Here is a 121,176-nt window from a genome sequence, read left to right as displayed (position 1 = left end):
TCCTACAGAGAATTTACTTGAGCAAAAAGTTCTAGTATACATTGACTAAAATTGCACTTATGAAAGTCTCAGTGTCCTGCATGTTTCTAACCCAGTGGTCGCTTTTCTGTCCTCATCTTACTAAACCTTCACTAGCCTTCAATAGTTGTCTACTTCCTTGTTTTTGCACTATTTGTTCCACTTCTATGAAACCACACTCCTGGTTTTCCTTATATCTTTCTGACTGCTTCTGTATTTGCCCATTCCTCCTTTTCTGCTTGACCTTAGTTTGGGCTGTACTTTCTAGCTCTGCTCTCTCCAAAGGAAAAAAAATCCATATGGCAATCAGTATTTTCTACTATCTTTCAAATCTCTATATCCAGCTTGCCTCCCTGAGCACCAGAGTTCAGTGGCATAGTTGAGTGTTCTACCTTAACCTCTAGTAAGCATCTCAGACTTATCTATCTAAAACAAATCTTAAGTTTTCAACGAAACCTGTTTCCCCCTCAACTCATTACCCATTCTAGTAACTGGCGGTACCTAACACTCATTTGTTCAAACTAAAAGAAGTCCTCAAGTCCTTTCTCTCATCCCCATTTCTCGTCTATGTGCACGTCCTGTGGGCTCTTCTGCATCCGTACCTTGCCTCATTTCCATTGTGGCCACCGTAGGCCAGGCAATCTTTCTCTCTCACTTGCTCTGTTGCAGTGCCTTCATAACTGCTCCCTCTTGCTCCTAGTCCTCCACCCTGCCCTCCTCCCATCCATCCTCTGCACAGGAGGAAAGCTCATTGCTTAGGACTTGAAGAGGCCAGATGACTGCCTTGTCTAATCTGTAGTGGCTTCCCACTATACCAGATTTTTACTGTGATCTGACTCCTGCCTTCTGTGACCGTCTCATTTTTCCCTTGCTTGCACTGCTCTAGCCACAGTGGCTTCATTTCTCTCTCAAGGTCTTTTCACTTGGCTTGCTATTTCTGCTACTTGATCTACTCTTACCTAACTATTTACATGCCTAACCCTTTTTGTGATTCAGGTCTCAAGTCCTTCTGTATCCCTTCTCATCACTTATTATTTTGCCTTATTTTATTTATAGTTCTTATCACTATCTGAAATTATCTTGTATATTTTTCATCTTCCCCAATACTACCTTTGCCTACAAAGGTGGCTGGTATGTTAAGTGCTCTATATTTGTTGAAACAGATTCTTAAGTTAGCACCAAATCTTATCAGACCAGGAAGATAGTTTCCAGTTATCTCCTAGGCAGCCGACCATCCTCTCCACTGAAGAGTCAGGCAGGGCAGAAACCTACTCAAAGCCCTTGTCTCTCCGGTGAACCCCTGTACAGCCTCAGCTGACTTGAGGTCCCATTACCAAGGAGTCCAGCTTGTATGATACAGTCCCCTCATCTCCATCCACTCTGCTTCCCATTCCATTCTTTCTGTGGAACCTCCTCTCTATGTCCTAATGTCTAGTAGGTCATGGCAGCCTAAATTCCCACCTAACTTTTATAATTTACCTTATGAGTCATTACTTCTCAGTTTCAGTTCATCCAGAGGTTTCTTCCAAGAAACCAGGATTGAGTGTGGTCAGTCAATTCTCTTGAGAATTTTTCCTGTCAGTAAATAAAATTCAACACGTTCTTTTTTTTTTTTCTGGTGAGGAAGATTAGCCCTGAGCTAACATCCATTGCCAGTCCTCTCTGCTGAGGAAGATTGGCCCTGGGCTAATATTCATGCCCATCTTCCTCTACTTTATGTGGGATGCCACCACAGCATGGCTTGACAAGTGGCGTGTTGGTGCGCGCCCAGGATCTGAACCTGTGAACCCCAGGCTGCTGAAGCGGAGCACGCGCACTTAACCGATATGCTACCAGGCTGGCCCCACGTTCTTTTTAATGGCTACAAAATAGTATAGTAAAGATGTACCATAATTTATAATAATTTACAGATTACAATTTTAGTAGTTCAATGGAATTATTAATTTAGCAGCCTTTTCTTCTTTGAGACTAAGGTGGGGGGAAAATCAACATAATTTTTCCAGAAGGCAGCAAAAACAAAATGGGGAATTAAAAATGCAGATGAGGGGGAAATATTTCTTTAGTAGGTACCTTATGTTTCACACCTGTAGGGTTAATGTTTTGAAACAAGTGATTCCTATTGAGTTACCATATAAGTTACGGTACATGTTGGTCTCTTACACTAGGAGGATTCCTGAGGAGAAAAAAATTACTGGAGCAAGAACTTTCTCAGGAGGCTTAGCTTTCCTTTGCTTATCTATAAGAATGCACAGTTGCCAGTGTGACAGTGTCACTTAGACCAGTGTAACTTTAAAATCAATAGAGTTGCTGAAACTCTATTGAGAAACAAATGAGGCATCTAACAAATTTACCTGTGGAAACAAGGCCAAAGTGTGCATCTAAATGATAGCTAATGAACAGTAATAATACTTTATAGGTTGAATTAATTAATGAGAGAATGGAACTTGGTCAAGTGGAAAATAACTGATTTTAGTTTAAGGATGCGTATGGAAACAGTATTGTTAAGTGACTTATGTTAGATTTTCTGCTCGGTTTTTAAATATTGTACCTTTTTAATATTTCCAATAACTCAGTGAGGTAGGTAATATCCCCATTTTATATATGGTAAACCTGATTTCAGAGAGGTTAAATGTCTTGCCTAATGAATTTGATTTCAAAGACAGTAGGAACAGTTTAAGTGTGTGATCTGTAGGGTTATAGTGCCTGGGTTTTAAACCATCCTCTAACACAGTCTAATCTCTCTGAGCCTAGTTTCTTTATCTGTAAAGGGAGATGATAGATCTTACACAGATATTTTTGGGGAAATATCGAACATAAATTTTTTTGAAATATCAAATAATTGATGTAAAGAGCTTAACTCATAGGAAACACTTAATATTAGCTAGTATTGTGTATTTATTCTTACAGTGATTGCCTAACTTCGGGATTTCGTGGGCGAATAGATTAAAGAAAATAAAGGAGGGGGGGCAAGATCGAATGGTCTGCTTCTAATCTTGCCAAGTGAGGCTGTTAAAAAAAATTATCTACCACCACAATGTTCATAAAAGAAAGAACATTTTTAAATCCAAATTGGTAGTGAATGACCTAGTCTCAGAATGAAACACTGTTCTTTCAATTGAATAAATTTAGCTTCATAAAGACTCAATATAATTCTTATTTTTCTTATTTCACCATGAAGTAGGAATTAGATATTCTATGTCTCCTTCGAGTTCTGAAATATTTTGATTCTAATATTCATACTCTGCTCTAGTCCTCCCTGCTTCCACACTTTCCCCCATCTGACTTAGAAATACTGGTTGATAGTCCATGGTGTAAGTGGATATTTGCCCAAGGAACTTGTGAATGACTGCTCTTAGAAATCATAGGATTAGAGACTACAGTCGAATGAAATTGGACCGGATAAAACAATGGGCACTATAAGAAGATAGCACAGACAGTAATGTACAATCATTCAGCTGACAAATATTCACAGCCGACTGTGTGCCAAGTACTCTACTAGACCCTAGGCATATGATGAACCAAATACAAATGGTCCATGCCTTTTGGAACTTAACAATTGGATTGCTACTGTCTCCCAGGGCAGGGAGGTTCATGAAGCTTCAAGATAAATATGACATATTCCTAGAGCTTTAAATTCAATTGACAGAAGCATTGAGGGGTGGGAAGACTAGTAATTTATTTGGCAATTTATATTTAAAAATGTATCCATAAAAAAGAATGGCATGAAAAATTTGCATCGATTAAAAAAATACAATACTTTTGTATAAAGACAGTTTTACTCTTGTAAGACTCCGTGTAGGCTATAGCTCCAGATCAGCAAGCATATATTCTCTGCCCTTAGGTTGATAATTCTTTACATTTAGCTTGCATAAACATCATTTGAGGAAACTTGTTAAAAATACAGATTCTAGGATCCTAGAGATTCTGATTCAGAAGGGCTGTGGTGAACCTAGAATCTGCTTTAGAAGAAAGCTCTTGGGAGATTCCAGTGTAGTAGTAGTGGTCTATAGATCTTTCTTCGAGAGGCCTTGCCTTAGGGATACTTCAGAAATTTCAGAAGGCAATAAATTTAAAAGAGACCTTCACAAAGTGAAACTTGGCAACTTTTTTCCATTAAAGAAACTCGTTTTTTGCACTCTAGCCTCACTATGTCTCTGAATGCTGCCAATTTAACATACTTTCAAACTGTAGAAATTAATTCCAGATTAGTACTGTGAAACAGGTCAGTTTTAGAAAAAGTCCTTGAGAAATTCTTGTCAGATATATTGCTAAAATGTCTACTGTAGAAGCCCGCCCTGATTCTGGTTTTTTAGCTAAGTCAGGATCTCATAGCTTTTTTTTTTTTTTTAATAAATTTACACTATACATGAATGTATAAGGCATGGCATGGAATCTTGCTTAGAGTTGTATCTGCCCCTAAAAATAGAATTCCATTTATTGTCTTTGTACCTTTTAGGCATGTCAGTGCTCTCCAGCTGAAGACCACCAGGAACACACCTGTAGTTGGATAAATTTGGTTTTATTGACTTGTTACAACAAGGGAAAATGCTCAGCATGGAAAACTGAGGTGTCTCAGTAAGAGGGTGTTAGAAATGACATAGAATCTGGGCTTGTGGTCAGTGATTTGGGGAAGATTCAAGGAGGCCGGCCATTGCTCTGGATGGATGCTGGCAGGACGTGGTGATAATTCTATGACAGGGCATCTCAATTCTTATCTAAAAGAAGAATGGAGTGAGGTTAAAACTGATGGGTAAAGAAGTGAAGTCACTTATATGTTAACTTATATTAACTCCTATATTATATTACAGTGGGCTGTTTGGTCATTTTTTTTGGTTTGGAACAGTGTTCATGTTTCTTCTGTGTTCAGACATGGTTACCTGTGGTCTTGCTTTTGTTAATTCATCAGGGGCACAATGACCTTGGCTGATACTGGTGTTCTGTGAAATTATTTATGTTTTACTAGGGCACATGACAGCTCAGCTGTGATTGCCAGGTCAGCTCCAGGCTTTCAGGGCTTGCTTTTCTCTTTTTCAGCGTTAAAATAAAAATAAAGGCAAAAGGCTATTCTACAGTCGGCTCTCACCCACGAATCGGGTTCCACACCCATGGATTCAACCAACCGCTGATCGAAAGGCCTAGATGCTTGCATCTGTACAGAGCATGTACAGACTTTTTTCTTGTCATTATTCCCTAAACACTACAGTATAACTATTTACATAGCATTTACGTTGTATTGTGTATTATAAGCAACCTAGAGATGATTTAAAGTATATGGGAGGATGTGGGTAGGTTATATGTAAATACCACGCCATTTTATAGAATGAGGGACTTGAACATCCACAGATTTGGGTGGTGGTGGGGATGGTCCTGGAACCAATCCCCTTGGAGATACCGAGGGACGACTGTATATGTATGAATAGGATCTAGATACATCCAAAATATTCAGCGATAGCTATGTGTTGACAAGGCTAAGAGGCGGCTCAGTGTAGAGGAATGAGACTAGGATTACTTTTCCGATGTAGCCCCATAATTGCTGTGAACCTGACCGTAACAGCTTCCATTTGTTGAGCACCTCCTGTGTGCCAGGACGTGTCCTAGGTGCCTTACACCCATACAACTTTGTGAGGCAAATATATTTTGATCATCCCCATTTTATAGCTAAGTAGACAATAAATAACATTCCTAGAACCACCTAGTTATTAAGTGGAATTGCTGGTAGATTAATTCTAACCCATTGGGAGCCTACTCCGTTGCCACTATACCAGGATTCCTCTCTGCACTTTTGCATCTGCAGGTATAGCAATGGAGATGTAAGGTATACCTGGTGGGACTGTTCTGAGACTCAAATGCTATCCTACCTCTGAATGCACTTAGCCCAGTAACTGGCTCATGGTAGAGTGTAACTGGAGTTTCCTTTTTTCAGCAGAGTGGAGAGGTCTCATTGTGGGTACAGATGAGTTGACTAGTAGCCTACGTTGAGTGACTCCAGACGATTTTAACCTCCTGGTCACAGAAAAGTCAGGCTGAAAAAAACCTTAGTATCACAGAATCCGAGTTTTAGAGCTCCAAGATATTGTGAAAGCCATTTCTTACGGATGAGGAAAACAAAGCTTAGAAGGGCAATTGCGCCCAGTGTCACAGTGAATTACTGTCACAGCTGGCCTAAGAAGCCAGGTCTTCTCTCTCCTAGGCCCCTTCGTTTCTCAGGCGCCGGAGGTGCTTCTCGTCATGAAGTCCAGATTAGAAGTCACAGCGCGCCCTGGGGCCCTTGCTGCTCGCTGGCCACCTTTACAAGGCTGAGAGATCGCTGCTGCCATTTCGGGGGTGGGGCTGCAGAGCTCTGCACCCTGACAGTAACCGAGAGGGACCCCTCCCCTTTGGTGACGCAATCTTACATGTGAAAGTTTCTACAAGTTTCTATTCAGTTCAGTGGGCAACTCTAGGATTCTAAGCCGGGTGTGGCAGCGAGCGCTCGAGTTCCGCCCCTCGCGGAGAGGACCGGGGAGCGGGGCGGCAGGCTGTCCTCGCCCAGCCGCGCGCCTGGGTCCCCGCCGCGCGGCCCGGGTCGGCGGCTCCGCCCCCAGAGGGCCCGGGGCGGGGCGCGCGGGGAGGAGGAAGGGCCGCGCGAAGGGGAGCCTGCCGCTGCTGCAGCCGCGCGCCATGTCGGCGCGCAACCGGGGCACCGAGCTCGGTAAGGGCCCGCGGGCCGCCCCTCCCCGCCCCATCACCGCCCCCGCCCCGGCCGGGTGGCCCCATGGCGCTCGCCGGGGGGAAGCGTGGCGCCGGCGCCGCAGCCGCCCTAAGCGGAGACCGAACCGGGAGCCGAGACTCCTGGGCACGTGACTCCGCCGGCCTTGGCACCCACGCCTTATTGTTGTGAGCCGGGGGAGTAGGAAGCGATTCGGCTTCCATCTGCCGATGCACTGATTCTCACCTTCTAGCTCCCTGCTTGCAGAGAACCAAAAAGACTCCAAACAGACAAAACCAGATAAAAACCTTCCTTACCCACTCTTAATAGAATCCCTGTGCGATTTAATGCTGGATTTCTACAGATAATTTTAACGGAGGTGTATCCCAAAAGTGCTGGTGGAAAAGTTGTCAGGTCTCCGTACTATATAAATTATTGTAAATTGTGTATGATTTTATGGGTTAATAAATAATAGTAGTATATAGAGTTCTATTTTGGGGTCTGATTTTGAGAGTATTAGCTATAAATTATACCTAACACATATACTTTTTTTTTCTTTAAACGTGATTGTTCTAATGAAACATTCTAGACTTCAAGAGGTGTTCCAGAACTTTTGCTGAATGGTAAGAGAGTGTCATTACAAAAACAGTAGATTTCCTCACCAGGTTGCCCTCTTTTAGTCCCTGCCCTTGAGTAGGTTATGTTTTTAAACTCTAGTTGTTTCTGGAATATGACAATAAAGGACTGTTCCCTAGATTGGAGATCCTGAAAGATGGTGGATAGGGAATAGGGATGGAGTGGGGTCTTTCTTACTCACCTTGTTATCTCCAGGGATGTGGCACTGTGACTTTGTACACATTATTTTCCCCAAACTTTGTTTACTCTTGTTTCAGAAATACAATTAAACCATTTTTGCTTTCTTAATTTGTAAAAAAGGATCACTTCCATTCATTTGTTGAAAAGTAATAGTATAGACGAAAAACAATTGCTATATAGAATAATACTAAATGTGATTTTTATGCAGCTATTTAAATGATTGTAGTTTTGTTTTATTCTCTTTGTTTAGATAAAATCAGATATATTTCAAGGGCGTTTTTCCTTAACTTGTATTAATCAATCCAGACAGATTTAGCCTAAAATGCTAAAATAAGTTATTTGAATTATTTATGTCTTAGGAAAAAAAATCATTCAGCATCAATTTATGCAGTGGAGTAATTGATGACTTTTATAGCATTTTCTAATTGAAAGTCTTTTTTAAATAAACACTGTAACTTCTTTTTTAAAGAAATTAACGTTCCGTTTTTTATTACAGAAGGAATTCATGTTTATTGTAAAATTTTTAGAAAATACAATCATCACAAAAAAGACTATAAAATTATTACTAATCCAATCACTGTTAATTATATTTTAGTTTATATACTTCTAGTTGGTAGATTTTTTTTTTTTGTAATAAATAGGTTCATTTGAGACTGAACCTGACCCTCTGTATAAAACCCTTCAAGGAAAACATTCTTTTATCATGGCATTTGGACATGTGAAAGAAAGAACAAACCTTCTAACTTTAATGTTAATTTTTATGTCAGTGTTTAGTGATCAGTACTATCTGCCTAAATTTTCTATTTAAGATGTTCATTTCCGATTTTATCCCACTCAAAGCTAAAAACCTCTTTTTCTTTGGGTAGTGTTTGCCCTAAGGGGATAGGTGGCAGCTGTGTCTTCAAAGAGAGGAAGCTTGACAGGTTTGGAGTCAGAGGGAAAAAACCCTAAATCTGGCCCTTCTGTTGAATAGACGGTGGCTCTGGGCAAGCTACTTGATTTCTTTGAACTAAGTAGTTGGTTCTCAAAGTGTGGTCCGAGGACCCGCAGTAGTAACGTTATCTGCTCATTTGAAATGCAGATTATCAGACCCCATTGAGATCTTAATGAATTAGAAGCCCCAAGTGTGGAGCCCAGCATTCTGAATTTTAACAAGTCCCCTGGGTGGTTCTGAAGCACACCCAAGTTTGAGAACCAGTGGCCTAATGATCTCTATGGAGCTATGGAGCATTTCTGGCCCTATGCATTCTGTTAAAATAGACCAGTGTTGTTCTCTCTATTCTCCTAGACGCCTCTTAACTTTTGCCTAAGATGTAGGTGCAGCCTGGGCAGTGATCTTTCTTTTCTCCACTAAGTATCTCAGGCACCTAGAATAGAGTCTGACACACAGACAGCCCTCGAACATGTCTGTTGAATGAAGGAGTGAATTTAGACCTACACCTTGCTTGGGGGAACTGGGACATCCGCCTGGGCCCCTGTGTGGACAGATGCTCTGAAGCACTGCACCTTCTTCCTCTTTTCTGAATATCATTAAAATTTGATTTCAGTACTTCTCTCTTTAGGGATATCTCAAGAGGCTTATGAAGGATGTTGACAGTATAGCTTCCTTTCAAATGTGATTTTCTTTGGAGGCATTTGAAAAACAAGGGTGTTGTATTCAGTAACTTCTAAGGATCTCCTTGCTCTTTATCTCTCTGTATATCTGTGAGCTTTTGTGTACAAAAAGGAAAATTGCAAAGATATCTGAAAAACAACAGAAAATAAGTAATTGAAAACTGATTTTCTGATTTTTAATTGGGAAAGGATGGGGACACTTCTTTAGGTTTCCTGCATTCCGTTAACAAGAGATTATTTTAAGCATATATCCACAATCAGAATCATCAGGGACCATAATTACTGAGGAGTGTAAAGACTGTTTTGCTCTGTAGGGGCACTTTCTGTGATCCAAGTCAGAACAAACAGAAAGGGCAGCTTATTTGTTTAAAAGGTGGATAAAGGAGATCACCTTTGGCTAGTTGCCAAACCAAGAAACATGATGGGATTTTGCATTTTACGAAGCACATTTATTCATTCAACAACTAGTTATTGAGGGCCAATATTATACTGGGTAGTATTACCCTGGGCTTTGGGATACAAGATGGACAAGGAGAGTCCCTGCTTTCGCAGAGCTAGGTCGTTCAGGAGCTGGGCATCACGCCAAAGCTACAATTAAAATAATTGCAAATGTGATATGTAGTTATTTTCCATCTATTTTTGTCTAGTTAAGAAATTAAATGTACCTAAACTGAGCCTTAAGAGCATCATGATAACAGAGTGTTTTGGCCCTCTTGCGTTATAACCTTTATTTTCCCTTTAAGAACTTAGATAAGAATCAGGGATGTAGGGAGCTCATTTCTGCTATTCCTAAGGCCTAACTTTGGTATAGAACGCTTCTGATTTTGATGATGGTGATTTTCCACTGCAAAGTTATCAGTTTTTTCTTTTGTTAATTTTTAAGTTTCTGAAATGCAATCTTAAGTCTTAAAGTTAGGCAAAGCACAGGATGCTGGCACAATAATTCTTTATGTAACACCTGCTATGTGCCAGACGCTGCCTAGATGCTGAGTATGATGATAATGATTAACATGGAGCTCTGGCGATGTGCCAGGCACTATGCTAAATGCCTTTTTTATCATCTCATTTAGTCTTCATAACAGCCTTGTGAAGAAGATGATGTTATGATCCCCCTTTTACAGATGAGTGAACGGAGGTATGGAGAGTTTTAAGTAACTTGGCAAAAGCCAGTCAGGCAGAGCTAAAGTGGCAGAGCCAGAATTTAAACCTAGGTGGTTTGGTGCTAACGCTGCGTGCTTCACCGAGACACTGTGTCTGTTGGTGCTAACTGGGGACTGTTATGCAAGGAAAGGTAAACGGAAAGCTGGTGAATAATTTTGATGTGACTCTTAGGTTCCATTTGCCTCTGTCCATATGAAAGGTTTTTGTTTTATTACCATAACCACATTTAACCATTGCAATTTCAGAGAAGATGCAGTTTATCCTGAGGGAGAATGGAAATATCCAAACTTTGGCGGATTATGAGAGTAGGTTTAGATGTCACTGAAGAAGAAATTTTCTGGGATGGCGTGTTAAAACCAACCTTTCTCTGGGAATTCTTCATGTGGATGTGTTGATGTGCCTCAGAGCATCATGGGCTGGGGACGTGGGAGTGATCTCCAACTGATCAAAGTAAAGGGTTTTTTTGGTCTTTTTTTCTTTTTCTTGTCTTTTTGTGTTTTAGTAAAATCCCAGCCCTTATACTCCAGTCTTTGGGCTTACTTTGGCTTCCTGGGTTTAAAAATCAATCCTGTCTCTTGGTGTGACATTAAGAAAAAGAAAGAAAGAGAAGAAATACTGAAAATTTTTGTTATTTTTGTTTTGTTGATTTGAGATGACTTTTCTGTCTTTTTTTGTTTTTGTTCTTTGTCTTTTTTTTGTTTTTTGATTTCTAAATCTGGGTCTTCTGTAGTTTCCTGAGAACTGGAATGTCTTTGGTTTGTAAACAAGGCAAACAGTTTAAGGAGTCTATAGATTTTACGTGGGAAATGACCTAAATCACCTTTCAAGAAACTCTATTGTTATTTATTTGTTTTAGTGAGACAGAAAAGCATTAACATTTGTTTTTGGGTTACAAAAGTCAATCCTTGCTTAAAAACAAAACAAAACATAAGGTAGCATATTCTTTACCAGGTGGCATGTGAAAATTTGACTGTCAGATTAGGTAAGAATAGAATTTAAAAATTTTTAGATTTCTGTGGAGAATTTCCCAAGTGGAGTTAACTTGAGATTTTATTTTGACTGAAAAATTGATTTGTGCAATATTTTTAGTGTGGATTTTGTATCTGAATCCAATGTTTTTTTCTCAATGCTTAACATATGCATATTTCTTTAGGTTTAGTAGAGTACTTTTACAAACTTTATCTCCCTTAATTCTCCTAGTAACTCTTTGTGGTAGGTATTATTCTCATTTCATAGGTGAGAAAACCAAGGCTCTGAGAGCATAAGAACTTGTTTAATGTCTCAGAGTCGGTAAGATTCAAATCCAGATGAAAGTAATTATTTTTATGTAATTATGATATTGGTAATGATGAATTTATCCTCCCATTGAGTATTGATCATAAACCAGAATAACAAAAATTTTTTGTGCTATACTTTTTTTTTTTAAACTTGAAAACAATCTCAAACTCTTAGGGAAGTTGTAAGTGCAGTAGAAAGAACTTTTTCCTCTGAACCATTTGAGGAAAATGGTTGACTGACATGATGTGTCACCACCCCTGGATACTTGAGTATTTCCTACATGTAAGGACATTTTCCTCAACAGCTGTAAAAACTGCGGCCATCAAGATGAGCACATTAACATTGATACATTATATTACCATCCAGTCCAGGAACTTCATTCACGTCTAGCCAGTTGTCCAAATAATGTCCTTTATTTCAAAAAGATGCAATTCAGAATCACATGCTGCCTTTATTTGTCAGGTCTCTTTAGGCTTCTTCAGTCTGGAATAATTGCCCAATCTTTCATTGACTTGCAAGATCTTCACATTTTTGCAGCATACAGGCCAGTTATTTTGTAGAATGTTCCTTGGTTTCCGTTTGGAGTGTTTTTTCGTTGTTAGGTTTAGGTTATGCATCTTCGGCTGGAATATCACAGAAGTGATGCTATGTTCTTCTCATTGCATCCTCTTAGGTAGCACATGATTTTGATTTGTCTCGTTATTGACGATGTTCATTTTGATCACTTGGTTAACCTGGTGTCTGCCAGGCTTCCCCACTGTAAAGTTACTTTTTAACCTTTGTAATTAATGTGTATTTTGTGGGGTGGTACTTTGAAACTATTTAAGTATCCTGTTCCTCTGCAAACTTCCAATTTATTTATGTTTGTTTATATTAGTATGTATTTGAGGTTTCCTATTTTTCCCAATGGGTATAATTGTTATTATTACTTAATTTTCACATTGTTTCAGATTTTGCTAATGGGGGCCCCTTAAGCCTGACTTCTCTCTTTTTGACTTTATTTTTTAGTACATGCGTATTTTCTGGCTTAAGGTATTCCAGGCTTATTTTATACTTTCCCTGCCCCAGTCCTGGAGTCAGGTATTTCTCCAAGGGGTGTTTCTTTTAGTAAATAGTGGTATTTAGAAGCCAAGCTCATGGTGACTGGAGTGTCAATGTTCCCAAGCCCCTCACTTAACAGAGTTGGAGAATGTTTGTACCACACACACACACACAGACTTACTTTTGTATTTATCTGTCATCCATCTACATCTCTCTGTATAGTGAAAACAACGAGTTCACACTGATACCTCCAGTTCCAGTCCAATGCTACAGGATTTATTCCACTTTTTTCCCTTTCCATATTTGAAACACTCCACTTGCTGGGCTATCCATACCCCACTCCCAGTAGACATTCTTCTCGACTTTCTCAGGCTCTGACACCCTAAGCTGGGTGCCTTCCTCATCCTGCTTGGGCTCCAACTCCCTGCATCAGGCTGCTGCCCACATTGATACCCCCAAGAGATCTGTGGCACTCTGCGCCAGGCTGCCCCTCCGTGTAGATAGCCTCCTTACCTTGCTTGTCTTGACTCCCCGTGTCTGGCTGCCCCTTCGTGCAGACACCCTCTGTGTTGTCATTGGACCCTGGGCTACCCCTGTGCGTGAGAGCCCCCCTCATTTGTTTGGGCTCCCATACCTCACTCTGGGCCATACTGGCTCCCCATCCTGACCTGTCTCAAATGTCTACCTTGCTCAACCCCCCTTGTCTCCCCATTTAAGATAATTGTTCAGCAAGGGAAGGGGAAGGGGAGGAGGAGCAGAATAAATTTTTTAAATTTATTTTTATATATTATAAATTTATACCAAAAAAAAATATATTTTTAAACAAACTGATGTGGCATGCCCGCTGTTCCTGGCACTTGTTACTTGTTGCTTGTGGTGGTGGCTGGAATACCAGATGAGCATAGCCTGGTCTCTGCTCTCCTGGAGCTCACAGTGAACTAAGGGAGATAGTCATGTAAGTCATTACAATAACATAAAAGTGACGACAGAGGAGTGATCAGATTGGAGAGAGACAGAAGATTTCACAGACAGTCCAGGGGAGGTTTTTCGGGAAAGGATGTTTTTGACAGGGAGTAGTTTCTGCAAAGGACCTGAGCAAAACCAGCATGGCTTATTTCATTAACTGTAGGAACCCAGTTTTCAGATTGGTAGTGTAATCTTCTCATTCTACTATAATGGCTAAGAGTAATATTTTAGTGAAGAAAAATCCTTCATATTCTATGTATGAAATACACACACAGAGTCAATATAATGATTACATACATTTTTGGATTTTAAATTGAGCATCCTTTTGTGAACGCTAACTTTGATTTTACCGTAGAAGGCTTTTACCATTTGCTTAGAAGCATGAGTGATGAGGCTTTTATTATTCTGATACTGTTTGGATAAATAGAAAAAAACTGTAAAGTAATAATTTGGGTTTGTTGTCTAATTAAATAATTAAAAGTCCTCCATGGTGCCTGCTAAGTTAAAAAAAAAAAATATTTTTAAGCATCTAAGCCCTGTGGATTTTAATTGTTAGGAAGGAAGACGGACTTCAAGTGCTCATTTAAAATGGGATGCGTCTGCCAGGAAAGAAAGACTAGTAAATGAGACAGCAGATAGAGCCCTTGAGGATGCGATTTAAACATGTCACTAGAAATTGTTTAAGTGGAGAGCTCTGGCCCTTTTAAAACACTGCCTGTCACTTGAGGATTGGGTCACCTTGAAACGTGTTCATCTTTGAGTTAAAGGCATAAAAAGGCACTTTGAAATTTTTCAGTTAACTTTGGTGTGTGTTGTGTGTGTGTCTCCAGATGTACCCCTCCTAGCCTGCCTCAGTCGCAACAGTCAGTTCCCTGGAAACCAAAGTGGTTGCAAGAGAAGGATAAACGTTTCATCTCAGCTCCGGCAAACTCGACAGATTTTTTAAATGTTGAGACACTCCAGCTGCAACTTCTGACTCTCTTTGTATAGTTGGGCCTTCCTCCCCTAAAGCAATGTCTGAGATGAGAGTAGCCTCTGGTAATTACTTCCTAAAACGGTGCCACTTAACTGGTGCCTTCGTTCTTGTGGAATGTGGTTGATGATGTCAAGATTGCGGTCTTTAATGTCTGGTAAAAATATCCATATTAACTGTTCTTATAATCCAGATTCAGATAAGATTTTCAACTGAACACCTAGTGGACACACTCCTGCCCCCACACCACAAAGTGAGGGTGTGTGTGTGTGATTTCATTCAAGTGTCTAACATTTGACATTGAGCTAGATATCTGGCATACTTAAGGTATAGAGATTTCGTATCTCCGATGTAGAGATGCTTGAATAAATATTACTTATGGATATTTCAAACAGTGTTTTCTAGGAAAATGATAGTGTCCACATTTATAAAGCTACCTTTTTTTTTTCAACCTGTCACAATTTCATAGCAGGAAGGCATCTTAGCCATCAGTCCAACACCCTTCTGTAGGGACGAGTAAACAGAGACCTAGGGAAGTTAAACCTTGGTCACATGGCTGGTTAGAGGCAGTACTGGAAGTGAAACCCAGGCTCTCTCTATGCTGATTTATTCCAACATTGCATTACCTCCCTTGCCATTAATTAGCTTTCTAGAAGCTGGGCTGTGGCCCTGAATCAGAATCACCTGAGCTATTTGTTAAAAATGCAGATTCCTGAGCCCAACAATAGCTTTAACCAGCCATATTAGGGGAGGAGCCCAGGAATCTGCATTTTCACAAGCTCACCAGATGGTTCTTGTGAACACTGCAGGTTCAGAACCCTGCAGGAAGCTGTAGAGGGACCCAGATTCATTAGAGGTTCAGAGAATCTTTGATTACTATATATTATTTTTAGACAAATCTCTCTGTCACTTTTACCTTTATATTATTATCTTTATATATCATATCTTTTATATTTGGTTAGCAAAGTTTCTATAAGCAAATTTGGGGAGAAGTTAGATTTATTTTCTGGTTGAGATAAGTGAAGAAATGTGTTAAAAATGTGTGTGAAGACATTGGAAAAATCAGGAGGGTAAGACAGTTGAGTAGATGCATATATCTGAAAAGTGCATTGTATCTGAAAAGGAGCATATTTTATTCAAATAATGCCAATGGAAAAATATACTCAAACAGTGCTCTTAATGATGATTTTGGAAATTGACGTGGTGTATCTTCTCCATGGTCCCAGAGATTGCTGGGCACAGACCCTAAAGATCTCCCATTACCTGAAGATATGAGATTGTCTACCAGAAAGAGTAATCTTGTGAATTCTCTGGTGGAAAAAAGAACATATTCATGTTTCCTTGGAGATTATTATTATTATTATTTTTTTAAATTTTTATTTATTTATTTTTTCCCCCAAAGCCCCAGCAGATAGTTGTATGTCATATTCGCACATTCTTCTAGTTGCTGTATGTGGGACGCGGCCTCAGCATGGCCAGAGAAGCGGTGCGTTGGTGCGCGCCCGGGATCCGAACCCGGGCCGCCAGCAGCGGCGCACGAGCACTTAACTGCTAAGCCACAGGGCCGGCCTTCCTTGGAGATCATTAATTAAGTTTGTATTGTGGACTCAGGGAGAAAGGTAGGTTGTGACAGTCTGGAGAAGTAGCTCAAACTCTGTATATGTTTGTGCTTTTCAGGGAAATTATTTTTTTCCTTCAGTATGAAGGGTGAAACTTAAATGCTTCTGATAATTTTCCAAAGTAGACGCAAGAAACATATTTTAGTCTTCTGTCTTTATAAGCAGAATTTATTTTCCTTTTTTTCAAATTTTGATTCTTCAGGAGGCAATCGTTATAATCTCAAACTCTTCTATTCAACACGTATATGTAGAGTACCTACTGTGTGCTCAGTACCATCCGTGTCTTTGTGAAAGAGACAAGAGCAATAGAAGTTGGGAGGGCCTGCCCCTGAGAAACTTCCCTTCATCAAACTTGAAAACATCACTGGGAAAGCACAATGCTTTACTCTTGTCAAGGAAAGCAAACTTTGCTCATCATTAGGATATGCAGTTGCCCTGTTTCAAGTGATGAGCCAGTCAACATTGTATTTATTATTAACTGTTCGGTAGTCATTTAAAAATACTGTGGGAAATCTCTTGAGCTAGGCAAAGATCAAATATGGGTGTTTATCAGTGAAAACACCTCCATGGATCTGGCTCTAGGAAGAAAAATGTCACAATTTCAGTCTGCAGATGAATACTCTGGTTGAAGTTTTACACTAGTAATTACATAAAACAGAGAAGCTATGGGACATAGTGATTAGCATGGAGAGTCCAGACAGTAGGTATTGGAGCTAATAATACTGAAGGTGTCTCACAGAAAAGCAGAGTTCTCTCTACATCCTAAAGAAAGGTAAATGTTTTCGTGCTTGACGATAGTACTTTTATAGGTCAAACTGAAATTAGGTGTCCTACAGAGTGCATGGCAGGGAATTTGTTCTTGGCCCTGTATGCTTCGCTGAATGCATTGTGGTTTATCTGGAAAAGATAGAGGATTGGGACCCAGGCATTTTGGTCCTAGTTCTGATAGCATCTGGCCATGTGACTTTGAGTAGGGGACTTCAGTGCACTGGCTTGTACTTTCCAAATCTGTGTAACAGACACATGACAATGTAGCTTCATCTATTGTAATGAATGTACCCCCCTGATGGGGGGATGTTGATAATGGGGGAGGCTATGCGTGTGAGGCAGCAGGGTTTATATGGGAAATCTCTGTACCTTCCTCTCAATTTTTCTGTGAACCTAAAACTTCTCTAAAAAATGAAGTCTGTTAAAAAAACAAAACAAAAAACAGACACGTGATCTCTGAGAATCCTTCTAGGTCTGAACTTCTTTGAATCTTCTGGTCATTACTTACAATTACCATTCTGTGGAATTGTAGGTCTGTGATGTTTCTTGTGCTTGGGATTCATACCTTCTCCTTCCTTCTCTGGCCATCACAGTCCTCTGGCTTTCAAGGCTGTACGTTCCAGTGATCAGTCTACATTTCTCCCCTTTCTGAGATGATTGAACACATTATTATATATTTTCTTTCTCTCTCAATGTTTTATGAATGTACATCTTGACTTCATAAATCTTTATGTAAGCAGAGCCTTTTATTTTGTATTCATTCTTCTATATGGCAGAGTATTGATTATAATCTTACTGTTTCTTCCGTAAAAAAATATCTTATGGATTCACCTCTTCCTCTTTTCTTCTGTACCCACACTTGCCTCATTCTGTCACACACCTAAATCATGACAGTGTCCTTGTATGTAGCTGATTTCTTTACCTCTGACCTTTCTCATCTGCGCTAGGAAAATCCATATTTGTTAAACTTTCTTTTATTGTTGTTTGTTCAAATAGAAGAAATTATATTTATCTTCTCAGATTTGCTATTTTGATTATTTGGTTTCTTTTTTTTTTTTTTTTTATAATTTTATTTATTTATTTATTTTTCCCCCAAAGCCCCAGTAGATAGCTGTATGTCATAGCTGCACATCCTTCTAGTTGCTGTATGTGGGACATGGCCTCAGCATGGCCGGAGAAGTGGTGCGTTGGTGCGTGCCTGGGATCCGAACCCGGGCCGCCAGCAGCAGAGCGTGCGCACTTAACCGCTAAGCCACGGGGCCCGCCCTGATTATTTGGTTTCTTTAGGATCTACTTCTGTTTTATGAAAAGCTATCATCTTACTTAATCAAATTAATGTAATAGCTGTCTTTAGTAGGAAGGAATAATTGAGTTAGTGGGGGCAGTCAAATAGTGCTGTCAGGAAGTGATGAATGGATTTAGCCAGTTGGAATTCTTACAAGACTGGAAATAGAAATGTCTGTTAAATTCTGTTAAAATTGTATGTCAAATAATTGAATTAAATAAATATGTTTTTCACTCTAAAGATTGTATATACAGCATTCTAGAAACAACTTGGGTTTGGAATCATTGAGACCTGTTTGAATCTTAACCCTGACATGTGCTGAATGACCTTGAACAAGTAATTTAATCTCTGAGCTTCAGTTTCCTCATCTGTAAAATGGATCTAATGCCTATGTGGCAGACTTAGTGTGACTATTCAATGAGAAATATAGTTAAATCACCCTTAACTTGATGAGTGACCAATGGTAGCCTTTATTCCAGTAATCTTTCTGAAATACAGCTTTCGTTGTTCCACCTCCTCTGGGAAGGCTCACTTTGTCTCCTCTGCTGGACTGTTCACCACTCATCTCCTGAGGTCCTTTGCCTTCTCTTATGGGACTTACTGATTCCTGTCTTCTGTTTGTCTGCTGTTGTGATGTTTTATTAATAAGCTGCTTGAGGGTAGGATCTGTGTTTGTTAGGTCTCTGTATCCCTCTTATCACTTAAAACAGTACTTTTCACAACATATGTGATTGTTTTTATTGGTGTTTGTTAAATGATTGAATAAAGAAGCATTACTGCCTTTTCCAGGAACTTAGAATGGCTTTTTACTGCCTGGTGTGCCAAGCCCAGACATTTGGTTCTCCCTTTCTTTGAGGATCCTGAGTCATTTGGCTCACTGCTGTAACCCCCTACCTGGCCCCCCACCACCCTTGGAGGTCAAGCTTTAATCCCTCCACTTTCACGAAACCTTCTCTTATTCCTCTTGTTTAGTAGATGTCTTTTAACACTTAATTATTTTGAATTTTTTCCTGTGCAAGTTTTCCTCTCATCATTTTGATTATATGTTCCTTAACACCAAGGGCACTAACTACTTCATGAGAGGCATACCTGTCTGTGAACTTTGGAGAATGAATCGATGTGGAGGTTTTACTCTTTTAAGTATGAAAAAGTATGTTTAAAACTTATGCCATTTGGGATGAAATTTTCCTAAAATTAAATGTTTAAAAAATGTTTTTGCCTAATTATAAAGCTAATACATAGTCATCATGGAAATTTTAAAGAGTTCATAAATATAGAGGAGGAAATTAAAATTGCCCAGTCTTATCCCATGGAGAAGTAGAACTCTGAAGGTTTAGTTCCTGCCTGAGGTCGAGTCACTGGGTAGAATTTAATTGTTTTTGGTGACGTGGAGGATCAGTGTTACAAGCATGTAACTCCCTGTAAGTACTCGGTAAATGTTAACTTTTAGTAAAAGGTATAAATGGACTCCTGAGGCTTTTAGAGCCACTTTCCTCTAATCAAGTGGTGGGCTGCTCTGCTTTTCTGGGTCACTGAGTGCGTTTTTGATACATTTTTTGATTCCCCTTCTGTGGCCAGGATTCACTCTGCTGCTATAGAGATCCCCACCTTCTGCTGTGCTGTTTTGAATACGCACAAGGCTAGAAACGAGAGAATCAAGGTTACTAGAATTGTGAGTAAACTAAGAGCAAGAGGGTTCTGAGTGGATGTCCTAGCAGCCTCCCGCAGTTGGGGCTCTGCAAGAGAGTTCAGCCATAATGCCCTAAACATCCATTATATATAATGAATCAGTTTCTCTCTGAGGCATCTTGAAGGGTACTAGTTCTCTGTTGGGAGGAATGAGAAGATAGTCTTCAAATCATTTTTTTGTTCTCTGCTTCAGGTGAGGAACCCTGGTTGAGAAAGGCTGCTAGGGCTCATGTGATGAGCCAGGTGCATCAACGCATCTATGATGCTGGGAAATCTCTATTCACAGATCAAAGCCCCTTTTCCTGTCTTATTGTTTGATTCTTGGCAATATGCCAGAAAGGTAAAGTTGATGCCTCCTTGATTTTTTTTTAAAACAATGGTTAACTGTTATCTCATGGCACCAGTTTTATATTGGGCTCCTCGAGGGTTATTAATAAATATGTATTGTCAGGCCAATTGATTCTTTTTAACCTTTGAATTACGAAGGTTTTCAAACACTCCCAAAAGTGGAGAAATTTGTGTAATGAACTCATATACCTGGCTGCCAGGTTCAACAGTCATCAAGTTTGTCACTTGCTTTGCTAGACCCCTTTGTGTTGTAATCTTTAAAGTAAATCCAAAATGTATCGTGCCATTTTGTCCCTTCTACTTTGATATATTTCTCTACAAAAGCATTATACTGTTACAAAACTATTTGAACATTACCATGCTAACAAAATTAAAATTGATTTACTTAAAACATTTTTAAGGGAGATGCTCTTGCCTTCATGAAGATGGTAATATGAATATTATTTAAAAATATTTATTGAGTACTTACAGTATACAAGGTGTTGTGCTAAGTATGTGCATTAGCCTGTTCTTTAATCCTCCCAGCAATCTTATGTAGTCAATACTGTTTTTATCCTGATTTTATAAATGAGGAGGCTGAATTTTGAGAGGTGAGGCATCTTGCCCATGGTCGTACAGCTAGTGAAAGAGTGGTGAGTTGGGACTCAGCCCTGGTCTCTGACTTGAGAGACTGTTCTGAGCCTGAAAACCACACTGCCTCTTTACATACTTATATTTTTTATTATTCATATAACCTCACATTCCATATATGACCAACTGCCAACTACCTGTCTTAATTGGAAACCCAAAATGAAGGTAGATAGGAAATCTGTAGATAATCTCCAAGTGTTATTTGTATTAATAGTTTTTAAATTTCTTGTTCATTATCCTTCTTATAGGGATTTTAAAACAAAAATTATTACTTTAAAATTAAACTCTATGGGGGCCAGCCTGGTGGCATAGTGGTTAAATTTCGGTGCACTCTGCTTTGGCAGCCTGGGTTCGTGGGTTCGGATTCTGGGCCTGGACCTACACCAATCATCAGCCATGCTGTGGCAGCAACCCACATACAAAACAGAGGAAGACAGGCCACAGATGTTAGCTTAGGGCAAATCTTCTCAACAACAACAAAAAAAATTAAACTCTATATATTTGCATTTTGGATCGTATGGTATACGTGCCATGGGCAAGCAATGAGAACAGGAAAAGGCCAGGGGCCTAGATCACCCTGTTTGGATCATTAACCCTTGAGTAACTGACAGTCAGCTGAGTCAGGGATACTTCTAATGAGACAGGGCAATTTTGCCTGTGGGTGTACCAGCCTCTTGCTGCACACTTTCCCCATCCTTTGAGGGTGGCTTTCCCCTTGTTTAAATGCTGTTTGGGAGAAGAACAGAAAATTCACTTCCCACTAACACATGAGAGATTGATGGTGTAAAGAGCTACTTTTTCCTGGGAATGGTAACTTTCATAAGTACCAAGGAATGACACACTGTGCAATATGAAATATTTAACCATAGGGAATAGTGGGTGGTGGGGAGCCTTCTTGCTATTTCTGAAATCTTGCCATTCTGACTTCTGTCCACTCTGTGTTTTATATAGTTGACCTTAAATAAGTCTCTCAGCCTTCTAGAGCAGTAGCTGTCAAATCCTACCTTGTGGACAGGAGTTGCCTTCTCTGTGAAAATTGGACAAGTCCGAGCTCCTTTAGAGAGCTGCGTCAGTCATGTGACTTCCACAACTGCTTCAGATTCCCCTGGCTCCACGGAGCCGGCTGCGGGGAGCCTGTGTTTCTGTGGTGCACCACAAGGGGGAATGCTTCCAGAAGAAGGTGGCCGCAGAGGCGTCATTGTAGAGCTAACTCAGAGGAACTTCAGAGTTGGCACATCTAATGACTTCTTTTTAGAAGGACGAGTGGTGGTGCTTTTAAGTTTTTGATGACTTGTCACAGAGCATCTGAAAGCACGGGGAAAACCAGCCACCTTGTCAAAAGCTCCACAAAAGACCTTCTTCCTGGTGAGAAATTGCAGAAGGAGATCAGGTGAGGTGCTGTGGGAAGCGGTGTTTTGAATCAGCACCCAGCAGGTGGTGATTTCCACTCTAATTCAGTCTTGAACAGATATTCCCAGACAGTGTTGGCAGTCATTGTGCTCCATAATGTAGTGGCGGTTTGTTTGTTTGTTTGTTTGTTTTGGGAGCCAATATCAACTCAAACCCTGTCTGCTTACAGTTGGGGTATTTTAGCACGTGTTGGATGCCTGCTGTTTAAGGGGTACACCTACATTCTAGGCTCCTTCTGCGTCTGTTGAAATATATCTTTAAACACAGATGAAGGCATCACTGGAGAACTGGAGACTGTGGTAAGTAGGGATCCGGAAAGCATTTGCTATTTTCTGCAAATCAAAGGGTCGTGAGAAGGTGACACGAGGCATGCATAATACATAAAGTAGCTGCACAATAAATCTTTCTTTCTTTTTTTATTTTTCTTTCAAAACCTAGTTCACTTTGGTTTCAAAGGATGATCTCCTGTCCCAGTTTGAGAATTTGGTTATGTAGTTCTAGATTACCTAGACTAAAATTTGCTGTAAATAAATATGTGTGTTGAGTGTTGAGATGGTTACCCATTTAATTAAATAAAGCTTTTTTGAAAGGAAATTGAACTTTGAAGTCAGACTGCCTGGGATTCAAATCTTGATTCTTCTACCTGTGATTTTTGAATTTTCACACCTAGAAAATGTAGTGAACAAAAGCTTCACCACAGAGTAACTGTGAGGAGTAAATGAGATATTACATGTAGAGCAACTGACATGGTGCCTGGAATATAGTGAGCGGCAGTGGGAGTTAGTTACCCTTCCCTTTACACAAGATATAATAGGACTGTTGGAAAGTTCTGACCTTAAAGCTAAAGAATAACTGATTGTGAACAAGAGTATTTGCTGACTGGACTATAACACGAGGCTGTGAGGGAGAAGGTCAAAGGGTCTAGGGCAGTTGGAGCCCCAGTGTATGCTGGGATGTAATGGGAGTTGAAACTAGACATGTACTCAATACCTTTACAGTGATTTGCTGTCCTTCATATGGAAATAGGATAAAAGGTAGTTATCACTGGAGTATTTTTTTCTAGATGTAAATTTATGCATCCCAAGTTCATTTTCTAATTTTTTTTTTTGTGATCAGCATCTATGAAAATTGATCATTACCCAGACTATAGAGTAAGTGCTCATTTGATAAATCTAAGTGCCACCCTCTGACTATTTTAGGTGAAAAATCAGAGGTAAGTGCTCATACACTATTACTTGAGAATAGCAATAATTTGTAAAAGTAGACATTGGTTTTAATATTCGAATATATAAATTTTAATAGCAAAATTGTGGTGATTCTCAGTAGGTCCTTTAAAAAATATTTGCCTAAAAGATTAAAGTATCAGGAATAATATGAACTCACAAACTTCAGGAAATAAGTTGTTAACACAATACCCTTCATAAAGTATGTCATTCATAATTTACTATATCTTACTTTAAAGGTAAAATGTATAAGTAAATGTTCCTGGGAGAGGTCATATATTACCTTAAATTCGTGAGTAAAGTACAAATGACCGATAATAGATTTTTCCTGAAATGAGATTTAAGTGGGATGGTGTGTGGTGGGAGCAGAAGGACATTGACCATGGTAGTGGGGGAATAGGTTTCAGGAAAAATAAGTACAGATTTTATATAACCTTTAAGTTATATAACATATTTGTTAACATATTTGTTCTTTTTTCCTGGAACTTAACATACTTACTTAAATTTAAATGAAATAGTTTTTATTATGATTTTTAGTTTGTTCTATTCTGTGGCACTTAAATTACGTGTCTGATATTGTGACAGGATTAATTGTGTGCGGGTCTGTTGTAGCGTGTAAGTATCCTTGCAGACTCTAACTGGTGTGACTAGCACAACATCCACCACAGGCAGCAGCTTTATGAATAATATTTTCTATTGACTTATAGTGTGAATTCAATAAATAATAGGGCACTTTGGGACATTTTTAAATTGTGATTTAGGAAATTCCATCATCAGGTCTCTCATCGAGAGGGAAGAGTTAAATAGGTTTCCTCTGAAGCTCTCAGCTCCTAGAATAATTGATCAAATCTTCTCAAAGGACTGAGAGTTGGATCTTTACCCAACAGGGGGCCAAAGTTTTCCAGCTTCTTGATGAGTTTCTCTAAGGTCTAATGATTCTTTCTAAACACTAGGCACATTTAGGGGCTTGGAGAAACTCTCATCAGAACTTTTCCCAGAGTACATTAAATGAAAGGCTAGGTATTTGGAAATCCAAATGTGGTTTAGTAAGTCTTATGGGGTATCTTGATGAGAGTGTAATAGTAATAAAACCTTGATTTTACTTGGTGATGAAATGTCTTGTGATATGGGACATTTTGTCTATTAGCAAATTTATTTGAGATGTTAATTTGAAAAGCATGAAACAGAACTAATTTTTAGATGACAGTTTTTGAAGCGTATTGTCAGTTTAAGGATTAGTCCGTAATATTGGTATGTAAGAGTGTGTGTGTGTGTGTGTGAGTGTGTGTTTTCCAGATCTGACAAGTATATATGAACCCATGTAGATCCGTTACTTGTTTTGCCTGGCACGGTAACAGGCAGAGAGGGTGACTGAAGAACCAATACTTGATTTAGGCTGATAGAATGAGTCCATTTCATAAAGGGAAAGGACAGGCCAGGTAGAGTGTAAAAGAAACTGTAAAGGACTTTTCGTTGTCTTCCCTCTGAGATATTTTCTCCTATCCTTACAAAGCAAAGCGTCTGGGATACAGTGAGATTTCAGTCGTAGTGTAAGTCCATGTGTTAAGTCCAGAATGTGAGTCCTGCTGGTCTGTGAGAAAGGAGAAGCTGCGTCTTATACGAATATAATGTCAAACTTTCTAATGACGCTTCTGAAGTGGAAGGAAGTGAAATAGCAGGATGGAACTTAGAGAAATTTTGGGAGATAATCAGGGACCCTTAGTGTTGGGTGCATGCCTGGCAGCAAATCTCTTTGGAGAATTGTTAGAGCGATAAAGTAGTTCACAAATATCAAGAAGTTTATGAACGCTGCAGTGAAGTTGGTGCTTTAGTTTCAATCCTAGGTTCAAACTCTGACTCCTAACTGAGCTTTTGGTCAGCTGATCTTTTGAGAAGATCCTTTTGAGAAAACAAAGAAATGTAAATAGTACCCTCTGTCGCCTTCTATTGTACAGCATAAGGCCTGCCGGTATTCATCCTGATTAATTATAAAATGTTCTCTCCTCTCCTAAAATGTGATTGTAATTTTTATTGACAATATGTGTATATATATATCCTTTAAAAAGACGTGTCTACAAGAGTGAATACAGCAAACTGCTGTCCCACTCTGCTCCATCCACCATTCCCACTCCCCAGAGGCAGCCTTTTCTTCTTGTAGTTACCTCTGTATTTCAAAATAACATGCTTTCAGAATTATACTGTTATGCTTAATTTTTCAGTTTTAAATTTTATTCCTTGACTTTCTGCTACGGAAGATAAAGATTTATCTCTCTCACACTCTCTCCCTCCTTCCTCTCATACATCTCCCCTTCCGTCTTCTCATAATAGTAATGTAATTTTAGTTAGGTAAACTTTCAATGTTTTTATTATTATGACTCTGTAAATATTAATTTATAAGCCATAGGGTATACATTGATTACATTTTATTTTTGTGTAAATTTTTATTTTCTCTGGAATTGTCTCATTTACTTAGTTTTCTCTGTAGTTCTTTCTAATTCAACCCTACGGTAACTGTCAGAGATGAAACTGTTCTTTTGGTACATTCAAACAGATCGTGTAATTTATTAGTTTTATATTTTTCTTGGAGACATCACCACTAGGGTCCTCAATTCTCCTGTTCTAATCCAGCTTCTCTCTAGGCCTGCTGCCCCTCTGGTATCCTGGGCTCTCCCTTCACTGTTATCTAAGGGTTTCTTTTCACACTTCTGTTTTGGATCCCTTGTTTCCTGGATTGCATGTCTTCCTCTTTCATGGTTTTCTTCTTCATTTTAGTGGAGCACAACCATCGTGACTTCCTGAAAATAAAGGCTTCGAATGTCAAAAAATGCTTTTATTCTTTAGTCATATTGAATTGATAGTTTGGCTGAGTGTAGAATCCTGTATTTGAAATTCTGTTTCCTCAGGAATTTGAAGACGTTCTTTCACCGTAGTCTAGCTTCTATCTACTGTCCCTTTTGACAAATTGATGCTCTTCTTATTTCTGTTTTGCAATGTGATGTTTATTTTTCTTTCTGGAAGCTTGAAAATTTTGTAACCGAGCAAGGGCTTGCTGCCCAAATTGCATGGAAGCCAATAATATGGCACCAACTTTTGAGAAAAGAAAAGCTTTATTGCAAGGTCTACTGGCAAGGAGACAGGAGGCAAGGCTCTCAAATCTGTCTCTCCGATCAATCCAGGGTTCAGGGTGAAATTTAAGGAGATAGGGGCAGAGCTGATTGGCTAGTTTTGAATCTGTCCATATATGGTAATCAAGCTGCTGGAAGCTGGATTTTCGTTACTGAAGGACTTTTCGCTTCGCAAAGGGCTCCAGTGGTAACATTTCTGAAGAAATGAAGATTCTTGGTTCCAGGGTCATCCTGGGGCTATGGGTTCCCGCCTGGCACATGAGCAGTGCTGTCTCTGTTATTGAGCAAGATTTGATTGATCAACAACCTGTTTTGGGGAAGCAAAACTAGTTTAAGCTGGCCAGTGTTTTATGTGCTGTTTCAGTTTTCTCATTGTCTTCAGAGTTCTGAAATTCCATAGTGATGTGCTTTAGTGTGAGGCCTCTTTTTCAATTGCCCCATCCACTTGATGTGGATGTAGTACAGGGTGTGGAGGTTTATAAATTGATGGGCTCTTTCAATTTATAAACCATACACTCCTTTAGTTCTGGGAAATTTTTTTGAATTGTTTCTCTGATTAATTTCTTCCCTTTCATTTTCTTAACTTTCTACTTCTAGAATTCCTATTCCTTAGATGTTGGACTTTCTAGACTGATCCTCTAATTTTATCTTTTTCCCTCCTGTTTTCTATCTCATTTTTTCTTGGGAGGATGGGGAAGTAGAGAGATTTCCTCAGCTTTATCTTTCAAGTCTTCTACTGGACTTTTCATTTCTGCTGTCACATTTTTAATTCCTAAGAGCTCCTTAGTTTTCTGAGTGTTTCTTTTTCCTAATAGCTTTCTCCTCTTGTTTTATGAATGAAGACGTTATTTATAATTATTCTCAAGTTTTCTTCTGCTTCCTACAGTGTTTTGTTTCCTCTAAGTGCCCTCCACTCCCTCTTCTCCAGTCTCCTCCAGTTGTTTTTACTCTGCATCTTTTATGTTAGAAGCTTTCCTCATGTATCAGGTAATCCTTTGTTGTCCATTCATATTTAAGAATGAAGCATTTCTATGGTATAGAATTTAGCCTTTCCCAAAGAGAGGTCTGGCTTTTGCCCTTGGCTCCTGGGAGGTAATCTCTAAGCCCTTGGAATGTCCTGCCTGGTAAGAGTGTCTTTGTTTACCTGGGATCTTAGGGCCACACCAGATAGTCTCACAATGTGGTTCCTGGTGAATGCTTTGGGTCATGTAGTACCAGCTGGAAGTCTGGAGGGGCTGGAGACTGAGGTCAGCCATCTGGGGGTTAACCATGTCTTTGTGACCAAGCCCCACTAAAAACTCTGGACATCAAGACTTGGTGAGCTTCCTTGGTTGGCAGTACTCTGTGCATATTATCACACACTGATACTAGGAGTAGTTAGTGGTATCCATTGCTCCACTGAGAGAGGACAGCTGGAAGCTCTGTGTTTGGGCTTCTCCTGAACTCTGCCTCGTATGTCTCCTCCCTTGGCTGATTTTAATCTGTATCCTTTTGCTGTGATAAACCATAACTGTGAGTAAAACAGCTCTAGCTTTCAGTGAGTTTTGGAAGTCCTGGTAAATTAGTCCTAGAAACTGAGGGTGGTTTTGGGGACACCCCCCTAAACTTGTACTTGGTGTCAGAAGTGAGGGTTGTCTTGTGGACTTCCTCCAAACTCTGTAGCAGTAAAAAGCTCATTAGAAGCTTTCTGGGCATGGATAGAACTTATCAACCATAGGATGATCTTGCTGGGCCATTTCATTGAGAGTCTCCCAGTTGTTCAGTATCTGTGGGCCTTTTTGCTTGGCCTGGTTGGAAGAATCCTGCAGTCTTTTGCCTGGGGGAACGTAAACCTGACTGCTAGTGTTCTCAGGGTAGAGTAGGGGAAGGAAGCTGGTCGGAGCACTGAATATCAACTTTCACTTATTCCTTCTGTTTTCTCCATGATAATCTTGACAGCAGAAGTAGTACAGGGTGTGGAGGGAGCACATTAGTAGGGGCACCTACTGTATATGGGGCATCAGGGAAAGTTTCATGGAGAAGGTTTAAACTGATACCTGAAGGAAGAGAGGGAGCTAGCCAGGTGAGAATGGAGGGAATAGTATTCTGGGCTGGGGCTTATCCATTTATTCGAGTAGATTTGTCAGTATTACTTGGGGAAGTGGAGCGAGGAAGGTGTCAGTTTGTTATAGTGGTCCATATGATCAGAAAAATAGCACCAGGGTATAATACCAAAGGCAATTTGTAGATTGAAGGGAATACCTCTGTCTGTGTTTAATTATATTAACTAATACCATGTCTTTTTCAGATATGTAAATAAAGTCAGTGAGGTTCTAAAAGAAATTTTTGCTTGAATCAGGATTTAAACGTAATCATGTTGAGTATGAGAAGTTTGACTTTATCAAGAGTTTAATGTTTACATTAGTCATAAATTTTCTTAATTTGTCTTAAGTTCTTTGTTGACTTTGCCTTCCAGCTTGTCTATTGAGGGGTTTTTTGTAAGGCTAATCTGACCAATGAGAGTAGCTTTAAGTGCATAGATACTGAAATTTAGATTAGCTGTTGCTTATACCTGAGGATTTAGATGGCAAACTAAGAGTTTGGAGAATTTTGGGATTTGCCTTCTAGAACACTAGGGAAGATTATAATTGCACTTCCCAGGTTTAACACTCTCAATGTCTCCCGTTTGTCTGATGAATTAGATTTAATAGTCTCAATTTACCAATCTTCTTTCATTCCCAGTCTGTCTTTCAGGCTTTGTTTCTGTTTCTCTCTGATAAGTACTTGATTCTTCAGAAAAAAAAAAACAAACAACCTTGATTCTCCCTGAACTAAATTTGAGTCCTTCCACCTCAGGATCTTGCTTAGAATGCTGCTCTTTGCTTTCTCAGCCGCCCCTACCCCAGTCTCTTCCTCTTCTTCACGGCTGGTGGGGTAACTCTACCAACATGGCGTTTTTTTTTTTCACTTCCCCTTCCAGGCAGACTCTCTTTCTCTTAAATTTCTATAGCATTGTGCACCTCTTTTACTGTGTTCTCTCATTAAAAAGGCAGAAAAAAGAAAAAGAAAAGGCAGAATAAGGCATAAGGGTCCTTATTTCTACTCTTATTTTCACATCTCTTGGTTGCAAGTTATCTAACTTATTTTGGCACCTAGTGCTATAGGACTTATTAAATTTATTTCTAGCTGACTTGAATTCAGATTCCTGGTTATATTTTTCCCCTGTGGTCTTTTTTCTTTAAGTTCTCTCAGCCCACCTTAGAGAATGCATATAAATAAATGATCTAAGTTATCCTTGTTCTGAATATCCCTTCAGAATACCCCCATTTTATTTACATCTCCATTTGACATTATAGTTTGCGATCAAAGGCAAAAGAGCCTACCCATTCGGCCCTAATTTTTTCCCTGTTTACATTTTTCTTTTAACTATCTTAAACTTTTATTTTTTCCTCCCAGATTTTCAAAGAAGTAAATGTTCATTGTACAAAATTGGCAGAAACTTGGCTGTAGTTTTTCCCTCTTTCCATTCTGTTATATACCAACTGATCAAATAAATTAATGGTGGTCCTCCAGTATTTCAAGTCTGAAGTCTTCTGTCTAACTTTCAGGATTCTCTGTGACCTGATACCACCTTACCTATGCAACCATATGTTTACTTCCAAACACAACTTTTTGCCATTGTTATTGTTCTGGGAATATGCCATAACCATTCCCAAATTGGTCTTCTTTCATATTATACCCAATATTTGAAATATCTTCTCTCTCTTTGACTTGTTAATTTTTACTAGTTTATTAAGGCAAGTAGGCTTGTTGAAACCTACTCTGGCCAACCTAGTCTTCTCATAGTGACCAAATTGGAGCTAGAACACAATCTCCTGCCTCGTTCTGTGCTGTCACGCCCTCTGTTTAGTACCACTGCTCAGATCGATTGAATGATGACTGTCATACCTAGTTGGCTGGTTCTGTGCTTCTTGTCAGTGATGGCTTTCTAACCCTGTGATGAAGTTAATCAGAGACGACCTACATCGTAAAACCAGCTGTATTGTGATAAAACATTGTAAGACAGCTAACAAGTGCCTGGCACAGAGTCAGTGCTCCACTGTTTGTGGAGACAAACACTTGTCCATGGTTTTCTAACTCCAAATCCAGTGATGATCCGTATCACAGAACCAGAGCCTGGAATTCCTTTTTTCCAGGTGAGTGCTACATACCCAGAGCTGGTGCCCCACGTGCTCCTGTGAATCTCCATCCTTGGCAGTCCAGTACCAGGCTGAGTAGATGGCCTATGGGTTTGAGTATGTTGCCACTGTGCTGTTAAAATTTTACAGTAAACTCACTCGGAACTATAGTAAATTAAAAACGAAATGGGTGGGAAACTATGGGATATTTTAACTGCCCCTTTCTTTGACTTCTTGATGGAAACCAAGAGAACATTTCTCAGACAGCTTTGGTATGTGGATTGCTGAGGAAAACTCTGTAGTCCCAACCTGGCAGGTTAAGAGTTCTTTGAAATAGTTAATGAAATGCTTCATACTGAGAACCTGGTAGAAATACTTAGTTTCTGAAAAACCTTTTAATAATGCTTCCCCTAAGAGTTGGAGAAAAATGCCAACAGAGTAAAAAGTATTTCTTTTTTCATAGATTTAAACATATTTAAACAATAGCAAAAAAGAGTACAAGGGAAAAGCTGCTGTTCATTCCCCAGAGAGGTCAGTCATTGGTCGACACCAACTTTCTTACGGTAAATGATATTTTCAATGCTAGCAGAACTCTGTGGAGGAGAGTTTAGAAAAACAATTGATGGACATCAAGTTAAAGATATTTTGAAAAGCTAAAAATATGTAAGCTTTGTAAATAAACTGAGCTGAATTTAAAAACATGGGCATCCATTGCTATGATATTTTAACTTATAGAATTTCACTTTAATTTTTTAGAAGAAATTTAATTGGGGTATGTCTTAGTCTGTTCAGCCTACTGTAACAGAAATACCATAGGCTGTATAGCTTATAAACGACAGAAATTTATTTCTCACAGTTCTGGAGGCTGGGAAGTCTAACATCAAAGCACTGACAGCTTCAGTGTCTGGTGAGAGTCCACTTCCTCACTGACTGCCATCCTTTCACTGAAACCTCACATAGCAAAGGAATGAGGGATCTCTCTGCCAAAAGGACAGGGTTTGGAGAAATTCCAAGTTGGTGAACATGCAGAGATTTGGGAAGAGTGCTGCACCTGGAGAGGACATGGGAGCTTTGAGAGGACATACCTTGCCCTATGCATTGCTTTTGGCTGTTCCTGTGTTATATCCTTTTATAATAATTGCTAATCTAGTAAGTAAAATGTTTCTCTGTGTCCTATGAGCTGCTCTAGCAAATTAATCGAACCCAAGAAGGGGGTTGTTCAGATTTCCAATCTATAGCCAGTAGGTCAGAAGCACAGGTGACACCCTGGACTGGCGACTGGCATCTGAAGTGGCAGGTGGTGAGTGGGGGAGGCAGTCTTGTAGGACTGAGCCCTTAACTTGGGAAATCTGATGATATCTCTGGGTAGATAGTGTCAGAATTGAGTTGAATGTAGGACACCCAGCTGGTATCCAGAGCATTGCTTGGTGGTGTGGGAAACCCTTCCCCCACACTGGAATCTGGTGCAGAACCTTTCATTTCTTTCCAGTACAGAATATAAATGTATGCAATTTAAAATAGGAGCTTGTGGTAGCTAATCTCCAGAGATGGACCGAGTCTCCAGGATTGATGTCTTTTGTGTAGTCTCCTACTTCCTCGATTTGGGCTGGCCCTGTGACTCACTTTAACCAATAGAATGTGACAGAGTGATGCTCTAATAACTGCTGTGATTTTGGGAGCCCCTAGCTGCCTTGTAAGAAGTTCAACTACCCTCTTGGAGTAGGCACTTGGAGAGGGGGAGGTTCTGGGCCTATGTGGAGAGAAGAAGGAAACCTAGTGTCCCAGCAAGGCCCAGCCTTCTAGCCGCTCCCTTTAAGGCACTGGACATGTGAGTGAAGCCATCTTACATGTCCAGCCTGAGTCACCATCTTACTGCAGCCACACAAGAGATCTCAAGTGAGAGCAGCAGCAGAACTACTCAGCTGAGCCCCAGTCAACCCACAGAATCAGGAGAAATAATGAAAGAGTTGCTCTTGTTAGCCGTGACATTTTGTGATGGTTTGTTATATAGCAGTAGATAATAATCCAAACAGATAAGATATTCCAAAGTGTAATTTTAGAATTTTAAAATTAAATAAGCCTTGTATACCAGTTGAAATCTCATTTAATTTGTTTGAATCATCTCTTCTGTAGAGGGATAAATTTCAGTGTCTTCCTGCTTGCAATATTTACAAACAATTGTCATCAATAGTTATAGTTCGTTATATATTTCAAAAGTTGGGGGCTCTTGGTGTTTTATTTACTTAACAGGTTTTTCTTAAAAAATTTTTCAGCTGATTTTGAAAAGAAATAAATTCAGCATTTAAAGGTCTTATTTATAAAATAGTTCAAGACCAGTGTATATCAGCTTAGACTGATTGACAGAATGGTTCTTACTCTTCAAAGTCGAATGTTTCTAATATTCAACTGGTGATGACCAGCAGAGAGATAGTGCACACTGCCAGGAAGAAGTATTTATTTTTAATTAAGCATCAGCTGTCTCACAAAGATCAGGTAGTTCACTTATTCTGTGTGTATATAAAATATTTAAAATTTGACAGCTGTGGCTTCTACTTTGATTGTTAGAATATGGAAGCTTATTTGGATGACATTATAAATTATGTGTCTATCACAATCAGATCCAAATATATTTCTGCTCAGTCTTGGAGTCAGTGATATCTCTGTAGAGATATGTTGGTACATGATAAAAGTTGAAAAGCATTTTGTGCAAATTACAGATCACCAGCTTTTCTAAGAAATGGAAATTCAAAATTTAATTTTTCATTAAACGTACTCTTTTTGAGCTCATTGTTGCTGATAGATTTTTTTTTTCAAAAGAAAAAAGCCTAACTCCAAATAGATAGTTTTAGATTTATAGAATATAAAGATGACAAAAATATTGCTTTCAGTTTACTGTCCTCAGGAAATCTAGAGATTCCCCTTACATATACCATGTTCACCTAACCTACAGATTCTCACACTTCTCACACCTGGCTCACTGTGGGGGGCATGGTGCGTCTTTTTCTCTTGCAGGCTTGGGCTCAGGTCAGGACACACCAGCTAGTATGTTCAAATGGCTGCAGAGGCACTGCAGCGTTGCATACTTCTACTACCACCCAAGACTAGAAAGAGTTGGCTGTCGCTAGCCACAGATATTCCGAGTACCGTCAGTGAATGCCCTGCATGCTAAGAGTGTTTGTATTATGTTGGGGAGGGTGGGGAAAAGAGTCAAGTTTTGGTCTCCTTACAGAGTGAACCACATGTTCAAGTGAGATCTCTTGCACTTGCCTCGCATGCTGTTACTGCTGGAGACCATGGTAGAAGCTGGAGTCGACCAAACCCGTCCTGGTTTATTTTGTTTGTTAGAAAATGAAATATATAAGGCAAATGCTAAACCAGATGGGATGGGTGTAAACTAGGCATGTCCTGGGCAAACCAGCATGATGTGGTCACCCTAGTGAGGACCAAAAGCTCAGCAGATGGACTGTATTGGGAAGAGTAGTCGAATTTTACTCCAGTAGTCACTTAGAGCCTGGAGTGGTCGGGAGAGGACTCAGCGAGATCAGCTCTGACAGTGTGTTCTAATCTGTGAATTCTTCCATGAAGAGACTTATCTGAGAATATTTATGGTTAGTGAGCAGAAGAAACTCTTGAATTTTGTACTTTGTGAACCTTGGAGCCGCTTCTGGATTATCAACATTTCTTGGACTATTTACTCTCCAGATGGTAAGAATAGCACCAGAGAATGAGTAGCTCTTACTTGTTTGAAGGCAAATTTTAAAGACAGAATAGAAATGCTTCAGTCATTGGACTGATGAGATTTTGACCACTCTCTCCATGCCACTACTAATGTTCTGGTTCAAGCTACCACCTGCTCTTGCTTGAGCCTCCTAATTGGCTTCCCTACAGCAGCCAGAGGGATTCTTTCAAAATGTAAATCAGATCACTTTCCCACCTTACTCGTTTCCATGCTGAAAAAGTCCCATTTAAGGGGCTTTCAACCCTTACTGGCCATGCCTCACAACAGGCAGTGTATTTAATATTGCTGCACAGTACATGCCAGCATACCAGTAATTGAAAGAAAATTTCCATCCAAGACCCTTACCTGTTGTAGCGTGATATTTTTTATTTTATTCTTTCTTCTTTTTATAAATGCTGGTTGCACCTGAGAAAGTTAATTTCATGACATGTCCATGGGTCATGACTCTGAGTTTGGAAAACATTTTACTATGTGATCTGGCCCTTGTCTACCTCTCCGACTTTACCGCTCCCTGCCTCTCTTGCTGACTCTCCTCCAGTTACGCCTGTGTCCCTGCTTTGCCTCGGATATGACACTTTCACTCTTGCCTTAGGGCCTTTGCATTTGCTCTTCTGTCTGTCTAGAACACTGTTTCCCTAGACGTGGCCTCACTGCTCACCTCCTTATTTCATTTGGGGCTGTACTCTAATGTTTTCTTGTCAGAGACTTTCCCTGACGATGCCCATCCCTGCCTTCTCCATTCTCTTATCTGATACAACTTTTCACTGTAGCCCGTATATATCATATAATATATTCGATATTTATATGTTTATCTGTCTCATTAGAAAAAGCTCTGAGAGTAAGGATTTTGTTTTTTTATTTACTGCTGAATCTGCAGAGCCTGCAGCAGTGCTGGCACCATTGTGGGTACCCCTTTCATATTAGTTGAGTGAACGAATAAATGTAATTCATAGTCAGAATAGCATTTATCAAACTTTCCAGGAGGTTTTCTGTCCTTTCTCTGTCTCATATCTTAAGTTTCAGCTCTTAGTTTGGGGCGGAAACCTTTGTAGACTCTAAGCGGCACCATTTGGTCTAGGAATTCTGGAGTCCTGTGCACCTTGAGCATGGACTAGAAGGGAAATGTGGTCTTGGGGAAAGTCTGTAACCTTGTCCCCACAGATTCCTTACCTACGGGGAAGGGCACATCTATGGGTGGGCCAGAGCAGGCTCTCTAAAGTGTGATCCCATCTCACCCAGGTGTGATGTTGGTAACATCTGGGAGGGATACAATAATCAGATTCTGCCTGGTGGCCCGTGGTGCTGTGATCTTTTCTATGGGAACAGTAACGTGGCATTCTGTCATTATCATTTCTGCCTGGTGTCATGCAGCTTTGTCAGGCTGGCTTTGTGGAAGAGCTCGGTGGCAGAGGATTGGTCATGAAAGGTTTAGCGTGGTGAAATGTGCCAGGGAGGCGTTGTACAATGCTGGTGCCTAGATACAGCAACAGTCATCTTACTGGTTTACCTAGTCTGGTCTCCCTCTCTTTCCTCCTGTCCTGCACACTGCTGCCTGGCACTGCCTCTTGATTCAAAAGAGTTAAGTATAATTTGGTTTCACTGCTCAATAAGGTAATGCATGCTCTTTGTAAAAATTTTAAGTATTATGGAAATATATAACATGAGAAAGTAGAAATCTCTGATAACATGAGAAAGTAGAAATCTCCTCTGAAGAGGAACACCTCTATCACTTTGGTATATATTCTATTATTTTTTTTACACAAAAGCCAACAGATATATGTTTTGTATTTTTGTTTTTATAAGTATTTTTATTTTAAGAAATCAACTGTAGGTTACTTATTTTCACTGAGTAATGTGTCATAATCAGTTTTCCATGGCAGTGCAGATGGATCTACCTCATTCTTTATAATGGCTGGATCATATTCTATATTATGGATTTGCTGTATTGCATTGAACCAATTATGGATCTTGGTATCATTTGCAACAATACTATCATAAATACCTTTTTATATTTGCATTTACATACTCATGTAAGCATTTCTATGAGACATATTCTGTATGCTGATTGTTTTTTAAATATACTTCTTTAATTCTGTTACAGCCCACTTTGGAAATCTTCAGTTGCTCCTGATCACCTGTGGGATAAAGTCTAGTCTAGTGCTGTCTGATAGAACTATGAGGACTTGCACATGGGCGCTTCATTCCACTAAGGAGTGTGGCTACCTTGCTACATAAATGCATCACCAACTGGTGCTGGATTGACGCTGATAACTGCTTGATTATGGGCATCCTGGGACAAGTGGAACTGAAATAGCCAACCTGAGGACTGTACCAAACAGTATTTTAGTCGCCAGAATAAGTGACTAGGTTCTCTTTTCAGGGCCTAGATTAACCTACTGACAATAGCTGATAAAACGAGACGGATAATTGGGAAAAACAGGCAATTGATTACTAAAGAGCAGCAATTGTTGGGAAATGGCTAACATCTCAAGGAGAGATGAAGGATGAAAGAAAGTGAGGAAACCTTAAAATCATGATGTGACATTGCTATGTGAAGCAAGGTGCAAAAATGCACATACATTGTAATATGAACCCAGACCATCTTCCACTGTGATGATATATTCTGAAAGAATGTGATAACCCACGTAGCTGTGGATGCAGGACACACCAGAAATGGCAGCCAGATGGAAGACGAGTGTAAGCAGAGAATAGACAAGATTGGTGCAGAGAGAACAAATTGGCAGATCAAGTTGACCTTCAACTTGGTTCCAGCAATCTAAGTTGACATATTTCAGAGGGTGTAGTAAACTCATTACTCACCCAGACTTGGATTGATATCCCGAAGAAGGATCTGGTTGGTGAATATATGTGGGATGGGAGTGAGAGATTAGGAGCTGAGTGGCTGTGGGGAGATGTCATAGTAGCAAGGCTCTCTGGGCTGTGGCTATATATGTTGTCAGGTTGCCGGTATCTTGGTTTTTAGACCATCCGTCTGGATTCAAAGGCCTGGACTTACACAGAAGAATGTTAGGAGATTAGACTAACGTCTAGTAGGGGCATGGATGCCCCAGACAGCTCATCCAGGGTTTATTGGATGCTAGGCCTTGGGAAGAAGACTAATTCTAGACCCCACCTACCGGTAAGGATGAGGGTCCCAGGATAGTCTCTCTCTTGTATCTTTTTGGCTTAGGAACTGGGTGAGGCTGTCTGCTCATTTATATAAGTTGACTATCTTCTGAACCTTTTTTCTATCCAAACTAACCCTTTCCAAGGCTAAGGCTGAAAGACTAGACATGATTAAGTTGATATTTCACTAGTTTTCAGTGTCTGAGGTAAAAAATAAATTTACTGTGATACCAGGGGCTTATTGAGTAACTGTTTCTGTGCTGGGAGCTTGCACATATGGGAGGGTGTGACTGATTCCTGGGAATTTGCACATTAGAATTGAGAATAACATAGAAACAACACAATAATAGCCAATAATTAGGTGAATACAGTAAGAAGAGTTATTTATTAATGGAATCTGGTGTTAAAACTGTGCTATACAAGTGCATATCAGGAAACGGCTGGAGGCAGCACGAGGGAGTGAATTTGAGTGGTTCAATTAAATGTAAAAACCCAGAAAGAGTGAAAAAAGAAAACATAGAAAATTTAATCGTTCTAACTTTTCCCTAGTTTTGAGGAAAAAAGTCTCTAATAAAGTGTCACAATTTATTTTTCTCCATTAGGAACAAAGGTAAAATCAAAATACAAAATAAACCTCCTTTTGTAGAGTTATCATTTAGTGTTACGTGTTTTACGAATATTGTGAAGAAGTACAAGAATAGCCATAGAAACACAAATGGAAGTGATAGAAAGGCTACAAAGTAGATTTGCAGGGAAAATGATCTCTGTCTCCACTGAGACTTAAACAGGAAAAATAATAATAATAAAAAATTGTGAAAAGAGTATTTGAGAACAAATTTATAACTGACAGAAGGGCCCGAAAGCCACCAAAATGACATACTAAGAGAAACAGTGGGATTTTTTTTCACGGGAGAGTTTTAAGAAAAGAGTATTATCGCCTTCCAATTATGGTTTCATGTCTTTTCTCCCCAAAGGCACGTGTACTTGAAACCCCTCCTGGCCCCATAAGAGAAGATTCTATGGCCCTGATGAGATTGTGTGCATTAGAATCGCTTCTCCTGGAAAGGAGACACTAAAGGGTACTCGAATGAAATATTGAAAATGATGAAGGGCGTAACAAAGGCCAGTCAGTCCTTTCTTTTCCCCAGACCCCGTAATATGAGAACAAGGGTTATTTGATGAAATTAAAGAGTAGCAAATTAAGTGCTAATAAAATGAGATAGTCACTTATATAATTCATTACCATGGGAGGTCACAGAGCCAAATTCTGTAGCTGGATTAAATATGGGGCTGGATAATTTTATGACCGCTAATGATATTTTTAGCGGTGGAGGCTGATATTATGAGAGAAGTAATCCTATTACATTCTTCACTAGATGGTTTGCAGGGACCTCTGGCAAGTGGTGTCTGAGAAGTGTGAGAGCAGGCCTTGCAGGTTCTAACCTTCGGTGGGGAATTGTACTGAAAATTAGTTTTTAAGGTGAATGTCGTCAAGGTATTCCGTTCATGTTTCAGTCCCAGCTTCTCTTTTGGAGATCCAAAAGTCCTTTTATCAGAAGAAATTGAGGTACAAAGTTTTGTTATACAAGGTGAATAAGTTCTGGAGATCTATTGAATAGCAATGTGACTATATTAACAATACTGTATTGTATACATGAAATTTGCTGAGTAGATCTTAAATATTCTTAGCACCCTCCCCCTCCCAAAAAAGAAAGAAGAAAATGGTACATGTGGTAAGTGAGAGACATATTAATTAGCATGATTGTGGTGATTATTTCACAGTGTACATGTGTATCAAAATACCAAGTTGTACACCCTAAATACATACAGTTTTTGACAGTTATACCTCAATAAAGCTGGGAAAAATAAACACTAAATTTTTTTTTTAAAAAAGAAGCACTTGGGAAAGACATTGCCCAGAATTAGATCATTTCTGGTCTTTGGGAACCATTCAGTTTATTTATCGAATGCCAGTCATGTATCAGGCACTTTGCTTGGAGGTTTAAAAATCTGTTGGGAATATAAACAAGTAGACAAATCATTGCCATTCGGAATGAAGGGGACTGCACCAACGGGAGACTATAAAGTAGCACGAAAGTACAAAGAAGCAAAGGAATAGCTCAACTCTGGTTCAGAGAAGATTCACAGAGAAGGTGACATTAGACCTGAGTCTTAAAGATTGAGTAGGAGTTCACTCTACAGGCAAGATAAGGAGTTCATTCTGGGCAGAAGGAACAAACAGCATGCACAGGTCAAGAGACAGAACATGTCGTAATGTGTCGGTGAGCTCCCAGTAGTTTAGAAAGGCTGTGCCACAGGGTTAGGGGGCAGAGAGGGAGAAGGTAGGGCATGAGATGGAGAAGGGAGACAGATCATGAAGACCGGGATTGCCTGAGACGTCTCTCCAGCAATAGTGCTTCCAATGGTGGCGGTAGTGGGTGGGGAGTAGAGAAGAGGAGGTGAGGAGATTCTAGGAAGTGTCATATGACAGATAAAGGACAGCCCCTCAAAGCCTTGCCCCACTGTCCTAGGCTTCCCTTTTTTGACCACTGTCAACAGTTGCCTGGTGGTGAGCGTTGTGTTTCACACAACTCCTTGCTTCACTCATTTTTACTATCTGCCTGAAACAATCTTCACCATGAACTTAATCACCATTATTAGTAGTTAAAAAAAAAAAAAACCTTCCCTCCTTTGGGTAGAGAGAGGTTCTTATAGACCTTAAATAAATTGAGATAAGCCTGGCATGTCTGTCTGGTCTTGTTCCCTTGGGCTCTACCAAGAACCAAATCAGTCTTTGGGTGGGAAAGAAGAGGCAGATTTCATTCGCCTGACCTTAGACTCCCATTATCTCTGTGAAGTTGGCTCAGCAGATAGGAAGGAAAACACACAAGGCCTTTGAGGAGCAGATGGATTGAATTGTTAAAAATCTGTTTTGTTAAATGATTTCGGCTAACAAAATAATTTAATTAGGAAAAAAAATCACCCAAACTCTGCTCCTTCTTCAGTGATATTTAAATAAGAATATCATTATTAATCACTCAAATGCTAACTTGGAATTTCTGCACCATTAATATTGATAAGAAGAATCAAATGGAAATGAGAGAGAGAGAGAACGTCTTTTGTAGAAACTGGTTTTCTTGGTGGTCTTATCTTTGTGGTGGATGCAAATACTTTATTATTATTATTATTTGTGTTGTTACATAGTACAGTAGGCAATCATCAGTTTTCCCCATCAGATTATAAAGCATTGTGTAATTGTGATGTATTTCCTAATGCATAACCTTTTCCGTAGTAGTCTTTGAAGGCTCTTTTAAGATAATTCTTCAAAAACATGGGGTTGCTAGAGGGATATAGAAGTGAGGTTGCTTATGGAAAGTAAATGGGTGCGTATTCAATTTTCTGTGAGACCATCTATGTTATAGAGTGTCAGTGGATGAAATTGAAATATGTGTGCTCCAGGCACAGTGTTTGGTGTTAGATAAAGATGATTAATATCATGATTACTCACAATCTAGTAAGTACAAGAGACAATTTTACCACGACTTGATGAACTAAATACAAGTTCTATAGTAGAGGTATATCCAGATGTTAGCTCTGTCTGGGGAGTTGGCAGTGTTTTCATAAAAGCTAACATTTAGGCTGGGTCTTAAAGTAGAAATTACAGTCAACCAGAAGAGAATGGAGGATGGGATCAAGGTGTAAGAGAGAGCATTTCAAAATAGAAACAACAGAGATGTCTCCTGGAATTTTAAATGGCTTGTTTTTTCTGTCCCTTTTTCTAACTTCTGTTATATCATTGTTGTAACTTCTAATACATTTTGAAAAATTCTCCTTTGGGTAAAAAATGGGCTATATCATATCAGCATCTATATAGCATCTAGTAGATATTAATCTTGTCAGTAAGGCGGTAGTGATCAAGGATTCCTTTAAGTCCCAACATTAATTCACTTAAGTATTGGTGAATCATTTGCTCTCCTGGACTGGGCACTGACAGATAAGTCTTTGCTGTCAGAAGTGAGGCACGTGGTATGGGTAACACAACATTTCCCCCTGTTGTTAGATATGTCTGTGTAATGAATCAATACAGGCTCTTTTAGTTCCAAAGGCACTTGATTTTACTTGAAGTGTGCCTTTTCATGACTAGGCTTCCATCAACAAGGTTATTTGTTGGTAGTTGTGTGAAAAAAAACATAAGCTTTGAAAGAGCTTTGATGCCAAATGATGAATATATCCTTTCAAGGACCATGTAAAAAATAGGTGAATATATTTAATAAAACTTTTAAGTTTTAACAAGTGTTCTTCTTTCCCCTTTAGACCTTAGCTGGATCTCCAAAATACAAGTGAATCACCCAGCAGTTCTGAGGCGAGCAGAACAAGTCCAGGCTCGCAGAACCGTGAAAAAGGAGTGGCAAGTAAGGGTTCTTCTTGAGCATTCTGTTCCTGTATTTTCCAATGCCTGGTCTCTTCCCTCAAGGCCACAGTATTGAATTTCGCTCAAGATGCATCTAAACTTAAAAGATTGCAGCTGTCCATGACTTATTTTAATAATTCATATATGGTGGTGATGGGTGGGAGAAAGATAACACATTTATCCAAACAAGTTAAAAATCTTATCACTCTTGAGTGGCAAAGCTGCAAATGAATTTGAGGCATCTTTATTCATGAGTGAATTAAATGACATATTTTCTCAACACATTTATTCAGTTTCTTAGACATACATTCTTTGATTGTCGTCTTTTTTAATTTTAAAACCGTGACATGTAAACCTGGTATGTCCGGTGGTGAGGCCCTTAGGTATAAGAATTGACCTTCTTTGATCGTCATGTTTACCTTACTATTAATTTTCATAAATCATTTTTCAAAATTCAAAAAATGATGTTCTGTAGTGTACTTGTGGTCAGCATATTCTTCACTGTATACCAACCAAAGACATGCTATGCATCGCAGGGCTAGAAGGAATTCAGAGTTCATTTCACAAGTGAGGCAAAATATTTTGATTGAATCCTTCAGGGTGACATTTCACATTTTACTCATCCTTGGAAATATTCTGATTGAAAAGATAAAAGAAAATTCACCAGAATGAGTTCTGAAATATGAATATTGTTTTAAAAATGGAATTGGATTAAATGGAAACAAACAAAGAAGTTAGAGACTCTTTTTTACAATGTCTCATCTCAGATCCCAGGGCTGGAGATAAAAGGTAAGATAGAACCCTCCTTCTTCTGAGTTCTCTCATATCAGAGTAGTCATCAGGGCTCCTTGTGGTTGAGATGGAGAAGTCAGATGTGGGGAGACTTGATCTAATAAAAGTTTTAATTTGAGGGGCCGGCCCAATGGTGTAGTGGTTAAGTTTGTGTGTTTCACTCTGGCAGCCCAGGGTTTGCAGGTTTGGATGCTGGGCACGGACCTACACGCCACTCATCAAGCCATGCTGTGGTGGCATCCCATATACAAAATAGAGGAAGATGGGCACAGATGTTAGCTCAGGGCGAATCTTCCTCAGCAAAAGAGGGAGAGTGGCCACGGGTATTAGCTCAGGGCTGATCTTCCTCAGCACCCCCAAAAAAGAAAAAAGTTTTAATTTGAGATCTGTATGAGAGAAAAAAATTTTTTAAGGCTATTCGCCCCTTTATTCTTTGTAATATTCATCTTGTTGGTCACTCTTGAGCAATGTTTTTATCATATATCAGAATAATATGCCTTAGAACAGTATAGATGTTAGATTTTAGCACATGTTTGTTTAATGATTTTCTGCTAACTAACTGGGTTGGAGATTACCTTTTTTTTTTAACTTTGTTTTTACTTTTCCTCAAACCAGGCTGGTTGGCTCCTGAAAGCAGTTACCTTTATAGACCTTACTACACTTTCAGGCGATGACACATCTTCCAACGTTCAAAGGCTCTGTTATAAAGCCAAGTATCCAATCCGGGAAGATCTCTTAAAAGCTTTAAATATGCATGATAAAGGTAACCTTGTTGTGTATAATCTATCTGGTATTTACCTTGTTATAATACTAATTACTAAATCTAAGAGGACTTAAGACAAGATTCAGCTGCTAAGATAATAGCAGTAAAATCCATGATAGAATTGCATACATACACATATAATTGAGATTCTTCTCTGAAACAGCAGAGAGAGAATCTGAGTCTCATTTTTAGGTCGTTTCTTTCCATCATGGATTAAAGTTGCTGGTCGAGAGTTTCTTGATTTTTCTTTCCAGTTCTTCAGTTTGAGGAATTTTCTCTCTAGTGACTCTAAAATACTGATTCTGATTCCCTAGCCACATGTGAAAAAACCAGTCTCATTACTTAATAATCACATCTCATGCATAAAGTATTTTCTATGAGTAAATGAAATACTTTTGAGAATAAAATGCAAATGGGAAATATTGCTTACTTGTGTATTAGGTTAGATCTTTTGAAAATAGTTATATTCACTCTCTTAGTATACATGAGAGAAAGGACTTTCTAAAGTTGCTGTAAGTTTAGGACCTTAACATTTTAGAAGTGGAGGAGACCTTTATGAGTCAATCCCATTATTTCTAAATGAGGAAACCGAGACCTGGAAGGCTAAATGGTATTTGCAAGACAACTTGTCTTGTTACTCGCCGGGCTGGTTTTAGGAACGAGATCTTTCCGTGAAGAGAAGCTTCATGGTTCCTGAGTGCCTGTCTCTAATGAGTGCAGCTAGAGATGTTGCATTGGCCCGATGCAGGTATTTATCCCAAATAATTTGTAGATAATTTGTAGACCTGAAAATTCTACAGCTTTTGAAAAATATTTGTGTTTCTTTTGAGTTGATAATAAAAACATCACCTATTTATAGTACTTAAAAGTAACAACTTTGGGTTAGAGGGGCTGAAAAAAAGTAACAATTTTGCAGTATGAGTCTTATGCTATTGCTTTGTTTTTTATAGTGGCTATTTGATTTTTTAATTTTAATTTTTTAAATTTAAGAGTTTATTCCTCAACATGATGGCTCCAGATTCAGATTTTATTATTTCTTGCAAAAGAGGGAATAGGGTTAGTTAAATGTCATTTAGCTATACTACCCTGTAAGGTTCACTTATATTTCTCTTCATCCACTGTCAGTTTGAATGCTGTACAAATCTGGATTTTGTTATCTACATGAAATAAAATATTTTCACCGAGTCAAGACCACTAAGTTTACTATTTAAGAATTTTTAAAAAGTGGTATTACGTTAGCTACAAAGAACAATGTGTCACAGCTGTTATATTCTGACTGTAATGATGAGAAAATGATCCGTGTTGTCAAGAACTGGAAGGGAATATGGAAAGTAAAAACCTTTTAATTTGTTGCAGCATGGTAGGGGAATTATTTTTCCTCTCAGTTTGATATCTGCCAATGTTGCAGTATAAATAATAATTAAAAGCATATTGTGCGAATTGAACTTCACATAAAGTAGGCTGTTATGATTTCTTCCTTCGTAGGCATTACCACAGCTGCCGTTTGTGTTTATCCTGCCCGGGTGTGTGATGCAGTGAAAGCGCTGAAGGCTGCAGGCTGTGATATTCCAGTGGCATCAGGTAAAATTTCTTGTGGCATTTATTATTATTTTTCAACATGTTTCCAAGTCTTCAACTCAGACACCTTACGGTGTTATATATATTTTTATACTCTGATTTTAATTAGTTTTATACATTTAATTGGTTGTATATATTCATTCTTTTAGTGTTTAGTAATTGTTTTCTAAGTAGCAGGCATTATATTAATTCCCAAGAATACAGAACTGTATCCCTGTCCTTAAGGAAACTTAGTTGTTTAGGAGGTGTAGTCAAGTTAAAAAAAATCATAACGCAGCATATGTAGTATTATATATATATATATGTAAGATGGAATAACAAAGATATACAAACGGTACAGTTGTAACTCTGAGCAGGGAAGGGTTGGTGACAGGTTGGTGACACTCAGAGAGTAAGGGAATGATTCATAGAGAAGATGATAAGTGCATTGGGTCTTAAAGAGTAAGGAGGAGTTGACAGTGTTGATGGAAGAGTTGACAGTGTTGATAAGATAGGGAATGGCATTTTAGACAGAGGAACTAGCATGTGTGAAGGCACGGAAGCATGTTCAGGGAACTGAAAGTTGTTTGCGATTGTTGGATCCTAAGGTAGGACAAGGGGGGAGTTATGGGAATTGAAGCTGGAAAGGTAGATCGGGGCCAGATCACGTAGGGAAACCATGCCTGGCTTGGTTTGGGCTTTATTCTGGCGATGGGGAAGATACTGAAAGGTTTTAAGGAGAGGCATGCTATGAGCAGCTTCGTTAGGGGATAATAGCGGACAAATTAGAGAGGGGAGAAATGGAGTTAGGGAGACTTACCACAGGCCATGTGGGAGATGATGAGAGCCACCCTAGAGCCTGGAAGATAAAGAAGAAAGGGTATGTTCAAGAGTTATTGACTTAAGATAGACTCAGTAGGGCTTGGCATGAGGGAAAGAAAGTCTTAAAAGCTTCTATGTAGCTATGTGTCTATGTGTGTGTGTATGGATGGATAAATAGATATAAAATTAGATTCAAATTAGATTCTACTTTTAAAAGATGTTGGAGGAATATCTTGGTGCTTTAAAAAAGGAGTCTATAAAGATCATTAATTTATTTTATTAGGGGTATATCAAAAGAAACATAGTATACAGTATTTATGTCCATCCTATTTGTGAACATTCCCAGAGTATTTGACAGCTACACCTTTATCCACCTTAATTTTTAATCAGCCTCAGTTATTCGGCTTTTCCCTTATACAGCAGGGAGATGTGCTTTCCTCTAAGGGAGCAGACCCAAGGAATTTAATAACATCAAGGAAACACTAAAGTTATCTTTAGACATGGGAATGGAATCACTGATGTGCATGTAAAAAATGTTAATACTTTTAAAAAAATGTAGTTGTATTTTCATTTTGCTTTTATTTATATTTGGCCCTGCTCTTTGCAACTCTGCCCCTGCCCCAATTTTGTGGACTAATTAGGTGCTTTTCCTCCTGCATTCTCTTCCCTTTCTTCCCATCTGCTTGGCTGGTTGTTTTAAGATATGCAGTGGGAGGAACCTATATTACAATTTGGTTACAACAACTAAAAATGTGGATGGTAAATCAAGAATATGGTGACGGCCAACTTGATTAAGAGTAGGATCCACAATTAATTAGTGTCCATCAAGACAGGGCCACAGCTACTATTTTATGACCCCCAGTCTGATGATAATATATTTTTTTAATTGCTATTTACTTAAAGCATCCTCATGAACATCTCTGCAGCAACTTAATTTCATGTCTTCCAGAGGGTATAATACTAACATTTATCCTAACACCAATAATATGCGAGATAACGTTCTGTTTCTTCGTACTTAACTTTGCAAGATATGCATGAAATTGTTAAGTTTTATTAATGCTTTGGTCTAAATGCTGATTTTTTGGTCTGAAATTCTTTGTTAAGATATTGACCAATTGAAATTTGTCTTCCTTCTTTTTTTTCTCTCTCTCTACTAGTGGCTACTGGCTTTCCAGCTGGACAGACTCATTTAAAAACACGATTAGAAGAGATCAGATTGGCTGTGGAAGATGGAGCTACAGAAATTGATGTAGTGATTAACAGGTCCTTGGTGCTGACAGGCCAGTGGGAAGGTAGGTGCATGTCCTTACCTATGAGGGAGATACAGTTCTTCCCTGGTGAATCAAATGAGGGTCTGGTGAGAGGCGGGATGTTTTGGAAGTCACTGTTCTCGACTACAAGTCACTAGATCAGAGCATGGATCTAGGAGAAGACATGGCGAGGATTGCTCATCCTAGTGCCCCTCTTAAATCTAGGAAGTTGCCTACCTGCATGAACTTTTTAGATCCATTTGAGTGCTTGGTGAATAGTTGTTCCATGCAGTAGATTATTAACTTTTATTCTATTCGGTACTGTTTTGTTACTCAATACGTAAATCAATGCGTGCAAGTCTTTTATGCAAAGTTTGTTTTAATATGATATGGGAAACTTCCCTTTTTAATGTTAGTCTTTGTGGATTTTGAGGATGTGGGATTATTAAGAAGTCTGCTAAGTCTGTATTTATTCCTACTATTCTTGCACTTAGCTCTTGTGACTATTATTTCGTATTTGCCTTTGAGATTCGTGATTTACTATCACTCTGATTACAGTAAGGCATTGCCCATTCTGATAACGAGGTGTTGTTTTTGTAACTGGATATTAAAGAAATACGTTTTGCCTCTGTCTTAAATATATTTTGTGTATTAGAGATCATTGATAGCTAAAATAAGTACAATTCTCTATTTCAAAAAAATCATTATAACAAGTAGTTTAAAAATTTTTAACAAAACTATAAGATAAAGCCAGAATAATAAATTATCTCTTTAGATGTGTGAATATCAAATAAAAGAAATATTTTATTCTAATTATGGAGGTTATATCTGCTCACTGTTAAAAACAAAGATTCCAATTAGTAATAAAGGACGTGAATGTTTCACATAATCTCACCCCCTAGAAATAACCCCTGATAACACTGCAATGCACAACTTTCCAGACTTTTCTCACATCATATATGCATATATGCAACTCCAAGCCTTTTTTAAAGTTTAAGTAAAAAATAAGATTATATTTAATGTATTTTTTCTTAACCTATTTATTGGATTTGCCAGTATCTTACGGATGTCTTTCTGTGACTCTTTTTATCCATCAGTCAATCAATCTCGTTGTCTTTAAATCCTGATTCCATTGTTTATCCATTAAGAATTGCTTTTGGTTTTAGAGTTGCAAAGATTCAGTCAGTGGTTTAATTACTTAAGGATTAATTCTCTTGTATAAAGTCTGGAAGTAGCTATGTTCAGTGGTGTTGCGGCATCCCCACGAAGTTCTTGGAGGCTACTTTTATCTTCTACTTCCAAAGCATATGGCTCTACTGTCATACTCAAGGGCATCCCATTGTCTAAGATGGGTTCTGAAGCTCCAGCCTTTACACTGATATTCTAGACAACAGGAAAGAAGGGCTTGTTGTGTCACAAAATCTCACACAACACTTTTGCTTACACCTCATTGGCCCGAACTGAGTTATATGGCCTTACTTGGCTGCAAGTGAAGCTGGAAAATGTAGTCTTTTACCTTGGAACATTAGCTACATTCCCATATATTATTAATAAGTTAGATAGCATCCGTTTCTATGCCTAGATGGAAAGGAATGAGGGAAGAAATACTGGCAGGAAAGGACAGTGTACCATAACGAGCTAAACAGGATCTGACAGTAAAAAGCTAAATAGCAAAGGACCAGGCAAAACAACAATAACAAAAATACTTAAATAAAAAAATATACAAAATAAAAAAACACAGAAGTCTGGACCGTAAGCTGTGGGCTAAGTCATCTCAGAGATTTCAGTAGCTTCCTGAGAGCATCATCTTATTCTAGGATAATACAGACACAAGAGGTCTGAATGATCTAGAAAAAATATAAGGCTGTTCTCATGTGCCGTACACTCTCATCAGTACTAATCAACATTTTTAATCCTTGCCAAGCTTAAATTGTTGACAGTTCACGAATTTTTTTTGTGCTTTTAATTTTTGTTCCTTATGGTCCACGTGTGTTTTGGCCAATTGCAATCATTCTTAAAAGGCTTATTTTAAATAGATATTTCTTGTCCCTATATATTAATTCTGCTTGTCTGCTTCTAGTCACAGATTTCAGTTAAGATTTAAGGCTGGGTAAGAGAAAAAAATGAGTAAGCATAATATTTAAAACAAATCTAGAAATAAACTCTATGTGATTTAGTTGGATAAAAAACTGTATGCCCTTTATGTCTTTTATTAAGTTGTAGACATATAGTTTATATTATAACTTGTGCTCTTGTCTCTAGAATACTACTAATTGGAAAATAAAATATAATAGGAGATGAGTTGTAATTGGCAATCCCTAATGGTTGTTTTTAAGAACTGATAATTTCCTAATAACAGGCATTCATGCAAAATATAATAACACATCTTTGTCCTAGACCATACTTTTCTATTAACTCTTTTTTATGGTGTTAATAACCTCTTGACCCAAAACAAATTGAAAAGGAAAATTTAATACTAGAAATTTAATTCTAAATAGAAAGCTGCGATGACTTAGGACTTTTTCCACTGCAGTATTTTGTCTTGATTTTAGCTCTCAATTTGATTACATATTGTATTTTTCAGTGTCATGTGTTAATATTAGCTGTTTACTAAAATATGAGTCTAAAATTGATTTCTTGGAATTTGCTGATGGAAGTGTCTGTCAGGCTGTTACATGTGCAAATCCAGGTTCCTCTCCTCTGTGCACTGAGGTGTGTAACACTTGTTAAAGCACAAAGAATCCCATTTTTTAAACCTGGCCATTCAGAGCGCATCCTAACCATGTCTCTTGGTCACAGAGGTCACAGTTTAGGGTGTGAGCTCAAAGAGGAGACTGGAGAGGGCTTGTATTCATCTTCTTGGATTCTCCTTGGTGATGATTTAAAATCTCTGCTCTCCTCAAACTTCTAACTCTTCTGCTACTTGAGGCTCTTTCACTCTCAGCAGACTACCTACTTGCTACTTCTCAGAGAGAACAGAAGCTGTTAGACAGGAACTCCCTTCAGGTCCTTGCATCAGCTCTGCTTTCCTTAGCTTCTTCCCTTTCTCCTTCTCCTAAGTCCAATGCCTCCGCTGTGCTGTGGCTCTCATCTCCTCCCACGTTTTCAGAGGTGTTGTTTCATTTATTGGCCATTTTTTTTCCTCCTGTATCTTCAGCCTCTCTCTCTACTAGCTCATTCCCATCAGCATCTAAACATACTTAGGCTTTTCTTATCCATTAAAAAAAGCCCACATACCAGCATTCCCCCTCATCCCCAGCTAAGCCTCCCTTCCTGTTTTCCTCTTCATGGCTAAAATTCTTAAGAGTCGTATGTACTTATTTTGCTTGAATCTGTTCTAACCAAGATACTAATGATTGCTCATTTCACTTGACCAGACGATACTCTTCAGTTGTTTATTTAGCTTTACTGTTCAGCAGCATTTGACACGGTGGACCACTTCCTCCTTCTGGAAACACTCTCTTGTCATGGCTTTGGTGACCCTACATTCGTCAGGTTTTCCTTCGTGTTTCTGCTGACCCCTGCGTCTTGTTTGCAAGCTCGTCTGCCTCCTCTGTCATCCCTGAAGTGTTGGTGGTCCTCAGGTTCCCTCCCAGCAAACTCTCTAACTTCTCCTCAAGCTCTGCACACTTTCCCTTGGAAACCTCATCTCCTCGCCGATTTTAGCTATGTTCCTGTGCTGAAGAGTACCAGACCTTCTGAACGCGGGCATCTGCGTCTGCCTGACTCCAGAGCTCGTGTTCCCTTTCCCCACTAAACCATGTTGATTTCCGTCAATCATTGTCACATAAGTAGACATTCAAAATCAGTGAATCCTGACCAAATCAGAGAATCTAGCCATTTTAAAAAGAACGCCATTAAAAAATATTTACATTTCTCTGACTTTATTATTAGTTTCTATTAAATTCAATTTAATGTTTTCTAGATCATTCAGAACTGTTGTATCGGTGATTGTATTACCCTGGAATACAGTGATGCTCTCAGGAGCTACTGAAATCTCTGAAATGACTTGCCCCATAGCTAACAGTCCAGACTGCTGTGCTATTTGACTTTGTGTTATCTTTTTATTTAAACATTTTTGTTATTGTTGTTTTACCTGGTCCTTTGCTGTTAAGCTTTTTACTGTCAGATGCTGTTTAGGTCATTTATGGCACCCTGTCCTTCCCTCCCAGTACTTCCCTCACTCCTTCCATCTGGCATAGAAAGATACGCCATCTAACCTATCGCTTGGAACAGTAATTTTAACTGGATAGAGTGTGGAATGTATTGCTGTTTCTCAGAATTACCTGACAAACATTTTCAAATTACTGCCCCAGCTCCTCTCCTCACAGAATCTAGCACATCCCCCTGAGTATGTGTAATCTCAGAATTGGGGATGGATGTGAGAGAACGGTAGTCTCCTATACTGGAATAATTGCTCCAGGTGATTTTGATTGCACCCCTGTCCCCCCGCCATCCCACAGTCCTGTAGAGAAGCACTAACTTGGAGCATCTTTTTTTTTTTAAACATACTTCTAGTCCTTGGTTCCACGTAGTTTAGGTGCAGGACAATTGAAGCATTGTTGAATTTACGTATTGATTGATTAGTACAAATCGTATTGTCCATGCGTTTCTATTTATTTAGCCCGGATCTACTGTTAGCTGTAATAGGAGGCTTAAGGAATAAAGTGTTACTCCGGTGAGTTTAGCCAGAAAGTGCATCTACCTCTGTGCTCTGGGAGAAGGACGGTGCTCCTCTCTCTGGGAAGGCTGTGCTTGGGATGAAGATAGCAGCTTGGGGGGCTGTGCTGGCCTGTGAGAAAGGTGGGGGCACCCAGCCACACAGCCAGCCAGGTAGGCCAATCATCATTGGAGTAGGTCAGACCCAAAACTTACTCAGAATGAATACACTGAGGAGTAAGAAGGGAGAATAGTGCCAGGAATAGTTGAGAGCAGAGTCTTTGTGTTAGACAGACCTTGGTTGGAATCCTGGCGCTACCATTAGTGTCATTAGCGATTTTCACAGCAATCTAACTTGCTCTTGGACAAATTACTTAACTTCTGTGCCTTCTGTTCCTTCTCTGTAAGATAGGAATAATGGCATCGACTTCACGGCGTTATAATAGGGATTAAATTAGATAATGCATGTAAATTGATCATCCTGTTGTTTGGTCCAGATGAATCCCTACCTGCCAACTGCAGTTTCTTCTCTTCCCTCCTCCTCCTGGTGATGAGAGTATGTTGTCAAGAGAAGTAACCATATAGCACGTCTTGGGTAAATGAAGTGGAAATCTAAAGACTTGAGTTTTTAGTCTTGGTAATTTTGCTAATTTACACCTAGACGTTGGGCTAACACTTCTCTTTTTTCTGCCTCCATTTAAATAAAGTACCAGTGAGAGGATAAGACTTAAGGATTTCTATAGTCCTTTAGTACTGTAATGGCTGTGATTTTATATTTGGTGTTTTCATTGTTTGTGAGTATTATTCCCATGGTAAGTACATGTAATACAGTACTTTTTAATGATGATATTGAAGTTGACATCTAAGTTGCATTCCTTAAACAGTTCTTTGAAAAAAGCATTCACTAGAATGGGTTCATCATCTCGTAAATCTTACTGAGCAGGTTTTGAAAGTTAAATGCATTCCGTGCTCTGTAAATATACAGGGGTGTTTATTTTCTACTTTTTTATGACCTCTCTCTGCTGCATATATTTACCTAATATATTACCAGTGACATCGAAATGCTATCGGATTCTGCCTCATTCAAGAACCTTCTAGTTCCTTGAGCTCAGGACCTAGTGCTGGCTTTACTAGTTTTTGGAAACCTGTTCCACACTGGAGCACCAGCAGACATGACTCCAAAGGTGGCTTCTTCTGTGACATTTTTCCAGCATAATATGTTCGTTGTAGCAATTGGAAATATTGTTTGTCTCCTGTGTCAGAGCCTTATGTACCTTTCACCTCCTTCAGTTTTTCAGCCCTGAGTTGCTCCCCTAAACTTTGTTTTCAGAGTACATGCTTCATGGCTAGCAAGAGTTTTAGGGTGAGAGAATGAAATATTCGGACCAAAGCCACAATGTCTGTCATCATCTCTTATGCAAGTGGATCCTAAAAATCTTGAATCTGGGCAACAGTTCATTTTTCTTATTTTTATACAAGAAGGATGGTAGAAAGAACATCTCTTAAAAGAAATTGATATTTTTCTTTGTTTTGTAGAGCTGTTAATCATAATATCTTATGAGAAAAGCAGTCTCTAAATCTATAGACACTTTTTGGGGGAGGAATCACATAATCCATAATCTGTGCTTTCTCTGTTTTGGGGGTTGTTTATAACAGAAAAATTCTGGAGATACTTATGGCAGCTGTATGCTTTTACGGTTTTTGTTTTTATGCTATGATTCTTCAAAACTTCAAATACTATTGACAAAAATGTGTGTGTTTTATCTCTTGTAAGTTATTTTACTACCTGGTGTTTTAGCTCATCTCTGTTTTAGTCTTACAAGATTAATTAGTTGCCTTGGTGGATGAAAACTGTTCTTGAACATTTTGTGACTTTTTTAGTTTAAAAGGTTGCTGTACGATTTTATATTAAGTGTTTTACTGTACATATAATTATCTTAAGAGTTATTTCAGGCCATTCTTGTGCAGTGTTGAACATCTTTCCGGTACTCAAAAAATAATTGCTTAGATATGTTCATTAACAATGATTTTTTAAGCGCCTTTGAATAGTGTGAAATATAAAAGGAAATCTACTTTATGACTTTTAGATAGGAAACATAGTCTTTAAACACTTGGATTCTGACTTAAATCATAATTTCTATGCATGAAAGCTTTACTAACATAGTTTTCTATGTCTATAGCAGTGCTTTTCCAGAAAACTTAATGGATTGTGATTAAGAATATACTTTCAAGATTAAGAATATATTTTCTTTTTAGTTGGAAGCTGGAGAGAAATAAGATCATTTTAAATAGGGAGAAATACAATACTATAGACGCAAGTTCCTGCTGACATGGGGAGGCAGGAGCTACGGCTAGTTGTCAACCTATTTTGGATGCTGTTGGAAGCAGATGCTGTATGACCTCCTCTGCTGCTTGGATCCACATTCTCGTGCACACAGACCTTTCCCAGTGTGGCTCAGTTCTCTGATTCCTGTCAGTGAACCCTCCACCAGCACAGCCTCACTTCTTTTTCAGTTGGGAATGATGAGCAGAAAGTCAGGTTATGACCTCCATTTCTCCTCATCACTGTGGCAGTAGTAGGAGGGATGAGGGGAGACAGACAGGAGACAACTCCTCTGCTGGCTGTGCCACTATATTGATTAAGCATCTACAATGTAATATATCCTGGGTTTCTGGTACACCCACTTTCGCTACTCCTGAAAACCTCATTATAAGTCAAAACATTTGTTATCAGGTTTTTAATGTGACATCACTGTGCCAGCCACTTCTCTGGTGTATGTGTTTTGTTAAATTTTGCATTATTCTGACTAATTTGCGGTCGTGGTGTTTTAATTCCCTTTTCATTTGTCAATCATCTTTTATAATAGCCTTCCAAATTATTATTTTTCTCGTATGTGCGAGAATTATTCTTTCTTTCTTTTTATTAAATGGGGAATTTTCAGTTTCTGTAATGTTTGAATTTTTAACAATGAACATGTGTTACATGTGAGTATGTAGGCAGAAAAATTAAAAGGCTCTAGGGAATAAGGTTACGATATATGCGAAGATTTAACCATGAGGACGTTTACTGAAGTATTGTTTGTAATAGCAGAAAATCTGAAACCTTAAGTATCCAATAGTAGAAAAATGATTGAATAAATTATTTATGACCATGCAATGGAAGATTGTGCAACCATTAAAAATTGTGCTACACCTGTGTATGGTGACAGATGGCAACTAGATTTTTGGTGGTGAACACAATGCAGTCTATACAGAAGTCAAAATATAATGATGTACACTTGAAATTTATATAATGTTATAAACCGATGTTACTTCAAAAGAAAAAAAAAAGATGTTTCTAACAAGCTAAAAAAAAAGTGCTACAGACCTATATTTATTAATATGGAAAGATGTCTGTGATATTTGAGGGGAAAAAAGCAGGTTACCAAATAACATGTACCATATATAATCGCATTTCTTTTTTGTTTAAAAACCACAGAATGGTTGATAATTTTGAAAGCCCTCCCATAAGAAAAATACCTAGATGCTAAATAAATTACAACAGCATATCAAACCTATCTTTTTAACTTTTATTTTTGAATAATTTTGAGCTTACAGAAAAGTTTCAAAAATGATACACAAAACTGTTTACTCTTCACTCAGATTCCTCAATTATAAAATTCTACCCCATTTACTTTTTTGCGTTATCAGTCTCATTGTCTCTCTATATGTGTGTGTGTATGTGCATATATATATGTAATTATATATGTATAATTTTTTTCTGAATTATTGAGATTAAGTTGCAGACCTGTGGATCCATTGCTCATAAATACTTCAGTGTGTATTTTCTAAAAACAAGGACACTCGTGTACCAAGCCACAGTACACCATCAAAATTAGGAAATTAACATTCATGTCATACTACCATTAAATCCACAGACTTTGTTGAAATTTTGTAGCTTGTCTCAATAATGTTCTTTATTAGATCTAGGACCAATTGTTACATGTCTCTTTAGTCTTCTTCCATCTGGAACAGTCCTCAATCTTTCCTTGTGTTTGCAGAATAGACCTATTATTTTGTAAAATGTACCTCAATTTGGCTTTGTTTGATATTTTCTCATGATTCAATTCAAGTTATGTATTTTAGGCAGAAATATGGAAGTTTTGCTCTGTTCTTCTCAGTGTGTTATTTCAGGAGTCACAAGATGTTGATTTGTCCCATTTTTGATGGTGTTACTTTTTTACTTGGCTAAGATGGTTTCTGCCAAGTTTCTCCGTTGTAAAATTAATAAATATTTTGTATTTTAATAAATAGTTAATATAGATTATGAATGGAGATATTTTGAGTCTCTGTTAGTATCCTGTTCCTCATCTAACTTTTATTCAGTAGTTTTAACGTTCATTGACAATTCGTCAGTTATTGCTCTGATACTTGCCAAATGGTGATTTTCTGATTCCATCATTTCTTTTATACTTGTTAGCTGGCATTACCTTCTCCTTCCTCCTTTTCTTCCTTTCTGTTGTAAGAACTCATGAATTCTTATTTTACTCAATTGGTTGTAACCCATTACTATTCATTATTTATTTTGATGCTCAAATTGCCCTGGATTTGCCAAGTGGGAGCTGCTTCAGACTGCTTCCTCTGTCTTTTTTTTTCTTTTTTTTGCTATTTATTTTTTTATTGAGGTAACATTGGTTTATAACATTATATAAATTTCAGGTGTACATCATTATATTTTGATTTCTGTGTAGACTACATCATGTTCACCACCCAAAGACTAATTACCATCCATCACCATACACAAGTGCCCAGTCACCCCTTTTGCCTTTCCCCACCCGCCTTTCCCTCTGGTAACCACCAGTCTAATCTCTGTATTTATATGTTTGGTGGTGGTTGTTGTCTTTAGCTTCCACTTATAAGTGAAGTCCTACGGTATTTGACTTTCTCCGTCTGGCTTATTTCACTTAGCATAATACCCTCACTGTCTGTCCGTGTTGTCACAAATGGCAAGATTTCATCTTTTTTATGGCTGAGTAGTATTCCATTGTGTGTATATACCACATGTTCTTTATCCATGCATCCATTGATGGGCACTTAGGTTGTTTCTAAGTCTTGGCTATCATGAATAATGCTGTAGTGAACACAGGAGTGCAAATGTCTTTCTGACTTCGTGTTTTCATGTTTTTTGGATAAATACCCAGAAGTGGAATAGCTGGATCATATAGTAGTTTTATTCTTAATTTTTTGAGGAATCGCCATACTGTTTTCTATAGTGGCTGTACCAGTTTACATTCCCACCAGCAGTGTATTAGTGTTCCCTTTTCTCCACATCCTTTCCAGCACTTGTTATTTTCTCTGTCCTTTTGACATGTTCCCATTATTCTTTGAGAACGTCCTTGCATTCTTATAAAAGATACTTCAGGCTTATCTTTGACTTTCTCTGCCCCAGCCCTGGAGTCAGCTATTTTTCCAAAAAGTTTTGCTTCCTTTTATTGAAGACTGTTATTTAGAAACTGAGATCTGGGTACCAGGTATACTCATTCCTATAGGGATGTTATTGTTTCTAGGCCTTCTCAGTGGACAGATCTAGGACATACATAAATGTTCACATATACGCAACATAAATGTTCACATATACGCAACACAAACATATAAACACACATACATGTATATCTGTTTATCTATCTATATTAGGACCACACTAATAACTTCCATTACAAGTCAACATCACATGCTTTATTCTTGCCCTCTCACTTTCTGTATTTATGTCCCACTTTCTTTTTTTTTTTTAAGATTTTATTTATTCAGCTTTTTCCCCCCAAAGCCCCAGTAGATAGTTGTATGTCATAGGTTCACATCCTTCTAGTTGCTGTACGCGGGACTCGGCCTCGCGTTGGACGGAGAAGTGGTGCCTCTGGGCGCTCCCGGGATCCGAACCCGGGCCGCCAGCATCAGAGCACGCGCACTTAACCGCTAAGCCACAGAGCCGGCCCTATGTCCCACTTTCTTGTCAGTGAGAAGTCTTGCTCCCATTATCCTCAGTATATTTACCTATTTGATTAATTTCCCTATATATAAGAATCTCTTGACCATGCAGACTGTCTCCCAAACCCAGTAGCGCATACTCAGGCTGGTTGTGCTCACCAAGTCCTCCAGAATTCCCAGCCTTCCCTGGTAAGGGTGTCCCTGGATTTCTGACGCTGATCTGGCAGCATGTGAGCCAAGAGTTTCCCTAGGCCCTGGTGTCATGCCTCTCCCAATGTTCCCTCCACCTTCACAGCAATGTGTGACTGAGTGCACCCCAGCTCCTCTACCTCTGGCTGAGAGCTCCCACAAAGTAGAGTTCAAAATTGTCTTTCTGAATAACAAGAGCCTATTTGGTCTTGGTTATAACAGCTTAAAGTTCTAGAGTTAATCACAGTTAATCTTCCTTTCTAAATCTGCTTATTATAAAGGTGGGTCTGAAGGAAAAATACTTAGTTATCTTCATAATCATTTGAATAATTACTTTTACATTTATTCCCAGAATTTGAGATGTGTTTGAGCTGTAAAAGTAAAGATCTTTGATCTAATGTTGAGGAAAAAGTGAGGCTTGGAGAAGGTCAGTAACTTTCCCAAGTAACACAGCTGATAAATGGTCAAGCCAGTGCTGAAAAGTCCTGATTCGGAGGTGCGAACTTCATGACAACACAGTGCCCTGGTCTCGTCCCATCCAGAAGGCTAGTGCGGCAATTGATAGATTATTTTTAGTATATTAAATCACACAAAATTAAGTATTTTATGTTTCCAAATTACCATGGAACTTTTCATTTTACTTAATTTTTTTTTTCCCCTAGAAGAATGAAAATCAGGTTCTAGGATCATAATGCTCATCTGTAAAGTTAGTAATTTGAACTAGATGGGAGTTGACGTCCCTGTAGGTTCTAGGTTTTAATTACTCTATTACTCTCAGTTCACACTTTATTTCCTTGAGAATGCATTTTAACTATAGCGTGTGTGTACCTGGAGGCATGTGTGTGTGTGTGTGTGTGTGCTGGGATGAAGGCAGAAAAGTTTAAAGAAATAAAATTTTATTCAACAACTGAAGACATGAATTCTGATCTCTATTCTACCACTGACTAGGGATAAAATTTTAGGAAAGTCATTAATCTCTCCACATTTCACTTTTCATATCTGAATTGTGAAGGTAACGACCAGCTACCTCACAAGGGATGTTTAAATGATGCGTAGGAAACACTGAGCATTTTTGAAGGAACATGCTTTGAAAACTTAGGGGATTTTTCATTCTTTTGAGTAATTACTCTTCATGAAGAATTATTTGAAAGAGGATCTCTCTCTGTTTTTTTTTTTTTTTGTGAGGGGGATCAGCCCTGAGCTAACATCCGTGCTAATCCTCCTCTTTTTGCTGAGGAAGACCGGCTCTGAGCTAACATCTGTTGCCAATCCTCCTCGTTTTTTTTTTTCCCCTAAAGCCCCAGTAGATAGTTGTGTGTCATGGCTGCACATCCTTCTAGTTGCTGTATGTGGGACACGGCCTCAGCATGGCTGGAGAAGCAGTGCGTCGGTGTGCGCCCAGGATCCGAACCCCGGGCCACCAGCAGCGGAGCGCGTGCGCACTTAACTGCGAACCCACCGGGCCGGCCCGAAAGAGGATCTCTTGATCTTACTACTTTACTTGTAATTTCCTCCACGTGTGTAGTCCACTAGCAATTATATAAATCCACATCCTGCTACTCTCCTTGCCTGCTGATGTCGGGGAAAATCTACCCATTAGTTTTTCCATTGTTTTGCTTGTTTATATTGAAAGAAAAGTGACAGTTGAGTATGTTAGAGGACATTATGATTTGAGATTGACTGGGCTACATTTCAGCCCCCAAATTGCTTTGATTTGCATGTATCATCTGTCTAGTTTCCAAGGTGTCTATCATTGTAATGCCAAGGTGCTCAAAACTACCTAGACACTAATAATGCCTCTTTGTGGCTTTCGTGGCTCACGTTGGGGTGAAGTGGTCTATTTTTCTTATATGTAAGATCTGTAAATTCTCATTATGCGTTCTTAAGTATTAGGACATTGCTTGCTTTGTTTTGTTTTTTAAAGTTATTTTTGCATTTCTGGACGTAAGAAAAGAATGTGGAAAACTAGTATTGAATGATTAAATGCCTACTAAATGCCTGGTGCTATTCCAGTCACATGTATTATTTAGTCTTCACAAAAATATGTGAGCAAACTGAGGCTCCCTAAGTAATTAGGCTTAGGAAAATTGAGTAATTCCTCAACTTTACATAACTAGCAAGTAGCCAAAGCTGGCTTATCCCAGGAGCCTGTGCTATCCAAAGGAGCATGGCTCTGAGTATAAAAAAAATTGTTTGTGATATAGTGAACTTTTTTACTCCAGACTGCTCATTTAGTGCCGGCAAAAGGTTGTATCTTATGTCTTTAAGAAATGTAGTTCATGGCGTCCTCTGCTTTATCAGTCCCTCTGTTCTCTGAACCTAATAAGCAGTCAGCAATAATGGTAACAGCACTACCACCAATGGCAGCAACAGGAAAACAAGTAGCTGACATTCCTCAAGTGTTAACTATGTGCCAGATACTGTCTTAGCACTTTATATGTATTAACCTATTTAATGGTTGAAATAATTCCATGAGGTGTGCGTATCTCTATTATCCCCATTTTATAAATGAGGAAACAAAGATTAAGAGTTAAGTAACTTGCTCAAATCAAACAACAAATCAGTTTTAGAGCTGGGATACGAACCCAGGCAGTCAGGGCACCCACGCTATTGTCCACTATACAATACTTCCTCGGTCAATACTTGTTATACTAGAGGTATGAGTTGACAGCTAATGAAACCAATTCTGATTAAGTTAAATGGAAAAGGGATTTATTAAGAGGATGTAGAGTAGCTCACTGAATCAGTAGGAAGCTTGGAGAACCAGGCTTGGAAAACAAGCAGGACCGTGAAAGACTGGGGAGCAGACAACGCAGCCGAGTTGTGCCATAGGAAGAGTTTGGTTACAGGGCCACTTCTGGTGCTGCTGCCTGGTGGCCGCTGGGCCTCTGGGCTCTTGGATCTGCTACCATTGCTGATGCGGCAATACTAATGAACATCTCTATTCCTTCATCTTCGCATCACTCGGTAAGATTCAAAGGCCCAGGTAGAAGAAGCATTCGTTTGGTGGAGCCCAGGCCACAGTTTGAAAAGGCCAGATTTGGTGTTGTTGTTGTTGTTGCTTTTATATTATTGTTCTGGTATATTCTGGGCAGAATGGTAACAGAAAGAAATGACAACTTTCCCAGTGTTGAACTTTAAAGATTAATATATTTGCTCTGAAAAACTTGACCCTGTTATGTGGTGAAATAGGTCAGTAAAATGATTTGACGAGTTGGCAGTTAAAGAATGAGAAGGCACTGGTTGCATATTTGTCAGATTCAGTTAAGCTCTAAGTGACCATTTTTGGTTCACTCTGTTTGGATCATGGATTAAAGAGCGTAACTTCCAGGTGGCTGATAATTGAGTCGTAAAATACATCTGTTTTTTTTTTTTTTTTTGGTTAATTTTAAATGTAGATGAAGAAATTCACTGGATAGCAAAAGGTAATACTGTTTAGAAAAAGGGCAGTAGTTTTGTTCATAAATATGATCAGGATCGATGTTTTAAGAATTTTGTTATACAGGCCAAAGCGCACTTTAACAAATGCTGTAATAAAATATTTTCAAGCCTTATCTGATGGCTCACTGATTGTAAGCACTAATCCATCTAGAAAATTTCAGTGCAGTACAAGGAGTTGGGTCAGGCCGTGAAACAAAATTTGACTTTTATCACATAGCACTAAATGGGAACTCATTTTACTAGAATTCTGAGCTTAATAATGATTAAATTTTTTGAATGCTTACAGTATACCAGGCAATGTGCAAAGTACTTTATCTATATCTTCCCTTTTAATTCTCGTACTAACCCTCTAAAGTAAATATTATTATTGATACTTTAAGGATGGAACTGAGGCTGAGAGAAACAACTTGCCTAAAGTCACACAGAAAGTGATAGAGTTGGGTTTTAAATCCACGCTTGTCTGGCTCTCAAGCTTGCTTTTGATGGCAACACTGTACTGTGAAAGAAGAATCACTAATTAAATCAGAAGTTAACTCTGGATTAGCATTCTTGAATTTTTAGATCAAGAGATTTCCTTGTCACTAGTTCTTAGAGAACAACTTTCTCTTTTTAGATTCAGTAACTCAAGAATGTCATTCCATCCAAGATTCATTCTCTGAGTTAAAAGAATATAAATTGTTATTGCTACATAGTCTTCTACTGTTTATACCGTTCTCACACATGTTGTCATAGTGGATGTATGGGTAGGACGGTTTTCTCACAGTTTAGGTAGGATGGGCAGGGTAAGTAAGCTAGATGGTACGGCATCTCAAATCATCTCAAAACTACCAATTATTAGGGACGTGTGAAAATATGCAATCCTTTTTTGAAAAACCTTCTGTGGGTACCATCTCTTGACAGCAACAAACTCTAAACTTTACCAGGCATCTTGTAATCGAATATTTGCCTTTATTTGTATTCAGTTTTCACTTTTGAGCTTCAAGTTAAGTTCAGGTTTTGTAGGACTAGGAAGGCAAATTTTGCTCATCTTGTTATAATTTTATGATTTTGACTGAGTTTGCTGACTTGAGACCAATTTTTAGTCTTTTATATGTACTTTCATAAACCTATGAATTATACATCTCTCACCTTACATTAAAAAATGCTTACTCTAACTTGAACCCTTATTATGAATATTTATTTCCTATAAGTACTTTCTATGAAACACACACACATACAAAGGAAAGATAAAGCCCCAATCTTAGCCCTGATAGTGTAGCAATAGCTGTTAGTTTAAGAAATGGGTGTGGCCAACCTGATGGTAAGAGCCAGAATCCACTGGGGTCATTGGCAAAAGACTGTGTTGAATAATTTTTCAAAAACTTAATACTCATTATACTGATTTTGTTTATTAAAATTCTATTACTTTGAATATGAAATGTTTTCCCTGTTTTATTTTATTATGTATTTTTTTTTTGGTGTGTGTGTGTATATATATATATATATATATATTTTTTTTTTTTAATCAGGATGCTTTCAGGGTGCTATATGGAGCCCCAGAAAGCCAGATATGGTACTGGGGCTAGGTGTTAATGGATTCGAGGCTGCATCTCTGAATCCTTCTACAGCTGGCTTTGTTCACATATATCCCGTACTACCTGGACAGACTCAGTACTTTTTAGTCAGCTATATAGACACATACACTGGCAGACGGTGGAGCAGCTATTATGTCTTTATTGTCATTAGTTGAGCTCTCAGGAAAGGCCTGCTTTATATTCCAACAAGAGAACCTATTATGTGTGAATGGAAGAATTAATAAGGACCTGAGGATTTTTTTTTTTTAGTTTGCCAAGTAGTCCACCCCTATATGTATGGTAGATCGATTTCTTTTTTCTTATAAGTAATCACCATATGGAAAAGGTAGAAATTATTTGTAATTTGCATGTCATTATAATGATATTTAAAAAGCTCCATGGCTCTGGACCTCGGGCCAGGGCTTAGAAGCAGTTTCACGGTAGCAAACTAAGCATTCCTTGTAACAGGATGTGAACTGCAACAGAATGCTCTAGGCAATATTAAATTGGGGTGATTTTTAGAAAGTGACAAATGTTTCATGTTTCCTAAATCTGAGATGGGTTCTACCAGCTCTAAATGGCTGCCAAGTTATGTTATCACTTGCCTGCTTTGTAACTGCCTCAATTATTTCCTTCCCCAGCCCTGTATGATGAGATTCGTCAGTTTCGCAAGGCCTGTGGGGAGGCTCATCTCAAAACCATCTTAGCAACAGGAGAACTTGGATCTCTTACTAATGTCTATAAAGCCAGTATGATAGCAATGATGGCAGGTAAGCATTTTATGTTCACATAATGTTATGTAATGAATTGATGTTTTTAGGAGAAATAAGTCAATGAAAGCATTTCTATTAGCTAAAAGTGCTAACCACTTGGAATTTTTTTGTGGGAGGGGTCAGATATTTTGTGAATACATGTACAATGTGAAGTGGTCAAAAACTCTTGGCTTTCTTCCACATTTTTTTTTTGGTGACATTTCAATGCTGCACTATCCTTGTAAGGCAGTAGATGGCTCTCTTGTTAGTGAATTGCCTTCCGTGTTATTCTTTGATTATTCATTCATCAACATATGTTAGACAGGAATTTCTTTAGCTCTGACTTATTCCTCTCTGTGAATTTAAGCGTTTGATTTTTCTCAGAGATGTGTATCCATATTGTCTAAGGCAGCCTGTGCTTTTGTTTGTGTTAATTTTTTCTTTTTAAATGTAGTGCAGTATCATTGTTTCTTATACTTTCAAATGTAGATCGACTTATTCTTTATCTCCATGAACAGCGGTCTGTCCATTCATACGTCCAAGCTTGCAACCTGGGAGTCATGCTCAATTCCTCCTTTTTCTCACCTTCACACAAGTCAGTGAACAAGTCTTGAGAATTCTACCTCTTTCCTGCATCTAATACATCTTCTCTCCATTCTGAGTGCTGCTGTCTCCGGCCACTGTCATTCCCCACATGGATCATGTCAACAGGCTCCTAACTAGTTTCCCTGTCTCTACTTTTGTCCCCTTCCAATCTGTTCTCCACACTGTTGCCAGAATGCTCTCTTAAAAATGCTAATTTGATTGTGGTACTGCTTGCTTAAAATCCTTCAGTGGCTTGCCTTCATCTTCAAGGTGAAATGTAAATTCAGCCTGATTTATAAAGGTCCTTCCCAAGACCCTGCCTGTGCCTCTGCCATCTCCTCATTTTCCCTTCATACCATATGCTCCAGATATGTGGAATTACTTGCAGTTCTCTGCAGATGGCACCATCCAACCCTCTTGAGTCTCTGTACATGCTGTGCCCCCTACCTGGAATCCCTTTTGCCCAAATAACTCCTTAACATCTTTGGATTCAGCACAGGTGTCACTCTCTTCAAGACTATTTCCTGATACTGCTTCCTCCCCCACCACTTGGTTCATTGTCTCCTCTCTGTGCCTCCATAGCATGTGTTAAAACCTCTGTCAGATAACGTATCATACTATACGGTGATTGAGTATTGAATTTCTAGGTGAGGATACATGACTTTTCAGATCTTAAATCTGGCCCTCTATTGTTGTTACCCTCTAGATTTTTATTCTCTTGTGTACTTTTTGAATACTCTGTCAGATCTAGCATCGTTCCCTGGAATTCTACTGAAAATCAGCCTGCTAGGCATTAATGATGCTATTGCTCTGGTCACTGCTGCTGTATCCAGAAGATCTCTGCTCTGGTTGTCTCATTTAGAGCAAAATCTCTGACAACCTAAGGATAAGGAGGAATGGAGAACTCTAAACAGTGGGTCATCAGTTATGTTGGCATTTCAAAGGTCCACAGTAACAAAAGAGTCACTGCAACTCTTAGCAGCTTGGGTAGCCCCTTGGAGTCTCAGGTAGACAAGTAGCCTCCCTTTTCACTCTCCTTGCTAGGACAAGGGATTGTTAGCCCAGAATGCTGTGATCCAGGTCACAATGAAAGTATTTGCATTCTGGGAGGTCAGCCACCTGTATCCTACTCACTGCACCAGCTGCTCATGATAGGAACTTGGTATTAGGTCATCGTGCTTGGAAGTCTCTGTTCCACCCTCTACCCCAACCATCCGTAGAACAAAATGTGACTATGAGCATGCTCTCCCCTGTCTCTTCCTGTCTGCTTGTATCCCTGTCCATATTGTTGTTTATCTCCTTCATTTCTTCATTTAATCAGCGTCTATTGAGCACTTAATGTGAGTGATATAACTTGTGTTTGTGGTGTGCTTTACTAGATGCTTTAAAATAATATTCCTTAATCTTCACATCAGCCCTGTGGTTGATGAAGAACCTGAAACAGTGACTTGTCTAAGGTCACAAAGCTAGCAGATCAAATATACTCATTATTTGAACCCGGGTCTTCTCACTCCAGGTTTATTGCTTTTTCACTTGTAACACAGCTGTCTCCCAAGGCACCATGCTAGATCTTACTGTGAATTAAAGATACAATCTTTGTGTGGTATCATAAGTGAAAACGTCTAGCACACTTCCTGGCCCATAGTTTATGCTTCCTGTCCTCTTAAGATGGTATATAATAGAATGATGTATTTTTTGAAGAATTTTTAAAATTTTAAAAAATTTTGGACTAAATTGACATTGCTTCCTATTTCTGTGGGTTTTTTTCCCTTAAAAATCAACTTCATTGAGATAAATTTACATTCAAGGAAGTTCAGGTAAGTGTACAGTGTGATGAGTTTTGACAGTTTGTGTATTCCATCATCCCAGAAATATCATTTGTGCCCCTTTGCAGTGAGTTCCACTCGTCTCACCTCTGCCCCAGTTGTAACCACTGATCTAATTATATTACCATAGATTAGCTTTGCCAGTTTTGAAACATCATGTAATTCTACAGTATGTATAATTATATGCTTGTACTTGTCCCCCTTCACCCTCCCCAAGATAATAGCTGTGAGATCTATCCATGTTGTTCTGTGTGTAAGGAGTTGGGTTAGCAGTATTCCATTGTACAAATATACTGAGTGGCTAAATTTATTGGTATAAAGTTGTTTCTAATATTCTCTTATTAGTCTGATGTCTATAGGGTCTGTAGTTCTATCTCCTTTTTTATTTTTGATATTGGTCATTATTTTTGTTTTGTTTTCTATTGTTGTTGTTATTGTTCTTTTTTTTTTTTTGGTAAAAAGAGCCTTGCTAGGGTTCTGGCAATTTTATTAATCTTTTCAAAGAGCCAATTTTTTGCCTCGTCGTTTTTTCATTATCATTCAGTTAAAAATAATTTCTTGTTTTCCTCGGATTTCTTTGTTATTTTGAATGTTATTAGAGTGTTATTTAGATAAAAATGTTTAATTTCCAAATATTTTGTGCTTTTCTGGAGATCTGATTGTTATTGACTTATAATTTAAACATCTCTGGGCCGGCCCCGTGGCTTGGTGGTTAAGTGCGCGCGCTCCGATGCTGGTGGCCCGGGTTCGGATCCCGGGCGCGCACCGAGGCACCACTTCTCCGTCCATCCTGAGGCCGAGTCCCACATACAGCAACTAGAAGGATGTGCAGCTATGACATACAACTATCTACTGGGGCTTTGGGGGGAAAAAATAAATAAATAAAATCTTTAAAAAAAAAAAAAAAATAAACATCTCTTATGTTCAGAGAATGTCCATTGTAAGAATCTTCTGTCTTTTGAAATTAGTGAGACTTATTTTATAGCCCATTTTATGACATATTTAGGTATATGCTTCAAGTGCATGTGAAAAGAATGTTGTGTGTTTGCAGATATTAGTGGTAGTGTTCTGTAAATGTCAATTAGGTCAAGTTGGTTAACAGCTTTTTTCAGATCTGGTTTTGTTTTGTTTTGGTCTGCTTGTTCTATTTATTACCGAGAGGGGTATTAAAATCCCCAAATATGATTGTAGATTTGTTTACACATCCCTGTAGTTCTGTCAGTTGGGAGTATAAAAATACATTATTCTAAATGTATTTGGGAGCTCTTTTGTTAGGTGTATACACTTTTAGGGTTATATTTGCTTGTTATTTAGCACATTTATCATTATGACGTGTCCCTCTTTGTCTCTAGTACTAGACCTTCTCTGAATGTCCGCTTTGTCTGATAATAACCTAGCCACACCAGATTTCTTGTGCTTATTGTTTACATGGTATATCTTTTTTTCATTCTTTTATTTTCAACTCATCCGTGGTGATATATTTAAAGTTTATCTCTTGTAGGCAGTCTTTTTTTGCTGAGGAAGATTCACCCTGAGCTAATATCCACTGCCAGTCGTTCCCTTTTTGTATGTGACCTGCCACCACAGCATGGCCACTGACAGACGAGTGGTGTGGTTCCGCTCCCAGGAACCAAACGCGGGCCGCCAAAGTGGAGTACGCTGAACTTAACCACTAGGCTACCAGGGCTGGCCCAGGCAGTCTTTTTTTAATCCATTGTGATAATCTCTGCTTTTTAATCGGAATGCTTTGTCCATTTACACTTCACATAATTATTCATATGATAGGATTAGTCTGTCATCTTGCAATTTGTTTCCTGTTTGTTCTGGTCTATTTTTTGTTCCTTTTTTTCCTGTTACCTTTTGGGTCATTGAATATTTATGATATTCATAAATATTCATAAAATGAAATATTGAGTATTTCATTTTATTTTTTCTATTGGCTTTTTATCTACTACCTTTTTATATTTTTTTAGTGGTTGCTTTAGCAATTACAATATGCATCCGTAACTTATCACAGGCTACCTAGAATTAATACTATTCCACTTTACACTTCATATGTCACAAATGTGAGAACCTTACAGCAGTTCCATTTACACCCTCATCAATACTTTGAATTATTTTAGTGTTCTTCTTCTTCTACCTATGTTATAAACTCCTCCTTACAATGATGTGGTTTTTGTTTTAACAGTCGTTTCTCTTTTAAGGAAATTAAAAGAAAAAAACTAAGTGAAGCTATCTTTTTATATTTTCCCACACATATATCGTTTCCATCTTTATTCCTTCCTGTAAGTCTGCTGGCGATTAACTCTTTCGGGTTTTGTTCATCTGAAAATGTCTTTATTTCACCCCCATGTTTCAAGGATAGTTTGCTGAAAATAGAGTTCTGAGTTCTGGGTTGACAGTTTTATTTTTATTTCAGCACTTTAATCATGTCATTCCATTTCTTTTTGTTTTCCTGTAAGTAATGTCTCATCTTACTCTGGCTGTAGTCAATCAATATTTTCTCTTTATCTTTGTTTTTTACTAATTTGACCATGATATGCCTAAGTATGATTTTCTTTGTATATATCCTGCTTATAGTTTGCTGAGCTTCCAGGATCTGTAGGTTGATGTTTTCCACTCAATTTAGGACTTTTTTTTTTTTTTTTTTTTTTTTTTTTGGTGAGGAAGATTTTCCCTGAAGCTAAAATCTTATTGCGAATCTTCCTCTTTTTGCTTGAGGAAGATTGTCCCTGAGCTAACATCTGTGCCAATCTTCCTCTATTTTATATGTGGGATGCTGCCACAGCATGGCTTGATGAGCGGTGTGTAGGTCCATGTCCGGGATCCGAACCTGCAAACCCTGGGCTGCTGAAGTGGAGTGCGTGAACTTAACCACTACATCACTGGGCCTAGCCCTCAATTTAGGACTTTTTAAAAATTATTTTTTAAAATATATTTTCGGCCCCATTCCATCTCTCTTTTCCTTCTAGGACCTCCATAGGTTACTGAGGTTCTGTTTATTTTAATTTTAACCTTTTTTCCCCCTCTCCATTCTGATTGGCTAATTTACAGGGATCTTTTTTCAAGTTCATTGACCCTCATTTTCTATCTCAAATTTGCTTTTAAGCCCATCCAGTGAAATTTATGCTATTGTACATTTTTAGTATTGCCATTTGATTCTTTTTTATAATTTTTATTTCTCTGCTGAGATTTCCCAGTTTTTCATTCATTAAGATCATATTTTCCTTTAAGTCCTTGAACATATTTATAATAGCTGATTTAAAGTCCTTATCTGCTGATTTGTATATCTGGATTATCTCAGGGTATATCTTGAGCTGCCAGTTTTCCAGTGCTTGAAAATAGTTGCCTTAATATGTTCAGTTATACTGTTATTTATAGCAGGAAGGCAACATTTATTTTGTCACATATGGAATTCTTCATTGCTTTTGTTTTCCCATTAATTTAGCATCAAAATCTCAAAAGGAAGGGGTTTATCATTTACATTCATAATAATTTATCTTGTAATTTTGATAGCCATTTAGATTATTGCAAAAACAGTGCTCTGGAGAAGAGAGTAAGGTAGAGATATACAACTATGTTTGTCTGGTATTATACATGATTGTAAGTAAAAACTTAGTTAACCAGAGTTTTTGCATTTTTGGTCAACTGAGTGATTAGTAGCCTACTTTTGGTTTAATCTTGTTTAGGAATCTTTCAGAATGTTTTAGGGGAAGGGGCCATGGTCATAGAAGTTAGAAGACCTGGACTCTTGTCCCATCTTGCACATTTTGTGACTTTGAGCAAATAAATTATTCTGATTATTAATTCAAATGAAGTAATATATATGACTGCATTATAACTACAAACTAAGTACTTTTAAGTTATTAAAAATATCAGTATACCTTCCTACCCCATCCTACTTTAATAAGAAAGGAAATATAATTGAATCTTTTATTTTCTAGACTATTACAAGGCATTTATTCAGAACATCACTTTTCATAATTATTTGATTCAGCTGTAGGAGATATAAGATATTAAGCTGAATTTCATTTTAGATTGATCCCAAAGCTTACTATAGGCTTACCTCGTTTTATTGCGCTTTATTGCACTTGGCAGATATTGTGTTTTTTACAAATTGAAGGTTTGTGGCAACCCTGCATTGAGCACATCTATTGGCTCCATTTTTCCAACAGCTCATTTTGTGTCTTGTGTTACAGCTTGGTAATTCTTGCAATATTTCAAACTTTTTCATTATTATTATATTTTTTATGGTGAGCTGTGATCAGTGATCTTTGATGTTAGTATTGTAATCGTTTTGGGGTGCCACGAACCGCGCCCAGATAAGATGGCAAACTTAACCAATAAATGTTGTGTGTGTTCTGACTGCTCCACTGACCCACTGTTCGCCCATCTCTCTCCCTCTCCTTCGGTCTCCCTACTCCCTGAGACACAACAATATTGAAATTAGGCCAATTAATAACCCTACAATGGCCTCTAAGTGTTCAAGTGAAAGGAAGAGTTGCACATCTCTCCATTTAAAGCAAAAGCTAGAAATGATTAAGCTTCTTGAAGAAGGCATGTTGAAAGCCAAGACAGGACAAAAGCTAGGCCTCTTGGCACCAAACAGTTAGCCAAGTTGTGAATGGAAGGAAAAGTTCTTGAAGGAAATTAAAAGTGCTACTCTAGTGAACACACGAATGATAAGAAAGTGAAACAGCCTTATTGCTGATATGGAGAAAGTTTTAATGGTCTGGATAGAAGATCAAACCAGCGACAACATCCCCTTAAGCCACATGCTAGTCCAGGGCAACTAGCCCTAACTCTCTTCAGTTCTGTGAAGGCTGAGAGAGGTGAGGAAGCTGCAGAAGGAAAGTTTGAAGCTGGCAGAGTTCAGGAGGTTTAAGGAAAGAAGTCGTATCTATAACATGGATGGCTTAGAGGGGTTCAAGACTTCAGTGGAGGAAGTTGCTGCAGATGTGGTGGAAAGAGCAAGAAAATTAGAATTAGGAGTGGCCTGAAGATATGACTGAATTGCTTCAATATCATGATAAAACTTTAACAGGTGAGGAGTTGCTTCTTATGGATGAGCAAAGAAAGTGGTTTCTTCAGATGGAATCTACTCCTGGTGAAGATTATGTGAAGATTGTTGAAATGACAGCAAAGGATTTAGAATATTATGTAAACTTAGTTGATAAAGCAGGGGCAGGGTTTGAGAGGCTTGACTTTTTACTCTGGGTAAAAATGCTATCAAATAGCATCGCATGCTACAGAGAAATCTTTTGAGAAAGGAAGAGTCAGTCAACGCGACAAACTTCATTGTTGTCTTACTTTAAAAAATAACCCCGAACCTTCAGCAACCACCAACAGCCATCAGTCAGCAGCCATCAACATCGAGGCAAGACCCTCCACCAGCAAAAAGATTACAACTCGCTGAAGGCTCAGATATGGTTAGCATTTTTTAGCAATAAAGTATTTTTTTAATTAAGGTATCTACACTATTTTTTTAGACATAATGCTATTGCACACTTAATAGACTACAGTATAGTGTAAATATAACTTCTGTACATACTGGGAAACCAAAAAATTTGTTCATTCTGTTTGTTGCGATAGTCGCTTTATGATGGTGATCTGGAACTGAACCTGCAATATCTCCGAGGTATGCCTGTATATTAGTAGGATTGTTTAATGAATCTTAGATGTGAATTTCTTTTGCCAACTTTTGGCTCTGTCTTAAAAAAGAAAGGTGTAAAAAGAATCCGATTAGTTGAGAATCATAATTAGATGTAGTCCAGTTAATTCTTTTTATGGTAGACTTCTCAGCTGTGTTTATTTGTCATCTCTCCTAATTCTTTTACTCTGGAAGCAATAGCAGCCACCTCAGCTCTTCAGATGTGTATCCAAATAAAATGTCATTTAAGTGGAGGTTGCTTACTCGGCAGCCACAGTGATCCAGAACCAAGCCAGGAACCAGAAAAAATTAAAAAAGAAAACATTTTGAGTAGATGAAATATATGTGATATAATCTGTAATACAACAATAATAATAGCTAACATTTCTTGAGCATTTACTATGTGCCAGGGACTATTTTAAGGGCTTTATATATATTTACATTTAATCTTCACAACAACTCTATGAGGTAGATACTCTTCTGTGGTAGAAAGGAGCATCAATTAAAAGGATATTTTTGCTTCTATTCTATTTGGTTATTATTGATATTTGGAAACATTCCAGGTACTTCTGTCTTTGTTATATCATTTCCTCTGTCTGTTATAGCCTTCTCTACTCCCCTTAGCCATTTTTAAAGATTTAAATAAAATTTCTATACTCTGTCAAATCTCTCCATGATCCTCTAGAGGCAGAATTAATTAATTGTTCATGCTATTGTGCTCCTAGGATGGTTGTAAATACCAGTAGCATTTGTCACATAGTATCATCATGAACTAAGAAACTATGAACCTCCCAGAGACCAAGTACTGTGTCTCACCTATCTGTATTCCCCTGTGGTTACTGCCGTGCCTGGCATGTGGGAGAGCCTAAGAAAATATTTTGGAATACACGAATGAATGAATGAGAAAGAAAAATAAAGATTAAAAAAAGTGAAAATAGGCAAAGTGAAATTTGAAAATCTAGATTCATCTTTCCAGATATGCCACAACCTTGCAGAGTTGGGCCATGTTATTTTGAGAGCAAACTTTTATTTTGATTGAACAAAAAGATGGATAATGTATACCTTTGACAAGGAGACTACGTATAGATTATATATCCAAGGCATTGTTTAGGCGATCCAAGCAGTGGTATGACATTAAAGGTTTCTGAGGATTCTGAGGTAGTTCTAGAGGCAAGGAAGGACTAAGGAAAATTTTTTGCCTTGGCTTTTTAGTCAAAGAAAATGGATCTTCCGTTTACATTAGTGGAAATGTGATGAGAGAAATACAAATAAAGGAGGCGGTGAGGTAGGAGTAAACAATTTGAAAGGAATATGAACAGAAGAGAAACGAGAGCCATATTTTTTTCCTCAAACAATCCAAGAACAAGATGATAGGAGGTAAGATAGAAAGGGAAACATGCATACAGAAAAGAAGAGTCTACAGCAGGTCAATCTACTGCTCAGGGATTTCAGCCCAGCAAATGCACACATTAAGAATAATGCCAGGATGTAGAAAAGTGGCTTTATCTCTCAGTAGCGGTGGACTGTTCGCGCACACGCCACAGCTAACAAGCTCCGCTCTGAAGTGATTCTAGACCTTATCTTTGGAAATAATGCAGGCATGATAAATAAGGTTGGTGTAGAAAAGCACTAAAGATGCAATCATAATGTCATCAGGTTTGAATTGCTGATGAAGATATGTGGGAAGAGTACTAACACAAAAATATGGGGCTTGAGGAAAGCAGACCTTGAAGGAATGCAAAATGAGTTTTTGACTTCCCTGGAATTTTTTAATGTATAGAAAATCAAAAAAGAAAAAAGTAGGAGCCAGGGAGAGAATAGTTGAAATTCAAGCCAATAAGATCAAAGTAATACAGAAACAATGAGAGGAAGCAGAGAAAGAAAAGAAAATGTAAGAGAAGCCATTAAAAAAATAAAGGGGAAAAAATCGTGGGGAAGTTGCTATGACTGAAGGAAACCATAATCCCCAAAAATGCTGTGATTAGTAGCAAATTAACATCTAAGATTTAAAAAAAAAATTTTTTTTTTAATTTAAATATGAACCAACCATGGAGTAAATAACAGCGTAGATTTATTTTTCTAAAGATTGTCACAAGTAACACCGAGTCCTTCGTCTTAGGCTGCAAATCTTCGTATACTCAAGGAGTATGGATCCAGATGGCACATCCAGACCCCTGTGGTGTTCCAGCCTGCTTTTTTTTTTTCTAAATAAGATCTTGCCTTTTATAGAAAAAGCGTTTAATTTACGAAAAGGTATGCTGCTATTGGAAGTTCATCACTGGCGAAAGCATATGAATACAGGTGTGTATTAGGTTACGAGTTAAAGGACTTAAAGTGTAAATTTATTTATAGTTCATTTAACTAGCCCTAAAAATTAAACCACTTATAGGATAAAAATTAGTTAACCTGGCATCTCATTCAGGGAGTAAATTTAAATTCAGGCCCCCAAGCAAAAATTTCAGAAAGTTTATCCCCGCTCACCTATGTCCTCGCCATCCTTTGTTGGGTGCAAAATAAAGAGCTCTGCAGAAGAGGGAAGTTTCCATGTTTTCTGGCCTCCCAGCAGTGCAGGAACTACTGATGGTGTGTTTTAGTATATGCATATCATTTTAAAGAAAAGGTTAAGTCTATGGCATACATTTCAACATAAAGCGTTTCCTTGCCTCTTCATGGCTGGGATTCTGGGAAAAAAGAAAAGAAAACCTTGTAAGCTTAGTTTTTTATGTGGTATATACTAGTCTGTATAAAATTTTACTCTATGAAATTTTAAAAAATGGAGCCCAACTTCTTCCAAAAATCACCTAACTGCCTTCTCCAGACCTAGCTTGCCTAGAGAAATTCATGGGCATCCTGGCTGGCTAGCTATACAGTAAGTGCCTATGAAATGCTTGTTGATAGGTCCGCTTACCAGGTTCAGGGGCATCAATAGATGTGTTTGTGAACAACATGTATAAAATTCGATTGTGTGTGTGTGTGTGAGGAAGATTAGCCCTGGGCTAACATCCATGCTCATCTTCCTCTACTTTATATGGGATACCACCACAGCATGGCTTGACAAGCGGTGCGTCTGTCCCTGCCCAGGATCCGAACCTGCGAACCCCAGGCCGCTGAAGTGGAGCATGTGAACTTAACCGCTACGCCACTGGGCTGGCCCCTAAAATTCAATTTTTTAGTAAACATATTTTCCCATTAAAAGAAACATTAAGAGGTTGTTTTTTTTTTTTTCTTTTCTTAGTGAATTTCTGGTACATGATGTAGAGGTTAGACCTGTAGATACTGGCTCATGTCTCTTAGATTCTGTTATTCATTTGTCTTTAATTCCTAACACGTTAGCTTTTGTTATTTATTCTTTAATGTCTGTGCTGTCTATTGGCAAATTAAGTGCTGGGAAATTGGAATCTTTGAATGGGTCCTTCAGTATATTGTACCAGGTAGATACTTGATATACATATTTGTTGAATGATCAAATGAATAAAGGTTAGTAAGTCATGCGAAGTTAGTAGTTCACAGATTTTTTTGCAACTGTCATAAGAGGGAAATGGGGGAGGCTGTACCTTGTTTTCTTTTAGTAGATGAAAACCTGAGGCTCAGAAGTTAAGTGACTAGACCAAGGCCACACATTGAGGAAGTGGCAGAATTCTGAAGGACTCTTGACTCCAAATTCCGTGCTTTAGTTATTGTGCAACCCCGCTCTCCACCCTGCAATTGATCTGCATGTCAGATATTATATATAAGCTGTGTTCAACCTTCGGAGGCACAGATGTGTTTCTAGAGTCACTGAATGAGATTTGTGTGCTGCCCTCTACTTTTCTATTGAGGATGAGAAAAGTAAGACAATAGAGAGACACAGTGTTTGGAGAAGAGCTATAGGGGGTGGTGGACATGAAAGAGAAAAATGAAGGCAAGCCCAGGCCCACCCATGAGAGGCCCCCAGTAAATCCTTATTGAAATTAAAAGGAAGGAAAAGGATGGAAAAGAAAAAGGATGCCAAGAGCGCTTTCACCTCAGGCAGCTTCTACTGCTTTTTGCTCTGCTGATGGTGCCATAAGGATGCACTTGGAACATGAGCAGGGTCATGACCTTCCCCTTGTCCACCTGATGAAGGATGAGGGGAAATGTCAAAGCTGAGGGCAGTCTGAGAGTAGGGAGCAGAGGGAGTGAGATAAAAGAGTATAGGAGAATGGAAGTGGTATTAAAGCATATGCGGAAGGCTGTCCCAGCGTAGGATGAGGGAAATTGAAATGTTCCCTTGAAGAGTGATTGAAAGGAAAGTGGAAGTCTTATTTAGGAAGAGAGCAATCATTGGCATTGTGATATTGTGTTCAAATGCTTGTACACATCCACAAAAAGGGTGTAAAAGGATGACTGTTGTCTATTACCCCAAAGTAGGAGGGCTGGGACCAACTTTTAGAAGTTATGGAAAGGTGGGTTTTGGCCTGTTATAAGGCAGAGTTTTATTAGAGTCCAGGTTGTCCAGAAATTGGATGGCCACTTCAGAGGTAGGACATGTTCACGGGCTGGATGACAACCTGATGGAGCTACTGTTAGATGTGTGATACTCAGGAACCATTAGAGATGCTTTCTGTTTGTTTCTGTTTGTGTGTGTGTGTGTGTGTGTGTGTGTGTGTGAAATTTCAGTGTAGATTACAATTACAGACAGGGCCCCAAATTATGGAAATAAAGGGAAAAGAGGAGTGTATTGTCTTCCTAATGCTGCTGTAACAAAATTCCTTAAACTTGATGGCTTAAAACAACAGAAATCTATTCTCATGATTCTGGAGGGTAGAAGTTCGAAATCAAGGTATCTGCAGGGTCCTGCTCCCTCTGAAGTCTGCAGGGGAGAATCCTTCCTTGCTGTTTCTAGCTGCTGGTGTGTGCTGGCGATGCTTGGTACCTTGCCTTGTAGATGCATCAGTTCAGTCTCTGCCTCCGTCGTCACTCCCATCCTTCCATCTTGTCCCTGGGTATTTTTGTGTCTCTTCTCCTCTTCTCATAAGGACACTAGTCATTCAGTGACCCATCTTGCTTAGTAAGACTTTATCTTTACTGAACTAATTACGTCTGCAATGACCTTATTTCCAAATATGTCACTTTCTGAGGTACCGGGTGTTGGAACTTTGACATATCTTGTGCGGGGCACAATTCAACCCATAACAAAGATAAATAGGGTTGTTACATTATGGTTCTATTATTTCCTATAAAGACCTGAAGAAGTTAGAGAAAAATACTTTGAGTCAAACCAGCAAACTTAAATTCAGGTACAAAAGATTGATTTTTCTCTCTAAGCAATGTTGGATGGTTTTGTGGATAGGGGAAATCTAGTAGATATTAAATATTTTTATCTGCAAAAAGCATTTGGTAAGGTTCTCAATGGGAGATTAATGGCTAAAATAAAGAATGAGGCATTAGGAGATAAATTTGCTTATGAGCAAGAGACAGAGACTAACAGTCGAAGGAAATACTTTTTAGATTGGATAGGAGTGACAAACAGCACAAGCCAGGAATCAGTTTTGGGACCTATGGGTTTTTCACTTTATTTTTATTGGACTTTGTAATAAAAATACAGATCTTCAAACAGTCCAAGACAGAGTGAGTAATACTACAAGCATCAGTAATCAAAAGTTATTCTCTATCATAAACTAAATGACTGATAATAAATACTGACATAAGACTACACAATGTACCATAATATTATACAATGGAGCAAGTGATTCTCCTGTGTTCTCTTTTCTTCTGCATGGATGAATATTTGTTTATTTGCTTTTTAAACAATATTTGCAGGTTTCCAGGTTTACGTTATAAGCCAAGTAAATGAAAAAATGTTTTTTTAAACTTGGAAAGATGTGTTAACTGAGGGAAAACTTGGTTGAAGCAAGACAAAGGTTATATTGCCATCACAAAATAAAGAAAGTAGGGACCCTGTGTGTTAAATTTCTCAGCAAGCTATTCAGTAAAAAGACTTAAGGAGTGAGGGGGCGTTATTGAAATCAACTTATTCTGCAGTCATAACTTTAATGGAAGCATATGCAAAAAAATCCTTGTTAGAATGATGAAACTACATATCTGAGGGAGTGAAATATTATAGTATGGAACTTTTTGCTTTGCTTTTCCTTTTTTTAAATTTTAACATAATGGCTCTAAAAAATCCATAAAATTCAGTGCTGGTATACGTAATCTTTGTCCTCTTAGGAACTAGTTAAGTATGTGAGAAACATACTTTTCAAATAGGAATTTTGCCTGCAACTCCTTTTGTCTAAGTCACTAAGAGGTCTTTAGAAATTCATGTCTGTTCTTCCTTGATTTGTACATTGTCAGATAAGCCAAGAGAAATGGAGCAACTCAGTGTTCAAAAGTTAACTCATAAAAGTTGTAAATGCTTTGAAAACTGGAAAGGATTATAAGTATAAAGAAACTTCCTTAACTTCAAAGCTTTCATTTTACAGGTGAGAAAACTGAGATCCAGAAAGCTCAGGTTCTCAAGGAATTTGCCCACAAATAACTAAAGTCAAAACACAGTCTAGAGCAAGGTTCTCAGCCCAGGCTGCACATTAGAATTTCCTGAAGATCTCCTTAAATAAACTATTGAAAAGATCCTACCATGAAAAGTTCAGATTCTCCTCCATCTTGAATGGAGCCTAGACAATTAGTACTTTTTTAAACTTCCTCAGGTGCTTCTGTGTAGGCAAGAATGAGAACCTCTGGTCTGGAGTCTAGGTTCCCTGATGCTAAGACAAGAGTTCTTTCCTCTTGCACTGGTAGTTGAAAAATTGTTTAGGGAAAGAATTTCAAATTCTAGAGTGAAAAATTTTTTAGCAGAGACAGGCCACAATTAACAAACTGATTGTCCTAGTAATTAGTTACCCTACAGATTGCTTGTTTGGAACTCTGACCCTATATTCTCATAGAAACAAGATTATAAATGTTTATTTGGTCTCTAGACCAGCCCAGAGTTTAGCATACAGAATAACTGAAATTTAGCTCTGCATCAATAGTTCCACAGGTCCTAACCAATACACATAATGGTGTTTTTTGGAAGGACATGAATTTATATTTCTAATTGGGTCGCTAAGAACACTTTTTATCCTTCCACTGCCTTGATAGTGGTACCAAGGTTTCTCCTCCTTCCATCTTCAACATATTAGATTTAGGATTTGAATGTGACTTCCCCAATTTCAAGCTGTGCCAAGGAATGGAAGGAAATGAGGGACTGGGGGGTGGGGAGGGTTTGTAGTAAAGACTAAGGAACTGGGTGGTAGGGAAGGAGACTAGTCAAGAAGAGAAGGGCTGGGATTATCTGTCATCTTAATGCCTAGGGACATTTCTTTCCCTGAGATAGGCTCAATCAGCAAATATTTAATGAACATTTATCAGTATTTGAGCATTGACACTATTGTGGGCATTGGAGAAGGATAAGAAGAGAGAAAGGGGAGGGAACAAGAAGTAAGACATAACTCCTTCCCTTTAAACACTGACAATATCTCTTAGTCTGATGAGGAAGTGAAAACAGGGTTTATGATTTGCCCTGTTGGGACTGCAAGGGCCATAGGGACACTGATGCCAAGTGCTGCAGGAACAGGGCTGACCCTCTCTGGAGGAGTCGTGAATGTGTTCACAAAAGCAAGTGGCATTTCTATAGGAGTCCTTAGGTGCAGATGTAGAGGAAGGGCATTTCAGGCAGAGAAACACATGCTCTTTTGTACACAGAGCCGTGAACGAGCATGTCAAGGTGAGAAAGCTGGTATGGTTGAGGTGGAGAGGAAATGGAGAAGTGACAGAAGAGGTGGAGGATGAAGCTGATAAGTTGCTTGGGGCTTAATGCCATGCTAAAGAATTTGGGTTTCCTGTTTGTGGGTAGGGAAAGTTTTTAGTTTTTGAAAGTTTTTAGCCTGAGAAATGAGCGATTGAGTAATTCATCCATCCATTTATTCATTCACTAGGACTTATGGAAGTCTCCTCGTTGCCAGGCACTGGGGATGATGATCAATAACACACCCTTGCTCCAGCTACTTTATAGTAGGGGAGCAATGATCAGATTTTCGTGTTAGAAGCATAACCTTTGGGCAGTGTGTTTAGGCTGGAGACAGGGAACCCGTTAGGAAGCTGTTGCAACAGTCTAGCTGACCATGACGAGGAGCTGAACTGAGGCATGGAGGGGTATGGACGGCTATGGGAGATATTAAGGGGGCAGAATGAATTATGTTTGTTGTGTGATTGTATGCTGAGCAGGGGAGGGAGAGGACAAAACAAGTCATAATGGTGTCATTTGTCAGGGCAGGGAATTCAAGAGAAGCAAGTCTTCCCAGCCCAGGAAGCCAAGCCTCTGCTTCCCTTTGTAGGACCTCCGCCTATTCATTCTATTGTTGGCTTACTGCAGGGTGAGCCATTGTCTCACCACTTGTCCTCTACTTTTCTGTTCTTCCAACAAGGAAAAAAATATTTAAAGTTTTTAAGGAAATCTGGTTCAGGCTATGAAGATAAAAGAAAGAGAGGCTATTTTTCTGTTTAGAAAACATTAGCAAGACAAGGCATGTAAAGCAAAATGGAGAACTAATACAGTTGTTTTAGTGATTCAGGAGGAAAAGGAAATTCATGCTTTTACTTGAATTATTGGGATGATGCTTTGCTTTGCTAGTGACCCAAGAATGAGCGTTATAGTATGCTTTGTGTAAAAAATTGATCATCAACTGGGGCATCGAAAGTAAGTTTCCTATGCTACAAAGCTGCTAAATTGGGCAGGGACAACAGAGGAGGCACTGAATAGTCAATGGAATTGGAAAGAATTTAGATCATCCATGTCACACAAAGCCAGCAAAAGGCTGTTTGTAGAACGTTAGCTGCTATCACACTGGTTGGATATTAACATTCTAGTGAATAATTAAAATATTCCTGTTTATTTTTTAATAAAAAGAAAAAGCATATAAATTACCTCAGAGTTTACAGTGTTACCCATGGTTGCATTCACAGATGTGGAGGTTTCTGCCTAAGATTGTAGGTTAGATACCTTAGACAATTAAAAACCAGATTTTCTTCTGCCTTTCTTACATTCTCATTTTACAGTATTCATTCTCATAGTGCTTTCAAAAATATAAAATAAAAATCCTTAAAACTGCTTTGAGACATTTTCATTATAGATGGTATTTTCTAAATTGAGTGGTTATTAAATATGTTTTTCTGCTGAAATTGTTTTTGAAGTACATTTCTCATTTTCATCTTCTGTCCGTAAGCACACACCCAGGCAGAGCTGATTCTGTTTCTTCCTGCTTTGCTTTTTAACATCCAGACTCCCATGAGGTGATCAGGTACTCCCTTATAATTGAATATCCTTTTCCATTAAACCAACTCCTTTCCACTAACTGTTTTCTTTGGTTGTTCCTTCAGGGCGAGACTGGAAAAGTTCAGGGTTTTTATTCAAGACAATTGACTCAGAGAAAACAGTGACTCACCCAGAGACGGGCTAGATTCATGCCCAGAAACAAAGAGAGAGACTGATGCTTATGAAGCCATAGTCTTAGGGTCTTGTGTGGTGTTATATTTGATGCTCTTAAAGGTGTGCAGTGTTTGAGTAATTCTAGACATATATGGGATTACTGGACTCCACCAGTTTCCAGAGGATATGCCTGGATTTATGTCTGTTAGGTGGTAGTAAAAATGTTAATAGAGTTGTAAGAGGGAAAATGTAACCAAGGAAGGATAAGAAGAGAGTGAATGGTATTAGAGGAAGAATTTTCCGAGGAGGACGAGGTAATGAGTTGGGAGAAGATCAAGACTGAGCTCTCTGCCTCCTGCTCCCCGGAGTCAGAAATGGCTGGCACATTGAGGAGAAGGCATTCAACTAGAAACTTGTTGAAAGTGCAGGTGCTTTGGGAGCTTAGAAAGGAAATCCTAGTGTGGACTTTTCAGACGAAATATTCTTTTCCTTAGTACCCACTCGGATAATGGCTGCCAGGCGCTGTATAATAGCAAGGTTATAAACTCTAAGTGATTTACTAGAGAAATTACAGATGTAGAAAGAAATACCAGGTAGGACCCAATGTACATAACCTTTGCTTAAATGTGGCTCTTATTCATGACCAGGAACTAGCAAGAACATTGGCAGAGAACATGGGAACGCCCCTGCTCCTCAGAGCTGCCCTATGGGAGGTTCCTCTGTCTTTCCTTCTCTTATTTCCTTAGTTAGTTGCTGCCTGTGACTATTTCCTTACCCTCTCCTGAAATACCACCTTGTCTTGAATGGGGCAACAGGCCTGTCTTCTCATATCTTCTCTTGCAATGTTGCTGTGCTAGGCCCAGTGCTAGTTTCTTATCTGCACCCTCCTTCCTCCTCTCATCTCTTTATCAGTCGCCTACCTTGCCCCAGCTCCATGAGGAAATACCCTGGAGAGCTGAGTTTGGGTTTGTTCTGAAATATAAGTGACCAAACCTCAGTCTTTGAACTTTTCAAGACTCACCTCTTAATACCTATGTGTGTGATGTCTGTTTTTTTAATGGATTCTTATCAGTTTCCTAGGGCTGTCGTTAACAGTACCACAAACCGAGTGGTTTAAACAATAGAAATGTATCGTCACCTAGTTCTGAAGGCTAGAAGTCGAGATCAAGGTGTCGGCAGGGTTGGTTCCTTCTAAGGGCCGAGAGGGAGAATCTGTTCCATGCTTCTCCTCTAGCTTCTGGTGGTTTGCTAGAGTTCCTTGGCTTGTAGAAGCATCACTCCAATCTCTGCCTTGATGTTCACATGGCGTTCTCCCTGTGTGTGTGTCTCTGTCTCGTCATATTGAATTAGGGGCCCACCTTACTCCAGTTACTAATTACATCTGCAGTGACGCTAATTCCAAATAAAGTCACATTCCAATGGGCTAGAGATTAGGACTTCGACATATGAATTTTGGGGAGGACACAATTCAGCCCATAACGGATGAGTTCTAAGTGAGGAAAGCAAAGCTAGAGTTTAGGGAGGACCTCTGTGCTCATTTTGCTCATGTGCCTGAGGTCCGAGTGCTTATTTTAGGTTGTAGAGAGGCCTTGAGATAATATTTTTCTATTGCTGTGAGCTTCACACTAGCTAAAAACAATCACTAAGTGGCCATGGCGAGGGAAGTAGACTCCAGGGCTGATGGAAGAAAAGCAAGGGAGTCTGTGGGTTGGTCGGGGAGTGCCAGGAGGCCAGAGTGACTCGGACCTGGCTCATGAATGTGAAAATATTCCTGGTGATTTGTGCCTGAGAAGCTCCAAGATCTCATAATTCCTTACCGCCCTCCCCCTGCAAATCCTGGATACCCAGCCCTTCTCTGCCTCACCGTCTTGAGATTCCTGGCCCAATGCAAACACCATTGGTAGGTTAAAGCTCAGAGCAACCTCCTCCCCAACCTGGCAGATGATCGAGGCGATAGGTTATAGACAGTCAGATGTGTCTGGCTTTCCTGTTTCCTAAGAAAACATTGTTATGCAGAATGCTTAGGAGGGGTTAATAGGACTTAGATTCAATAAAGGTAAAATGTGCTTTTCTGCGCTGACCTGGGACTTATTACCAGGTGAACTATTGTTTATCTGGAGAAGTGCATTTTGATTTCCAGCCAGTCATGAATTTACAAACTTTTGGAATGCAATCTGTTTCTAGGTTGGAGAATTGCATATTAAACTGGTCAATTTAATAATTAAAGGTAGAAAAATGGAATTAGTTTATCTGTGTAGTCAACCAGCAATTTAGTATATGCAGATTATTTAAATCTGAATCTAAAACTAAGTATTCAAAATATCAATAGATACAGAGAAAAAATAAAAAGCACACATAATTCCCCCAGAGACTAAACAAAACCAAATCAAAAAAGCCTTAACTGCTCCCTAACAACCTTGTTCCCCCACCAAATCTTGATTTTTACCTTTGGTTTGAGAATCTAGAAATCTCATACTTTGTGGAATCCTTAATAAAAGACTTTTGAACTCAACAATTCTCAATTTCTATTAATGTGTTGAAAAGATAATTGAAACTAATGAGGAAAAGGGGAACCTCACTAATTTCTGATGTCAGAAGAAAAAAAAGGACTAGCCATCTTCCTAAATTTTTATTAATAATCACTTTAATTTATTAAATTATATGCTCTCTTCTTAAAAACAAGAGGGTGTTTGCAAATGTATCCTTTATACAATGGCAATAAATGACATAATGGGACTTTGGTTCTTTGTTACGTGCTTTTTTTCAAAAATTAACATGGATTATGTTTATTAAATTATTTTTAAGAATTAAATCCTACGATAAATTAAGCTAGAGATACTTTAGAAGCTTCTAAAATCAAGGTTAGGAACCGTTAATTTATAAGGATCATCTGCATATGTGTGTTCCTTAGTGCAAGGGGTTAGAAACCTTTTTATAATTTAATGAGATTTATGAACCTACTTTAAGAATTAGAATCTGAATAACTAGATAAAGAAGAAACCACAACACAGGATTTGGTTTCAGGCCCTATGGGTGCAAATTAAATTTTGCTAAAAGACGATTTAGAAGTTTAAAAGATTGTTTTCTTTCTTTTCCCGCAGTCTACTTTCAAAACTCATTTTCATTAGCTGCCTAACTTAAGGAACTTGACAGCACATGCCCTTGGATGATTTGGAGTACCAGAAAACTAGTCTTAGAATTGAAAATGTTGTTCTAAAGACCAGCTTGCCTCTAACCAAATGAATAAAGAAAGGATGTGTGTTTTGGGATAATTTTCAGCTAAAACAGTGATTTCTCAATTGTGTTCTGTGAAACAGTATTTCAGTGAAACCTTCTCTGACGAAGGGGTCTCATGGTCATACAACTTTGGGGACATTGTGTAATATATACCCCTGTAAGCCATTCACAGTGCACATGAGCTTGGAAAAGACGTTGAAAGTTTACAAAGAGGAAAGTGATGTATTTTTGTTTAAACCCATAGTACCAAACTTATTTTTAAGTATGGCAAAGTTTTTCCAATGTATCGTTATTAATGTTAAACCAAAGAATAGAGTATGTGAATACTTATTAGGTTCTGTCAGGTCCTGTAGACATAGATGGTTATGCTCTGTAGGAGTGTAAATTTTTAAGCGGACAAGATTACAATGAACACGTAACTATAGGAGCATAAGCATCCATTGTAAGTGGTCCAGTTTTAGAAAACCTCCCTTGCAATCTCTTTAAATACTGCTCCTCCCTGCTCCTATGCTGATGTCTGAAATTCCACTGTTAGATCCTCATTTTTTAGTTTAAGCCCGTCAAAATTTAAATCCATTTGAAAGAAGTAACACATTCAGTAACTGGGTAACATTACTTGTGCAAAACTAATTGATAGATGAAGAGAACTAGACGTGGACTTTGTGAAAATATTTGCTTAAAAAAAAAATCCACTAAGTTGAAACCATAGGTTACCATCTCTTCCTCACCCGACCCTTCCCCTGCCCATGAAAAAAGTCAGGACTTTTGTCCAACGAAAATCAGAAACTCTTCAAGAAAATAGAAAATTTCTGTTTAGACTGAAAACAGTGTTGCCAATCAAGATATTTTGTGTTAATGCTCCTACTAAATAAATAGCTTAAAAAAGGAGAGCAGAAGAAATTTTCTTTGGTTAAACTGACTGAAACAAGGACTAAAACCAGAAAAACAAGACCCAAACTTGACCAGTGAGTTAGTGAGTAGCCCCAGTTTAGAGTGTGCTGGAACAAAATTGCTCTCTCTTCATATACGGCCCTTCCGGCTCCGCCGGCTGAGGACAGAAACCTCGGCCATTCACTTCCTCACATCAACCCCTTGTGGACTCCAAATCTGTCATTGCTCCCTGATTGTACCTCTTCACCGTCCCTCTCCTCTCCAGCATGTTGTGCACGCCACTTAGCACCTGTGTGTGCCTCCCTTTCAGAATGGGGCAGTTTCCGGTCAGGGAAGCTTATTAATCATTGTTGAGCCCACAGCCTGGAACACAGCAGTCATTCACAGATGCTTGTGGTGGGACAGACTAGGTCCAGGAAAGGTCTCTAGAGCCCAGAAGCATAAGCCTGTGCTGCCATCAAGAATTCTCCAGATTCCTTCTTGGATACTTTAGCCTTAAAAATACATCTTCTCCCCGTGTTACTCCAAAACTTTGTCAGCAAGATAGCTTCAGTTAGAGCCTGAGTGTCAGATAACTGCTTGTTTTAAAGATCTGTCAGATTATTGATAAGCTCTTAGGACAGTGACCAGCACGTGGTAAGTGCTGTGTAAGTATTTATTAAAGAAATTAATTAAATAAAAACCCATTTCTTTATACAAGTAGGCAGCTGTGGAATTGTTGAAGAGGTCAGTTATGTTCAGTATAGACATTATGCTTTATTAAAGCTTGCCCAACACTGAATTCATTAAGATTTTGTATTTATTAAGTTTATACTATGACAACTGTGCTAGCTGTATATGGTCGATATGATGGTGATGAATGAGGTACCATGGCCCTCGAGTGTGCAATTCACTGGGATGGTGAGAGGGGGGCAGACACATGGAAATTTCTCGGCCTATTCAGGCCAGTATCTTCTCCAATTAGCTTTTTAAGACTTGTGCCTTAGTTTCTTCCTCCATTTTCTCCATTTCTCCTCCATTTCTAGTGCGAGAGCTCCTTATATTTCTTGTTCTTTCATAAAATGATTCCTTCCTCTCTGTGTCTTCAATAGTTTGTTCAGACAGATGGGTATAGGATGCTTCATTCGCTAGTCTCTCAGATGGTTGCTTCTCCAACAGAAATCTCTGGTCTTCAGTGACTTTTCACTTCTAGCTTTTCCTAATCATTCCTAACAGCTTTCTGGAATCCCCTTTCACCTACTACTTTTCTTTCTACATTTTATTCAGTTGGACTTTGACACCTTCTGTCTCATTTATCAATGTAGGTGGAGTGGGGAGTTAGGGGCCTGGATAGGCATAGCTGATGCTGTCCTACGGGTCTCAGCCAGACAGAGCAGAGCATGTGTAGGGGGTGACACTTTGTGCGTCTGGTTGCAGAGAGTGATGCCCATGGGAGATTAACAGATGTAGTGTACCATTGGATTTCTAGGTCAGCAGAGTGAAAGTAAACAGTCCAGGGACTGCATCAGTTAGGATTGAGTATGGCTGCAAATAGCACAGAACTTCACAACAGTGGCTTACGTAAATAAGGAAGTATTTTTCTCATATAACAAGAAGTGTGGAGGTGTAGCCAGTCACTGCTGTTGGTTCATCATTGTCAGGATTGGCACCTCTGTAGTTCTCTTGGCATTTCCCTCATGGTTGAAAAATGGCTGCCACAGCTCCAGTCATCATGCTTACAGTCAAGATAGAAAGAAAGCAATGTCAGTGCCACTTCATATTGAAGGAAACAGTTGAACTGGTCCAGGTAGGATTTTGACAGGGAGAGAAAGGATGGAGAGTACAAAGTTGATAAGATAGAGAATATTTCTGCAAAACAATAACTAGTCTGGTTTGGGAGGCAGAAGTATGTAGTAGTTAAAAGCCTGGAGTTAGAAAAAGCTGTGTTAAATTCCATTCATGAAATTGTTGTCTTAGATGAATTCCTGAGTATCTCTAACCCCTGTTTCTTCATTTGTAAATGGAGATGATAAGAGAACCTGTCTTAAGGTGTTGTGAAGTTTAAATGAGAATAAACAGTATATATAGTCATGCGCCACATTAAGACGTTTCCGTCAACGACAAACCACACATACGACGGTGGTCCCATAAGATTAGTACCGTAAAGCCTAGGTGCGTAGTAGGCTATAGCATCTATGTTGTGTGAGTGTACTCTATGATGTTTGCACAACAATGAAATCGCCTAACGACACATTTCTCAACACGTATCCCCGTCGTGAAGCGATGCATGATTGTAAATTGTTTAGCTGCAGCCAAGTACCTAGTGAGTTCTCAGAAAAGGAGACCTAGTATTCTACTACTGCTACTACTACTGCTGCTGTTGTTATATTACCATCATCATCATAATTAGCTACAGTCCAAGATGCTTTAGGGTGAGTTGCAGAGGGAACAATGGAATATTAGGTTAATTCAGATCCTGGAGAGTGGGAATCCTAGGGTTTTATTCTTTAAGCAGTTGAAGGTTTTGAGATGAAAAAATGCCTTGATCAAACCCATCTTATCTGTTCATTCCATATATCAACACTTTTTAGCTCCTCATACTTAAAAATTTCTGTGCTCTTTGGTTTCCACATATTAAATGTAAAAAACTGAGCCAAGTCAACCCAAAAAACTTTCTTCTTTCTCAACAGTAAATTTATGATATTTGTGACAGAAGCACAAGTAAGTGGATCTCCAGCATAAGTTGACACTGTTATCCGTCTCTAACCCAGTTTTCTAAATGCCTTTTTACCTTATAGGTTATCATTGTGAATCCCATTTCCCATTTTTGGTAATAAACTTAACAGCTGAGATTTTTTCTTCACTGAGGTTTTACATTTTTTAAGTTACCTATGCATTCGCTTTGGATTTTGACATTTAATAACTCCCCTGAAATACCTGGGAGAAATTATATCTACAATATAACATGTACTTTAGGAGGAGGAAATAAATGCCAGACTCAAAGCAATTATACAGGTACTATTGAAAACATTAAATATGTGTCAAAAATTTTAAATGTAGGTTTAAAAGGAAGGTAGGTAAAGACCTAACTTATACATATTAGGAAACTATTTATATTCTGTTTTCTGGTGGGGGTAAATTTCCTAAAAACGAATAGCCTGTAATCAAACCTATTAGTTTTGTAATAGGAAGTTCTGTGAGAGACAGATAAAAACTGTATTAAGTATGTAGTGTTAAGCTATTTGTCTGAAATATGCATCATTACCAGGGTTATATGTAATTTCTATTTAAGAGTTTTGGAACGAGAACCCATAGCCCTTCTGCTATGAGGGAAATACAGGATATGAGCATATATATTCATTGGCTAGGCAGTGCCTTGAAAAAAAAAGTGTACCATCCAGGGAGATTTTAGATGAGTTCTAGTTAATATGCAAAATGGATCCAGCTTGCAGGCATGTGATATTAATTCATGCCTTTTGCAGAGTCTAGATCAGTACCATTCTTCCTGCCCAGTTGACAAACTTCTTTTTCCCCTCCTTTCCCCTTGCCTCATGTGTTTTCAGGAATTTGTGAGTGATTCTAATATGCTAGTGATGCACGTGACTTGGTAAAAGTTTGTGGCAACCTTTTCTGATTATATCCTTACCTGTAGATGGGGTTTGCTGGGCTCTGTCACTTCTCCTTTGCCAGCAGATACCTCTTTTGTTGAGGAATCAAGGTCTCTGGTGGTGGCTGAGTGAAAAGGAATAAAGATAAAAATGAAGGCGTGACTAGTTGAAAAATAGAGGCAGAATTTTAACTTAAAAGTTGTTTGTGAACAGTAGGAGAGAGGCAGCATTGTCTGTATAAGTGGTTGGTAAGTGGTAACTGCAGTAACCCAGATGGCCAGCCCGAGAGTTCCACATGGTAAATGCTCTCCATTCAGAGCCTTTTCAAGGTTCACCCATCTATAGATCTGCTAATGGGAAGCACATGAGTCTCCAGGTACAATGAAACAATCACCTAGAGATAAAACTCCCCACAGAAAAATTAACACAACTTCTTTTATGAAAGACAGGTCACTGTAAAAAGTAACTCTACATACTTATCATCAATTGTTGAAAAAAAAAGATTTATGATGACATTGAGGTATGATAATCTCAAATATGTTCTGCATTGTTTTTAAAAGCTTTGTGTTTAAAATTCATAGCACTTTCTAATCCTGATAAAGTAGCCTAATTTTCTAGCTTGCTTTGTTCAGTAAAGTGTATTTCTAAATCCATTTTAAGCAGCTATTTCTTCAATTTGAGTAATTTTCTCTCAAGTTAATAGATTCCACACAAGCATACCCGACTTTTAATGTTAATATATACTATATATTCCAAACTTGCCAGTGACAATAGAAAGCACAATCAAAATGAAATTCAGTTGTTTAAAGCATATCTAGCTTGTTATTTTGTTGAAAAGCTTCTTCGTTTTACTCTTTTTTACCCAAGTACAGTGATACCAAATCACATTTTGCCTTGTATTCAGGTTCCGTCTCCCCCTTCCCTCCCAGCAAATATAAAGGGAAAAAGAAAGTGTTAGATATGGTTGTGTCATTTTAAGATAAGATGACTTTAAAACTACCATATCCATAGAGGACATTTACTTAACATGGGCTGTAGAGGCTGGCCAAAAAGGAAGGCATTTTGATTTTGAGGCATTTGGCATCAGTAACTTGATTTACAGATTGATGTTTCTATTTTATATTGAGTCTATAACACTTTGCTATTTTATCCAAATTATTATACCTATACAATTACAATGCCTGTGGGTATTTCTGGCATTTTCTTTTGATCGGAGGGTACTGGCCTAATGTCATGAATCTCATTTTTTTCTTCTCAGCAATGCTGCCAGCTCTGAAAAACAGAGGATGTGATGGAGACAGATAAAGATTTTTTTCTTTAAGTAGCCAGACCAAGAGAAAACAACTGATATAACTGAGTCAATGTTGCCTTTAACAGTGCACAGTCCTATTAAGAAAGCTTTACCTTGTACACTACTGTTTGTACAATACTAACACATAGTAGATGCTCAGGAAATATTAGTTGCATGGATGTTGAAGGTTGGGAAAGAGAGTAGCTGGGTTGAGCACAGGGCTGTGAGCACAAGTCATACGCAGCCACGAGTTGGTAGGTGTGGTTTTAGAGTTATTCCTGTGTATTTGAAAACTGAAAGCAAGGCCAGTTCCAACAGGATTAAGGGGCCAGCCAGCTGGACACTTTCTGGGGTGCCAATCCGTAAGAGGCATTGAAACCACTGAAAATATTCACGACAGAGAAAATTGCATTTACTAGAATTCCTCTGCTGTATGTGATTGGGACTGGGCATAAGACGTTCTAGGGACATGCTCTTATGTTCTCCAAACAGATATTCTCTGCTTTCTAAGGAGGCTGGGTCCAGTTAATTACAGAGCTTTTGTTTGGCTGAGTGAAGTATTCAGATTTTGAGGCAGGGCCGTATTGTTTGGACAAGAGAGAATAGTTAAATACTTGTCGCCAGGGATCCTCCTACTCTACCTATAGGCACAATTAAGCCTTTTTTTCTAAATAAATTTAAACCAACATTTAAAGGATATTAGTTTAAAAGGACATCAAACTGTAGCCTAGCCAAGATGATTACAGATTTGGTGTCTCACTGAAGCCCCTTAGACCAGTCCTAACAGAAATATATAATTAAAAATTTTCTAATAACCACATTAATAAAGTAAAAAGGAACAGGTGAAAGTAATTTAATAATATATTTTATTTAACCCAGTAAATCCACAATTATCATTTCAATGAGTAATCAATATAAAAATTATTAGTGAGATATTTTACATTCTACTTTTTATACTAAGTCTTAGAACTGTGTGTATTTTACACTGGTAGCACATCCCAGTTTGGACTAACCACTTTTCAAGTGCTCAGTAGTCACACTGGTGAGTGACTACCCTATTGGGCAGTGCAGCCCTAGACTGTGCACAGAACAGAGTCAGTGACTCCCAGCTGGCATCATTGAGCTGGTCCGAAAAGGCCCTTTAATCAAAATTCTCTCTCTTTGGCCAGCGTGAAATTTCCAGTGTTGGTACCACTCTTTAAAAATCTTTTTTTAGGGCCGGCCCCGTGGCTTAGTGGTTAAGTGCGCGCGCTCCGCTACTGGCGGCCCGGGTTCGGATCCCGGGCGCGCACCAACGCACCGCTTCTCCAGCCATGCTGAGGCCGCGTCCCACATACAGCAACTAGAAAGATGTGCAGCTATGACATACAACTATCTACTGGGGCTTTGGGGGAAAAATAAATAAATAAAATTATTAAAAAAAAAAAAAAAAAAATCTTTTTTTATGTGTGTGAGGAAGATCAGCCCTTAGCTGACATCCACGCCAATCCTCCTCTTTTGCTTTTGCTGAGGAAGACTGGCCCAGAGCTAACATCCATGCCCATCTTCCTCCACTTTATGTGTGTTGCCGCCACAGCATGGCCTGACAAGCAGTGCATCGGTGCGCGCCTGGGATCCGAACCGGGCCGCCAGCAGCAAAGCGTGCGCACTTAACCGCTATGCCACAGGCCGGCCCCTCTTTAAAAATCTTTTTAAGGAACTATAATGATGAATGTGTTGAAGTATTTTTCTTCAAAAGTCATGCGTTAGGTGGGGCCGGCCTGGTGGCGCAGGCGGTTGGGTGCGTGCGCTCCGCTGCGGCGGCACAGGGTTCTCTAGTTTGGATCCCGGGCGCACACTGACACACTGCTTGGCAAGCTGTGCTGTGGCGGCGTCCCATGTAAAGTGGAGAAAGATGGGCACAGATGTTAGCCCAGGGCCAGTCTTCCTCAGCACAAAAGGAAGAGGATTGGCAGATGTTAGCACAGGGCTGATCTTCCTCACACACACACACAAAAAAAGTAATGCGTTAGGTAGTTTAGTGCTTGAATATGAATGCTTTTCATTTGGTTAACCTTATCTACACAGTGAAGCCTTATCAGTAGATAACTCTATCTATTTAGACCAGTGACAGCTAAATGTTATGTTATAATCATTAATGATGATTACAGAAGAGGCCTGATTGTGGATGTCATACTTGGGCGCTAGTGAGAGACCGCTTACAGAGAAGACCAGCAGTAGCTTTAAGACATGAGTTCAGGAAAGGGGGTAAAGGTATAGATGATTATATATACTTGGTTTTTCAACTAATGGATAATTTTACTTAGAGTTAGTTTTACTGGTTTTCCTTTTTCTCCCCCTTTCTCCCTTGTGAACATACTCCCTTTTGTTTTTTCATTTAAATTGAGATATGATTCCCATAAGATTCGCCTTGAACTAACATCCGCTGCCAATCTTCCTCTTTTTGTATGTGAGCCGCCACCACAGCATGGCCACTGACAGATAAATGGTGTAGGTCCATGCCTGGGAACTGAATCTGGGCCGCCGAAGCGGAGCGTGCCGAACTTAACCACTAGGCCACTGGGGCTAGCCCTCTAATTTCAGAACCTTTTGTTTTAATTACAAATCTTCTAGGGCTCACTTACCTCTGATTCTTCTTCTTGATAACCTTACTCAAAAGAGGGAGGGGAAGGGGAGAGCTGAAAACTAAGAAGTACAGCATGATTTTTTGGGAGACTGTTTCTGAATTGTTAACGCTATGTAGATATTTGCTAACGTCCCCAGGAGCACCAATACAATATTAAAAATTAAAGGAGTTATAGAGCTTGGTATAGGAAACATTCTGTTGTTTCCCAGTTTGACTCTTGGTCTAAAATGCTGACAATATGGCCTTGTAAACATTTGAGTTAAATAATCCTTTTTTTTGCCAAATTTGTAAAAGAAAAAAAACAAAACAGAGTTGTTTGAAAGATTATACAATTTAAATCCACCCTAAAATAGATGTTATTTGCATTGATTGGTAACTCATCTTCAGCATTATTACAGTTCTGAAACTCATTTCAAATAAGCTAAGTTTTAGAAGTGAAAGGAAACTTCTGGCATATTAGACATGAGTCAAGGACTCTTGTTTGTGTCAAGCAGTTCTACCACACATCTTTGTATGGTTAGGATAATTGTTTAGAATATTCTCTCAGGGACATTACTGTCAATTAACAAGGGGTATATAGTCAGAGTCCCCACCTTGTATTCCGTTTCAATCATACTGTTTCGCATTATTTTAAATGGCCACATTTTTATTTTTATGGAGGGGAAGGCAACTGCAAGGAATGTGGTTATCTTGAGCTAATCTTACCCTTGGGGTATTTGAGATACTTTCTGACTCTGAGACTGTGATTGCTTTCTGATTACTGTTCTGCTTGAACATGCCTTACTGTTTAATTATGATACTCATTTGCCTTTCTCATGCAATGGACTGGACCAACGGAAAAGTACTTCCAGAGCTCACTCTTAAGATTGAAGGAAAGAACTGAGAGAGTAGGCGTTTTTATTTTCTTCTTAGGCTTTTTGTCTTTCTTTTTGAAAACATTTCCCCCCTTTTTCACAAGGTTGGCTATTATCCCTGGATCATGTAAGGATGTCTTTGTGATATAATTGTCTCCAGATTACGTGTTCGCACCATATCAATACCTCCACAGGGGCCTTCTGCTTCTATCTTTACTCTGGCCAGTTCTTTAACCATAACACTGGATCTTTATATCTTGCCCTCAAGACTATGTGGAGTGAAAGAATACAGTATTGAAGAATATGTTTTAGTTTGGGGCTTCATATTTTGTACAGTATATTTGTTAAAAAAAAGTGTCTCATTGCAGGTTGCAAGTATAAATTAGTGTCAGATTTACCAGAATTACCTTACAAAACTCGCTTGCTAACTTTAATCGATAATTTCTTAGAGAGCACTAGAAAACATGGTGCTAATGAATAATGTGCCCAGAAGCTCTTATTATGGGATTGGCATGAATTCCACTTAATGACAAGCTTTCTCAAGCAGCAGTTGATTTTAAATCCTATTTTTCATTAGTGAAGTATAAAATGTTAATAATACCTTCCATTGTGCTGTTCTTTTGTAGCATAGTAGCATATAGCTTCCATGTTCACCAAGACTCTCTTTAAGATCCTGCTAGTAACTTCCTATCTCATAAATAAGATTAGTTCAGGAAGTAAAAATGTATGTTTTCCCATTGTTAGCTATATGTTTTTCTAATAATCACATCTGAAGCTTATTATGCAGTAATAGCCTTAAGATATTATTTTTTTTAAATGTATTACTTTGGTCTTAATACTAATTTTTAATCTCTTCTTGTTTCTATGAAGTCTGAATGAGATTTTCAAAATTGAATAATAATTTGATCCGTTAATCTTTTGAAGCTAGTAATTTTATTTTCCTCTCTTTGCAGTCTCTGAGGTTCGCAAATGAATAGAGCTTCATTACTGCAGTCTGCATTTAATAACCATTATCCATTATCTTGTAATTAAGACTCCCTGTAACGAATCATGAGGACAATGCAAAAATACATAGTACATTTCTTTAATGAACTGGAAAATGTTCATCTTGTTCTATTTAGTAATGAGTTGCTGAATAGTCATTAAATCCACTGGAGAATAGAGCTAGATGGATTTTGAAGACTGTCTTGAGTTTGTGGTTAATCTATTAGAATTAAAATTTCATCTTCTATTTTTATCAACAGCTGATTAGAAGTCATTCTGTTTGACCAAATTGATTAGAAGACCATATACAAGGGCAGCTGTTGTTTAATGAAAGTTTTTAATGAAACTGTACCATGGAGACTTGTAATTATAGGCCTTAGAAAAGCTTTGAGTTGCTTTAGACCACAAAAAAAGTATTGTGCTAGAGATTTCAAATTAGGAAAATAAAAAAATACAATTTAATATAATACTATAAATTTATTATTAATTTTAATTTCAACTAATCACAATTGAATACTAGTCTATTTAATGTGTTACTTTGACTTTTCACACCTTTCATATCCTAGTTTAGTCATTTCATTGAAATTGTGGGCACTGATGAAAGAATATTTATATGGATGGCTATTTTAATTGTGAGATATTTTCTCATAAGGCTTTTTTTCCCCAAGCTGAGCAGAGGTGAGCTTGGTTAATGTTGGGTTTACATGAGCTCCGAGGAGTCTGTGGTGCTCTGTGGTATTGGTAATTCAAAATCTGGCATTTATTTCTCTAAGGTAATTTTGTTTTAGCAGAGGGGCAAGAGAAGCAATATTAAAATAAGAAGTAAAACAGAAGTGTGTGCCTACTTAGTCTCATTGGAAAATCCATTGTTCTTTTGACAGTAGTAAAATACTAACGTACTTTCTAAAGTATTTTGTGTAATTAAAGCTAGGTCTTATTCCTGGATTTAAAGAAATAACCAGTGGTGCCTACATGCTTGAACTGCTATTTTAATCTCTTGTGTGCTCTCTGACTCTCAATTGTCCTTCCTCAACCTGTCCAACACTGACACCAAATTTAACATCTTAAACACTGATTTCAGGTGATCAGACCTTATGTTTCCCAAGAGACTTTTATTACAGTCTCATGTTGTAAAACACACGTTGATACCCCCCCAAATATCACCATCCCCCACCCCCATGCTCCCTGCCCCTCACAGAGATTCCTTAGATGGATCCATTTATTATTGGTTGGATGTGTCTTATATTTTCTATGCTTTTCGTGTTTCTTCTAATGGTGGTGTAAAGTCTATACCAAACTCTACCTGTTCCTTGAAGCCTTTCCTTATCATTCTAGCTAAAGGGAATCTCTCTGAATCTTTCCAGTTCTTGTTGACTATAATAGTTACTTGGCATATGTCTAAAACACCTTAAATACCACATCTAATTTGTATCTCCATCTATACCAAATTTCTAGGTAATAAAGGCTAGCCTTAATATTTAAGGACTTCTGGTTCCAGCTTCGACATATAAAGAGCTTAGAAGTTGTCATTCCTGTCCTTAGAACAAGAAAAAGCTGAATAAACGGAAAATTATTGACTTTTCTCAGACCCATCAAAGAACTTGGGTCACAGGGCAAACTGCCACCTTGAAATCTGGAGAGAGAGCAAATTCTGAGAGGCAATCTTAGAATCTGAGATCTGCTTACCTGCTAGAGCCATAAACTGGTAGGAATACTTAAATGGTAATTTTGACAAATTGTTGGAGGCTGAGTGTGGCCCCAACCCTTGTGTGGGTTTTACCTCCAAGAACCCCAGTTTCTCATAGTGAAGAGCCAAGAAAGAACCCCTCTTGGCTGTGGCAGGGGAAGGGGAAGGTAATCATTGCAGAATATGCCCAGAGCATTTTCCTTAACAAAGGGCTACTCTCCAGGGCAAAAGGCTTTATTAGAGTCTTATCCCACCTGGGAGGGCATTTCCATTATAGTCTTCCTGTCTCACCAAAGTGGGGGAGAAAAGCTAAGGCACACTTGTGAAGGTTACCAGGGACACGGACCCACTAAAAGACTGAAATTTAATCATAAGATTATAAAAAAATACTTCCTCTCCCCCGTACATTACCACCACACCATTAGGGCTCTAATAATTCAGTGGATTACAGCTAAGAGGCCTAAAAGACATAGACTCTCTCTGAGGAGGAATATTCAGGAAGCCCAAAGTAAACAGGGAAGAAAAAAACAAGGATACTATTGGATTTGAAGACTCTGGCACCTGTAGCTACAGCAAACATTAAGCACAGCCCAATTCCTAGTCAGAGTGATATAAAATCACACACTAAAGGCTTGTTTATGTCAGTTTCTCTTACCCAATATGTCATGTTTGGCTTTCAACAAAAAATTACAAGAGATGCTAAAAGGCAAGAAAAAACACAGTCTGTAGAGACAAAATAAGCATCAGAACTAGATTCAGATATAACAGAGGTGTTGGAATTATTAGAAAGAGAAATTTAAAATAACTCTGATTAATATGTTAATGAATCTAATGGAAAAAGTAGACCACATGAAAGAATAATAAGTACTGTAAGCAGAGATGGAAACTTTAAGAAATAGTCAAAAGAAAATGCTAGAAATTGAAAACACTGGAACAGAACTCAAGAATGCCTTATGGGCTCATCAGTAGGCTTTACTGAGCCCATTGGTAGATGGGCTCATTGGTAGACTGTGGAAAGAATCAGTGACCACAAAGATAGGTCAAAAGAAACCTCCTAAACAGAAATAAGAAAAAAAAACACCGGAAAAAAATAGAACATAACATCTAAAGATTGTGGGACAATTTCAAAATGTGTGACATATGTGTAATTGGAATACCAGCAGAAGAAAGAGAAAATGGAGCAGACAACATATTTGAAGCAATAATGGCCAAGAATTTTCCAAAATTAATGACAGATACCAAATCACAAATTCGAGAAACTCACATATCACCTAGCAAGATAAATATAAAAAAAATTATACCAAGATATATTATATTCACACTAAAGAAAACCAAAGATAGATAGAAAATCTTGGAAAAAAACAGAGAAAGAAAAGATCTTACCTATAGAAGAAAAAGGAAACAATTACAGTGGTCTTCTCGTTAGAAACCATGTCAACAAGAAGTGAATAGAGTGAAATACTTAAAATGTTGAAAGAAAAAAACTCACCAACCTAGAAATCTATATCCAGTGAGATTATCCTTTAAAAGTGAAGGCGCTCAGACATTCAAAAACTGAGGAAATTCATTGCCAGTAGACCTGCCCTGTAAAAAATGTTAAAAGATATTCTTCTGGGAATGGGAAAATCATATAGGTCAGGAACTCTGATCTACATTAAAAAAGAGTGTCAGAGAAGGAATAAATGAAGAATAAAAATTTTTCTTTCTCAATTGATCTAAAAGATAACTATTTAAAGTAATAATAGTAACAATGTATTGGGTTATTATACCACATAAATAAGTGAAATGAATGACAGCAGTGTTACCAGAGACAGGAGGGAGGATTGGGGAACACTTTATTAAAAGGTACATGCAGTTGACCTGTGCAGTGGTATAGTGTTGTTTGAAGGTGGACTTAGATTAGTTAAAAATGTATATTGAAAACTCTAGTGCAATCACTAAAAAAATGTACAAAAAAAGTATAATTGATACTTTTTTTTTTTTTTGCTGAGGAAGATTTTCCCTGAGTTAACATCCATGGCAGTCGTCTTCTACTTTTTAGTATGTGGGCCGCCAACACAGCATGGCCACTAAGAGAGTGGTCTAGGTCCACACCCAGGAACTGAACCCAGGCTGCTGAAGCAGAGTGTGCCGAACTTAACCACTGGCCACTGGGGCTGGCCCATGATTGATATTCTGAGAGGAGAAAAAATAGAGTCATATAAAATGTTCAGTTAAAGCCAGAGAAGGCAAAAAAAGAGGTGTAAAAATTAATAAAGAAAAAATACAACAAATAGAAAAATTATAAACATTGTAGATATTAATCCAGCTAAATCAACAGTAACTATAAATGTTAATGGTCTAAATATACCAATTAAAAAACAGATTGTCAAAAAACAAGACTCTACGTTGTATATAAGAAATCCTCTTTAAATATAAAGACTTAGCAGGTTCAAAGTAAAGGGATGGAGAAAGACACACCATGCTAACACTAATCAAAGTATAGCAGAAGTAGCTACATTAATTTTAGACAAAGCAGACTTCAGAAAATGGAAAATTATCAAGGATAAAGAAGCATATTACACACTAATAAAGGAATCATTTCTCGAAGAAGACATAACACCCCTAAACCTGTATGTACCTAACAACAAAGCATCAAAATATGTGAGGCAAAATCTGACAGAGCTGAAAGGAGAAATAGACAAATCTACTGTTATAGCTAGAGACTTCAAAACCCCTCTTTCAGTAACTGATAGCTCAAGCAGGCAAAATATCAGCAAAGATATAGTTGACCTGAATAGCATTATCAATCAGCATGATCAAATTGACATTTATAGAGAACTCCACCCAACAACAGCAGAATACATATTCTCAAGTTCACATGGAACGTTGACCAAGATTAGACACATTCTGGCCCATAAAAGACACCTTAATGGACTTAAAAGTATAGAAATCATACAAAGTATGTTCTCAGACCACAATGGAACGAAACTAGAAATCAATAACAGAAAGATAGCTGAAAATCCCCAAATAGTTGGAAATTAAACAGCATACTCCTGAATAACATGAGGTTCAAAGAATTCTCAAGAGAAATTATTAAAAAATATTTTAAACTAAATAAAATTAAAATACAACTTATTAAAATGTGTGGGATGCTGCCAAAGCAGTGGTTAGAGAGAAATTTATGTGATATCTATATCTATATCTATATATGTATATATATCTAAAATAAGAAAATAAGAATGATATAAAACCAGTAACCTCAGCTTCTACCTTAGAAAAGTAGAGAAAGAACAATTTAAGTATAGAGAAAGAACAATTTAAGCATAAAGGCAAGCAGAACAAAAGAAATAAAAATTAGAGCAGAAATCAGTGAAATTGGAAACAAAAGCAATAGAGAAAATTAAAAAACTCTAAAAGCTAGTTCTTTGAAGAAATCAATAAAATTGATAAACCTCAATTTTGTCAGACAGACTAACCAAGAATGAAAGAGAGGGAACATAAATTACTAATATCAGAAATAAAAGATGAGTGATCACTACTGGTCTTATGCACATTAAAATGATAATAAAGGAATACTATGAACAACTCTAGGCCCACAATTTGATAACTTAGATGAAATGGATCAATTCCTTGAAAGATATAAACAACTAAAACTCACACAAAAGGAAATAGTCTGAATAGGCTTATATCCATTAAAAAATTATTTTAATTTTAATTTATTTTATAAAATATTTTAATTATAGAATGTTGTGAAATAATCATTTTATTACTTATTTAATAATTTCATAAATTATTAAAGAAAAATAATTACAATGTTCCAAAAAGGAAATCACTAGCTCTAGATAATTTCACAGGTAAATTCTACCAAACATTTAAGAAATAATACCAGTTCTCTACAATCTCTCCCAGAAAATAGAAGCGAGAGCAGTCACTCTGTGAGACTATCATTACCCTAATACTAAAACCAGATAAAGATATTACAAGAAAGGAAAACTATAGATCAGTATCACTCATGAACGTAGATGCAAAAATCCTGAACAATATATCAGCAAAATGAGCCCAACAATGTATAAAAAGAATTTATACTATGACCAAGTAGGATTTACTCCAGATATGCAAGCCTGGTTCAATGTAATGTAATCCAGCATATCAGTAAGCCAAAAAGGAAAATCACATGATCATATCAGTTGATACAGATTAGGCATTTGACACATTCCAACACTTATTTGTAATAAAAACTCTCAGCAAAGTAGGAATAGAGGAGAATATCCTTAGTTGATAAAGAACATCTGTAAACAAACTTAAGCTAACATACTTATGATGAGAAACTGGATGCTTTTTCCCTAAGATCCACCTAAGAACAAGGAAGGAAGTTCTCTCTCACCACTCTTATTCAGTGATGTACTGTAAGTCCTAGCTGGTGCAATAAGACAAGAAAAGAAAAGAAAATGTATACAGATTGGGAAGTGTGGTAAGCTGATAAGGGCTCACAAAGGTATGTCTACCTCCTAATCCCCAGAACCTGCGAATATTACCTTATTTGGAAAAAAGGGTCTTTGTAGAGGTGGTTAAATTGAGGATCTTGTGATGAAGTGATTATTCTGGATTTTCCAAGTGGGCTCTAAATGTCATCACAAATGTCCTTAAAAAAGAGAAGCAGAGAAAGATTAAACTCACAGACAGAAGAGAAGCCTATATGAAGATGGAGACAGAGATTGGAGTGATGCAGCCAAGGAATGCTGGCGGCCATAAGAAGTTGGAAGAGGCAAGGAACAGATGCTTGCTAGAGTCTCCACAGAGAGTGTAGCCCTGCTGACACCTTGATTTTGGACTTCTGGCTTCCAAAACTGTGAGAAAATAAAATTCTGTTACTTTAAGCCACCAAGTTTGTTATATTTTGTTATAACAACCACAAGAAATTAATACCAGAAGAAAGATATGAAACTGTCTTTGTTCGTAGAGGACCTGATTATCTATGGAGAAAATCCCAAAAAACCAACAAACTCCTGAAACTACTAAGTGAGTTTACCCAGGTTGCATGATACAAGGTTAATAGACAAAAGTCTGTTTCTTTCCTATCTACCAGCAATGAACAATTGGAATTTGAAATTTTAAAAACTGCCATTTACAGTAGCAATCCATAAATGACATACTCAGGTGTAATCTAACAAAGGATCTATATGCACACCTATTACCTTGACTAAAATCCAGAAATTGACAACACAAATTGCTGGTGAGGATGTAGAGCAACGGGAACGCTCATTCATTGCTGTTGGAAATGTAGGATGGTACAGCTGCTTTGGAAGATAGTTTGGCAGTTTCTTTCAAGGCTAAACGTGGTGTTACCATATAGTCTAGCAATTGCCCTCCTAGGTATTTATCCAACTGATTTGAAAACTTATGTCTGCACAAAACCTGCATGTGAATGCTTATAGCAGCTTTATTCATAATCCCCAAAAACTGGAAGCAACCAAGATATCCTTTAATAGGTGAATGAATAAACAAATGTGGTATATCCATATAATGGAATATTATTCAGCTCTAAAAAGAAATGAAATGTACGTGAAAAGACATGAGTAAACCTTAAATGCATATTGCTAAGTGAGAGAAGCCAGTCTGAAAGGCTGTATGATTCCAATTATATGACATTCTGGAAAAGTCAAAAGTCTTGAGATAGTAAAAAGATCAGTGGTTGCCAGTGGGAGGAGGAGGTGAAAATGTGAAGCACAGGAGATTTTTTAGAGTGGTGAAAGTATTCTGTATGATACTGTAATGATGGACATGACACTGTACGCTTGTTAAAGCTACTAGAAGTTTCATAAAGAATGAACCTTAATGTATGTAAATGAAAAAAAATTATTTAGGAGGTCAGGGGATTCCAGGATAGAATGCAGACTGTGACCAAAGAATATAATTGTATTACATATGTATTAAACAACCTCACCGAAGGAGGTGGGAGAAAAAGGTGCTGATCTAAGTAACTTTATAAATGAGTGCAGTCTGTAAGCTGAAGGCAGAGACACTGCACATTAGCACTATACTCTAATTGGTAAAGTTGTTTCCAGTGGTGGAATGGTTAACAATTCTGCTATCACTATACATGGATACTGGATGTGAACAATTAAATAAATAGATGACAGATGGCAGGTGCCAGGTTTCTCACTGTTGGAGTGGGAGTTTACAGATAAGCAAAGGGAAGGGGCTAGAATGATCCGTGTGGTAATGAGTCAGAGTTGGAGACATCAATATAACTTGTGTTTAGTTTAATATAGATGTAGACAGTTACATATGGAATTATTGATAGATATGTGTATATAAGTGGGTTAGTATACACATATATATTTCCTTGCTCAGTCAGCTGAGAGGGCATAAAAGCAAGACCCTTACTGTAGCAATGAGTGCACCTAGCACCAAGGTCTTGGTTTCTAATACCATTCTCCAGTAAAAGCAACCAGGGTTCTTTGGAGAAATGGCTTATTCTAGGACTGCGCCAGAAAACATACAAGATGAGGCAGGAGCATTTGGTAATACCAGAAAGTAAGAGCTTAAAAAACAAAAAGTCCATGATGGGAGTATGTCAAAGGATAAGGAAGCAACTGAAAGAGTTCCCAATGGCCAAAGCTAGAACCATTTGAGCAACAAAATAAATAAAGTAATATTGGCTTATAAACCCAAGTATAAAATAAATGTCTTTGAGTCTGTACTGATATAAATAAATGGTTGTAAAGAAAGAAATGGACAAGAGATGACTCTCCCATGCAAAAAATTCCCAATAATTTATGTAGTTATTCCCCCCTGAAGGAGATGGATTATAACTCCCCCTTCCTTAAGTGAGGTTTACACACCCCATTCTTAAGTGTGGGATACACATAAGAACTTCTTTCCAAAGAGTACAGAATGGAAGAGAGGAAGAATGGAGTGACTTTATAGTGGAGAAATCTGGCAGACACCTCTGCCAAGTGCGGAGGTCAACCTCAACAGTGCTGTCACGTTGATAGTATGTACCCTTGATGTGATGTGATGAAAATGGTACTTCACCTCTATGGTCTTCCTCCCTAAAAACCCATAACCCCTGTTTAGTCATGTGAAGCATCAGACAAATCCCAATTGAGGGAAATTTTACAAAATACCTAACCAGTACTCCTCAAGACTGTTAAGGTCATCAAAATAAGGAAAGTCTAAGAAACTGTCACAGCTAAGAGGAGCCTTTGGAGACATGATAAATATATGGTAGTATCCTGGATGAGACTGGATTCTGAGTAAAACTAAGGAAATCTAAATAAAGTATGGATTTTGGTTAATAATAATATATCGATATCAGTTCATTAATTATAACAATGTACCATACTGATATAAGTTGTTAATAGTAGGGAACCCTGGGTGTGGGGTATATGGAAACTCTGTACTATCTTCACAATGTTTCATATAGCACCTGCCCTGAAACATGCTTATAATAGTCAAGAAAGGAGGATAGACAGACAAATAATGTGTAGGCCACTGTTACTACTCCCAGGCTGCTGTTGCTACCATGGTAAGTGTTCTGCTCTGCTCCTCCCAAATATATTAGGAGGAGAGTCTCCTCCCTTACCCTGCCTCTAGACTCTTCCAAGGGAGTTTGGCTCTTTTGGTTAACTTTAGGTGGTGTGATTTTTAAGTGACCATACCGTTTTTTTAGGCCTCCAGATGTGGTCTTTGTCTTTTATTTTAATCATCTTCTCTTCCAAGATGCTTAAAAGAATTTAGATAATATCCAGTGTTGTGCTCAAAAGCCTTCTAGTGAATCAGAAGACAGTGTCACATATTAGAAAACACATCTTGATCTCATTGTGAATCCTCTTGGGATATTCCCCTCACCTTCTTACATCTATTTGGAGGCTTGAATCTCTTCCCTTTGACTGTGTTTCTTCTGATGTTATGGGGGCCAGGCATTGACTCTGTGGTCACATTCATTCATTCATTCATTGATGAACTTAGCACATGCCCACCTCAGGGATGTTTCCTGCTTGTGATGCTCTTTTCACAGATTCTCTTCATTCAGTCTCTTAATTTCCCTTCTCAGAGATGCCTTTATAATGACTCTGTTTAAATATAGCTACCTCTCCCCAACTCCATCACTCTCTATCTCAGTACACTGTACTATTTTTCTTCATAGCACTTATCTCTACCTAACACTTATTATATGTTTATTAGTTTATTGTCTTTCTCTTCTAGAAAATCTGCTCACTTTGTTTTGTTTAGTGGTCTATTCTCAGCATGTAGAACAGAGTCTAGCATATAGTAAGTTCTCGCTAAGTATTTGTTGAGTGAATGCATGCATGATGGGTAGCCTCCATTTCTCCCAATGGACCTACAAACCCAAAGAAAAGAAGGCTTCCGACGACCTATTCTGATAGATGGGAATACCAGAATTCCTATGGTATTTTCACAGATGGCAACCCTACCTAGTTCCTTGCTCTGTTTATATTTGTATAACACATGAGGGTTTTCGAAATACTTTCACATAGATTGTCTCTTTTGATTCCTCGTATAACACTATGAAGCAATTAAGAATTTTCAGATGTATTATTCAAATGAGAAAGGTTAGGAGATGGAATTTGCAAGATAAATATCAGAGCCAGAGCTGGAAACCAGATCTCCTAGACTTCTAGCTCATCAAGTCATTACCCAGGATCTGTGTTCATCTTCACCTGCACCTAGGATGTATATGCTTTTGAGAGCAAGGACTTGAATTACTTGTTTATATATTTTCCACCGTGCCTCACACACGGTGTGCTTACTAAAGGTGTGTCGATTTGAGTCTTGATCCACAGAATGGTCGTGAAAGTATCTTTTCTGATTGAAACTAGAGAGGAAAGTTTTGGCCACTTCTTTCGTCCACTTCTATTAACTACCTTTTTGACGGACCTTGGGAGAATCTCTGAGCTTAGCGTTATGGATGGTTCCAAGATTCAGTGGGCTGAGGCTGTGACTTTGCATGGGAATCACCTAGCAACCTTGTTTAGATTCAGATTCAGATTCACTTGTCTTGTGTGGGGCCTGAGAGTCTGCATTTTTAACAAGCTCCCTGGTCTTGCCCATGCTGCTGGTCTGTCAGCCACACATTGAGTATTTCGGGGATAGGTAACCACATGAAAAATGGAGTCTTTGTTTGGCTATCTGACGGTGTGACCCTACATAAGTCTCATGGAGACGCTGTAGCGTATTGGTTAAGCTGTATTGCTTTGGTTAGAATTCTGCCTCTCCTGCTTATACACTGTGTGGCCTCAGTCAAATCACTTAACTTTTCTGTGCCTCAATTTCCTCTTTCAAAATGAGGATCACAGGGGCTGGCCCAGTGGCATAGTGGTTAAGTTTGTGTGCTCTGCTTCAGCGGCCAGGGGTCGCAGGTTCGGATGCCGGGCGAGGACCTGCACACCACTCATTAAGCCATGCTGTGGCAGGCGTCCCACATAAAACGGAGGAAGATGGACATGGATGTTAGCTCAGGGCCAATCTTCCTAAGCAAAAAGAGGAGGATTGGCCACAGATGTTAACTCAGGGCTGGTCTTCCTCGCCAAAAAAAAAAGAGGATCATATTAGTACTTAACTTGTACAGTTATTGTGAGAATTGACTGAGTTAATACTTGTAAAGCACCTAGAAGAGTGCACGGTGCGTAGTGAGTCTTAACTGTTATTATTTCTGTCTCCTTGTGCTATTCTGCTAAACTAGGCTTAAGATACATTTGAGAGACAGGAAGTTGTTTAAAATATTTGCAGGTTATGAAATAGCATGATGTCTTTCATGAAAATCTTAATCTGGTTGGAAGACATAGTACTTTCATTAACAAACAATGCAGTAGAAATCAGCTAATGGTGATTCTTCTTATGTTGTCACAGCTGTACTGTGTGCTTTCTATCCATCATAAGAAAATGAGGGGAAAATGAGTAGGCACTCCAGTTTTGTAGTAAAGCCTTATGATATAGGATATTAGGCACAGGGAATAAAATTGTTTTTATTCATCTCAGTTATGCATTAAATAAACCAACTTGATTTTAATTGGCGACATGGAACGTGGAGACAAGAGTCCCAGGGGTCAGTGAGATTCCCTTTGGTGCTTAATTTAATTCATCTTATAATAAAAGGGGGGAAAAAGTATGGACAGAATTATTTTAAAGAGTGATTTTGTTTTTAGTTTTTCAAATAATTAATGAAAAATAAAGTTGTGTTCCTCAGGGAAAAAATTTACACAACTCATTTCTGCCACTGACTCACAGAAGTAAAAAATAAGTTTTTTAATTAACATAGAGTTTTTCTTCCTTTTGTTTTAGGATCAGATTTTATTAAGACCTCTACTGGAAAAGAAACAGTAAATGCCACCTTCCCAGTAGCTATAGTAATGCTACGGGCCATTAGAGATTTCTTCTGGAAAACTGGAAACAAGGTATATTATTGCCAGCAAATCTTTCTTCAGAGGAAAGATTATGTTATTTATAATACTAGTTACAGCCTCGATAACTGTCTTCATATGCAAAAGGTGTGAATGAGTTACCTTTATTAAGATAAATGTTTAATTTACCTTTCATTACAAAAGAACACATTCACGGAGAAAAATGTGCGATTAACAGGAAGTGAGTGTGAGTAGGTGTGTGTGATCAAGATGTAAACTCACTTTATGTCCTTTTATTAACCGAAGACAATTTTATCACTGCCAAGAGATTCCTAAATGGGTTCTTTAACAAACTAATTCTGCTGCAACTCAGAGGCTTTCTGGTAAGGCGTTGGCCAGCAAAAACAGGTTAATGCAGAAATTAAACTTCCTTGAGGAGTGGAAAGAATTGCAGAGTAACATTTATTGAATGATAAGCTGTGGTGGTGATATGAAAAGTATGCAATATAATGGGAAATAATCTTTTCCTGTCATTACTGAAGGACACACATAAATTGGTTTTTCTGTTGGGAAACCCCCGGTCCAGAAAAACTTATTACTTTTAATAATATGAGGTGAAGAGAAAATTCTCGAGGAGATGAACTTATTAAACAAAATAATGAAATGCTGTGAAACAGCGGGGAAAAGGTAGCTAGACGTTATATAGCTCTTGAATTAAATATCCATTTTTGCGTTTTATGGCAGTTGGATGTGCTCTTTGGAAGACTGTTAAGCTGAGGAGGGTATATGCTAGCTTTTGTCAGCTTTTCGAAAAATAATACATATTTTTTGAAACATGAAGTTAAAAGCAAAAGTGCGTATGAGGTGTTTTTTAAAATGAGTTTGGATTTTCCTTTTCACGTCAAGTTGCTTGTTTAGCTACAAATTATCTCAAAGGATTTTTTTTTTTTACATCACTGGAGAGAAAGGTAATTTTTTTTTTAAGTGAGACTTACCCTTCCTCAGAAGGCATCTTTTAAAACCAATCTCTTGATTTCTGCTGAGTAGAACCCCAAAAAAGACCTTAAAACCTTTGCCAATTGGATGTGATGACTTTATATGTGACTGTGGCTTCAGTTTATTTTGGAATCGGAGACCTTTTTTAGAATATATTGGGTTTGAGAGGAAATAAACTCCTTCCAGAATTTTCTCCTTCAGAATAACTTCATGTCTTTAAAAAAGTACAAATAGGATAAATATCTACTGTGACCTACATATGAAAGTTGACACAACTTGAGTAACCTCTATTTGGTAGACTTTCTGCGGTGATCCAAATGAAAAATTTTGTAAGAAAAGCTGTAAAAATGAGAACTCTATCTTTGGGCCCCCCAGTTGAGACCACCACCATTCACTAGACCAGTGGTTCTTATTGTCAGCCAAAGAACATCCAACTAGATATGAAGCTTTTTTTGTGTGTGTGTGTGAGAAAGATTAGCCCTGAGGTAACATCCAATGCCAATCCTCCTCTTTTTTGCTGAGGAAGATTGGCCCTGGGCTAACATCCGTGCCCATCTTCCTCTGCTTTGTATGGGACGCCGCCACAGCATGGGTTGACAAGCGATGTGTTGGTGCACGCCGGGGATCCGAACCTGTGAACCCCGGGCTGCCACAGAGAAGCGCGCGCACCCAACCGCTTGCGCCACCAGGCCGGCCCCGATATCAAGCTTTTTATACTTATAGATACCTGGGCCTTCATCCTTGGCTGGATGTGGGGTGCTGGATCAGGGGTAGACCTCAGGAATCTATGTTTCATAAGCTCTGTAGTCAGGGTTAAAACTCGCCACTGGGGACCCAATCCTGTTTTATTCTCAGCAAACATTTATTGTCAATAACTATGCACCATGTTAACCTATGTTAAATGCCAGGGATACAAAAGTGAACAGGTCCTTTCGCAGGAGAGCCCTTAGACAACAAGCAAAGAATTTGAATAAAAATTATAAGTGCTCAGTGTTCTAGACCAGATTACAGAGGGAGGGTCACTTTGCTGTCTTTCAATACTTTCTTTTTAACGGTATTGACCCCTTAAACAAAGTTCATCCGAGTTATATTAAGAAATGGACAGGTACAAGTCAAATCATACTCATTTAATCACACAGTGAGGATTTGTGTATGTATCTGCAAATCAGATGCATCCTTTCGGGTTGTTGACAAGTTGCCTGGGCAGCCCTTAGACTGTAAAGTTTCTACATCATTGATTTAAGGGGTGTTTTAAAATGTGATGGGCCGCCTTCCAGACCATGATTAGTGTCACTCCTGAGCAGCAGAGGTTTAATATTTCATAACTGATTTCATTGCAGATTTGTGTTTTCCATATTCTCTCTTTTAAAAAAAAAATAGGATAAACTTAATGCTGGAACCTCTCTTTAGAAACACTGCCAGACTTGCTGACACAACTGAACTATATAGAAAAATCTGTATGTGTCACTGCCTAATTGACAGAAATGCTCCTATGATTAACATGTACACTAATATCAGCTAATTGATTTTTTGGGGCCTCTTCTCAATAAATAACCTCATCCTACTTACCTCCCCCACTCCCACCACCTCCCCTCACTTATACAGAGTCACTTGGGCTCCAGAGTAGTAGGCAGATAGGATTAGAATCCCAGGCTGCTCCGTGGCTGTGTGACGTTGTGTGATGGAGGCAGGGAAAATGGGAGACTTTTACTGATATTGCATGTGTGAGTTGATGAAGGTCTAAACTAAAACAGTAGAAGTGAGAGTAGAGAGGAAAGTTTGCGTATTGGGAGATATAGAAGTTAAGAAGGTAGGATTGGTAGGACTTGACTGTTGATCGATTGGGTGTGGTGTGGAAAATGGCGGAGTATAGGTTAACTATGAGGTTTCTAGCTTGGGTTGATAATGGGACCATTTGTATATTGTCTCCCTTCTCTAGCATTCTGTTAGCAATCACCCCCTGCTAGTGCTCTGAGTGGTCAGATCTGTGAGCTTTAGTACTTGGTCTGTGGGGTGTGTTTTTGATTGCTCCCATCTGTAGAATCTCTACTGGATAGTCAAGTTCTTGAGACAAGTAAATCCAAATCAGCAGGTTTTCCTGTATACAGAACACATGTATCCTTTTCTAATGGACTCAGGGCCATCATTTGTAAACATCAGATGTTGGCTGACTTGTGCTGTTTTATGGTTACCTTCAAAGATTACTGAAGTGTGAAGAGCCCCTACGCTGTCTCTTTCTGCTGTGCTGGTTTACCTGGTCTGGCTGCTTTATATAACTCTGTCTACTTACAACTTAGAAGAAAAGTCCCTGCAGTTTAGTTGATTATAACAACTGTCAACCCTTCTTGCTGACTGCTGCCAGTTTGGTTCGCATGGCCTCACCTCTTCTCCTCTTATTTTAAATACACCTATGTGTCTTCTGCCCCTCAAGATCAAGACTGAAGGGTGACTGTACAGGCTTACTTGTAGAAATGTAGAATGAGTGAGCCTTTGTGATATCTGTTTTCCTATTTATTGACCCTCTCTTGTTTGCCCCTGGTTCACAACTGTGCTCTAGATGGTTGAGGTTTATGACTTTCCAATAAGTGAAATGTTAATGAGGGTTATTAACGCTCATTAGTGTCTCCTCAGAAGCAGTGACATTCTTCCCATTAATCTTGAAAAGTCATTTAGTAGTGTGAATGGGCATGAGTCAGTGATCTAAGAAGCTCTTTTGCTGGATGAAGTGAAATAGACTTTAAAAAAGAGAGAGACTCGAGACCCTGTATTAATGCAGTGCCATTTTTTAAAGTAATCAAATAACAATAAACATTATTCTCTTTCCCACCTTCCCTTTTAGGTAGGCTTTAAACCAGCAGGAGGCATCCGCACTGCAAAGGATTCCCTTGCTTGGCTCTCTCTCATAAAGGAGGAGCTAGGAGATGAGTGGCTGAAACCAGAACTCTTTCGAATAGGTGCCAGCACTCTGCTTTCGGACATCGAGAGGCAGGTGAGTAAATAACCCATTGTCCTTGGAACAAATTGACAAGTATTTTTGAGAAGGAAATGAAAAGTCACCTTTTGGGCTATGAGACCTAGAGATGAAACTCATCTGATTGACCTCTCCATACCCAAACCTCTGCCATCTTCCAAGCAAACCTCCACCTGAAGTAGGTTGGATGGAGATTCTGTTGAAGCACATAGTAGTGGAGCTTTGTAATGAAATGTTAATTAAGAATTATTAATTATTATGTAATAGTATAATTGTTAATTGATATATATAATAATATAATAATTATTAATTATTTTCTCTGCAGATTTACCATCATGTGACTGGAAGATATGCAGCTTATCATGATCTTCCAATGTCTTAAATCAGCAACGAATTCTGGAAAAGTTTTTTACAACAACATTTAAAAATTATTTTCCACGTAATTGCTAAAATTATTTAATTAAAAAATGAAGTAATAGATAACTGACTTTTTTCCCTTAAAATTTCCATTGAATTTAATTCAAAGAGTGAAAGAAAAAAACAGCTCATCCATGCATGTTGCTTATTTCAGGCACATCTGAAATGGTCTTAATTCCTAGAAGATCTGCACTGTTAATTTTGTGAAGGTTTTCTCTTAAAAACTCTGAGTAAAATGTTAATGATAACTTTGATAACATTAAATAATAAGGGGAAAAAATGTTCAACTGCATAAGAAATGTGCTCTAGCCAAAGAAAATGCAGCATCCCTGATCTGCTGGCTGTACTGTAACTAGACTTCAGGAGTCCTGACTCGGCACTAATTTCCTGCCATGAAAAGCCATCTTTAATTTTTGCAAGTGATATGCTCTTTTATTAATTGTTTTGCTAATGAAATTTCTATCATTGTTGTTTAAAACTATGGATATCATAGAATTTTTTAAATAAAATAAATCCCTGTAGTTGTCTATTTTAAAAAAAGAAAACTTTAAATTGTAACAATACGTATTGAAAAATTAATCCACTAAACATATGAAGAGGTTTTATCAATGACTTTCTGAATCTCTCTCGTGGAGTCCTTGAGTATTTATTTCACGTAAAGCAGCTCGGTACATTATAGTGAATACAACTTATGTGTATATTCTGGAACTTTTAAGATTCTCTGGTATAGTGAATAAGAGAAAAACAGCAAACACTAATGTAGCACTTAATATGTGCTAAGTTCTTTACATATGTCAGTGCATTTAACCCTTATTTAATTCCCGTAACAGTAAGGTAAGTACAGGGAGGTTTTTTATCCTTACAACAGAAAGTACTGATATTATCCTTTTATACAGATAAGGAACTGAGGCACAGAGAGCTTAGGCAACTTGCCAACAGTCACAGACCTCAAAATTAGCCGAGTCAAGAATTAAGCGCACGGGCCGGCCTTGTGGCGTAGCAGTTAAGTGTGCGCGCTCTGCTGCTGGCGGCCCGGGTTCGGATCCTGGGTGCGCACCCAACGCACTGCTTGTCAGGCCATGCTGTGGTGGCGTCCCACATAAAGTGGAGGAAGACGGGCACGGATGTTAGCTTAGGGCCACTCTTACTCAGCAAAAAAGAGGAGGATTGGCATGGATGTTAGCTCAGGGCTGATCTTCCTCACAAAAAATAAAAATGAAAAAAAAAAGAATTAAGCCCAGACGGGCAGTCTAGCTCATGAATCTATACAGTCACCCCTGTGTATAACTGTTGCTCCCTCAGGACACACAGACACATAAACAGAACTCACTGTCAGCTCTGGGGAATGGTAATCTGCTTTGGAGTCTATTGGTTCCCTTGCCCTCTCTCTCTCCCAACTCCCCACCTCCATCTTTTTTTTCTTTTTTCTTGCTGAGGAAGATTCGCCCTGAGCTAACATCTGTGCCGGTTTTCCTCTATTTTGTGTGTGGGTCACCGCCACAGCATGGCTGCCAACGAGTGGTGTAGGTCCACGCCCGGGAACCAAACCCAGGCTGCCGAAGCGGAGTGTGCCAGGGGCCTGCCTGCCATCTCCACCTTTTTTGCTTGCTAGCACCTCTACCACATTATAGAACCTAAGTTTTCTTAAATGGTGATTTCCATGGAGAAAGTCTTTTCCTCCCTGAATGAAACTCCAGCTACTCATAAGCAGAAAACCCCCAGATGAGGAATCACTTTTGGTTTCTTCATCTCATCTGCTGAATTCTAGCCCAGGCTCTTCCTCTTTCTAGCTTTGTGACCTTGGTCCAGTCACTTCACATTTGTGGACCTCAGTTTCTTCATGTGCAAAATAAAGAGGTTGGGGCAGGTGATATCAAGGTTCTTTAAGACCCTCAGGATAATTACAACAATCCAAGAAAATGTTTTATGGCTATAAAGAGAAAACACTTTTGTAGCAATCTAAATTAGAATTTGCCTCTCGGGAGTCAATTAGGCAAGTCCCTCAAAGCTCCTCTCTAACTGTAAATGAAATGACTAAAATAAGAGCGGAGAAGAAACCCTGCTTCCCTGAACGCCTCAGCAGAAAGCCGACTCTTGACTTATACCTTTGGATATGGTCAGTGGCTCTGAACACTGTATCTTCCTTCATAACATACTGGCCTAGGTGCCCACCAGCTCATTGGCCAGTCACCTTTGGAGAAGAAACTTTGCAGAAAAATAATTATGTTCTGTCACCTTTGAAGCTATTCCAATTTCACAGGGGTTTCTGTTTTCCTCCCATTAAACCCACTGGTCATTTTAGTTGATCAAGTGAACAGGCATCGTTATTTTCAATTCTGATTTATGTGAGGCATCCACTCAAATTGACCTCTGCGGACAATTATAGATTCACCTAGGAAATTAAGACTGGTGAGTCCCTCAAACCTATTAGAGGCTGATGAGCATGGCCTGATCTAAAGGTAAGTAATCTTATATTTTGGGGGACAATTTATTCCAAGGACTGTCGGAGCTTTTCATCAGGAATGCCTGCCCTTTACCTGGCTCTTGAAATCAAATGTAATACAGATGACTTTAACAGGAAGCCTCTAGTAAATGTTGATTGCTATGAAAACGTAAGAGGAAGGGGTCATTTCTGAGGTGACTCTGATTTACTACAAGCAGACTTGTGTACTTCAGAGCATAGGGAGCAGATGCTTTATACAAGCAGCAAATGAGTTGCTGTATTCTCTGCTTAAAGCTTCCAAGTTAATAAAAGTAATCCTCCCCCCCAAAATTGTTGCAGTTTTTCAATACAGCATATTAGACCTTAAGGTTACTTTTAAGCAACCAATCATATAATTTAGGGGCTTAAAGAGACTTTAGAGAATATCTAGTTCTATAGATCATTTTGTACATGAGAAAAGAAACTCCAAGTAGGAAGTTGCATATTCAAGGTCATATAGAAAGTCGGAGCTGAGCCCAGAACCTGGATCTGCATCACACCATGAAATGTTTTGCAAGACATAGCCAGGGCTTTGGAATTGAAAATGTCTTACTTGTTTATACATCCTGTCCCACCTAATATTATGTTTGTTAGCATGTGAACTTCAGACTTGCAAAAAACTCACTTTTGCCTCTTGGAATCTTCTAAATGGTGATTTGGAGAAGACCAACCATCTAAATCTGGCCTAAGTGATAGTGTGGTTAATTTCACCTGTTAGACTTTCAGAATTTTGGGGTGACCTCAAGAATCTGAATGACTTTTAAAAAAAGAAAGTGGAATGTTGCTTTGTTGTTTTTTAAGAAAAAAGAAGAGGAGCTTGTTTGGATTCTAGTTTGTCTACAAATGGAGAGAAAATGACTAGTGTAATCACAAAACAATTTCATAATTACAGTTTCTTTGCCTCGTCCTGGATTATTTCAGCACTAACGTGAAACTTTGGCAAATTTGTTTGCATGAAATATAGCTTCTAAGGAGACCTGTGGAAAAGCAAGAATGTTACAAATATCTACCTGGAATTGCATCCTCACAGGAACATGATATAGTCTCTATCCTGATTGAGCAGAACAGTTTACTATGACATCCATACTTGACTTAAACCAAATCTAGAGAAATAAAACCAGTTTTGGAAAAGTCAACTTACGCTTGTAGTACAGAAGGAAACCAACATTAATTTTTCTTCCATCAACTTGATCATCTTTTGACACAACGTAAGTAGGGCCAGAGAGCAGAGATAGAAGGAATTTGAATAGATTGGACTTTCAGAGGAAATGAAAGATTATGCCCATTTTGACACTAGGAGAAAGTTATGATGTGAAATCAGTTTCTACATTTGTTTTCCTGATTGTGCTCAAGAGTCTTGCCTCCCAAAGGAAAATATACATTTTATAACCACCACCAAATTATCCTTTCCAGAAATGACCACAGGTAACATCTGGCTGATGTATAAAATATGTAGTAAAAATAATCATTTTTAATTAACTAAAATCTGCTCAGGAGAGAGAGAGGAATATCCATCTGGTCAATTCTTATTTAATAGGGCAAATGAGGATCAGAATGTTTAATGCAATATATGTGAAATACTTAGTGACCTTATGATGAACTAAAACTTTTTTTAGGAAGAGCAGGGGTGAGGAGGAGGAATCACAATATCTAGAAAAGACAGACCTAAAATTTGATTTTTTTATTTTTAGAAGTACATCTTGTACTGTAAAACATAGAATATAAGAAACCTGGGTTTTGTGGCATTAGTTTCTATGGTTCAATGATAGGAAATATGTTTTAATTCATTTGAACAGTAAAAGGAGGTTTTACTTTATTCTGGAGCTTGACAAGGATGATGAAGAGTTTTAAAAAGTCTTTATAAATAAAGGTAAAAGGAACTGGGATTATTTAGGGCCAGCCTGGTGGTGTAGTGGTAAAGTTTGTGGGCTCCACTTCGGCAGCCCAGGGTTCGTGGGTTTGGATCCCAGGCACAGACCTACACACTGCTCATCAAGCCATGCTGTGGTGGCATCCCACACACAACATAGAGGATGATTGGCACATGTGTTAGCTCAGAGACAATCTTCCTCAAGCAAAAAGAGGAAGATTGGCAACAGGTGTTAGCTCAGGGCCAATCTTCCTCACCCCCCCCCCCCAAAAAGGAACTGGGATTATTTAGCCCAAGGAGAAGATTGAAGGGTACTTGCTGTCTAATAGTCCCACAAAATGTTGCTTCTATATTAGATTTTGGTAACCGAGAGTCCTATATTTCCTCTGCAGAAGAAGAAATGAGTTTATGCTACATGTGAAGTTAGGTTAGTTCTAGGGAAGACTTTAGTGCTCTGAAATGTGTTATGAGTAAGGTACATTTGCTGTTCCCTTCTCAGAAGTAGATTCTCCTTTGATTGGACTGGTTTAGTTGTGCTGCCAAAGATCTTTCTCAAACTTTAGTATACATCAGAAATACTGGGAAAGTTTATAAAACAGAATTCTGGGCCCCACCCCCCGAGTTTCCACTTCAGTAAATCAACTATGGGGCCTGAGAATTTGCATTTCCAAGAAGTCCCCAGGTGATGGTGATGCTACGATCCAGGAACCACACTTTGAGGAGCACTGGACTAGAAAGCCTCATAGTCAACACCTAGATTCCAAAGTCAGTGCATCCTTTCAGTCCTCAGCCCACCAGCGGCAGCGCTTATTCATCATGGAGCTCCAGGATAAAGTGTATGTTTTGTTGCTTTTCATAGACAAGAGCAACAGAGGGAACAATGGAAATGACGTGATCCCTTCATCTCCCGCCCATAGTAGGCAGTGAACCTGATTACACTTTGGGCTTAAAAGCAAGCTTGGGAGCCTAGAATAAACACTTTAGATGAGTTGGTAATCATTATCCACAAAATCTTCCCAAGGATTTCAGCAAGCCAAGATAGCAAGATTCAGCTGTATTTGATTTTACCTATTTGGAATGCCTTCACTTTTGGTGATTCTGGTAAAATTGCACTTAAAACCAAGACCTATTTTAAAAGAGCCCGTTCTTTAACTTATGTTCGAAATAGATAAAATGTTCTAGAGGAGGGACCTTTCACAGATATGGCTTCTTAGTTTGAAGCTACTGTGTAAGTGATCTCTAGACTGGGATCTAATGAAAACATTAGGTTCTTGGTCTTTTTAATACTAAAGGATGTCTTAAATTTATTTTTATTTTAAACTTATTTTTTTAAGTGTGTTTTCTGCCAGTACTACACATCATCAGGCATGGTTCCTGGATGCAAATAGCAGAACTCCCCTGCACCTAGTTTAATCAGAAAGGAAATATATTTTTAAAGTGTATTGAGTATTTTACAGGATATCCAGGAAGGCCAGATCGTCGGGCATAGAGGCAGCCAGCTAGGAATAACATGCATACCACTCTCTGCAACTGCTCCAGTGAAGGCTCACTGCTGCCAGCTCTGGGCACTTGATACCCGAACCTCTGTCTTTGCTGCCCCTGAAAGCTGCGACCCTCATTTATCACAGTGGCCAAAATGATTCCTCACATTACTGTGTTAGGTGACAGACTCCTGTGTGGTTGTGTCTGATTGTTGAAGCCTTGGTCACATGCCTGTACTCTAGCTGTAAAGGAAGCTGGGAAAGCAAGTTTGCCCTTTTGCAAGGAAGTGGCATATAGTATTCAAATGATGTTGGGTGGTCATTAATCATGATGGTTGTCAACTATAGTATAACAAGGTGATACTGGAGAGATGGTTCATATTTTGTAGTAGCAAAGGACTCACTGCCCCTCAGCTGTATTTCCACTTCTGGCAGTCTTGAAAGCTGAACTCAGCAGTCACCCTTTGACTCTTGGTCCCATACAACAGGTCTAGAGAAGTCCTATGACGTCCTTACACTCACTCTCACCAGCACTATGACAGTGCCCTTTCCCCAGAATATTTAAACTTCTGTATCTCTGGACAGCTATCTGTTGACTTCCTACCACGAGTCATGATAAAGTTAGTCTTTTTTACTTCCTCCTCATCTTCCTCCCAAACTCACCTGATTCTTGATGACTATATAATTTTTCATATCATATTCTTTAGACTTTGAAATGTACTTTTGCTCCATTACGTGATTTATCAGCTTCAGTGATGTTTCTATCCTCTGCTCCACCAGATGAGAAAATCAGCGTATTGATGTTACTACCCACCATCTGTCCTCCTCCCCTCCAAACCTTTGCTGTTTTATTTCTACATCATTAGAGTTTATAACATTTACATTCTGTTCTGTGACCATAATCTCCACAATCGTTTTATTTTTTAGTCCTACAGATAAATGAAGTCAATACTTAGGACCAAGACTCCATTTAACTCTTTGCTTTTCAAAATTTGGCCTGTAGTCGTTTCTTCAGGAAGGGCTTGGGGTATATCCCCTGAGTTTTTGCAAGTTCAAAAAAATGTTCATTTTCATTACACTTTAACGGCTATTTGGCTGTGAACAATTCTTAGATCATGTACTTTATTTCCTGAGGACTTTGTACCATTGCTCTAATGTTTTCTAACATTGAACATTGCTGTGGAAAGTAATATTCTGACAAACTTTTCAACAGCTTTTTTCTTTCAATTCCAGTAACTACTATAACGTGATTCAGAGTTGAATGTTTTCTGTCAATTTTTCCTGGAGTTCAGTGTGCCCTCTCAGTCTATAGAGTCGTGAGTTATATTTCTGGAAAGTTAGTTTGAAGTATATCTTTAACTTTTTTCCTATTTTATTATTTTTTTATCTCTCCTTCAGGATGCCAGTTATTGCACGTGTTAAGATCTTATTATCTATTCTGTCTAGCTATTATTTTTTCTAATTCTTTTTTTTCCACTTCATTGAATTGTACTTTCTTTTCCTGATGTCCTTGTTTCTTTCTGTGTTTTTAGCAGAATCTGATTGCTGTCACTGAAATGTTTGTTTCCGGGGCTCTGCCAAATCGTATTTCATTTCTTCTTGTCTTACAGTATCTTCCCTGAGCTCCTGGGTATTTGATATCAGCTCTTGCTTTATAGGTATGGTAGCTTAGTTTAGGTCTTTTGTCTTTTCTTTTTTTAAGTTTACGGCAATATGTTTGGCCCAAAGTTTTATCTGCTCAGTGGAAAAATTTTCCTGGTGAGTATTCTTTGTTTTCCATTTTTATCTGTTTATTTCTTCTGTTATTTTCTTGTAGTAGCTTTGCATAGATGCTCATTTTTGCATGTGATGAGTGTTTTCTGGACTAGCTACTGGCAGGAGGTTTGTGTGGGAGAGATGCCATGTCCATGTTCTATGCTAGCAGGAATTCTTGATGTTTGCAGACACATAAGTTCCTTATGACACAAGATTGTGTGTTTGAGTGAATTCTTTTGGCCTGAACTTTCCCTAGCCACCAGAGATCAGTGGCTTTAGGGCTACTCACAGTGCAGTCCTGTCCTCTGGCCCTGCCTCAACAACAGGCTGCTTCCTGCAAATATGGGGTTGCTGTATGCTTTTTCTTTCAGCCCTATCTCCCTGCTTCTCTTTGATGCCATACGGGGTCCAGGGAAACTCCTGCTGCCAGTCCATGCACACTATCCCTGTGGATCTGTGGAAGTTTTGGGTCTGTCTTCCTAGGGTGTGTCACCTACTTGGATCTGATGCCTTTGTCTGAGGTCAAGGAGTTGGAATTTGTATAAATGTTACATTTGAGTAGGAAGAATTGTTAATTGTGTTTGGGATGAACATAAATTCTGATTCACTTTGAAATTGGTAGTGAAAGCCACAGCAATTTTAAAACTGAAAGTGGTAAGAAATGGGGAGCTCAAGCTGTAGTACGTAAGGCATCTGGCATTATTCAGTATCTCACCCTCAGATAAAACCTCTTATCCATTGGAATGTGGTGGGGAATAAAAAATACAACTGAACTCGGAAAGCGTCTTGCATATAGAAGCTGTTCAAAAAGTTCCAGCTACTCTCTCTACCACCACGATGACACTACAGAAAAAGGTGGAACATCACACATGTAAAAATACATGACTGTATTTTGGTAATACAAGTATAATCTAATCTTTGTATGAATACAAACACGCTGCTTCTGAGCCAGTTCCTCCTCCTGAGCATCATTTACGCCCACACTAAGCAGCATCGGAAAAGAAGATTCAAAATCAGAAGCCATCTCTCACTCTTGACTCACTGTAATGACTGGTTTCTGTCATTCTTTATGTCGTTCTTACAATGAAATTGTTGCCTTTGTCTTTTTTTGATTCCCCTCCTATGGCAGGCAGGTTGTGGGGAGAGGGGGAAGCAAGGGCAGTGATCTAGGCTAAGTAGTGTCAGCCTTACAAAGCAGAACTGGCAGATAAATCTCTTACCTGGAGCTTTGTAAGTCTGAAACCCAAGAGTGGGGAGAAATCTGAGTCAGCAAAGAGTCTCTGAATGTGTCTGTCAACAAACACAGCAGCCTGGGGTGGGTATAGGGAGCCAGATTTTAAACTAGGAGATCACAGAATGAGAAATTGGGGCTGATGGCAAACAAGAAAAGCAGGAGCGGTCTAAGACAGAGGTCTGGTTGGCTTGTGTGTTGTCCCTTCATCATGGTGGCATACTAGGCTTGGGACTTGTAAAGGGACAGGGACAGAGCTGATGGTCTTGTATTCGGTTTATTTGCCTCCATTGCCTTTTGCTCTCCCTGAGTGGGAACTTTGAGGAGTAAGCCTGTTGTAACCAGCTTTAAACCCCTTACAATATCCATCCAAGTAGCTTACAGAGAGTAGACGTTCCATATTTATTTGTTAAATTGATTTGAAGATAATTATCACTTTGGGTAAATACAGGGAAGGTTTGATTATAAAATGAGACCTAGCCACAAGATAAGCATGAACAATCAGTGCCATTCAGGTAGACAAAGGTAAAGCTTTGCTAGCAAATGGAATTCCAAAGTAAACGCATAATACATATTGTTAAAGGAGCTTTTCAAAGAATAACCACACCTTGAGTTTGATGCATTTTTATTTTGGGGAACAATGATACATTTCACCAATGGTTTCTATAATTTCAGATTTAAAACTTGCTGGATGAGTTGCAAATGTATGAAAAATGGTTTGGGAAAACCATTTTTATTCATTAAGTTGTTTGTTTTGATAGATAAAAAGGCACATCTTTTTTAAGCGATGTTTATTTCATATTTTGAGTGGCAGCAAAAATAATTGCATGTTTGAAATCTTTGAAATATGTTTTAATGCTTTTAAAATGACTTAAGAGCAAATGTGCCAAATTTACCCACTGCTTAATCTTTCCATGGTTGAAAGTTAGCTTCACTTTCCAAGCTTTATGGAATTACTTAATATGTTCTTCGATTATGTCTTTTAAATCGCAGTCAGTGTCTGTACCTGGTGGACTGATTAGAACATTTGACACACCTATAGCAAGATTTTGCAAAAAAAGGTATTACAGTTGTATAAATGGTTAATTCAGGCTCTAGAAAATGGATATGAATATTTTTGAATATAATAGAATTATGCAAACATGGTCTTAT

General features: G+C 38.4%; 1 protein-coding gene across 1 annotated transcript; it reads left to right on the top strand.

Moving 5' to 3' along the window:
* The first annotated feature begins 6,543 nt into the window (after positions 1–6,543).
* On the top strand, positions 6,544–111,830 carry DERA (deoxyribose-phosphate aldolase). Its single transcript, XM_087442702.1, has 9 exons — positions 6,544–6,709; positions 41,989–42,086; positions 43,493–43,640; positions 45,126–45,221; positions 47,177–47,311; positions 63,717–63,845; positions 106,763–106,875; positions 110,657–110,806; positions 111,114–111,830. The coding sequence occupies exons 1-9, from the start codon at positions 6,679–6,681 to the stop codon at positions 111,168–111,170; spliced, it is 957 nt and encodes a 318-aa protein (XP_087298828.1). The 5' UTR covers positions 6,544–6,678; the 3' UTR covers positions 111,171–111,830.
* The last annotated feature ends 9,346 nt before the right edge of the window (positions 111,831–121,176 follow it).

This window comes from Ceratotherium simum, chromosome 17 (assembly GCF_057802395.1).
Source record: "Ceratotherium simum simum isolate JZ-2026a chromosome 17, ASM5780239v1, whole genome shotgun sequence".
Lineage (NCBI taxonomy): Eukaryota > Metazoa > Chordata > Mammalia > Perissodactyla > Rhinocerotidae > Ceratotherium > Ceratotherium simum.
The sequence above is the reverse complement of the archived record's forward strand: the minus strand, read 5'-3'. Positions and strand labels throughout refer to the sequence as shown.

What these genes read in the sequence shown, in the direction of transcription:
- DERA (XM_087442702.1), top strand. Translation starts at nt 6,679, where the DNA reads ATGTCGGCGCGCAACCGGGGCACCGAGCTCG. An exon ending in CCGTGAAAAAGGAGTGGCAA is followed by an intron (nt 42,087 to 43,492) that starts GTAAGGGTTCTT and finishes TCCTCAAACCAG; the next exon opens with GCTGGTTGGCTCCTGAAAGC. An exon ending in TTTAAATATGCATGATAAAG is followed by an intron (nt 43,641 to 45,125) that starts GTAACCTTGTTG and finishes CTTCCTTCGTAG; the next exon opens with GCATTACCACAGCTGCCGTT.